This window comes from Chiloscyllium plagiosum, unplaced genomic scaffold, assembly GCF_037043375.1.
Source record: "Chiloscyllium plagiosum isolate Xiang-an unplaced genomic scaffold, Cpla_swu_hap1 HiC_scaffold_1, whole genome shotgun sequence".
In the NCBI taxonomy this organism is placed as follows: Eukaryota; Metazoa; Chordata; class Chondrichthyes; order Orectolobiformes; family Hemiscylliidae; genus Chiloscyllium; species Chiloscyllium plagiosum.
In genome coordinates this window covers 16,515,310-16,659,488 of record NW_028270139.1, presented here as the reverse complement: position 1 = coordinate 16,659,488, position 144,179 = coordinate 16,515,310, and the positions used below count along the sequence as shown (strand labels likewise).

General features: G+C 42.9%; 1 long non-coding RNA gene across 1 annotated transcript; it reads left to right on the top strand.

Annotated features, from left to right (window-relative positions):
* The first annotated feature begins 47,524 nt into the window (after positions 1-47,524).
* On the top strand, positions 47,525-122,554 carry LOC148152079 (uncharacterized). Its single transcript, XR_015757225.1, has 4 exons — positions 47,525-47,592; positions 91,574-91,605; positions 117,261-117,511; positions 122,423-122,554. It is a non-coding gene; the product is annotated as an uncharacterized LOC148152079 (long non-coding RNA).
* Positions 122,555-144,179: the final 21,625 nt, after the last annotated feature.

Sequence of the window (144,179 nt, the reverse complement as noted above, 5' to 3'; positions counted from 1 at the left end):
TCCCAGACCTCACATAGATGCTCAATGTCACCCAAGGAACCTCCTCCCCAACAAATGGTAGAGGGTACTCACTGAAGCTCTTAGCCTGAAGCACACACTTTTCCCTATCAGATCTATAACACTCAGTCAAAAGCATGGTCTCCTTTCACATAATATATCTAATCTTAAAGTAATGGAAGAGGTCCCTACTCGACAATCCATATTTCCTGGTTATTTGATCAAATGACATCAACGTTTCACCCTCAAACAGATCACCCAAACAAGAGATGGGCGGCACGGTGGCACAGTGGTTAGCACTGCTGCCTCACAGCACCAGAGACCCGGGTTCAATTCCCGCCTCAGGCGACTGACTGTGTGGAGTTTGCACATTCTCCTTGTGTCAGTGTGGGTTTCCTCCCACAATCCAAAAATGCGCAGGTCAGGTGAATTGGCCATGATAAATTGCCCGTCGTGTTAGGTGCAGGGGTAAACATAGGGGAATGGGTCTGGGTGGGTGTTCTTTGGCGGGTTGGTGTGGATCTGTTGGGCCAAAGGGCCTGTTTCCACACTGTAAGTAATCTAATCTAAAAAAGAGACTCCCCTATTCGCGCAATGTTTAAGCCCAGGATCCATTGTCCCTGGTCAGAAACTCGGCATGCCAACTATGGGGAGTATGGAAAGATGTTTTAGACATAGTAGCCTCCATCTGCCTCATTGCCCCCCATCCTCCATGCTTTCATAATGTTAGTAACTTTTGGATTACGGCAATGTTCCACAACTGTCCTCATTTTGTCTAAAAGCAACAGGTTGAGAAGAGGACACTCAATGTCCACACTGAGTCCCCATTGGCTCTGTCACTTACAAAAAATAGGAGGGAGCTCAATTGATATCGTCTAATGTCTGGGAGGTCCACTCCCCCAATCCTTGGGGCAATTGCAGTTTCTCAAGCTTAACAAGGGTCTGCTTACAGTGCCAAATAAAAGAACTAAACCAACCATTCAGTTTCCGAAATGTTTGCCGCGGAAAGAGCAAAGGGAGCATCCACAAAGGGTACATTAAGCAAGGAAGAACGTTCATTTTGATAAGAGTGACTCAACCCAACCATAATATTGGAAGGGCCCCCAGTCTTTGAAGGTTTTGTTTCATCTTGTCAAACAAATGAACAAAATTAGCCTTGAATAACTGATCAAAGCTAGGGGTAACAGAGAGGCCCAAGTAACGAAAACGCCCTTGTGCTCACTTAAAGGGAAACCCACCTTCTATGCCATGTATTCCCCTAAGACCGCCTCTGACTTTGAAAAATTGATCTTGTAACCTGAGAAAGAACCAAATGAATTAATGCACTGCATCAAACAGGGCATTGAGACTGCCGGGGTCAAGAGAAAAATAAGAACATAATCTGCACATAGCGTAATCTTATGCACCTTCGACCCCGCCTTTTGGACAGCTATATTAGGGTCCCCATGAATGGCCTCCACTAACATCTCAATTACCAATGTGGAAAGCAAAGGTGAGAGGGGACAGCCTTGTAGACTATCCGTGCCAATGTTAAAATGATCAGACCTTATAACACTGGTGAGAACTGCTGCCATAGGATCACTGTTGAGGACCCTTACCCATTGAGTAAACATTTCAACCAGGCCAAACCACACCAGGGAAAAAAAAAGAAATGGCCATTCCACCTGATCCAGTGCCTTCTCCATGCCCAAAGAGACCACCAACCCTTGAGCCGATTGCTGCTGGCAAACTTGAATCACGTTAAGTAACCTCATAACATTATTAGAGGATCTGCGACCCTTTATAAAGTTCATCTGATCTTCTTTAACAAGAGAGGGCAACCCCTGCTTCCAACCTCAATGCCAAAGTCTTAGACAAAACTTTATAATCAGAATTTAAGAGCAAGACAGGTCTGTAAGAAGCACAGTCCTCTGGGGCCATCCCTTTCTTGAGGATAAGAGAGATAATAGCCACTCTCACAGATAGCGGGAGGCAATCACAACTATATGAATAGTTATACATGTCTAGCACCGGCCCTGACAGTATGTTTACAAATTCTTTATAAAACTCACTCAGAAGACCATCATGGCTGGGCACGTTTCCACTTTGAAGTTGCCTCACCGCCTCCTGTATCTCTTGGGCTACTAATGGACCATTAAGGAGAGACGCCTGCTCAGCACACCCCAGGAAGATCCAAGTTCCTAAAAAAGACTCAATTTTATCCTGTCTATCCTCATGGCATTTAGACTGATAGAACTTCCGAAACACTGCGTTGATCTTTTTACCATTACATGTAAGAGTCCCATTCCCTTCTCTAATAGAAGCAATAAATTGGAAGGCATTTTTCTTCCTAAACAAATATGCTAAATATTTACCCGGCCTATCACCATGCTCAAACAACCTTTGCTTTGTAATGGCAAGTTCCTTCCTTGCTGTATGCGTAAGCATGGAGTTGAAGGTGGATTGAAGGGCTGTGATCAGCTGCAGCTTAGTCACTAACAGTCTACAGTAATATGCCATCTCAGCTGCCTTCAGTCGTGCCTCAAGCAGACTCTGCTGCTCTCCCTTCCATCGCTTCTGACTGGCCAAGTATGAGATAATTATCCCTCTCGCATAAGCCTTAGCAGTCTCCCAAAGAATGGACAGATTACTAGCTGTACCTGAGTTGGTGGCCGAAACTGCTTCAAATTCCCAAGAAAAGTACGCAATGAACTTGCTGTCCTTGAGGGTGAAGGGATCCATTCGTCAGATCCGTGAGCTCATTGTATTACCCTTAATCTCGACCACTGCTGAGTGATCAGAGATGGCAATATTCCCAATTGAACAAGTTACCACCGAATCTAGAAGAGCCGTGGGAGTTAGGATAAAATCAATCCGTGTGTGGCACTTATGAGGATTGGAAAAGAACGTAAATTCCCTCCCCATGGGGTGGAGATGTCCCCAAATGTCTACCAACCCCAGTTTCACGCATAGATCACCCAACTGCTTATATTGGAGAGAAAGCTTTGGGGGGCCTTTGGGCATTCTATCCAGCACAGGATCCATAAGGCAATTAAAGTCCCCCCGCTATAATAATATGCCGCGATGCAAAGGCCATCAGCTTAGAGATCGCATCAGTCAAACATTTAAGGGGTTGGGCCGGAGGACAGTAAACATTCAAAATACCATATTCCTCACCATGTATTAGGGCCTTAAGGATAACAAACCGGCCATATTCATCTTTAACACAATCTAGTAAATTAAATGGAAGATTCTTCCGGACGAGTATGGTCACCCCGCTTCTCTTGGTGGTAAAGGACGAGAAAAACACCCGATCAAACCCGCCCTGCTGTAACTGTAAGTGTCCCTTGTCGTTAAGGTGAGTCTCCTGCAACAGGGCAACATCTACCCTCTCCTTTTTGAGGCTCAACAACATCTTTTTCCTTTCAACTGGCGAATGGATCCCTCTAATATTCCAGGTGCACCATTTAAGAACACTGCTAGCCACGATCCTTTCCAAACACCTTTGTCCTGCAGAGAGGGAGAATTCGACTCACAGTACGCTGAGCACGTACAGAAGAAGCCTCGTGGAGTCTATTTATGAAAAACTAAAAAAAATTAACTAAACTAACTACAAAGCACAAAAGGCACTTAATGGTGAACTCTATCCCCACTCATAGCCCATGTGGGTATACCTCCGACACACATTCCCCAGACCCAAGCAACAGAAGGAACCAAATGAGCACTCCACTCACCTCCAACTATATATTAATGCCAATCCTGATTGGAGAAAAAAAAACACACCAACAGCAGCTTCTCTTAGAAAAGGATAACATTACAAGGAACATAACAAGAGAGAAAAAAAAATTACTGTCCATATCCATAAGTCCATCCGAATTATTTTAAGGTCCAAGAAATGTTTCACTTGTTCCAATAAGTCAAATGACTGTGCCATCTCCTTGTGAGTAATATGAAGAACTGCTGGGTATCTCATTGAATATTGAATACCAAGGTCCCTTAATTTTCTCTTGACTTCATCAAACAATTTCCTTTTACAGAATACCACCGCAGAAAAGTCCTTGAAAAACATTATTTTAGCTCCCAGGTAAGTCAGGGCCTGTGGATCTTTCCCCGTCCCAGGACTCTCTGCTTGTCCTTGTAGCTTTGACATCGTACTAGGACTGGGCAGGGGCGCTGATCCAGACTGGATCTGAGCACCGCAACCCAATGAGCTCCGTCAACCTTCATTCGGTCTGCCTTGGCTTTCCAGCCAAGAAACTCTGGCAGCCAGTCTTCAATAAAGCTTGCGAGCTGCCCATCTTCCACTCCCGCCAGCAGCCCAACCACCTGGATATTTTTTCTCCTTCCTCCCAGATCATCGACCTGTTCAGTCAAGGCCTGGACCTGTTTTTTGAGGGCCTGGATCTGCCCCGCCGACCTCGGTCTCCGACGCCGCTCCACCTCTTCAACTCGCTTCCCGAGCCCTTCCAACTCCTTCTCATGCTTTTGTTGCATGACCGAAATCGGCTCTGGCTGAGTACAATTGTCTTCCATCAACTCCTTGATCATCCCTTGGAACGCCACGAATCCTTCAGCGACGTTCTGCTGCACGTAGACCTCTTTCTCAGCTGCCGAGGGAGCTGCAGCTGCATCCACATCTGCCCGACGCCTTCAGCGAGTGTCCCGTGTGTGTCGGAGCTTGGCTGTATGCTTTCATTTCGTCATCCTCTCTCACTCAAAAAGAATTTACAATAGAACCTCGACTATCCGAACATTGACCTTCCGAATCCTGGACCATCCGAACATGCTAAATTGCCCATAGTGACATGTTTACTTGTAGAATGAGGGGTAAATGTAGGGGTATGAGTGGGTTACGCTTCGGCAGGTCGGTGTGGACTTGTTGGGCCGAAGGGCCTGTTTCCACACTGTAATGTAATCTAATCTAATCTAAAAAAAAGACCAGCAGGGTAGAGGATGGAGCAGTATTGGCAGTATTTTCTGCGGGGGAAATCAGGAACAAGATCTCAAGGCCCTGCAAAAATGGCATTAGGCAACCCAGCACTCAGCTCTCAGTCACACAGCGTTATGGCATGCACTGCTGGATAATCGAGTGGTGTTCATTAACCGCCAGTTCTTGGCTAACCAGCATTATGCCGTGCATTGCTGGATAATTGAGAAATGCTCAGACAACCCGCACTCACAGATTGTTGTTTGTTTCTGACCACCCGACCGATCAATCCTCCATCTCATTCAGACAATCGAGGCTCCACTGCACATGGAAATAAACGGTTCAGAACTGTTTAACATCAATTTTCTCCAAAAGGACTTAAGGTGGTAGGGTGCAAAAATATCACTACTGCTGATCTGGGGTGCAGAGCTCAGCAAGGTAGATCTGCTCAGACATTGCCTCAACTTTCCTTGATTAGCCCAATTAGTAGGAACTCCCAGCTGAACGTTGCTGTTCCAGTAGAATAAAATTGCACCCTTGGCACTGCAACTTCCAATTGCAAAATTGCATTTGTGTTTCGGCATGAATCAGTTGAGGAATACCTTTTGCTCCTCACTCATTTATGCTACAAACATTATCAAAATAAATGTTTACTTGTAGAATGAGATACGTTGTAAGTCATTGTGTGCGAGAAATTGCTCTGTGGCATTGTTGTGTGCAAGGGCCATGTTTTGTGCGCTGCCGGTGCCTGTTGCCTTGGAGATAGCCAGCAGACAAATTTCTTGCTGACACGGTATTCTTGGTATAGTCACAAAGATGCATCTTTATGGATTGGAATGTTTTGTAGTTACTGGACTTTTCTTCATTGTTATGGGCCAAAGACATTTTTGTGGCTTCTCATGACTAAAGTTGACAAGATGGCCACCGGGGGGCTTTTATTTTCTTTCAAGCAGTGCCCTTCTCCAAAGAGGGCAGTGCTGTGTGATCAAAAAGTGAAGGGGAAGGCAGAGATTAAATCAAACTAGAGTTGGAAGGGGAAATAATACACTCCACTCCCTGCGGTGCCCACCTCTCCCTGAACAGCTCAAGGGTTTTGGTGGACATCACATCCTCCATCTCCAGCGACACCCAGGCTTAGTCATAGCCACAGCAGAGGGGCAGGCAATCGGCCATAACGACCCCCTCCATGGCCCGCTGCCCAGACCTGCTTATGGCCAGTTTGGCCAGACCCAGGAGCAGGCCTACCAAGAGGTTCTCTGACCTACTCTCACCCCTCCGCACCAGGTGCCCAAAGATCAGGAGCGTGGGGCTGAAGTACAGCCAAAGACAGAGGAGAAGGTTTTTAAGAAAATCAAAAAGGGAGTGCAAACACCCACATCCCATATATACATGGTCTACAGACTCCGCAGCACCACAGAACAAGCGGTTGGGCTGGGAGTCCATGAATCAGGGGACTATGTGTGTAGCACCCTCCACCCAGATGCCTGAGAGAAAGGGGGAGGACGCTCACGTAGAGACCCCTGCACTGGGGATCGCAACGCCGGTCACCTGGAGCTTTTTAGCTGATACAAGATAGCTGAAAGGAGCTGGCAACTAAATATAGCAGGTGTTCAGAGCTAGACTTGTGGTCTCCATACAGAGTTGCTGGATAAAGTAATGAAAGATCGCATGAGGGTCTTAACAGGTCCTGGTGAGAAGAAACACCAGGGAATTTACTCAAATTTCTGTAAACAGGCATTTCTAAACTTATAAGTATTTTAATAAGGGACATTTTTGAAAGGCCTTGTTTAGCCATAGTCCCAAGTTTGTAATTTGATTAAAAGTAGAAGGAAAAGTATGATACCACAATAGCCTAGACTTTTTAAGTAATTGTCATTACATATTAAGCAAAATCAAATGCGTATTGTGAAATGCAACCCACAAGCATCCCTATAAGATTTAGTTGAATTTTTATGAGTAGCCGAACGTAGACAATAAAAAGAGGCACCCGCAATGGCAGAGAAGATGGAGCATCAAATGATGTAAACAGACAAGCTCTAAGAGAGCAAAAGGAGATGTAAAACACATAAATGTAAACAATTGCAGATGAAGTGCAGATTCTTACATCCAAAGATCAAGGAAAGAGTGACAGAGACAGATTGCAAAATACAGAGTGAAGATGTGGTTATGCTCATGAGTTATTTGTAGAATGTCAACAAGTTTAATTTGAAGACTTGGTAAAGTTGTCAAGTGATTGAATTTCACCCCCGTTATTGGAATTCAAATAGATGCTCTCTACTCAGGAAAGAAAATTAGTAATGGAAAGTGTTTAGAGTAGAAACAATAAAAGATTCATTCAAGAATTAAACTCTGATTTAAAACTCACTTACAGTATGAGAATAGCAGGGGTTGCAATTGTAGCTGCAAGTCAGAATGACAGTTTGATCTCTCAGGTTGAAGTGAGAGCAAGGTTTCCAGTTTGGCAGCTGGTTCACAGAATTGTGGTCATTTAAAATTAGTTGATTTTAAAGGCTTTATAACAATTGATAGATATTAATATCCTTCTTAATCTTCCATATTAAAGTTAGTAGAATATTTGAAAGAGTTCTTAGTGATAAGCAAGTATTTAGGTTATTGGCAAATAATGTGGTGTGGCTGGAAAATGTGTGGGAAGGAGTATAACTGTCAGATGTATTGTAAGGTCCCAAAGACAGATGATTGAGGTATCTGGTAAGCATCATGAGATTATAGGAGGGCCCAAAGCTGTCCATAGAGTTCTATATCATTGATTACATGTTTACTGGATTGGATGTATACATGAGGGGGCTGTGGCTAATAATGACATCAATGTTGCATTAAGTTTTGTAATGCACGAGGTATAAAAATGTTGTATTCAGCTGGGGAAAGTTAGAATATCATTGACCTCTCTTCCAATCTGAGCCATAATTAAGAGGGCAACTGGGCCCCATGTGAAAGCCTGATTTGGAGAGGTCTTTGGCTTCTCCCACACATGTGGTAAAATAGCTCCAAATAGTGCTTGCTTGTACTACTGAACACAGAATGCAAGACTGCTCTTTGATATTTCTCCCTACAACAACATGCACAGGCAGGTGGGTGCAGCCATTAAGAATCCCATTAATCGGAAAAAAGCCTGTGCCTGTTCTCCTTGCCTGGCTCACATAAGTGGGGTGCTTATGTATTGTCCTTACCTGGAGTAACTGTCTCTGACATGATGCTCTAATGAACAAGACACTGAGATAACATGGAGATATCTTCAGCCTATAATATGCATTAATGTCTAATGATCCTGTAGCCTTCATGGCATTGATGGAGATGGCAGATTAGGAAATAGGAAGTGACACAGATTAGTGACCGCTTGCCCTTGATGAACCTCATTCATGTCACACATTGTTCCTGAGATGGATGTTGGTAGAGTACTCATTGAAAGGGAGAAAGTGAGGTCTGCAGATGATGGAGATCAGAGCTGAAAATGTGTTGCTGGAACAGCACAGCAGGTCAGGCAGCATCCAGGGATCAGGAGAATCGACGTTTCGGGCATAAGCCCTTCTTCAGGAATGAGGAAAGTGTGTCCAGCAGGCTAAGATAAAAGGTAGGGAGGAGGGACTTGGGGGAGGGGCGTTGGAAATGCGATAGGTGGAAAGAGGTCAAGGTGAGGGTGATAGGTCAGACTGGGGTGGGGTGGAGAGGTCAGGAAGAAGATTGCAGGTTAGGAAGGCGGTGTTGAGTTCGATGGATTTGACTGAGACAAGGTGGGGGGTGGGGAAATGAGGAAACTGGTGAAATCCGAGTTCATCCCTTGTGGTTGGAGGGTTCCTAGGTGCCCACACCTCCCCCCTCACCTCCCTCCAAGGCCTTACGCCCACACCTCCCCCCTCACATCCCTCCAAGGTCTTGCGCCCACACCTCCCCCCTCACCTTCCTCCAAGGCCTTGCGCCCACACCTCCCCCCTCACCTCCCTCCAAGGTCTTGCGCCCACACCTCCCCCCTCACCTCCCTCCAAGGCTCCACACCCCCCACCAACCCAATCTCCACTCCCGGCACCTTCCCCTGCAACCGCAGGAGGTGCAAGACTTGCGCCCACACCTCCCCCCTCACCTCCCTCCAAGGCCCCAAAGGAAACTTCCATATCCGCCACAAATTCACCTGCACCTCCACACAAACATCATCTATTGCATCCTCTGCACCCGATGTGGCCTCCTCTATATTGGGGAGACAGGCCGCCTACTTGCGGAGCGTTTCAGAGAACACCTCTGGGACACCCAGACCAACCAACCCAACCACCCTGTGGCTCAACACTTCAACTCCCCCTCCCACTCCACCAAGGATATGCAGGTCTTTGGACTCCTCCATCGCCAGACCACAACAACATGACGGTTGGAGGAAGAGTGCCTCATCTTCCGCCTAGGAACCCTCCAACCAAAAGGGATGAACTCGGATTTCACCAGTTTCCTCATTTCCCCACCCCCCACCTTGTCTCAGTCAAATCCATCAAACTCAGCACCGCCTTCCTAACCTGCAATCTTCTTCCTGACCTCTCCGCCCCCACCCCAGTCTGACCTATCACCCTCACCTTGACCTCTTTCCACCTATCGCATTTCCAACGCCCCTCCCCCAAGTCCCTCCTCCCTACCTTTTATCTTAGCCTGCTGGACACACTTTCCTCATTCCTGAAGAAGGGCTTATGCCCGAAACGTCGATTCTCCTGTTCCCTGGATGCTGCCTGACCTGCTGCACTGTTCCAGCAACACATTTTCAGCTACTCATAGAAAGCCCTTGCTGAGCAGGAAATTCTGTTTAGTGTGCTCCCCTTCCTCTCTCTTCACTGAGCACCGCCTCTCTACATCTGTACTCCTTCTCATGCTAATGAGAACAAAAGGCACAGCCTCAAATATCTCAGCAATCATTTTGTCCTCATTGATTTTAAGCACATACTGTCACCTCCAAAGACATTGCATACTAATTGCCCAAACTCTGCCAAAACAGAGGTCAGAAATACCTCATATGCAAGTTGTTACCTTACCATTTAAAAAAACTCATTCTGGGTCTCTTCTGCAGCTTAACACATGTTCTTTGGTTAGTCACAAGCAAATATGTTGAATAAACCTGTATGAGTCATATTTGCAAATAGAGCTTCAAATCAGTTAGTTGAGCTAAGGGGCATCAAGAAGGCACTGGTTCGGAAGTTTCCAATGCGTGCATGGGATGTGTACATGCACATCATTCCCAGTGCGGGCTACCATTCAGGCCATTATCTCAGTGCCACTTGGGGACCTCCATTCTTTAAAGTGCCATCTCCAGGGGCATGCCAGATCCTAATTACATACTTTATAAGTTTTAACACTTTTGCTTTTGAATTTTATTTGAGAAATATGTATCAAAATAGTTCTACACCTGAATCCATTTTAAAAACAGCTTCAGTAATAAGTGAAGGCAGATTTTTTAGAAAATGCTAAAACTTATTAAGAAGATTTCTCTTTTTATCTTAAAGTGAATTTCTAATCCCAGTCTGAAAGAAACGCATCTAACAATATACCCTTCTGTTTGGCATAATGCTCAGTACAATCCTGCTTAGCATAATACTTCACACGAAAGTAGTTATGCTAGAAATTAGTATTTAATTAATAATTAAAGATCATTATGTGTTTCAAACTACATTTGGAATATTTCCAAGATACATCACACAGGGATAAGATCATCAATTTCATGTTTCATGGTTTTCCCAGGCAGTGCAAAATTGCAGTTGAAATTATTTCGAAAGATACCTTTCTACAAACCGTCATGAGGCAGGCAGCATCTACCAAGAAAGGAAAGCAGACATCCATTGTCTGCACTGGTGGCAATCATTTCCACATACACATTATTTGTTCACTTGCAGAAGCATTATTTTGAGATGTGTTGCATGTTTCTTTTTGAAGGTCTCACTTCTGAAGCTAAAATGTAAATTTACTAACCATGTCTTGGAAAAGAGAAAAGGTAATTAATTGGATTTATATATGACAGATGAATAATGAGCATACATGACATCACTATTTGACTTTGATGGTTGAAACTGACATCCTTTAGTGTTATTATTCTACAAACACAACTACAGAGGACCATCATTGTTATACAGTAAATCTTAATTGACTGGTCTTGATTATCATCTTGCTAAATAACAAATGGAGAATTTCAGGTGAACAAATTCAGTATTTGTCCACCACTGTCTTTGGCAGTTACTCAAATATGGCATCAACTGATTTACAGTGTATTGAAATCTGACATGCTTTTCTCTGAAATCAAGAAATAGGTGAAAAAAAAAATCCAAAGAATAACATTCATATCACACACATGCCAAACAATTACTCTCTCCAATAAGAGAGAGTCTAACCATCTCCCTTTGATATTCATGACATTACCATTGTTGAATCTCTTGCCATCAACAATTTTGGGAGATTAACATCGACAAGCAACTTAGCTGGACCAATCATTAATGTAGTTATGGGTGGCAGGCTGGATATTCCACATGAGTAACTCAATTTTTGATTCCCACATGAGGATATAGGCTGGCAAATCCAGGAACTCACCACATCACTTCCAATAGCACTCCAAAATATTTTCAGCCGTGTTCCACCAAGTTGGATTGAGTAAAATAGATAGAAAAATAGCATCTAAAACGGAAACCTCAGGAGGAGACCAAGGTGGATTATTCTTTAATCGCCTCTCACAGTTAAGGCAGGACATGCCCGGTTTGCAAAGCTTTAACCTAATCGTTTGGTTGAATTGGATATTTTTCACTTTCAATAATGCTCGTGAAGGGGACCATCTTGCAGGTTATGCTTGCCAAGTGATATGCAAATGTCTGATCTGAACATGTTTGGTCCAAATTGGACATGGCATTACATAGATGTGTGATAACTGGATAATACTCCTTCCAAAGCTTCTGGCATGTTGCACACAGGTATCCTTCTCTTACACATGGGCCACGCCCAAAGAAGTGGGCAGTGCAGCGTTTCTCAGAAGAAAATGGCATGAGGTCTGCATTACATTAATATTATGGAGATGAGATTCATGTCCAACTTTTTTTTCATCTCTGCAGCTCAAGCCTTTTTAAATGTATTAATTGTCTACTGAAGGTATTAAGGTAGGAACCAACTCCATGGTTACCCTCTTCTGGCACAGAATGGAGAGCTATAATTATGACAATCTGAATAAAATTCTCACATTTGTTATGTTTGTACATTATTCTGGATTAGTGGTGCTGGAAAAGCACAGCAGTTCAGGCAGCATCCAAGGAGCAGTAAAATCAATGTTTCGGGTAAAAACCCTTCATCAGGAAGGGCTTTTGCCTGAAATGTCGCTTTTACTGCTCCTCGGGTGCTGCCTCAACTGCTGTGCTTTTCCATCACCACTAATCCAGAATCTGGTTTCCAGCATCTGCAGTCATTGTTTTTACCATGTTTGTACATTAGAATGACTTCTATTATTTAAAGGTTAGACAAAACCATTCTTTGTGAAGATGAAAACAGCTTATGAAATTTAATATTCTCACATAGTATTGTGGGATTGTGTGTATTGTTTTTACTGCAGATGAGAAGGGAAAAAGAAGAAACCAATTAGCACTTTATTACATTTCCTAGGTAAAGCTCAGCAAGATGTATACAAAAGCTTATTTCCCAATATGTTTTCTAAGCTTCTCTTTCAATTTTGCAATTTTTGCAGATGTCCTCAAAGTGCGCTGGTCTTACTATTAAATGCAACTCAAGCTTTACTGGATATAATATGATTTATTAATTATCCACTCATTAAAATTAACATTTTACTTCAGAGAAATCATGGCTTTATAATCTCATTCTGGAATTAAGAATGAATACAATTTTACTTATTTTGCATGCCTAATGCTTATACTTTAAATTAATTAAATTTTAATAGGCAACAGCCACTCATTGTGTTGCTACAGCACTTACCATGCATTTCCAGTTAGAGATGCCACCCACACCTTGACTCTAACTTTCCTGGGAATCTATGGCATTGTCAGGGTATATTTGCACAACAAGATCTTTGTGTCATGTAAGAGAAGGAAGAAATTACAAGGTATTGACTTACACAATTAATTTGGCTGAGCCATATTTTCCTTGGACTTTCATACAAAACTCTAATTACCCAGATGGAGAAAAGTTCCATCTGCATTGAAATCAATTGTCATTCTGAGTTTCCTTATTCAAGGCAGCTTTCCTGCCACATCCATTTAGTCTGTAAAATAATGGAGCTGGTCGTCACACCACATAATTACTTCAGCTAAGATCAGCTTTTAAGAGCTTTAAACAAGTTCTTCATTTTGCCTGACCTTGTGTCCTTAACTCCCAGTCACTTAAAAGGAGAGTGATTTATTTCCAAGCAACCGTTCAATATAGACGTTACATAATTCTATTAGAAAATGTCTGTGAATCTAAAATTTAAATGGTTAGTCTAACATTGAACTGTTCTGCAGCTTGCACACTTCACGTAACTACTGAGTTTTCAACTAAACAAATTAGTGATGCACATGCATTGGAATTCTATTATCATTATTCAACAATCTCAGACCAATAAAAAAAGTCCCGAACCTTTCAAACTCAATGAATGTCATGGCATACTCACAAGGTTAATGTGCAAAGCCTGAAGATCCTTTAACTACAGATAAACTATTTGCATCGAGAAACCAGGGCTGGCAGTATGTCTGTCAGAGGTGCTCCAATGTCAAAGTGAAGGAACCAGGCAAAAAGCGATGAAATTTTCAGCTAATTAAAGACAGGTCAGTATTGTTTATTGGCCAAAGTACATTTGATTTGCTGCTACATGAGGTGTAAATCATTCTATTTCCAAAATATGAATTAAGCTGCGAAAAGTCCTGGAACTGCACTTACTTGAGCACTGTGGATATACCTACATCAGATGAAAGGTAAGGGTTCAAGAACATAGTTCACCACCACGTTCTCAATGACAATAAGGATTAGCAACAAATACCTGACTTATCATGTGACGCTCACATCCCATGAAAACATTTCAAAAAGTTCTCTGTGGCAACATTGGTTTTCTAAATGGTTAATCTCATGGTGTGTGTCACTGTGGCCAAGTGAAAGTCTGGGCACCATGACCCACAAGACCTCAAGAAATTTGTAGATGATAAAGATCAGTGAGCCAATCTCAGGACATCTAACTACTGCACTGGCTGCATCCAGAACAGGTTACATGTACCAAACATCTCAATTGGGCATGAGGACCCTTATTTATTTATGCAAATGATCAAATGCATATTTCAGGTCTGGTACCTGAATGCTTAGTCTTTTGGCTATGACAGATATGGCAGATAAATATTGCTGTCTCAGAATGAGTGTGTGCCTTCTTTATGGGAAATCTAGACATTTATTCACCACTTGAGAAACAGTCAGGGCAAAATATCAAATTTATACACCATTGCCTCCTATGCTTCAGTGACCAGAGTTGGACATGCTTCTCAAGATGTGGTTGAATCAGAAAATTACTCAGTTTCCACATATATATCTCTTGTGCTCAATTCTTTTGACAAAATAATTAAACATTCGTTTTGCTTTGTTGATTGATCCTTTGAGCTGGCTAGACATGTTGAGCACCAAGTCTATTAAGGCTCCTGAATCTTGAAATTCATTCAGAGCTATTTTTAATTATTACAAGAGTATGTAGATTTATCTCTCTCACACCACTTGCCCATGATTATATGAAGTTGTTGATGGACATTTTCACTTGTATTAAAAGTGGCAAGGATATGAATAAGATACTTTGATCAAATTCAGCGTCCAGTGAAATGGGAGCGGGGGTCAAGGAATATTGTGTGATTTAAGTACAAGCACAGCTAACCTGAATCTCTGGAAGTTCATTAAATTGTAAATGTCCATATGGAAGACCTTCCTTGAAAAGGCATTCAGAATGCAAAATTAATTGTAAAATTTATAGCTCCTATTAACAGGATATTTACAAAAAACTCAAATACAGTAGTCATCCAGGCACTTTTCCCAAATCATTTTATCAAATGGTTGCCATTCATATCCCATGGTGTAGTAATGGTTTGTGACATCAGATCATTTGTGTGGACAATAGAAGGATGAGGTTGGACATTAGACGGTGGAAGACTTCTCTCTCCTGGGGAGAAACATTGCCAGCCAGCTGTCTAGCCAGTTAGAGATTCTCCTGTAGCTATAAAGCAATGTGGACAACCCCAGCAGATCTAACAGTTCCAAAAGTGCCCAAACTCTCTTATGGGCATCACCAAGACTGATGGCAGACCCATCGATATTCAAGTTAAATCTTGAGCATTTGGGTTTTTGGTTCATACTCTGGGAATAGAAGCGATAGATAATGCAGCGCAGGTTTTATAGCACGAATGGATTGGAAGAAATGTAGGGTGTTATCTTCTCAGAAGCTGCCCCTGAAGGGCAAGGCCTTCAATGATAGCACCCCATTCCTTCACACCCTTTTAAACAACTCGTAAAATAAAAAGCCTGCCCTTTCATGTTCACCCACCTATGTCAATATTTTTATAATGTGGGCTTTAGCTTGGAGGTGAATCGGAAGATACTTGGCTGTGCACCTTCCCTATGTTACAAACTCCAAATCCAAAACAAACATATTGGAAGCATTAACACCCACACCATTGATTCTATGGAAACGTAATCAAAACTGGCTTGAGATAACAAATCTCTTTAGTGAAGGACAGGGCATGGCCAGTTAGCTTGAGTCCACTTCAGGTACAAAAATGGTCACCTTGCCATTAGGAAGGAAGGAGCTTTGCCTAAACCGAGACCCAGAATAAAAAAGGGGTTAATTTGTTTGTGCCTGCAAGAGTGCATTTCCTCTTTACAGATCTTGCCAAAAAAGCTTCACATGAAAATCTAACATCTGTTTTATTTTCCAAAAATTCGGAAAGAAATTCTGAAAAGACCGACAACACTTATATCATAATGGTCCAATTGAAAATATGTGATTTATTTCTTATTATTTTGTTCACAGTCCAAGTGGATGCTTTATCTCTAGAATCATCTTTTATTGTGTCTGTGTGAGAGAGTGTTTCATGTATTTATATTTTAGGTGTTGTATAAATAAATGTTGACTGTTTGTTCATTTAAACTTACCAGAAAGCCTGCTTTACGGTCAAACACTTCAGTGACATACAACATTAATTCAAAAATATATATCTCATCGAGGACCACTGAGAGATAAGTTATTTTTCCATGTCTCCCAGTCTGAAACTTTTTCCTTCTTATTTGCCTATATTAAATTTAGTCTCCATTTCTGGAAGTTTCTGCTACAGATCCAAAGTGTTAAAGAATATCAAATATATTTTCAAGTTCACAGATACATTTAGCTGAACTGGTGGTACTTACACCTCAGGGATGATAGATAGTGGGTTCACTCCTAATCCCAAGATCCATGCACATGATTTAGGTTGACACTTCACTGAGAGAACGTTGCACTATCAGATACCGTCTTTGAAGGGGGCAATAAACAAAGGTCAGATTTGCTGTTTCAGACTGACGTTATAGACTCCTATGAAAAAGTTTGAAGAGGAAACAGTTTTACCAACCAAAAGTTAAAAGTCAAAGTCATTAATTTCACTAGTATTTGTGCAAATCATTTGCTCTGTTTGTGTGTATAGTGATAAAGACTGCATTTATAAATGTGATTCAGTATTTGTAAAGCATTGCTACAAATTCTTTCATTGCATCCAAATCCACAACATAAAATGGTTCTCCCAGTACTCCCAAAACATCCGAACAAATGATTTATCATTATGCAGCAAAATCCAGGAACCCTAAGAACTAATCTTCGCGTTGATTGTAAATTGCAGATTTGTAAACAGGCAGAGAAAGGAGATAGCCAGCATAATCTGTTCCACACAGACTGCTGCTCCAACCCTTCTTGTCTTTACTGTTCTGTGATACCGGTCTTTACTGTTCTCCAGGGCCTTCTTCTCCAGACCCAGTCTTCTCTTGTTGATCATAATTGCTCAATGAATTCTCCAGAAAAATAGCCATCTCTGTGTTGCAACTACATGTTGTAGTATTATCATGTTCATCGCCGCTATACAGACTTAACAAGTCATACAAATCCACAGTCACTTTGACATGCTTCCATCATAATTTCTAGCTACAGCACATCAGAACAGGTAGAAACAAGGCCAGAATAAGGATATGTCAGATTTATATGTAAGAAGCACAGCCCTTGATGTAAGGGAGGGCATTGCTAGGAGCAGGAATTTTGAACATCCAATTATCTGAACTTCAGTCCTTTATTGGAACTCAGTGTATGTTGGCACAAGTCTATCTGAAGAGATGAATGTTACTAACTAATCCAGAAGCAGAGGTTGGATGGCCTAAGTTCCAGGCTAATATCATGCCCTGCACTCTTTAAGCTTTATCAACAACTTCATTGTTTTTAAAAGGAACCTCTTTATAAAGAGCACAAACAAAATGCTTTGCTAAAGTTGGAGGTGTAACTATAAGTGAGGTTTATGGCAAATACTATGTTCAAATGTAACTCTCCAAAGATATTTAATGAAGAGAACCTGGTAGATCCACCTCCTTTAAAAAGGCACCCACTCACCATGTTGCCATTCCAGATTGTGAGGACAGGAGTTGACAGTGGAGGTAGGTAAATGACAAGGTCAGTAAGCTAGAACACCTACAGCTATTCACTGGGGACAAGAACCCAGTTTGAATAATGAACATAAGGTCCCCAAATTCTTATCTCCTTGCCCACACACCCACTTTCCATGCCCTCCTGTAAATCACCAACTCCACCCCACCCCACTCCCCCAATCCCATCTCCGGAGTCAGGATGGGACCATTCGCCGCTGCCGATTCGCCACAGCCCATTGGCCGCCGAGGACGATGGCCACCACCCATTGGCCGCCGAGGACGCTTTGCCACCGCAAGAGTTTGTATCTCATTTTTATGTATAAACCAATAAAATGATATTTATTTCACCTCTTTCTTTATCAATATGTACTATGTTGTATAAATTAAGGGGACTGAGAAGTATGAAAGAACAGGTGGGAGGGAAACAATCAGTATTTATATATATTTCTGGTGGCGAATAGTCTCCCGAGGTCAAATGACCCCAGTGGAGAAACGTTGGTGGTGAACCGGCATTGGCTAATCGGCAGCGGCGGCGAATGTGCCACGGTGAATCGTCACCAACCCCTCCGGAATATATGCCTTATAAAGCCAATTTGAAAAATTGCAATTCACACAGATGGTCAATTTGATTTAAAAACAAACAAAATGTCTATTTCCTTTCCCATAGCAAAAACATATCATTTTTAATACCATCATGAAACCGTTAATATAAATGGGAATTCCCTGTGGAGCTGTATTGTTTAGGAGATTTTGAAACTCAGCCAAGCATCTGCATGGTGTCCTGCAGGCTTCATTAAACCAGGCTTAATCCCTTGACTCAATGGTAATGATAGAGTGAGGGATAAGGCAGGCCAAGAGGTGGTAGATTGTGTTAAGAGTACAATTTGGCTGCTGACAGCCCAGAGTGCCTCATACATACCCAGTCTTTGGCAACTAAATCTGTCTGAAGTATATTCCATTTCGGACACAATACACTGGGAATATATTCTCACTGTTTTCTGGAGTCTGTCTCCACAAGGACTGTGCAGTACTCACTCTTATCAACACTGTCATGGACAGAAGGACGTAATCGAGGGTTTGATTTATAAGGACAGGCTGGATGGGCTAGGACCTTTCACTGTGGAGTTTGGAGGCTGAGCGGGTTACTTTATAGAGGATTGTAAAATCATGCAGAGTATATACAGAAGAACCTTGATTATCCGAATATCAATTATCCAAATTTCAGATTATCCGAAGAAGATCTCAAAGTCCCAATGGAGACATTACATCAAAGAGGTGTTTCAACACTGATTGTGTCTTTTATTTATAGTGATTAAAATTTAACTCAGCTTACTGAAATGCTGTTGAGAACAGTCCTGGACATTGATGGGAGCCCAGTCACCGTCTCCAAATGACTGACTGCCCACCCTCTCACTCTCTCTTTCTCTCTCTCCACACTTTCCCTGGAGTTCTACACAGGCGTGTATCCAAACCCCAACTCCTCCCCACCACCCCTTCCCCAGATAATCTCTCCAACATTGTCTTGTACAGGACAAAGGTGGAACCTGCCAAAAAGTTGCAGCAAAACGTGTGTGTGCGTTTGTGCATGTGTGTGTGCGTGTGTGTGTGCGTGTGTGTGTGCGTGTGTGTGTGTGTGTGCGTGCAAGTGTGTGTGTATGCGTGTGTGTGTGCATGTGTGTGCGTGCATGTGTGTGTGTGTATGCATGTGTGTGTGCGTGTGTGTGTGCGTGTGTGTGCGTGTGTGTGTGTGTGCGTGCAAGTGTGTGTGTATGCGTGTGTGTGTGTGCATGTGTGTGCGTGCATGTGTGTGTGTATGCATGTGTGTGTGCGTGTGTGTGTGCGTATGTGTGTATGCATGTGTGTGTGTGTGTGCATGTGTGTATACATGTGTATGTGTGAGTGTGAGTGCGTGTGTGTACATGTGTGTGTGCGTGCGTGTGTATGCATTTGTGAGTGTATATATGTGTATGTGTGTATGCATGTGTGTGTGTGCATGTGTGTGTGTATGCATGTGTGTATGTGTACATGTGTGTGCTTGTGTGTATGTGCATGTGTATGCATATGTGTGTGTGTGCATGTGTGCATGTATATTCATGTGTGTGTGTGTGTGCGTGCATGTGCGTATGCATGTGTGTGTGTGCGCGTGTGTGTGTGCATGCGTGTGCGTATGTATGTGTGCGTGCGTGTGTGTGAGTATGTGCGTGTGTGTGTGCGTGTGTATGTGTGCGTGCGTGAGTGTATATGTGTGTGCGTGTGTGTATGTGTGCGTGTGTGTGTATGTGTGTGCGTGTGTTGGACAAGGTTGGGGGGTGGGCGGGGGGGTGGGGTTGGGGGCAGGTGGGGAGGCGAGATTGGCTGTGGTTTGGGAGTGGATGGGGGCAATTTTGGACAGGAGTGGATGGGGGGCAAACAGGGGGCGGCGTTGGATGGAGTTGAGGTCGGACAGGTTTGGCAGGTGTGAGATGTGGTGGGGGTGAATGGGGGCGAGGTTGGACAGGGTTGGGGGCAAACAGGGGGTGGGGTTGTACGGGGTTGGGGTCAGACAGGTTTGGCGGGCAGGAGTGGGGTGGGGGCGAATGGGTGCGGGGTTGGACTGGGTTGGGGTCAGACGGGAGGCGCGGGCCAGGGGCGGGGTTGGTGCAGATGGGGGCGGGCAGGGGCTCGCGCCTGGTGTGCTGCTGCCTCATCTCCTGAACGGGGAGCAGATGCAACAGACAACTCTGAGCCCCATGGGAAAGGCATTGAATCGATTAACCAAATAATCAATTATCCGAACGAAATAGTGCCCACCCATCTCGTTCTGACAATCGAGGTTCCTCTGTGTAAGGTGAATAGCTCAGGTCTTTTCCGCAGAGTAGGGGAATCTAAAACTAGAGGATATAGGTTTAAGGGGGGAGGAGAAAGAGATAAAAGGGATTTCAGCGTTAAATATTTCACATAGATGGTGATGCATATATATAACAAGCTGCCAGAGGATGTGGTAGAGGTGTGTACAACATTTAAAAGGCATTTGGACAGATAGGAAAGGTTTAGAAGGAAATAGGCCTAATGCAGGCAAATGGGCCTAGTGCAATTTGGGAAACCTGTTCAGCATGGATGAGTTGCGCTAAAGGGCGTCCAAGCTGTATGACTCTATGACTCTGCAACTCTATGATTCATTCATTTTATGGCATTAGTTGACAACATAGCCTGGGAAATGTAAACAACTTTGTGTATTTTTTCCTAAAAAATGGCTTCCCTTTCCTAAGCTGCATGAATATCCTATCAATCAAAGCAGTCTAGGAATAAACTTTCTCTATAAGTGAACTATCAGAATCACTTTATATCACACTCTAGATTCAAAATAATGTTTCTTCAGTTTTGAATACATAGGAGCAGATTTTTCAACAAGAAATGCACTTCAAAGTACCTTTGCAGCATAGAGTGATATAATTAATCACTGCAGAAATAACACTGTAATGAAGTTGCTTCCACTATTATCTTTTTGGTCATAACACATAATTTGCTCTCACTTTTTTCTGGAGTCTGTCTCCTCAAGGACTGTGCGGTACTCATTCTCACCGACAACTGTCATGAACAGAAGGATGTGACCAAGACATGAGGGTTTGATTTATAAGGAAAGGCTGGATAGGCTGCAACATTTTTTCCCTGGAGTATAGGAGGCCAAGGAGGCATGGATCAGTTGGGCCAAGGGGCTTGTTTCTGTGTTGTTTGATTCTATGACTCTATAACTCATATAATTAGGGTCTAAATGGAGCAACTCCAGCCAACAATGTACTTTTGGAAGTAGCATTTTAAAGTCACCATAATCTGACTGGATCACAACACTACTCTCTCATTTGAGAGAGAGATGACTGGTGGTGGTTTAACCTAAGGGTCACCGTGCCTGAGGTGAAGAGAGATTTTAAGGAGAGTCATGGCAACCTCCGCCTGTGTAGGAGTTGAACCCACTGTGTTGGCATCACTATGCATAATAAACCAGCTGTCCAGCCAACTGAACTAACCGACACCCTCCACTAGAGGTGGCATCATAATAATTGAGAAAGGATCAAAGGAAAGATACCAGGTCTCTTGTGCATCAGAGTGAAGGTCTCACTACTGATATTGATCTTCTGCAATAACCTGGAATAGATAATTAAAACAATAAAAACTGGAGATGCTGAAAATCAGAAACCAAAACAGAACTTGCTGGAAAAGCTCAGCAGGTCTGTCAGCATCTGTGAAGAGAAATCAGAGTTAACATTTCAGGTTTAGCGACCACTCCTTCAATTCTGAAGAAGGGTTACTGGGCCGAAAACTTTAACCCTGAGTTTTCACAGATGCTGACAGACCTGCTGCACTTTTCCAGCAATTTCTGTTTTGGTTTTGGGGATAGGTGATGTTACTTTGAAGGAACTGACAACTGCACAACTGCTGAGTGATTAGATTAGATTCCATTAGATTCCCTACAGATTAGATTCACTATAGTATGGAAACAGGCCCTTCGGCCCAACAAGTCCATATCAACAAGTGGGGAGGACATTTGAAGTTAGACATTAGATCAAAAAGTTGGGAATATGCAATTCAGAAAGTACTCACTAAAAAGTTGAATCTTTAAGCCAGAAAGCCAAAAGGTTAAGTAGAATCAGAAGATAAGGCTGCACTGGCACAGATTCAGTTGGAAAGGAAGACATAATTTTAAACTATAATTTCAATGAGTAGAAGAGAAAATAACATTTCACAGACAGAAAAAAGAAACAGCATTTAAGAAGCTTAATCTAGAATTGAAGAAGAGAAGAGAAACAGAAAAGCAAAAAGAGAATGGCAAAGAGAAGAAAGAGGCGCAGAAGAGAGAAAGGGAGCAAAAATGGGAATACCTGCTTAAAAGCCTAGAACTGAAAAGCAGGATGCCCTTGACTCTGATGGAAATTTCAGATTAGGAAGAACCTGACTCCAACCCAAGGCCAAGGGAGGAGTCCTTCTGAACCTTCAGGAAGAGGAAACAAAAGCATTTTTTTTATTTCTTATGGACAGAAAATAAATGAGGCAGCCAAAAGAAAGGTGGATAATGCTCATACAAAGTATACTTTGCATACATTGTATTGACAAAAATACAATTTTTGGTATGTATGAGTCAGTTCCTGAAATTATAGGAAGAACCTCTGGGATTACATATATGTACCGTGAAAGGTGAAACAAATTAACTTTGATCATCGGATGCAGGTACTTAAGGTAGAGGGCATGTGTGAGACCCTTAGGGAAATAATTCTTGGAATAGCAATTAGAAAAATTTAAAATAAAATTTCCTCTGTTAGTAAGAGCACACAACGAGGACGAAAAAGTTCCAGTAGCCAAACTGGCAGCTGAGATAGTTGATCATTACAGCAGCTCCACAAGCCCAAACCCTTTGTCCATCATCCCCACAAATCTGAGAAGGATAAAAGATGGGAGAGTGGAAGGAAGCAAATAGATGAGAAGTTGGGAATGCTTAGGATCTCTGTCTCAAGCCAGAAAGGAAGATTCGGAGAGTGGAACTGATGTTTGAAAGCTGAAGTATTCCCATTGCCACGAGGCAGGACACATTGTACAAATTGCTGGAAGTCATGGGGTAAACTCATGGGGCTTATAAGATACGTAGGATCAATGTAGAGAAAGTGGTCCTGACCGAGAGTACGACAGACTGAGCTGGAGCCCTGACTGCAGCAGTGATTGCAGGAAAGTTGAACAAAATACCTGAGAGCTGCAAAACATGCTTGGGAAGACGGGAAAAATATCTCCTTCTCCTTCAAGCCAGGCAGGTAAACCTTGAGTTATACATGAGGACACAGGAGCTACCAAAACTCTTTTGCTGGTGAAAGGCATCACTTTTCCACTAGATAATGGATTGACTGTCAAGGACTTAGTTAACAATATTGGCAAGGAGTATATAAAGTTAAAAATCACACAACACCAGGTGGTCGTGAAGGAGCGGCGCTCCGAAAGCTAGTGCTTCCAATTAAATCTGTTGGACTATAACCTGGTGTTGTGTGATTTTTAACTTTGTACACCCCAGTCCAACACCGGCATCTCCAAATCATGGCAAAGAGTATAAACTCAGAGCTCGGTATTGGTCAATCTCAATGTGTGACCAAAATCCACCAACAGCGTTGTAAGGGTTGTCCATAGTTTGCCTGTAAACAGGATTGATGTAGAAACACAGAAAATAAAAATAGATGCAGGAGGAAGCTATTCAGCACCTTGATCATTCAATATGTTAATGTAATTTCAATATCCCACGCCCGCTTTCTCTCCAAACCCCTTGATCCTTTTAGCTGCAAAAGCCACATCTAGCTCCCTTTTGAATATATCCAATGAACTCGCCCCAACAGCTTCCTGTGGTAGGGAATTCCACAGGTTCACACCTCTCTGAGTGAAGAAATTCTTCCTCATCTCAGTTCTGACTGACTTACCCCTTATTCTCAGACTTTGACCCACTTCTGTGGAATGATTTGGCTGGACAGAAAGTCATAGGTTCTTCAAGCTAAATATGGTCAAGCAAATTGAAAAGATTCAAGGAGGTTTTCCTTCATATGCAATGGCTTCAACCATAATTAAACAAGTTTCATCTTCAGAAGTCAAATTGCCACCACAGACCAATATTTCCCTGTCAAAACTTTCTTTGAGATTTGCCTAATCCAGAGGAGAAGTTAAACAATTCTCCAAGCAAGCTCAACCAGAGATGGTGCAAAGAAATAGAGTCCAGTTTTCATAGGAGGCAGAAGCACAAGGCCTTGCCAGCCTGGCCCCAGGTCATCACCTGAGGCAGTGCCATCTCAGGATGAGAAAGAATGGTTCATGACCTTCTCTGCTCTGCCAGAGTAAATGCCACACTGCTCTCTGCTACATCGCACTCATTCCATCTCTGCCAACACACCCATCTCCCACCAAGGCTCACTCATTCTCTTTATTACCTCCATGCCCCCCATCACTCCCTCTGACATCTCACACCACTATCCCTGCATGCCCTCTGTGCTGCTGCCTCAGTCCTCCTGAAGATCTCACCGTCTTTGTGCCAGCCGTGCCACCCACTGATATCTCACTTGTTTCCCCACATTGCCATTACAGGAGAAGACAAGTCATAATCGAACAGGTACATATAGTAAGTGAAAGGGAGCATTAGGCACCTCAACCTCAATGAGGAGTGAATCCTGGCCCTCACAGGATAAGACCACGACTGCTCCTGAGGGGCCGAAGAGAAATCCATGCCTGCCAACCATGTAAATACCACTCTACACGCCATTGCCCCTCTCCCATTGGACATGCTGTCAGACTGATTCATGGTGCACCACCTCCAACCATTGGTGGCGATGCCTTCTTTCTGTTGCGTTTTGCAGGGGCCACCAACATATTTATGGAAAAGGACCATCCTGGAACCCTGAATATGGCATTGTGGAGCTCTCAGAGGACATATCGGCAAGGCTGCCCCCTGCAATCACCACCAGTTCAGGTACCTCTGACACCTCAATGGGAATGTTAGACACAGAGAATGTGGGAGCACAATCCAGTGAGCACCTCACAGTGACAGCTCCACTGCTGACTGAGGAAGACACAGCCCAGGCCGGTGGCTCTTAGGGACTGCTGGAGATCAGGCTCCTGTTCAGGCCCAGGCATGAGAGGAGCCTGTAGTGTTGACAACAGGGACTTCATCCAAAATATAAACTGAGTCAAACAGCATTGGCACACAAGGATCCAGGATACAGTGATGCTGAATGCCAGAAGCTGTATTAGTGCAATGAATCATGAGACATCTGACTGCTACCTTTCGAAGTTCGAGATAAGAAGGGTCAACTTGTCACTTGGCATGTTTGGTCCACCCAGGCACAAGTCCCCCTAGGGTCACTGCACCAAATCTCCTGCATCAATGGGCTCCATTACAGAGCAGGCTCCTGCCATCCAGCTGCAGAACTAGGGACTACATTGAGACACAGTCAGGGAGGAGACAGAGAGGAGGAAGAAAGCTTATTGTAGATACTTTGGTGGCATAGGTGACAATAGAGTTATAGAGTTATACAGCACAAAAACAGGCCATTTGGCCCACCATGTCTATGCTAACCAATAATACCAAACTACACTAACCTCCATTACGTGTACTAGGTCCATAGCCTGGAATGAACTGGCATTTTAAGTGCTCATCCAGATGTTTCTGAAATATTGTGTGAGTACATGCTTCCACCACCCTCTCAGGCAGAGCATTCCATATTTCTCCCACCCTCTGGATGAAATGTCTTTTCCTCTAAACTCCTCACCTTAATCTTGTGCCAGCCTGAACATGACTTTCAGGTTATGTGCGTGATACGTGTACAGGATATATGTATTTGTATATTTGTGCTTTAATCATACGTTTTGTTGTTAGTTGCTCTGTGTAACTCGGAATGCATTTTATTCCATCCAGCATCACTTTATAGCTATAGATGAAGCTCCATGATATTGATAGCGGTCTGCACTGAGAGCTTATGGTTCATCTGGAAGCAGGGGATCAACGGGTATGGGGTCATGTTGACACCTTTGGCCCTCCTTGTTCAATATCTCTAATGTTTGTCTCCGTCTGTGTTCAAAGGTGTAGCTGTCAATGACTAATCCAGAAGCAGCCATTCCAGGGAGGTACAACACACAGTGAGAATCAATGCTGTAGGGTGGCCAGGGAGTAAGCAGTTTATGCACCTGCGCTCTGCTCAATGTATGGTCCTGGGACTCTTGTTCTTTCCCTTTAAAAGCCCTGTGATTTGTGACTGCTCTCATATACGTCAAGACAGTTACCCTGCCCACTCTGAGTGTGGTCACAGACATCTTCTTCCATAATTGTGCACTTTCCAGTTGCATCACTATAGAAGGTCAGTGAGAGTGCTCCTTTACCAGTAACTTCCAGCCTCAGCCTTAATGTGCCAGTTAGGCCCCAAACATCACATTCTCTTCCTCATGGGCTATCCCATGAACCCAACTGGCTCCACAGGTAGGCAGATGCTAAGTGAGCAAGCGTAAAATGATCACATGGGCAGCCCCAAGGTGAAACCTGCTCTAAACTGTGACCTGGTGCCTGATATGTATTTTAAATGTTCTGGCTGCAGTCTTTGAATGTTGCTTAGCAATATCCCCTGCAGTGTAAAGCTGTGCTTCCAGAACAGGGTTAGCGATTTTCGAGAAGATTTGCAGTTCAGGTTGATGATGAGCATGTAAGTTAGCTCACTGAGCTTGAAGGTTTGTTTTCAGACGTTTCATCATCCTGACTAGGTAACTTCATCAATGAGACTCTCCGGTGAAACGCTGGTGGTATGACCCGCCTCACTATTTAAAGGTCTTGGTTTCTTAAGGTGGGTGATGTCATTTGCGGTTATTTTTTTTCAAGGGGAGGTAGATAGGACCTAAGTCAATGTGTTTATTGATGGAGTTCTGATTAGACTGCCATGCCTCTAAGAATTCTCATGAGTGTCTTTGTTTCGTCTGGCCTAGGATGTGTGTCTGGTCCCAGTCAAAGTGGTGTTCTTCTTTGTGATCATGCCAGTGCGGTTGTGAGGAGTTGTCAAGTGCAGCATGGCAATGCTCATGGAGAGAGGATGCTTGGGGCAGGTGCCCATGGATTATGCCCTAGGTTATAGTTTGGTGCTAGGCAAGATTGAGATCAATTAGAGTTATTGGCACATTGAATCCTCCAGGTACCTACCCTGGTTTCCATGATGAGTTTTCCTGTCGTGTAGCTTGTTTGGCAAGATATGAGTCTGAATATTAATGAGATGAGTTAGGTCATTAGCCAGGTGTTTAATGAGCAATAATCCCTTAATTGACAACTCACCGCTGCCGAGCGAGAATCTTACCACACTGCCGGTCAAAACATAACAGATGGAATGAGATATTCCCGACTTCACATTGGACCTCATTGGATTTCTCACCCAACTGTGCACCTCTCCATAGGCCTCATCTCTGTGAGTTTGATAAGTCTCTGCTCACAGATCATCGGAACAACTGTTCATCTACCGATACCAAAGCTTGCAATAGCCTGCACTACAAAGGTTGCAAGTCCTTTACATAGAACAACTTCAAGTGCGGCAGGTACCTCCAAGTTCAAAGGCAATGGTCTTCCTAATCAGTCCAACCATGCAGCAGGGAAACCGCCACACATCCTAACAGAGCACTTTGTCAATGGGCAGACTCAGTTGTCTGAGAGCTAGCATGTGAGGGCATGGACAGCCAGGCAGCCAGGAAGCCTCTGGCTTTTAGCTATGCCTTAAGTGCAGCTACATGACCAGGAAGCTTCTTGTTTAAAGATATGAGTTCATACAGAGGGCATGGCAGGAAACTTGTGTTTGGAGCAATATAAAGTCTTATAAAGTCTTCAAGGATGTGGATGTATCACTGTACAATATGGTGCAACATCACCCTGCAGCAAAAGCCAGCAGCCTGTGTAGCAAACAGAGAGCATGGACTTGAAGAGAATGGCCATGTTTGGAAATTCAAGGACAAATGTGCTTCGTGGGGTAAGGGTGTACTGCAGTCAGTCCAGACCTTAGGCCATTTCAACTCCATGGAGTTGAACACAGGCAGATGCCACAAGATAAGGCTTTTGGATATTCACACTGTTTCATTACAGAGCATGGGCCATAGTTAAGCCAGGAAGACAGGCAGAAGCAGTCAAATCCTTGCTTGTTTGTCCATTGAAGTGCTGTTGCACAGTCAGTCTAGGAGAAAGGCCACAGCCAGTCAGGACTGTACTGCCCAGTCCTGACTGGTAGTGCCTTTTCTCCTCAACTGAGTGTGCAACAGCACTTCAATGGGCCACTGTCAGTCAGGGGTGGGGCATCACGCTTTTTAAGGGACAGTCCATGGTGTCATTGAGACTGCAAGCTGCACATGTCATCATTTCACTGGGTTTCTAAAGGAATGGTTACAGTGATAGGAGGCTCTGGCGGACAATTGGGTGGGTTCTGATTCTGTATTGGAGGGGACTGCACTGTGTTGAAGGCAGAAGGTGTCAAGGTAGGCCATGGTTACTCTGGCCTTGATATGGGGAGGGTGCAGGACCAACAGGTCATTCGCTCAGGGGGTATGGAGGGAACTTAAAAGTAATGTAAAGACGTTCAACTGGAATGAGGGAAGGAAGAAGGATCATTGGTGTCACTGGGTTGACAACCAAAGAGGTGACATTTTGATGGCAAAATGTCAGTCCCCAGGCAGAGTCTGCAAGTCACTGAGGCAATCACTAAGTTGAAATGAACTGCTTGCAAAGTGGGCAGAATAAGTGTAATTTTTTCAAAACGGATGAGTGCAGCATGAGAATTGTCATGTGTAGCATGTAGCCCTTCAAAGGAATCATTGCATTTGTTGTTATCCAAATAAGTAAATAACGTTAGCCGTCTGCGTTTTCTGCATCAACTTATTTTTAACCTTGCAAAAATAATTCAATTCAGACATGCAAAACTGAGGGTTCATTAGATATGCATTGTGCCTGCTAATTGTTATCATGTGACCAAGAGCTAATGCCAAGGGAGATGAAAGATATCCCCAAACATTGTCTCACACCTCTGCCACGAAGGAGTGGGTGATAATCCTGTCCTACTAGACTTCAATATTACACATGATCAATACTCAATATAAGAAGGCTGATATTTTCAGGCATAGGTGGGCACCGCAAGTTGTGGAGTGCATTATTTCCCCCCTCCAACTCTATTTTGATTTAATCCCTGCCCTCCCCTTCACTGTTCGATCACGCAGCATTGCCCTTTGATGAGAAGGGCACTGCTTGTCACTGGCCACTTGGGTGTTTCCTTACTTCATGGTGGTGAAAATTAAATAAAGTTTTGTATACCTGTTAAGAAGAAAAAAAATAAGAAGGCTGTTGCCATGACAGCCACACCTTCTCAAATGGCCAATGGCCACAATCCGAAGGATCTGCAGCTGCCACATCCTGACAAACGACAGTAAATCAGCTATGGCTTTACGACTCAGGTAGAATGGAGGGAGTGGGCGCTGTACTTCAGGAAGGATCTCCTGGCAGCTTCGAGAAGGAGAAGGAGTAGGACAGCATCCTCCAATGAGGAGTGAACTTCTGATGTGTAACCAGATCTACAGACGTTGGTGGGGCTATCTTCAAATGACTGAGAGCAAATGCCGAGGGAAATGAAGGATATCGCCAAACATTGTCTCACACCTCTGCCAACTACCAGATGAGAGCTTGCACTCAGAAGGACTGGGTGACAATTCTGTCCTGCTAGACTTCAACATTACAGCTGCCATTAATTTCACTACCGGTAAATTGTTTCAGAGAGCAACTGATGATCTCGGTGGTATTTTTAATGTCTCCACTTCTCGGTGCATCTGGGACGTCACTGCTGCAAAGTTCACCAGAGCTGACCCTTTCATTTCTTTCCCCCATGACGTGGTCAGTCAGGCAGCGAAGGGAAGAGGATTCTCAGCTGTGACTCGCTTCCCACAGGGTCAGGTTACAATTGCTTATGCCCGTGTAACTAGGAGAGTATCCTATCACCAACCTGCAGTGTTCCTGATCAGAAAGGATTTTGCTCCCTTAATGGTCAATTGGTTTTTGACCATAACACCTGGATTTTGTAGGTCTGTGATGAATATTGAAGGAGCAATGACTTTGATATACTGGAGCACTGACAGATACCAGTCTCTCCAAGGTCATTGGCCCATACAGGAGAGTTATTGGAATACAAAACCTCTCCAAATCTGGCCCAAGACCCCTTTACAAAATCCTGTAACTGCTGATAAAGTAAGCTATAACACTACCTTCCTTTAGGGAAGGAAACTACCATCCTTACCTGGTCTGGCCTACATGTGACTTCATACCCACAGCAATGTGGTTGACTTTTCACTTCCCTCAGGACAATTAGGGATGGATAGTTAATGCTGGCTTAGCCAGAGGTGCCCACATCCCATGAATGAATAAAAAAAAAACAGTTCAACAGGCTCACTGAAGATAAAGTTCTGATGCTTGGATAAGTCAGGCAGAGCTGTGCGGTCCGACACATGGTTGTTCAAATAGCGATCAGTCAGTTGTGCATGAAATACAAGATTGACAAGAATTCTCTGATGATGAGTGTGAGGATGAGGATCCTGTTATCAGACATGAGGAGATTCAGAGAGCGAAAGACAAGGAATGGTCTGGCCCCAAGAGGCCAGGGAGAACCTATAGCCGCTCACTTCCAGATTGAGGTGCTCAGTGGAGAATTTCTATCAACTAATTGCAATGTCATTTGCAGATGGATCTTACAATGGCTCACTTGGTGGTCTGGTTCATTAAAGTGATAACCAGGGTGAGATTTCTCTAATCCATTTAGATTCCAGATGGGATACCCCAAAAATGATAACTTCCTAGGTGAGGAGGAACGAACTGACTCCCCTTCTTTATTCACTCACCCACTTGGTTGGTTGCAACAGAGTCAACTTAAAAGGATCCTTTCCTTTCCTGATACCTTTCCCCCGGATCCAAATCAGCTTCTGTTTTTAAAGGTGTCAATTTAACCAGGCTGTCCTCAATTAACACAAAGAGTGAGTCTATTTCTTACTAAATCTGAGAAGAACATATTGCAACACACACTTAAAAAATTAAATGTCAAAAAGCTTGTACTCATATGCTTTCCAGCTGCACATATCATAGCAGCACAGTTGGAATGAGGTCCTGAGTTTTTCAGATATTAATTGTTGCAATAGCACTAAGGACAGCAAAGTGAGCTGATACTTGAACACCCGCAGAATTTGAGGGACAGTTCTGCATTAGATGGGAAGACCATAGGCTAGCAGCCTGCTTTATTTTACAAGATCTTCCAAACCTACACTTCAAATTTATCTGCAGCAAGGGTGAGGGGACGGAGCATAACATTTACTCCATAGAGTAAGTTTGAGCAATAGATAAACCAAGGAAAGGTCAAACAATGTTGCAAAGGTGTAAGTGAATGTTATTTATAATAGTGTGGATATGGAGTCAAGCAAGCATCTATAATAATTGCAAGGCTGTGAAAAATGTGGTTTAGTTTGAGATGGTTACTGCCTAAGGGGATAGAATTAATGATAAATGTGCAAACTGACAGAGTTTGTGGTTGGGCAAAGGTGATAGCTTTGAACTTCTCCATACTGAGCTAGAGAAAATTGCAGCTCAGCCAAGGCTAGCAGATTGAATTTGACAAGACAGAGTTTGTGTTTTTTGTGTTTAGGGGTTGTTATTACCATACACATTGAAACAGATGCCCATGTCAAGGAACAATGGTCAGAGAGATGTACAGCAGGGAAACAGACTATTCAGTCCACATCGTCCATGCTGACCAGATATCCAAACCCAATCTAGTCCCACCTGACAGCACGCAGCCCATATCCCTCCAAACCCCTCCTATTCATATACCCATTCAGATGCCTTTTAAATGTGGCATTTGTACCAGCCTCCACCACTTCCTCTGGCAGTCCATTCCACACACATACCACCCTCTGTGTGAAAAAGTTGCCCCTTAGGTCTCTTTTATATCTTTCCCCTCTCACCCTAAACCTATGCCCTCTAGTTCTGAATTGCCCGACCCCGGGGAAAAGACCTTGTCTATTTACCCTATCCATGCCCCTCATAATTTTGTAAACATCTATAAGGTCACCCCTCAGCCTCCGATGCTCCATGGAAAACAGCCGCAGCCTATTTAACCTCTCCTTATAACTCAAATCCTCTAACCCTGGCAATATCCTTGTAAATCTTTTCTGAACCCTTCCAATAGGAAGACCAGAATTGCATGCAATATTCCAACAGTGGCCTAACCAATGTCCTGTACTGCCGCAACATGACCTCCCAACTCCTGTACTCAATACTCTGACCAATAAAGGAAAGCATACCAATCGCCTTCTTCACTATCCTATCTAGTGGCGACTTCACTTTCAAGGAACTATGAACCTGCACTCCAAGGTCTCTTTGTTCAGAAACACTCCCTTGGACCTTACCATTAAGTGTATAAGTCCTGCTAAGATTTGCTTTCCCAAAATGCAGCACCTCACATTTATCTAAATAAAATTCCATCTGCCACTCCTCAGCCCATTGGCCCATCTGATCAAGATCCAGTTGTAATCCGAGGTAACCTTCTTCATTGTTCACTACATCTCCAATTTTGGTGTCATCTGCAAACTTACTAACTATACCTCTTATGCTCACATTCAAATCATTTATATAAATGACCAAAAGTAGTGGACCTAGCACTGATCCTTGTGGCATTCCATTGGTCACAGGCCTCCAGTCTGAAAAACAACCCTCCACCACCACTCTCTGTCTTCTACCTTTCAGCTAGTTCTGTATCCAAATGGCTAGTTCTCCCTGTATTCCATGAAATCTAACCTTGTTAACCAGTATCTCACGGGGAATCTTGTTGAATGTCTTACTGAAGTCCATATAGATCATGTCTACTGCTCTGTCCTCATCAATCCTCTTTGTTACTTCTTCAAAAAGCTCAGGCAAGTTCGTGAGACAGGATTTCCTACGCACAAAGCCATGTTGACTATCCCTAATCAGTCCTTGCCTTTCCAAATACATGCACATCCTGTCCCTCAGGATTCCCTCCAACAACTTGCCCACGACCCATGTCAGGCTCACTGGTCTATAGTTCCCTGGCTTGTCCTTACCACCTTTCTCAAAAAGCGGCACCATGTGAATAAGAAAGAAGAAGCAGCCAAAGGGCAGATCCTTGGTTGACTAGGGAGTTAACAGCATGAGCTCAAGAAGATAAGATGCTGCCACTGATACTGATTATCATCAGACACTGGTGAACCAAGTATGAAATTTTTGAAATTAGATTCCCTACAGTGTGGAAACAGGCCTTTTTGACCCAACTAGACCACACCGACCCTCCAAAGAGTAACCCACCCAGACCCATTCCCCCTAACTAATGCACCTAACTCTATGGGCAATTTAACATGACCAATTCACCTAACCTGCACATCTTTGAACTGTAGGAGGAAACTGGAGCAACCCGGAGGAAACCCACACAGACATGGGGAGAATGTGCAACCTCCAAACAGACAGTCACCCGAGGCTGGAATTGAAGCTGGGACCCTGGTATTTTGAGGCAGCAGTGCTAAGCACTGAACTGAGGAATTTGAAGGGACCCTGTGACTAACCATGTTAAAGGCTGCACAGAGGTTAAGATGACAAGGATGTGCCATGACCTCACAGATTTTATTTTAATTTAATGAGCCCAAAGACAAATTTTCTTAATATGCTAAGCCATTCTGTTAAGGTGCATCATCACTGTGCACTGAATTGAAATCCTAGCCGGTTTGAGTGTGAATGAATTTAATCATCAACAAGCATCTTTCTACACTCGATTGAAATTCTTGGATTGCAGGTGTTTCTATGATATTACATTTATACATCTTGAAACACCATCTAATTTTTTTTTGTCCTTTATGATTAATAGTTGATCCCTTCAACTGACAGGATAGCCATATATGCAGCTAAGAAATTCAGAGCCTTCAGTTAGAAGGAAAAGCTGGTAGTTTACTCTGCTACTAAGAGTGAGTTTCAAAGACAGGGCAGAGGGCCATAAAGTGGGACTGGTTTACATTTGGTCACATGTTCAATGGCTTAACTTCACTTCTGGATTTTATCAGAGGTGGAAACCAAGGAGAGTAGACATCTGACATCAAATCAGTAGGACACCAATTAAGATATTTGAAAGAACAATAACTCCAATTTTAAGGTGCACTTCATGTTTTATCAATGCCTTTCAGAATCAGAATCTTACCTCCTGTTAAAAGTGTCAGATGACTCTCTCGGGACGTCATCACTGATTTCTGAACCTTTCTCAAACACAAGCCAAGATCCATGAGGGTTGGTGGACCCCCCGCAACAGCAGTGACCCTAAAGTTCACTATGGCTTTCAATCTTTATTCATCTGGATCTTTCCAGGGATTCACTCAAGGCGACTGACTGTGTGGAGTTTGCACGTTCTCCCCGTGTCTGCGTGGGTTTCCTCCGGGTGCTCCGGTTTCCTCCCACAGTCCAAAGATGTGCAGGGTCAGGTGAATTGGCCATGCTAAATTGCCCGTAGTGTTAGGTAAGGGGTAAATGTAGGGGTATGGGTGGGTTTCGCTTCGGCGGCTCGGTGTGGACTTGTTGGGCCGAAGGGCCTGTTTCCACACTGTAATCTAATCTAATCTAATACATGTATATGATCTCCCAGGCTCAAACACATCAGTGAATTGACCAGTGCCATGAGTAACAGGATTGGTGGTTACATGCAATACTGCACTGATCTTGAAAGTCAAGCTAAGAAATGAATTGTACCCTTGATTGCTTGGTAGCCCATGTGACAAGACACCATTGACTGCATACACGTGGCTCTCAAACAAACTAAAAAACAGGAAATAATCAACTGGAAGGAATTCCGATCCATTAATATCTAATTGGTCTGTGATTACAGACCCTACAGCTATTTGCATTATAATCTGTGAAGCAACTAAACTCATAGATATTTTAATATTGCTGGTGCTACAGGTCTTCTGCTCCCTCCCACTTCATCCCATGTGCCTTTAGTGATGTTTACTAGAAGGCTAGAGTTATTGTTGAAGCCATTATTATTAATGCCTATATGGTGCCCATGTACTGGAGTGGTGAAGATGGCAATGTTAAATTTAAGAGCATTACACAGGTGACCGGCTTCTGAAGGAGTGATTGAGGAGTCTAGCCTGATTCAGTGGAATCCTGCAATATGCCCCAGCAGTAGTTTCAGTATTGTGGTGGCCTGTTAAGTTCTGTACTGCGGAATGGGAAGGCATTCAATAATGAGGACCTCACTAATCGTGGTTGCTCTCCACTGCTGAGGATGCAGAGGAGCCAGTTGACCAGCCAATACATTATGAGGGATTCCTTGGACCACCAGCAGTCCACATTGAGAAGGGAAGCATGTGTCCATGAGCACCAAAAGCAGCTAGGGCTTCTCTTTAATTCTCTTATGCGTGCTCCAACTCTGTGCCTGGATCTGTGAAGGCAGCAGGCTGCTGAGCTTGATGCTGCAAAGCTTGGGATGCCCATAGAGGCAGTCTTGTGGCAGCCTGAAGCTTCTGGGTTCTAAGCATGCTGAGGGTACCCTGCATGGCTGGAGATCTCCACTCTATCATTGTGATTTCTTGTGACAGAGGGGTCATTGGCAGAGAGGTCTGAAAATCCACTGTCCATGCCAGGACCATCCCAAGAGGAGCTTGCTCCACTTGTTTAGCCCACAGTGACAAGGCTGAGGAAATGCTGTATTCCGCTGTTTCAAGTCCAATCTGAGCAGGGCAATAAGCACCACCGAATACAATGATATTGCAGGGACCCAAGTGGCTGAGGGTTGGAGGGGTGGTCAACTTTGGATTCAAAAGGAATAAGATCTAACATCAAGGTCTCCCTCACAGTATTGCAACAATGTCTATCATACCAATATAACTTGCACCTGGTTCCTGTCATGAAGAAACTATGTCTTGTTTAAGACAAAAGCATTTTCTAATTAGACTGCCAAGTGACTTTCCTCTACCGCAATCAAGTGTGTAGATTCCTACCAGAAAAGAGGATGTTGACAGCAAATCCACCAAACAGATCTTGTAACACAATGAGTTGTGATTTAACATACAATATAGGAGCAGAATTAACAGGTTGGATGCAGGAGTAGTAGGATGACTCAAGGCACTAGCACCAGGATAACTGAGCTAGTAGGCAGGAATCTTTGTCTAGGAATGTAATTTCTAGACTGTTAATTCATTCAAGATGATGCCAGCATTGGTTGTCATGTCAACTGACAATGACCTCATTGCCAGTGTACTTGGCTGGTGCACAGGATTAGTCGCCCCAATTGGCCGGTCACTGTAGGACTACATACGGTTGACCACTTAATGACAAGGCATTAATGGTACACAATTCTGTTGATGTCATAGCAACCTTTGATCTCAGAGCAAAATTCAGGCCAAAGATAGAATATTATGCATTTATATCGCATTTTTCATGGCCTTGGAATGTCCTAAAGTGCTGTACAATCAGAGGGACACTTTTGAAGACGGAACCACATGTTGAAACACTAAATAGCACGTTGACTAGTTACTACCATTCAAAGGTTGCAGCAGCTGTCACGCATGAAGGAATATTATTACTACTCCTGATCTGCCTTGCAGTGATAACAAGGGGTTTAGAGTGTAGGTTAGTGGCATGCACCTTGCCACTAATATGTCAGTAGGAAATAATCAATCCCTAGATTCCTCGGACCCAGCACAAAACAAATTGCACTTCAACGCCATAGGCTCCAGATACTCAGTAGTTGCTTAGAGGTTGATATTGAAAATTATGTATGCTGAATATTTTGAATTGGGACGAAGGGGCAGCATAAAGGAAATTTTACCATTTTTTGGACTTGAAATGTATTTGAACGGACAGAATAAGATGTGGCATGTGTACGAAAACAGGAGAATTCTGTGTCATCCTTATAAAAAAAAGCTGTAAAGAGTACAATCTAGTTAATTCTTCTTTGGTTAATCTTTCAGGATAGCAGGCAAAGGAAAATGAAAAGAAAACAGACACAAACAAAATACTATAATGGAGTTGTCCTCGACTTACTTAATCCAGTCCTCTCACTGATTCAGTTAAAATCTTTCAACCAATGCTGAAGAGAATGTTACTTAGATAAAGATTATTAATTTAATAACTTCCATTGATGTATGTTTTCCCTTGACATTTCACTTCATAATGGAAACTATTCAGAGCAATGTATTGAATTAGAATCAAACCAATTGCAATAAATTTTGATTTTTTTTAATGAATCAAGTCCACATAAAAATGGCAATTGCTTAAGATCTGAACTTAAATATAATGATGCTATAATGATGTTGAACTTAAATATAATGATGCTAATATATCAGGGTGTATCAATATCTGAAAAGAGAAAAAAAAACCCTGCTTAACATTACAGTTGAAGACCCTCTTTCAAATAATTTCTAAAGCTAGTGAGAACATCCAACTGACATGAAGAGAAGACCTTATGAAAAGAGAAACATACATTGCCCAATTTCAAGCTGCAAAATTCAATAGCACTAACCTTGTTAAATGTCTCTGTTATCTCAACAAAAAAATACACCAGCAAGTTATTAAATTATAACTTTTCCTGAAAAATCCATGCCAGTTTTTGTTCATTAATTCTTTTTTTACCCAAGTAATGATTAATTTTGTACTGAGATCTTATTGCTATAAATATCCTCACCCCTGAGATTAAACTTGGTTGCTGGCCTCATCATCTTCCCTTTTTTTGAGTAAAGATATAATGTTTGGAATTTTGCAGTCCATTGGTATTACCATTGAATTTGGGAACAATGGAAACCTATGGCCAATTCTTCCATAATTTCCACTCTCAATTCCCTTAGCATTATTGCCCATTCCACCCCCACCCTCCTCTAGCTTATCTCTCCACGCTTCAGGCTCTCTGCCTTTATTCCTGATGAAGGGCTTTTGCCCGAAACGTCGATTTTGCTGCTCGTCGGATGCTGCCTGAACTGCTGTGCTCTTCCAGCACCACTGATCCAGAATCTGGTTTCCAGCATCTGCAGTCATTGTTTTTACCTCGTTGATTTTAACCCTACTGCGAATCCTCTTGCAAGGATGCCTGCCTTGAAGAAGTTTTCCTCCTCTCTCTACAAGAATCTCAGGGAGTCCCTCTCCCACTGCAACTCCCAGGTCATTTCCTCTGCCCTGAAGCTACTCTATGCTACTTTCTCCCCACCCCCATCCTCCTCTAGCTTATCTCTCCATGCTTCAGGCTCTCTGCCTCTATTCCTGATGAAGGGCTTTTGCCCGAAACGTCGATTTTGCTGCTCGTCGGATGCTGCCTGAATTGCTGTGCTCTTCCAGCACCACTGATCCAGAACACATTTTATCTCGTCCTAGTTCAACTTTGAGTATGGCAGGCTTTTCAACACATTTACCTTATCACATTTATAATTTTCATCAAGAACTGCTCAGCTTCTTTTTCTTGTCAAGACAGCAATCTTCAGCCAGATGTGTTAAGTGGATGATCGATCTTGGCCTCCTCCAACAGTCCCCAGTATTACAGATATCAATCTTCAACCAATTCAATTCACTCCATGTGTTAAAAAGAAATTATTGGAAGCACTGAATACTGCAGTCTTTGGGCCCTGACAACATTCCAGTAATAGTACTGAAGACTTCAACTCCAGAACTTGCCATTCCCTTAGCCAAGCTGCTTCAATTCCTGAAGAAGGGCCTGTGCCCGAAACGTCGAATCTCCTGTCCCCTGGATGCTGCCTGACCTGCTGTGCTGTTCCAGCAATAAAGTTTCAACTTTGATCTCCAGCATCTGCAGACCTCACTTTCTCCTCAATACAGTTACAATATTGGTATCTACTTGACAATATGGAAAATTACCCAGGTATGTGCTGTACATTAAAAACAGGTCAAATCCAACTCAGCCAATTACCGCTCCATCAGCCTACTGTCAGTCATCAGTAAAGTGACAGAAAGTGACAACATTAGTGCTATCAAGCAGCTCAGCAATAACCTGCTCAGAGTCGCCCAGCTTGGGTTCCTCCAGGGCCACTCAGCTCCTGATCTCAGTACAGCCTTAGTTCAAACGTGGACAAAAGAACTCAATTCCGGAGGTGAGATGTGCCATCAAGATGCAATGGAGAAACTGGAATCAATAGGTTTTAGGGGACAAGCACTCCACTGGTTGGAGTCATATCTGGTACATTGAAAGATGGTCATGGTCGTGAAGGTCAGTCATCTCACCTCCAGGACATCACTGCAGGAGTTGCTCAGATTCCCAGGACCAACCATCTTCGGTTGCTTCTTCAATGATCTTCCTTCATCATTAGGTCAGAAGTAAGGATGTCTGCCAATGATTGGACAATGATTACCATTCACAACTCCTCAGATACTGAAGCAGTCCATATCCAAATGCAATAAGATCTGGACAATATACTGGCTTGGGCTGTTGAGCAGCAAGTAACATTCATGCTACACAAATACCAGGCAGTGGCCATCTTCACCGTGACATTCAGTGGTGTTAACATCACTGAATCCCCCATTATTAACATCCTTGGGAGACCTATTGACAAGAATCTAATGGACTTACCATATAAACACAGTGGCTACAAGAAGAGATCAGAGATTAGGAATTGCACAGTGAGTCACTCATCTCCTGACTCCTCAAAGCCTGTCCACCATCTATAAGGGCCAGACTCTGGAGTGTGATGGAATATTCCCCACTTGCCTGGATGGGTGAAGCTCCAACAGCACTCAAGAAGCTTGAGACCATCCAGGTCAAAGCAGCCCCCACTTGGTTGGCTCCACATCTGAAAACTTGCACTCCCTCCATCACAGACACTCAGTAGCCCCAATGTGTACTATCTACAAGATGCAATGCAGAACTTCACCAAAGAGTCTTAGATAGTACCTTCCAAACCCACCCATCATAGGAGTTGGATGTCACTTGCTAGGCCGGCACTTTCATGACCTCAGGACATTTATTGCCCATTCCTATTGCCCTCTGAGCTTTTTTGTGTCAACCACATCATTGTGGATTTGGAGTCACATGTAAGCCAGTCCAGGTAAGAAAAGTAGATTTCCATCTCCAAAGCACATTTGTAAACCAGCTGGGTTTATTATGACACTTGACAGCAGTTACTAGTTTACTAGCTTTTTATTCCAGATGCTATTGAATTGAAAGCTCACCATCTGCCAAAGTGGAATTGGAGCCTCAGAGCATTAACCTGGTCTGGGTCACTATAGAGTCATAGAGTCATTGAGATATACAGCATGAAAACAGACCCTTCAGTCCAACTTAGCCATGCTGACAAGGTATCCTAAATAACTCTAGTCCCATTTGCCAGTATTTGGCCCATATCCCTTGAAACCCTTCTTATTCATATACCTATTCATATCCTAGTACAAACCTTCCCCTCTCCCCTCATGTTTTCTCATGCACATGTCAAATAGCATGATATGAATCTATTTATCTTCCACCAGCCCCTGTGATGCAGTATTTATTCATTGGAAGATTCAGCTTGATGCAATTTTGTTTTACCACATATTAGTCTGTATAACATTTACCACAGTTCTGTTGAGTCAGATATTTTTAGATTATTTTCAACACTCACTATTTACAGGGTTTTGATATCCAGACATGGACAGTCTGAATTCTGTATTTACTGATGTTACTGTGGATTTCACATCCACAACTGATTGTTTGCACTGACTCCCTGACAGAGAGAGAGTGAAGTTCAGATGAGTACGTACATACCATAATGTCACGTGTTCTGATGTTATGTAACTGTCGTTAAAATGCAAATCTGACTGGTTGGAGTCTACACCATGGCACAAGACACATAATGGTTTTGTTCTTTAGTTGCTTACCCTCGTCTGCAAGGGCTGTGTATGGCCCAACGCAAATGGTTGTGCATTAATCAACAAAACCAGATCTCCAACATCAGCATTGTTGATAGATCTTAGATACCCTTTTGAATGTTTTCTGTCTGTGCTTAAATGTGGACAAATAGATCTGGGGCCCCTCCCTTTATACTGCAGAACCAAAACCTGATTTAGAAAATGACTTGGTGAAGGATGGTGGTGAAGAGCCTTCAATTACCAAACCTTTTAACTGCAACTTTCAGCCATAAGCTTTTGGCAACCTTCTCCTTTCATCTCCCATCCCTTCTGTCCTTCATCAATCCCCTTTTTAACTTCCGGTGCTTTCACATTCTCTTTCGAAATACCCGTTCTTACCCCAAATTTCACTTCCATTCAAATCCCCATGCAGAGCCTCATCCTTATACCCACCCCAACTTGTTCAACTCCATTGCTCTCTCCTCCTCCCTGGCACGGCAAATTATCCCTTCGTATTCCCTGCCCTTCATTTCCAGCGTCCAACTTTTATCCACTTACTCATTCGACTGTTACCCTCCTACTGTACACCAGTTTATTCTCTTCATTCTCCAGAATGTCCCTAACAATCGTACCTTCTAAGTTCCAATCCTTACCTTTTCTCTTAACCTAGCCAACTTCTTTGTCCACTTGATCTGTTACTACCACCCCCCTTTTAGGTTGATCACCTTTTACATTAATCCCCCATTTAAGCTGGCCCCCTTTCTCACATGAGCCCTGCTTTTCTGGCTGGGTCAGAGTTGCTGTAAAACATTTGGATTGGCAAGTGGGATTGCTGCGCCTTCATCCCCAAAAGAGTCGACATTTAAGGACAAGAGGGCCATATACCAATGATACTTCTGATGAACTTCTCAACAGCCTTCAGCTACACCCCTCTAAGTGTTTGTGCCAAGAAGTGTTTTTTTTTTCTGAGGGACATGTGTTTTTGAAGAATGATAACCAGAGGTTGGAGAAGTGGTAGATCCTACCAGGTGCAAGTCCGGCTTGTGAACATAATTGTATTTCATTTCCATTCCTGGTGAACATAACAGCACCTATGAACATTACTTCAGTGTCCTGCGGTGTTCAAGATTATTTGTTGCATGCTAATCAATGCAAAAGAGATTAAATAATGCTAAAGGAAGGTATGATTTTGCAAGTGGAAACCATTTAACTGGACTGTACTAAAAGTTACCCTGGAAACTAGTATCAGATTACAAGTCAGACTCGCTGAGTGATGTATTTGCACATGACAAAAGCTACATATATAGACCCTGTTTTATGTAGGCAATAGAAATTTGTACATGTATTGCACCTTTACAATTAAAATGTTATTTTGTTTATAAGCAATAAAATCTTGTGCTTTTGTTCTACCGGTTGAAACAAAGTATTTAGACTTTGTTGTGGTCCAGTGATTGTCTCCCATATTTTTAACCTCCTTTATGTGGTTGTGACAAATATGTTTCATTTCTTTTTGTAAATCCATACACTTTAAGTGGACTATAATTAACTAGTTCAAAATGGGGGAATCAATTCTAAGGTTTTCCTGAGAGAAAGAATGAGAAATTGTACTGTTTATTACCTCCTTAATACCCCTTAACCACCACAAACATGGGTTAAAAAGGGACAAATAGACAGGAAGATAAAGATAAAGGCAAAATACTGTAGGTGCTGGAAATTTGAAATAATAATAGAAAGTACGAGAGAGATTCAATAGATCTGGTACCATCTGAGGAGAAAGAAATAGAGTTAATGTTTTGAATCTGGTATGAAGAAGAGTTATACTGGACTCAAAACATTAATCCTGCTTTTTTTGTCAACAGATGGGCAAGACCTGCTGAGTTTCTCCAGGACTTCCTGTTTTTTTTTGTTTAAGATAAAGGTAATTGCAGTTTAAGGTTCCTTAGAGTTGGTAAGATATGAGGTCTTAAACCTAAGGCCAATTGTTTAACTGCTGATTTTTAACCTGCAGTAGCAAAAATGTTTGTAGATCTTGAATTCTCAGCAAAAGAATGTGTTCCATGTTGCTTTTTCTCCAGATGCTGAACTTTAGGTTGAGAGAGACAGAGAGAGAAAAGCTTTCAGGTTCTTGACTTTATCAATTCTCTTTGTGCTTTGCTGCTCAAAAGCTGCTGCCTGAAATATAATTCCTTTGCAATTTCTGATAAATGGGGTCATTATTTTTTCCTCGAACTGGATAATTTGCAGGGATAATTTACTGCACAACCACCTGATGAAGGAACAGCGCTCCGAAAGCTATTGCTTCCAAAAAAACTATAACCTGGTGTTGTGTGATTTTTAACTTAGATTGCTGTTAAGTCTCTATTACTTAGAATGGAAATGCAGGTTTTGAATATTAATATGTGAAACCCAGAACTTCTTTCAAGTCACAGTTCCAAGATAATAGAACATAGAACATAGAAGAATACAGCGCAGTACAGGCCCTTCGGCCCTCAATATTGCGCCGATCCAAGCCCACCTAACCTACACTAGCCCACTATCCTCCATATGCCTATCCAATGCCCGCTTAAATGCCCATAATGAGGGACAGTCCACCAATGCTACTGGCAGGGCATTCCATGAACTCATGACTCGCTGAGTAAAGAACCTACCCCTAACATCTGTCCTATACCTACCACCCCTTAATTTAAAGCTATGCCCCCTTGTAATAGCTGACTCCATACGTGGAAAAGGATTCTCACTGTCAACCCTATCTAAACCCATAATCATCTTGTACACCTCTATCAAGTCACCCCTAAACCTTCTTTTCTCCAATGAAAACAAGCCCAAGTGCCTCAGCCTTTCCTCATACAATCTTCCTACCATACCAGGCAACATCCTGGTAAACCTCCTCTGCACCCGTTCCAGTGCCTCCACATCCTTCCTATAGTATGGCGACCAAAACTGCACACAATACTCCAGATGCGGCCACACCAGAGTCTTATACAACTGCAACATGACCTCAGGACTCCGGAACTCAATTCCTCTACCAATAAAAGCCAGTACGCCATATGCCTTCTTCACCGCATTATTTACCTGGGTGGCAATTTTCAAAGATCTGTGTACATGGACACCAAGATCCCTCTGCTCATCCACACTACCAAGTATCCGACCATTAGCCCAGTACCCCATCTTTTTGTTACTCTTACCAAAGTGAAACACCTCACACTTAGCTACATTGAATTCCATTTGCCACCTTTCTGCCCAGTTCTGCAGCTTATCTATATCCTGCTGTAACCTGCCACATCCTTCCTCACTGTCTACAACTCCTCCGACTTTCGTATCATCCGCAAACTTGCTCACCCAACCTTCTAACCCCTCCTCCAGGTCATTTATAAAAATGACAAACAGCAATGATCTCAAAACAGATCCTTGCGGAACACCGCTAGTGACGGCACTCCAAGATGAACCTTTGCCATCAACTATTACCCTCTGTCTTCTTCCAGCCTGCCAACTCCTAATCCAAACCGCCAACTCACCCTCAATGCCATACCTCCATATTTTTTGCAGTAGTCTACCATGGGGAACCTTATCAAACGCCTTACTAAAATCCAGATACACCACATCTACCACTTTCCCCTCGTCCACCTCCTTAGTCACCTTCTCAAAGAATTCAATAAGGTTTGTGAGGCAGGACCTGCCCTTCACAAAACCATGCTGACTATCCTTGATCACATTATTCCTATCCAGATGTTCATAAATCCTATCCCTTACAATTCTCTCTAAGATTTTGCCCACAACAGAAGTGAGACTCACAGGCCTATAATTACTAGGGTTATCCCTACTCCCCTTCTTGAACAAGGGAACCACATTTGCTAGCCTCCAATCTTCTGGCACTACTCCTGTAGACAACGAAGACATAAAAATCAAGGCCAATGGCTCTGCAATCTCCTCCCTTGCTTCCCAGAGAATCCTAGGATAAATGCCATCAGGCCCAGGGGACTTATCTATTTTCACCCTTTCCAGAATTTCCAACACCTCTTCTCTACATACCTCAAAGCCATCCATTCTACTTAATTGTGACTCAGTATTCACATCGACAACAATGTCCTGTTCCTGAGTGAATACTGACGAAAAGTATTCATTCAGTGTCTCCCCAATCTCTTCAGCTTCCACACGCAACTTCCTACTACTATCCTTGACTGGACCTATTCCTACCCTAGTCATTCTTTTATTCCTGACATGCCTATAGAAAGCCTTAGGGTTTTCCCTAATCCTACCAACTAAGGGCCTTTCATGTACCCTCCTTGCTGCTCTTAGCTCTCTCTTCAGGTCCTTCCTGGCTACCTTATAACTCTCAATCGCCCCAATTGAACCTTCACGCCTCATCTTTACATAGGCCGCCCTCTTCCATTTAACAAGGGATTCCAATTCCTTATTAAACCACGGCTCCCTCACACGACCCTTTCCTCCCTGCCTGACGGGTACATACTTATCAAGGACACTCAATAGTTGCTCCTTGAACAAGCTCCAAATATCAATTACGCCCTTGCCTTGAAGCTTACTTTTCCAAGCCACACATCCTCAGTCATGCCTCACCGCATCATAATTTCCCTGCCCCCAACTATAACTCTTGCCCTGCAGTGCACACTTATCCCTCTCCATCACTAGAGTAAAAGTCACTGAATTGTGGTCACTGTCCCCAAAGTGCTCACCTACCTCTAATTCTAACACCTGGCCTGGTTCGTTACCCAGAATCAAATCCAGTATGGCCTCACCTCTTGTTGGCCTATCTACATATTGTGTCAGGAAACCCTCCTGCACACATTGGACAAACACTGACCCATCTAACGAACTTGAGCTATAGCTTTCCCAATTAATATCAGGAAAGTTAAAGTCCCCCTTAACAACCACCCTATTACTTTCACTCTTCTCTTGAATCATCCTCGCAATCCTTTCTTCTACGTTTCTAGGACTATTAGGAGGCCTTTAAAAAACTCCTAACAGGGTGAGCTCACCTTTCCTATTCCTAACCTCAGCCCAAACTACCTCAGATGGCGAGTCTTCATCCATCGTCCTTTCCACAGCTGTAATACTATCTTTGACAAGCAATGCCACACCTCCCCTTCTTTTACCCCCACCTCTGACCCTACTAAAACATTTAAACCCTGGGATCTGCAACAGCCAATCCTGTCCCTGTTCTACCCATGTCTCCGTAATAGCCACAACATCGAAGTCCCAGGTACCAACCCACGCTGCAAGTTCACCTACCTTATTTCGTATACTTCTTGCATTGAAGTATACACACTTCAAGCCACTTTCCTGTTTACAGGCACCCTCCGTTGAAATTGATGCCATGTTCCTAACCTCCCTGCACTCCAGGTCCTGCACCCTAAAGCCACAGTCTAGGTTCCCATGCCCCTGCAGAGTTAGTTTAAACGCCCCCCCAAGAGCACTAGCAAACCTCCCACCAAGGATACTGGTGCCCCTCAGGTTCAGGTGCAGACCATCCTGTTTATAGAGGTCCCACCTTCCCCAGAAAGAACCCCAGTTATCCAAATACCAGAATCCCTCCCTCCTGCACCATCCCTGTAGCCACGCATTTAACTGTTCTCTCTCCCTATTCCTCGACTCTCTATCACGTGGCACGGATAACAAACTAGAGACAACAACTCTGTTCGTTCTAACTTTGAGCTTCCAACCTAGCTCCCTGAAAGCCTGCCTAACATCCTCAGCGCTCCTCCTACCTATGTCATTGGTGCCAATGTGGACCACGACTTCGGGCTGCTCCCCCTCCCCCTTAAGGACCCGGAAAACACGATCAGAGACATCACGTACCCTTGCACCTGGGAGGCAACATACCAAACGTGAGTCTCTCTCGTTCCCACAAAACCGCCTATCTGTGCCCCGAACTATCGAGTTCCCAATTACTATTGCTCTGCTCTTCTCCACCCTTCCCTTCTGAGTAAAGGAGACAGACTCCGTGCCAGAGGCCTGAGCCCCGTTACTTACCCCTGGTAAGTCGTCCCCCCCACAAGTATCCAAAACGGTATACTTGTTCTTGAGGGGAACGGCCGCAGGGGGTCCCTGCACTGGCTGCTTCCTCCCAGTCCCCCTCACTGTCACCCATCTATCTGCCATCTTTGGAGTTACTACTTCCCTAAAGCTCCGATCTATGACCCCCTCTGCCTCCCGATTGATCCTAAGTTCATCCAACACCAGCTCCAGTTCCCTAACACGGTCTTGGAGGAGCTGGAGATGGGTGCACTTCCTGCAAGTGTAATCAGCAGGGACGTCCATGGCATCCCTCACCTCAAAAATGTTGCAAGAGGAACATTGTACTGCCTTCACTGCCATCCCTCTGAAAGTAACCTTTTTTTTAAAAAACTACTGGGTCTAAAGAATACAACAAGCAAAATGCAGCACTTACCTACTTACCACAACGGGTCTTATTATTTAGGTTAGAGGAGGAGGGCGGGTGGGAGACACTACCTCTGTAGTGCCTCGGGTTCTTCTCCTGCGTGCTTTTAAAGGGAAAAAAACCTACCCGGCTGCCCCTCTGGTCTTCGTCACTTCCCCCTGCTCGCACTCAAAGTGACCGTTGGCGTCGAAGGGTGAGTATTTATACTCACTGCTTTCCTTCCCGGCTGCCCGTATGGTCTTCGTCACCTTCCCCTGCTGCTCCCGCTCATTCTGTGAAGAGAAAAAAAAACACCGCTGCCCGCTACCGGTAAGTAATTTTAAAACAAACTGTCTTACCTTTGCTGCTGCTCGCACTCAAAGTGTTAACTTAAGGTTTTGTAAAAAAAAGTGACATCTCAACTCTGATAATGCAAGGGGTTAACTTTACTGGAACATTCAGGTATTTCTTATTTACTGATGAGTTGAGATATAACAACTTGAAGCAACAATGGGAATGAAAAGGAATAAAAGCAGTTCAGTGCAAGTCCAGTGGTTTATCGAAACAAAAAATAAATTTGATTGCTTAATGATCTCTTGCCCTTACATTCTGGTGTGACTTGCACTGTACGATAGGGTTTTATATCCTGTAGATTTATTTTTTACAATCAAATCCCAAAAATTTAAAGTAATACTTTTCCACTAGAAAAATAATCAAAAATTGAAATAAGTTACATAAATCCGATGGGAAAATTGTAACTTAATGCTAAAAGCTAAATCTCAGAAAGTTTAAATCAAATAGATTTAAATCAGGAGAAGTCAATCTTGGAAATGCATCAGTCACTCATCCTGAAATCCTAACCATCAGGGAAAAAAACATTTTGTGGGAGGCATTCTAAACAAGAATGTGGGAAGCATTAAAAACAAGATGAAAATATGTTCTGTAAAACACATTTGATATCCTGCCCTTTATTTTTAGATACATTGATTGTTAAAAGTGAAATGACAAAATAAAGTCTTGCCTAGAAGTTGTTGAGTGGGCTTTCTCGGATGATGACCGCCAGTAATGATTAGCAGTCTTAGTTAACTCAAGATAGAACTTATGCCCTTCCCTTGCCCAACTCCAAGGACTGTCAGCCAACCTGATTGGCGCCCAGCTCTGCAGGCCAGAGACTTCAAACAGGTCCCAGAGTACAGACCAGGTAAGTGCTAGTGTTTTCTTAGTAATGTGGAGAGGGGAAGCTCCGGCAGACAGGAACGAAGGGTCGTGTTGGAGAGGTCAGGGGTGGGGAGGGAGCACTCATTAGATCCACTGTAGAAAAGATTGAAGGTGTTCAAGGAAAGACTATCTCTCCTGATTTCTCACTTGGTTTTTGCATGAGGTAACCACTCGCTCCTGAATGCCTTCTACCTGTTTTAATATAAGCAGCAGTGAGCTACTATTAAGAAGGAGTATTGCCTGTTAATGACAGCATGTCTCTCCTTATTAATATACAGCTTCCTAACCTACCACCTGCCATGAACAAATATGATATTGAGAATTCATAACATTGTGAGTTTTGAGAAGATTTGCAGCTCAGGTTGAGGTTTTGGATGTAGGTTTGCTCGCTGAGCTGGAAGGTTCATTTTCAGACCTTTCATCACCATACTAGGTAACATCATCAGTGAGCCTCCAGATGAAGCATGGTTGATGATTCCTGCTTTCTATTTATATGTTTGAGTTTCTTTGGGTTGGTGATGCCATTTCCTGTGATGATGTCATTTCCTATGGTGATACCATTTCCTGTTATTTTATTTATAGGGTGGTAAATTGGGGCCAAGTCAATGTGTTTGTTGTTGGATTTCCGTTAGGAATGCCATGCTTCTAGGAATTCTCATGTATGTCTCTGTTTGGCTTGCCCTAGGATGGATGTGTTGTCCCAGTTGAAGTGGTGTCCTTCGTCATCTGTATGTAAGGATACTAGTGAGCGAGGGTCTTGTTGTTTTGTGGCTAGTTGATTTTCATGTGTTGTGGTGGCTAGTTTTCTGTCCATTTGTCCAATGTAGTGTTTGTTACAGTCCTTGCATGGTATTTTGTAAATGACATTAGTTTTGCTTGTTGTCTGTATAGGGTCCAACATCCACAAACAAAGCTGCATCAGAACATTATTTCAACGAGCCACCACACACTTCAGCACAGAGGAACTATGCAGACCAGAGGAAAATCACCTGTACAGTGTATTAAAAAAGAATGGGTACCCAATGAACACAGTCCGCCAATTTCTCAGCAAAAACCCAAACGAGCAGATAAACTGTGTCCAGAAACCCTAGCCACTCTCCCCTACATCAAAGACATCTTGGAAATGACTGCCAAATTACTCAGACCCCTTGGCATCATTGTAGCCCACAAACCCACCAACACACTAAAACAGCAGCTAATGAATTTGAAAGACCCTATACAGACAACAAGAAAAACTAATGACATTTACAAAATACCATGCAAGGACTGTAACAAACACTTCATTGGACAAACAGGTAGAAAACTAGCCACCAGGTTACATGAACATCAACTAGCCACAAAATGACATGACCCTCTCTCACTAGTATCCTTACATACAGATGAGGAAGGACACCACTTTGACTGGGACAACACATCCATCCTGGGACAAGCCAAACAAAGACACGCACAAGAATTCCTAAAAGCATGGCATTCCAACCGGAACTCTATCAACAAACACATTGACTTGGACCTGATTTACCACCCCATGAGAAAAATAACAGGAAATGACATAATCACAAGAAATGACATCACCAACCCAAAGAAACCCAAACATATAAATAGAAAGCAAGAATCATCAGCAGTGCTTTGTCCAGAGGCTCACTGAAGATATTACCTAGTATGGTGATGAAACGTCTAAAAATAAACATTCCAGTTCAACGACCAAACCTACATCCAATTCAAAACATGGAAGTCAGAGTGGGTACCTGAGACTTCAGCTCTCCATTGCCTGCAAAGAGCTTCTATTTTTCTCACCACGTAACTACATGTCAGGGCACAATCCTTGGCCATCATCTTCATATGTCCCTCATCCATCGACATTGACATCCAATAATCGCCACCCTATGGGATGTTCATGGCACCTCTCAAATCCATGAGCAGAATGTTCAGAAAGCACAGAGTTACATTGCAGCGTGTACTGGCAATCAGCATTGAAAGACTGCAACAGGGACATGACTCCAGATCAGTTGCATCTCAGGGCTGCTCACTTGTTGTCTTCGCGCACTCTCACTCAGTACATACCTGCACGCTCGCAGTATCCTAGCCACATCTTCCCTTTCCAGACTGTGTCATTCCATGTTAGCACAATGGCGTTCCAGCCAAAGACCAAAGGCTATCAGCAGTGCTGTTTAATGTGGACACACAGACAGACTCCCTAACATGCTTACATGTAGGCATTGCCTAGGGGAGGGGGGACGTCTTACAGTATGGTACCCCGAGATATCAATCTAATTCCTAATAGCTGCCTGCAGGGCAATTCACATTTATTCAACGGGAATTGTGTATCATCAGTTGGGAAGGCACAAAGACAGTAAAAGGGAGTGGGACAGTCACGGCTGATGGGAAGAAGCAGAGACATGTCTTGAGGTAGAGTTAAAAGTGGTTATGGGAGAAAAGCCGATAAATCAAGAGATAGTAAAGGCATGTTAGAAAGGTACTACACTATATTCATGGGGGACTTCAACATGCAAGTGGACTGGGAAAATCAGGTTGGATCTTAGGAAAAGGAATTTAAAGAATGTCTATGAGATGGTTTTTGGAGCAGCTTGTGGTAGAGCCCAATAGGGAACAAGCAATTCAAGATTTGGTGATGAGGCAGACTTGATTAGTGAACTTAAGGTGAAAGAACCCCAAGAGGACAGTGACCATAATATAATAGAATTCACCCTGCAGTTTGAGAGAAAGTCTAGCAGTGAAGATGGTAGAGTAGGAATGGTTGAAGATTCTGGTGTAATTTGGTAGGCACAGCAGAAATTCATCCCAAACTAGAGGACAAGGCAACTATGGCTGACAGGGGAGGTCAGGGACAGTACAAAAGCAAAAGCAAAAGCTTTTGTGGTGAAGATTAGTGTGAAGCCAGGGGATTGGGAACCCTTTAAAAACCAGCAGAGGACAACTGAAAAAGCAATAAAGGGGGAGCAGATGAAATACGACAGTAAGCTAGCTATTACAGGTAGACAATCCTTTATCCACACTTCTGAAATACAAAATGCTCAGAAATCTGAAGATATTTCCCTGATATTTTTTTCTCCATAACAAGGTTGTTTGGCATGCAAGCGGTTAACCCAGCTCCACATCCACTTGACCCACGTCACTCAGACATGACGTAGCAGCGTGGCTCAGCACTGGCAGGCTGCAATTCTGCCTCAGTGCTCGCAGTAATCACAGGTGGGTTTGCTGTTCAGTAATTATTTTTGTACTTTTCTATGAAAACGCTATTTAATCCTTTATCCTAAAAATTCCAAAATCTGAAAGACAGCTGGTCCTGAGGGTTTCAGGTAAAGGATTGTCTACCTGAAATATAAAAGAAGATTGCTAGTGTATTTTAGCTATGTAAAAAGTAATAGAGAGGCAAGAGTGGACATTGGACCACTGTAACATTAAGCTAGCGAAGTAGTAATGGCAGGGGAACTGAAAAGTACTTAGCATTAGTTTTCAAGGTTGAATCAGCAGCAGCATACAGAACTTCAAGAGAGCTGAAGGTCAGAGGTGACAGCAGAAGTCATTATTAAGGAGAAGGTGCTGGGGAAAGATCTGCGGGTGGATAAATCCAGACCAGATGGACTACACCTCAGAGTTGTGAAAGGGATTAGATTTTAGATTACTTACAGTGTGGAAACAGGCCCTTCAGCCCAACAAGTCCACACTGACCTTCCGAAGACCAACCCACCCAGACCCATTCCCCTACAGTTACCCCTTCACCTAACACTACAAGCAATTTAGCATGGCCAATTCACCTAATCTGCACATTTTTGGACTGTGGGAGGAAACCGGAGCATCCGGAGGAAACCCACCTAGACACGGGGAGAATGTACAAATTCCACACAGACAGTCACCTGAGGCGGGAATTGAACCCGGGTCTTTGACGCTGTGACGCAGCAGTGCTAACCACTGTGCCACCATGCTGTCCATAGCTGAGGAGATTGTAGAGGCTGGTGATCTTTCAGTAATCTGGAAGGTCTCAGAGGACTGGAAATGGTTAATGTAACACTCCTGTTTAAGAAGGGAGGATGGTAGAAGACAGGAAGCTCCAGGCCAATTAGCCTAACCTCAGTCGTTGGTAAGATTTTAAAGTCAATTGTTAAGGATCAGACTGCAGAATATTTGGAATTGCATGGTAAAGTAGGGTTGAGTCAGCATGGCTTTGTCAAGGGGAGGTCATACCTGACAATCTGATAGAATTCTTTGAAGAGGAAGTGAACAAGTTAGACAAAGGAGAGCCAGAAGACATGATCTATTTGATTTGATTTATTATTATCACATATGCCAATATTCAGTGAAAAGCATCCTTGTCTTCATTTGTCAGGGAGTGTAAATGTTGGCAAGTCATGTTGCAGCTGTCTAAAGTTTTAGTTTGGTCACATTTATGGAGGATTGTGCGTAATTCCGATCGCTGCTGTGTGGGAAGAATGTGGAGGTTTAGGAAAAGGTGCAAAAGAGGTTATCCAGGAGATCGCCTGGAATACAATGTATTAGCTCTGAGGAGAAGTTTGACAGACTTGGATTATTTTCGCTAGATAGATGTATATAAAGTTATAAGGGGCATGAATAGGGTGTGTAGTCGGAGTCTTTTTCCCAGTATAGTAATGTCGAATACTCGGGGGCAAAGATTTAAGGTGGTGGAGGGGATGTTTAAAGGAAATGTGTGAGGCAAGGTTTTTACACAGAGGGTAGTAGGTGCCTGGAACATGCGGTCAGGGGAAGTGGTAGGAGCAGATACAGTAACAAGGTTCAAGAGCCATTTAGACAGGCACAGGCAGGGAATAGGGGATATGGAAAATGCGCTGGCCGATGGGTTTACATTAGAATGGCATCATGGTTGTCACAGATATGTTGGGCTGTTCTTCTATTTGATTTTGTTTTGTAAGGTCAGGACGGTGACTGGTCCCTGGGTTAATTTGACTTTGCTTCTTCAGAGCAGATTCTTCTTCTTCCATTCTTGTGTCAACTCTGAATTCCCTCTCCGCAGCGCAACTATTTGATGAGCTAGCAAATGCTCCAATTTTAGCTCAAAATCAGCTTCATACTCCACTCATTTTATTGGAAGGTTAATTTCTCTTCATTGTTCACCAGGTAGAGATTCCTCTATGCGAGAAAGTCTTTTAAACGCCTGCACATATTCATGATAACACGGCCCACATTGTCTGCTTGAACCCTTGCATCCTGTTCTAAGAGACCAGGAAGTAAAATATTCATTTGTGGGTGAAACACTGAGGTTGACAATTGATTTAAGTATAATGTGCCTTGTCTACAGTGGGTATTAACTTAAGTGCCAAATATATGCAAAAACAAGATTTTGGTGGTCAGAAAGATGTGTTGTCTTAAACATATTGTAAAATTATTCAGCCTGATCTCTAATATGAAGAAATAAGAAGTAAAATTATGTTTATGTGTCTACCATTTAAATATTAAGTTTAATATTAAGCAGTCAACATCATTGCTTGTAAATCATATTTTTCCATCAGAATATAATGGAGTCCACAACAATTAAAAGTTTTTGAAATGCTATAACGGCTATCATTGAGCATTCCAAACGTTTTTGAATATTTATGGGTCGAGGTTTGAAAACATCCTCACATGATGCTCAAAAGTAAATGGATGACAAGAGGTCAGTCAGAAGCAGATTGGCAAAAGATTCATGAATGTGTCAACACGCACCAGTACTGAGCCTTTAAGAGAGCTTTATTCTGTGCTGTCTCCAATGCAGAGAGGTGTTGCCACAGTGATGCTGAAATGTCTGCTTCAGAAGCAGTGGGTAAACAGCTTTGAGCTCCCAAAGTTTTTATTTTAATTAGACAAAATAAACATGAGTGGGTGGAATCAGGCTCAAACAGACCTAAGGTTTTAGTTGTGCTTTCACTTGGGGTTTGGAGTTGGCTGTTAAAGCTGATAAATACAGCTCTCTTTCTCTCTCCATCTCTCTGCTGCAGTAAAAAGCTAGAGTTCTCTCTCTGTGGTGAGAGTGTTTCAGTATTCCTTTCTCCTGGATGGGAAGGGAGCTGGCACATGTAGACAGTCTGTTTTGCTGAATTTACCTTTGCCAAGGGTTATTTATGGGATGCTGCAAAATTGGAACGGTTGCAGATTAGTATTTCAGTAGAGTCAAAGTTATGCCAATTCCTTTTTTATTCTGTTTGAATTTTAACTGTATTTTTAAGAATAAAGTGTGTTTTGCTTAAAGCCTTGTGGTGGACCAATCGAATCACATCTGGAATACAGCGCCTTACACATGTCTGTAAATAAAATAAAATATCTCCTTGATATATTTTGAAGGGGTTTGGTCTGGTGCGTAGCAAACAGAAAACGAAAGACAATACTTTCAACTTCAGCAAATCTATGAAGACCAATGTTGAATGTTCACAGAGAGGGTGGTAAATAAACTAACTGCCATAACAGAGAGACTTTATGGAAATAGAGAAAGAGATAGGAAAAAGATTGCTTTCCCGTCTACTTTTTTATCCAGTTAGTATCTGTAAAATCTATCCTGAAATAAACTGTGTCATCTGTGTTACCAAATTATTAAAAAGCTTCAACTCTGATTTATATATCAGTAAAATGCATACATATATATATTTCATACATAGCCAAATGTATTTCATTTATTTATGAAATTGCTTATTCCAAAACTTTTTCCTTTTCCAAGTAACAATTCTGTGTCAAGGTAACTCTGACAAGCTGAATAATATAAGTCAGAATTGGCCAATTTCTTTTTGAAAAGTACAGCTCTAAGATTCTTCTTTTAGCTTTTTAATAAAGAAATGCCAAATAAGTACATGAACAAGAAAGAGTTAGAACCATAGGGGTAGGATGAGGTAAAGTGAAAGAGGTTTAGATCAAGTAAAATAGATTTTGTGCTAAATGGTCTGTTTCTGTGCAGATCTCAACTTTCGTTCAATTATGTTTCACCTTCCCTTAGCCAAAGTCCATGCTTAGTGTTAATCCCCCTGTGCAAAGCCCTGGGAGGTTGATTATTGAGGTAGAAAATCTGAAGTTCTAACGTACAATCCTGTTAGGAAAAGACGCAAGATTACAAAGAATGAATCTGCATTGTAGGATTTCTTTGTGGCCTTCTCTACATGTTTTGATATATGTCAAAGTTGTCAAACATAATTTTGTATGTGCTAAACAACAAGATACAAATGCATGCTTATGTATTACATTTCAGGTGAGCTTGCCCCACTGAAGGATAAACCAATTATTTTATGTGGATCTTTACTACATATGCAAAAGCTGTTCAACAATATATTCAAAAAAACAAGCAAAGCAGCTCAACAAAGCCAAATGATCACTGCACATCTTAACCTGGATAATTGATTCTATTAATTACTTATCCTTCTTTACTACATTATGTATTTTATGTTATGGGTGTAGGTTTGCTCGCTGAGCTGTAGGTTTGATATCCAGACGTTTCATTACCTGACTAGGTAACATCATCAGTGGCGACCTCCATGTGAAGCGAAGCTGTTGTCTCCTGCTTTCTATTTATATCTTTCTCCTGGATGGGATTCCTGGAGTTTGTGGTGACAACACATCTATCCTGGGACAGGCTAAGCAAAGACATGCCAGAGAATTCCAAGAGGCCTGGCACTCCAACCACAACGCCATAAACAAGCACATAGATCTAGATGCCATCTATCAACCCCTCAGAAAACGAACAGGAAATGACATCACCACAAACCCCAGGAACCCCATCCAGGAGAAAGATATAAATCGAAAGCAGGAGACAACAGCTTCGCGTCACTTGGAGGTCGCCACTGATGATGTTACCTAGCCAGGTAATGAAACGTCTGGATATCAAACCTACAGCTCAGCGAGCAAACCTACACCCTAAATCTCAATCTAAGCTACAAACCTTCACAAACCTTGCAAAAATTTTATGTTATTTTTCTAACAAAGTACCAGCGTTGGAAGAACCAACATAATCATAGAATCCCTACAATGTGGAAGCAGGCCATTCAGCCCATTAAGTCCAAACCAACCTTCCAAACAGCATCCCACCCAGACCCACCATAACCCTCTCAACCCTATAACCCAACATTTACAATGTCTAATCGACCTAGCCCACACATCGCTGGACACCTTGGGCAATTTAGCATGCTAATCTCCCCAACCTGCAGATCTTTGGACTATGGGAGGAAAACCTCACAGGGTCCCTGGCATTGTGAGGCAGTAGTGCTAACCATTGAGCCACCATGCTGCCCCAAATTCAAATAATTTCAAATCTGACAGATAACGTACCACATTTTGACCTGGACTTTAGTCCACACTTTTCCAAGTAATCTGATCTTGGTCAACTGACCAAAATAGAATGGCTGGCATTTCAGCTGTGCAGCAACTCAGTAATGTATAAGTTTCCATGTGGGCTGTTATGTTTTCTTGTTTTCAGGAATCTAAGATAGTCACACTTTTAAACTCAAAATGCTGGTGTTTTACTGAATGCATTTCCTGCTGCTCTCTCATGTAGTTGCTGGATAGATACACTGTTATCTGACACATGATCGGAGTGCAGCAGAAAAATGCACCCTAAGAGCATATTCTCATAACAATTCCTTCCTGTTTATTTATAAATAATATAACAATATATCACAGGTCACACAAAACCGAGTCATGGCATCATAGAGATATACAGCACAGAAACAGACCCTTCGGTCCGACTTGTCCATGCCGACCAGATATCCTAAATTAATCTAGTCCCAATTGCCAGCACTTGGCCTATATCCCTATAAACACATCCTTCTAATTTACTGCAAACACATAGCCACACAAAAGATTTGAAGGGCCCATATCCTCAGACAAATTGGGTCATGTGCTGCAAAGTAAAAGGAGGAAAGGAGATCAAATTTTAGCTGCAAAAGGTGCCATCAGAATTTTTTTTTAATCTAGTGACTCGCTAAAGAAAGCCTTTAGAATGCAGGTGCAGCCAGCAATGGAACAGGGCAGCTAAGGCCGAAGGATTCTGCCAAAGCAAGATGATTCATCCTGAACCAATAGTAAAATCATGCCTGAAAGTGGAACAGTAGATGAACCTGAAATGCTAACTCTGCTTCTCTCTCCACAGAAGTTGCCAGACCTCCTACATTTCTTCAGCACGTCTTCTTTTATTAACATGAAGTTTTATTAACATGCCTCCAGTATTGGCATGATTTTACTATTGGTTCAGGATGAATCATCTTGCTTTGGCAGAATCCTTCGGCCTTAGCTGCACTGTTCCATTGCTGGCTACAACTGAACACCTGCACCTGCATTCTAAAGGCTTTCTTTAGCGAGTCACGAGACTAAAAAAAAATTCTGATGGCAACTTTTGCAGCTAAAATTTGATGATGTAATTATGTCCTTTAATCAAAAAGATTCTGGAAATACATAAAAATACATTAAAGCTACAAACTGGAATGAGGCTCAGTCAGTCTCTGCTGGTATTTACCCTCCACTTTGTGAACAATTTTATTCACATTTATCCATCGAAATCCCCTCTTACAAGGTTCCGCATGTAGTTCTAATAGTCGTATGGAATTCAAAAGGATGTTGAGGCAATGGAGAGGGTGAGGAGAGGGTCTACTAGAATCCCGACAGTGTGAAAGCAGGCCATTCAGCCCATCAAGCCCATACCAAGCCTCCAAAGAGCATCCCACCCAGACCATCCCCGTACCCTACCTATTTAATCCTGCATTTCCCATGTCTACATCACCTAGCCTGCACCTTCCCGGACAGTATGGACAATTAAGCCTGGCCAATCCACCTGACCTGCACATCTTTGGACTGTGAGAGGAAACCAGAGCACCCATTGGAAACCCATGCAATAGGGTGGAACTAGTCCAGAACAGTGCATATATGCCTGGAAAAGATCGATAGTCTGGATCTTTTCTGTATGGAAAAAATGTCTGATGGGTTAGAAATCTTTAGAGTTATGTGGGGTTGAGCTAGTGTTATGGACCAGGCCAGACCCCTCAAACATTTCAAGAAGGTAGCTCAGACCCTAACTTTTCTAGTTGTTTTAAGCAAGTGTAAAGTAGATATTCCAGGAGTGATGCAGCTGCCCCAACCACTTCGTTTTAAACAAAACAGAATTTATTTACAGGCTACTGAATGAAACACAAACAAAAGAAAACTGAATTTAGAATAACTTAATCTATTTGAAAACCCAACTGACTCTATCACAACTTAATGATGCAGTTGCAAACACCTACAACATCCAATAAACACTCCTTGGGAAAAAAAAGGTAAATTCAAACAGGTTCTTACAGGAGAGAGATTGCAGCGAGAGAGAGAGGATCCGTGTGGAGCTGTTGCCTTGAGTCTAGCAGCTAAAACCTTGGCCAGCAGCTTCAAAACATTCTGCTTGCTAAAACTAAACCAAACCAAACTCCTGAACTGGGAGAACTGGCCACTCCCCTTTCATTGTGCAAGTGTTTTAAAAAAAGACTTGAGCCTTTTCAAGTAGATATTTCCAGACACATTGGAGCCTCCGTCTTTACAACCCCTTTTGAAAAAAAACAGGGATAACATAATTTTGTGAAAGGAACAGGATCATCACAATAGTGAGAACAGAGGGAGAACGTTTCCTCTCGTGGAAAATGGCATAACCCAAGGCCTTCAGTAGAAACAAGTTTCCAAAACTTTCAATTGGGATTTCTTTTTCAGATCACCAAAAAGAAACTGATAAATATATGTGATTCGTTGCCACAAAGGTGGTTGAAGTGAATAGTTTAATGCAATTAAAGTGGAACGAGGCAAGTATTTGAGAGAAAAGGGAATATATGTTGAAATGATGGATTCAGATAAAATAAGGAGAATATAAGCAACATCGTAAATAGTTAGGTCAAGTGGGCTATTTCAGTGCAACATCTTGACACAATCCAATGTAATCCTGATTCCAAACAGCAGATTTTACATAGTTTTCTTTTCCCCTTGTTCCTGTGCTGCATGAAGAAAAATCAAGGCCGAGAGGAAAGCTACAAGAGCCTCTGCCTCTTTGTTAGTGGCATTTAAATCTCCCTGACATGGTTACATCATTGTGACCACTCCATCAGTACTGTAAAGACTGCATTTCCTTCAGAATTTGTATTTTACATCCATTGATGTCAGTTGTCATAGCCACCATTACCTGTCCAAATGTTCACTCAGGCAGACTATGGTCATAGCATCTTTTCTGTACTGTGAACCAGGATGTTTTAAAAATCTAGCTTGACTTTGCTGAGGGATAGACCACGCTGATCTCTGCAATGAAACCAGCCAGGATTGAAATACTGTGCGAGCACAACCAGCCCATACTTTAAATACTACTCCTGAAAAATGAAGACCAAACAAACATAAGGATTATATTCCATCCCCGAAGAGAAAAAAACAGTAGCACACACTGCCCATTCTACATGAATGGACAGCCATTTTCTCTCTTTATTGCAGAGTTGGGTTTGACTCAAAATGGCGATATTTTAACTTTGTGTCCTTGTGAATGACTTACAGCCTCATCTACTGCCATCAGCCTCATAGCCTGAACTGAGTCTGCTCTGCCTTTGGCTCCGTTGACCTAGAAGACTTGGCTGGCTGTCTCCAGAGCCATGAGGGCCTCGACGCCTCAGCTTCATTTAGAGCACCCACTCTTGATGGAAGCTTACCCGACTCAACCACACATTCTACAAACATTGGCATCTCTGGTAGGAAGGTGGAGGTGCTTTGGGGGTCCTGTGTATGGTTTCTCCTCCTGCTGGGTGCCCCCTGGCATTGCTCTTACTTCCTGAGAGCAAAGAGCACCTCGAGTGAAGTCAAGCTCCTTCATTCCCCCTCTCACCTTGTCCCTGATGCTGAACACCAACGGTTAGAACAATGGAGTGCGGGTCTCTGCACATCCCCAGCAGGCACAGAGCGTACTGGGAATCCAGGGAGCAGCTCGTGCCCTGCATTCATAGAGGTAGATAGATGCATACGTGTCAGAACCAGCATCACATTCATAACATTGGTGGACTCCTCCCTTCACCAGTACAGTTTGCTGACTTCTGAAAAGCCTGTCAGCTGTTCATGTGCTTGCCTGAATATTTTAACAAAGTGTGAGGCTGTGGGATCATTTTCTTCCTGGAGCTGAATGGTTGCCTGGTCCCTGGCAGTCCTCTGACAATCAGAGACCTGGGGTAGTCCTTCTTCTTCGTTTTGCAGCAATGTGTCAGCGAGGTGCTCATCAGATTGTATTCAAGAGTCTAACCTAGAGACAGAGAAACCAGCGAGGTGAAAGTCTCTGAGCTGGTGGATAGCTCTTACTTCCTCAGAGATGAAGGTAGAACTGAGAGTCTCTGCCATTGGCCACTTCAAAGCAGAGGTTCACAGGGTGTTGCTAGTGCCTCTATAAGAGGAGGGGGAATTATTCGGCATAAAAGGGCTAAAGGCTTGAGCAGGTTAAGAATGAGTTGGAGCTGATGTTAATGGGAAAGCAGCACAGAACAATGAAGCTGATCAGGTTGGTTACCCATTGAGGCCCCTGTGACCTGTTGTGAGTGATCCTGATCTGCGCCAGCCAAATCGAGCACCTTCTCCTCATATGGAGCTTGATGCCCACAACCCCATGCTGGTTTTCACCCTCTCACCCTTTCAACTTATGATGAGACAAAGGGAGGGTTTGAGTATGATTGAAGTGGATGGAAGAACAATTAATGGTGATGCGGGGCAAAGGAATAATGATAGATCATTCCAATGTCAGAGCAGGAAGTGCGGAGGGCAGGAAGGGTTGGAAGTTTGAGAGACTGAGGTGGATGAAAGCCATTGAGTGGACATAATGTATACAATAGTGAAAGTTATAGTCCATGAACCTTCGTGAGAGGTGTGAATTAGCAGAGTTCAAGGGAGTGCTGACCCTGTGGGTACGGGTAGCAAAGAGAAGATGGCAGAATATATCTTTGCAGGGGACATATCATTCACCTTCTTCCTGCATTGCTAGGCATTACAGTTCAACCAGGGCACTGCACTGACCCAGGTCACTATCTTGATTCAGACTGGCTGTGTGCGGTAGTGTGATCTCCTTTTCCACTCAGCAGGGCAAGTGACTGTCTTTCTTTCCACCACTCCATCCACCTTCAGATCTGCGAACCGAAGGGTAAGTTCTCTTTCAGAGCCATTTCCTTAGTTGTAATGATGGCAAAACACAGCACGAAGGTCAGTTCTTGGCTTGCAATGTCTGATATGGGGTGTAGCTGGGATTTGAATGTGGCATTAACATTGCAAATTTCCAACAGTACTGTCCAGTTCCCTCTCTCACTCCACAGAATTCCAAAGGGAACAAAGAGACTGGCTGCGTCATTAATAAGATGAAGAGTAGAAGGTTGTATGAGAAAAATCACCATGGTGTCACTGTGGTCCAGCTGCCTTGAATCTCATTTGAGAAAATATTTTTATCAATGCTCATAATGCTGGATATGCCAGGTATGTGGTAGCTCAGTTTCTAAGCACCTCAGACTTTCATGATCTCAAGCAGGAAGTAAAAAGATCTAACATTTCACAACAACGTTTTGTAAGTCAGCTCAGTTAATAGTGATCCTGCACAAAAAAGACTGTCAGGAGAATATATGTCACAGTATTGATGTCATCCAAGCAAGCATTCTCAGAATTAACAAAAACTCTCGACTTCTCAGGCTTATGAAATTGCATCAAACATATGAAAAAACTGTGTTCTGCTGCCATAGTCTTTACAGATTGCACCCTTATACAATACTGTGTCGCCCCCTTTTCTAATTACATAAATTCTTGCAGTGCAAGATTGAAGGATTGAATATTAAATCTTTTAAAGTGAATTTCTTGCTGCTGACGTAATTCAAAATCTTTAAAATTCCTTTTTTTTTGTACAATACTGGCATCAATTCATGGTTCTCTTTTTTTTTAAAAGGAACATGTCTTTCTGGGGAAAACACATTTTAATTGCAAGCCAGAATCAAGTCCACACAGGACTCACCTCAGTTAAGTAGCAAACAATAAATAACTCATTTGCAGAGTCCAATGAGAGAGCTCCTCAAGTGAAGCAGCAAGTAAAACTCCATTGCTTTTGGCAGGTAAATCATCTGCTGGTTAGTATTGAATTTGTTGCAGCTATACTATATACATATAGTGGGCAGTACATACATATATACACAGTATATACATATACTGTGCCACCGTGGGCACCGTGCACGGTGGCACAGTGGTTAGCATTGCTGCCTCACAGCGCCAGAGACCCGGGTTCAATTCCCGCCTCAGGCGACTGACTGTGTGGAGTTTGCACGTTCTCCCCGTGTCTGCGTGGGTTTCCTCTGGGTGCTCCGGTTTCCTCCCACAGTCACAAAGATGTGCAGGGTCAGGTGAATTGGCCATGCTAAATTGACCGTAGTGTTAGGTAAGGGGTAAATGTAGGGGTATGGGTGGGTTTCGCTTCGGCGGGTCGGTGTGGACTTGTTGGGCCGAAGGGCCTGTTTCCACACTAATCTAATCTAATCTAATCTAATCTAAACACTGCTCAAAACTGTCACCTCCTGTAAAGCACTGGCAAGCTAAAGTATTTGTTTGCAGATTGTGACAGTGTACATATGAAAAGATAGAAAATGAGGATAATGTCCACCCTGCCCCAAACTAATGAAAACATAGAACTACATAGAAATTATAAAATGTAAACTGTTGATTCAATTCATGTTTGTGTTTCTTCTCTGTAGAATCTATCATTCTAATCACAAGAATCTGTTCTGACCCATCATCTCTTTAGTATTTTCTTCAACAAAGTAGCCAAGCTATTGTTGATATGATCTCTACTTCATTTTCTAACTTGATAATATATTTCATAGCCTAACAACCTTCTGTGTAAAAATTGTTTCTGCTACTTTCTGTCCTAATCAGTTATATTTCAACTTACGTCTGTGTCCCCTCTCTTCTAACCCTCTCAAACATGTGAAATTGTGCAAGAATAAATTTCCTTACTGTTCCTGGTACATCGCCAGCATTGGAACATGATGGAAAATGTTCCCAGCAATGGAACACAAGTGGAATCTTTTCGATGCTTGTGCACATTTAGTTTCATCTGAATTTCCTCACACTTCTGAAACCAGTTTGCAATGTTATCATCACATTGTGACATTTTCATGGATTGATCCTACTAATGCCCATAGGCTAGGTTACATACTGAAAACAAAAAAATGCTGGAGATCACAGCGGGTCAGGCAGTAGCCATGGAGAGAGCAGGCTAATGTTTCGAGTCTAGATGACTCTGCTCTCTCTCCATGGCTACTGCCTGACCCGCTGTGATCTCCAGCATTTTTTGTTTTCAGTACAGATTCCAGCATCTGCAGTAATTTGCTCTTACAGTAAGTTGCATACATTTGGATCAGGTGCAGGCGCAGCAAGGTCAGCTGTTAAAAGTGGAAATAAGAATTTCCTGAGAGACCGAAGATCTTCAGACAATTAACTGAAGATTTCCTGAGTAAGGAAACATTAATTTTATTTTTAATTCCTCTCACAGAATCATGCCCCCTTTTTGTAACTGTTTCTCATAAGGCAGGATTGCTTACTCTTAGTTCCCTCTTTTCCCCCTGCCCAATCCCATCCAAAGTTAAAAATCACACAACACCAGGTTATAGTCCAACAGGTTTAATTGGAAGCTCACTAGCTTTCGGAGGGACGCTCCTTCATCAGGTGATCGTGATGAAGGAGTGTCGCTCCGAGATCTAGTGAGCTTCCAATTAAACCTGTTGGACTATAACCTGGTGTTGTGTGATTTTTAACTTTGTGCACCCCAGTCCAACACTGGCATCTCCAAATCAATCCCATCCAATACTTTTCCCATTCTACATCAGCATATTTAACAGATGATTGAAATTTTCCTATCCCTATCCTATATACCAGTTGCCACACAAGTAGCAACTGGCTTATCAGAAAAACCAAAAGCCATGGATCCACCATTTTATGATAAATTGCTTGTTTCATCCAAAACGCACAGGGCATGGGATGTATCTATTCCTCTAATTATTCAATCCCCCATTACTATTAAGTTTCTCTTTTCACCCCTCTCTCCGTTTAAATGATGCTCTGCACCTTGGTGCTTTGGTCAGTTACCTCATCCTCCCTGCAGTCTGTGGCCTTGTCCACATGAGGTGCAGAAATATTATATCTCTCAAACAAAGGCACTAAATATTATTCCTCCAAAGCAAAATTCACAATACCAATACCAGCTTCACTCATTGTCAAATATTAACCATGGCTCAAATCTTATAATTCATTGAAGAGTGTGACTGTCTCCTGCAGTACTATGTCCAGGTAACTCTGCCATCCCTGATGTGTTGCAATGTAGGCAGCTTGGACTCCAGCTCATCACCTCTGAACTAACGCTCTTCAAGTAGCCAATATTTGCTGAAGATGTTGTCAGGTAGTAGCAAGTGAGGACTGCAGATGCTGGAGATCAGAGTCGAGAGTGTCATGCTGGAAAAGCACAGCCGGTTAGGCAGCAACCGAGGAGCAGGAAAATCGACATTTTGCGTGATGAAGGGCTTATGCCCGAAACAACGATTCTCCTGCTCCTCGGATGCTGTCTGACCTGCTGTGCTTTTCCAGCACTCTCAACTGCAGATGTTGTCAACATAAATTCCACTGCTATCCACCGCACCCACAGACTACAGTTGCACCATACCACCTGCTCAGCCATATCTAATCTACTTTATTAATTTGGATGCTAAATATTTTTAAAAACTAAATTTATTAACTGTTTTCTTTAGCTGTAATGAGGTCTTGATTTTAACCAAAGGCAATTCAAAAGACAGTGCCAAATGCCCACCAATGATATCTGTGCTTTCACATTGTGGCCCTTAGCTTCTGATAGATCTAAACAGATGGAAGGAACTCTCTACAATTGTTTTTATTTCATCTCCGTCTACTACTGGCCTTCTCACACAGGTCTGCCCTTCCAGTCTGCTTCCCAAGTAACACCGACTTGCTGCACATTCCTCCCAGAACAGCAGACAATCTCCTAATTCAAAGAATAAAAGCAAAATATTGCAGATGCTGGAAATCTGAAACAAACCCAGAGAAGGCTGGAGAAACGCAGCAGGTCCTGCAGCATCCACAGAGGGAAACAGATTTAACATTTCAAATCTTGTAAGGCTCTTCTTCTAAACCTGACCACAGATCAAGCTTGACGGAATTAATTTAAGGAATGTGACTGCCTCCCAAACTACTGTGTCCAGGTAACTCTCCCCCTCCCTGAGCATCGCCTCAGAGCCAAAGGTCTTCAAGCCAACTCTCGCTGAAGAAAAGTCAAACCAGACTCGAAATGTTAACCATTACGGGATGCTGCTTGACCTGCCGAGTTTCTCCAGCATTCTGTGTGTTTGTTCCTCCTAATTGTAAGTGCTGTCTACATTCATAACTCACTCATGTGATGATTCTGAGGCTGTGTAAAGGATCGGCCATGTGGAATATCAGAGATCGTCTTCCACCAATTGATTTCCAGTCAGACGAAAATCATTCTACAGGTTTTTGAGTAAAAAGTAATTTTTAAATTATGAACCTGGCTGTCTCTTGAACATAACTTGGGCTAAGAGTGAATAACCACAGCACATGTCCATCTTGTGGTGATCCCACCTCAAGTCTTACGTTCTAGGCTGGCAATCTATAATTTTAGGAAAGCAATGGAAGTACATAATCCACAGATGCCTCCATAAATTGCAGATCTCCCAAACAATTTGAGCGGAGGATTGGGACTCACACAATATTAAATCAAGACTAGAGCTAGCAGCCTTTTTTTTTCTTTCTCAGGACCCATTTCTGAAAATAATCAATTCTTCTGGGATCAACTGATACTTATGCTCTGCTCTTTAAATCCCAGGTTAAGCATGGAATTCTTGGATGACTTGGGAAGGTCCCAATAGGCATGCCTATAAAATGTCACCAGTTTACAGGGGAGGGAGCAGGAGATGTCCCCATTTGTCAACTTCCACTGGATGATATATTTGCTACTTAAAATAAATGCTGTTGAGAAATAAGCGTTACCTTGCAACTCATTGCAATGACTTCCCCTGGGGCTTGAATCTCCAGTCTTCAGATTCAGAAACCACCTTCCTACTTTGACTGCAGAGTTTTGCAAAGATGTCGAATATTCTTGAATAATTGTTCACAGGCACTCGTGTCATCTGATTGTGCATTTGGGGATTGCAGCCATTCTTGAGCTTCAGCGAGGAATAATCATCCATGGAGCAATAACACTTGGTGCTTTGAACCTGATATCTTTTGTTATTGAAATCTGGGTAAATTAATTTTTAAAATTTCACTTTGCTTTTCCAGAAATCCTATCCCAGTGGACAACCTATAAAAATGAAACGTGGTGGTGTAATTCCCTTGTTATGACACAGCAGGGGCACCATCCCGAAGTTGTCAAACCAAAGTGTATGCTATAATGATTTCAAATGAAAAGTGTCATCAGCAATTTCTGACTAATAGATTTGACTATAAGCGTCCTCTTTGTAGTGATTGCAACAAGGTCAGCCAGGTGGACTTTGTAGAATATGAGTTCCCTGATTGGTGCTGTCATCTGGGGCAATCAAAGAGATCTGGCTAACAGATATAAACAGAAGCATCAGAGATTCTGTTCACTCAGAGAGTGGCTTTGAGGGAGCGGGATGGGTGTCAAGGGCTCTCCATTTGTATCAGGTAGGGGACTGACTCTGAGCTGGCTGCCTACATCCAGTGTGTACTGATGTTGTTGGTTTCTGTATTTTTGGTGAACCTGATTCCTAAGCTGGCTAAGCCATATAGCCAGTTTGTTAACTGGTATTCCTTTTTATTGAGGACTGACTTCTAAACCAGCTGATTTAAACAGTGAATGTATTACAGGTGAAACTCAGTTCTCATTAGGGGATTGTTCTTTTACTGGCTGGTTATAGCTTGTGTGTTATTCATTTCTCTTTTACTTTGAGAAAAGGACCATGTTGATTTTGTGGCAGGGCTTAGACCTTGCACTCTGGCTTTCTTTGTTTTTTGCATGTGTTTTCACTTTTTTGGTGTTTGGACTGAGCCCTTGTGAGAAAATACATCTTTCCAGATGAGCTGTTCCTGTATGGCTAGGCCTGGCCTTTTGTGGGTGACTAGGCACCAGTAAAGACTGAACATCTGTGTGTAAGCTGGGAGGTGAGCAATTGCTGCCTTTGGGAGTGGACTCTGCCTTTAGGAGTAGACCAAACCCCTATGAGTTAACTGCGCCTTTACAATGTACTGTGTTCCTGTGAGTTTGCCTGGTCCGTTGGATGGACCAGACCTCTGTGGAGACTAAACACCTATGTGTGTGGCTGGCTTCTGGTGTGGACTCTGCCTGGGTGCTGGAAACTGTAGTATAAGGATTTTGTGAATTTTGTTACTGTATGTGGGTTTTGTAATAATTGTGTTTGAGTGCGGGACAGAGTGGGCTAGTCAGTACATGGGGTGGCCAGGAGCTGAAGGGTCGATGACTGGCCTGGGGGAAAGCGGGCTGGGGGACAGGGATCTGTTGGTACGCAGGGTGGCTGGGGGCTAGGCAGCCGAACGCGTACTCATAGGACAGCTGGTCAGGGGAGGGTCAGCCGGTACATGGGCTGGTTGGGGGCTGGTGGGTTGATGACCGGCCTGGAGGAAAGTGAGTCGGGAGGAGCCTGTCAGTACATGGGGCGGGTGAGGCCAGGCAACTGAAAAGGTCCTCGTAGGAAAGCTGGTACAGGGCAGGTCGGTCTGTATGTGGGGAGACTGAGCCAGGAGGCCGATGGCAGCCTGTAGGAAGGCCAACTGGGGGGAGTCGGACAGTCGATGGTTGATCCATAGGAACGCTGGCTAGGAGAAAGGGTCAGTAAGTACCTGCGGGGCGGCCCAGTGCTGGAAGGCCCACAGCCCGACTGTAGGAAAGCAGGTCAGGGGTGGTTTGGTTAGTATGTGGGGTGACCGGGAACGAATGGCTGATGTTCATCCCGAAGGAAAGTGGGCTGGGGAGAGTTAGTCAGGACACAGGGTGGCCGGAGACTGGAAGGCCAACAACCAGCTCGCAGGAAAGTGGCCCGGGGTAGTCCGGTCAGTACACGGGGCGACTGGGAGCTGGGTGGTCAACTTCCAGCCTGGAGGAAAGCAGGTCTGGGGAGGGTCAATCAGTACGCAGGGCAGCCAGAAACAGGAAGGCCAATGACTGTCCTGCAGGAAGGCTAGTCAAGGACTGTCTGATCAGTATGTGGTGCGGATGGGTGTCAGGTATCTTTTATAGCTATATTGAGTCTGTGCTGTGTGCACTGTTTCTGATTTGATTGAACTGCCTTGTCTGTGTTTGTTACTGTTATCTTTGACTGAAAGTGGGACTTAAGGTTTGACCTCATTTCCCTGAAAACTGGTTGAACGCTGCGCCTTGGGGGTTTGGCTTTTCTCCCCTTCCCCTGTATATAGTGGGTTTTTGTTTGTGAACTGCTGCCTTCTGTTTATTGTCAACTGTATTTTGTACTGTTTCATAAAATAATAAAAAAAAACAGGAGCAACAGAGATTCTATTCACTCTGAGAGCTGGCTCTGAGGGAGCTAGATCAGTGTCAAGGACTCTCCACATGTAGATAAAGGGTGACTTGGTGACAGGATACCAGTCATCCTTCACGGCAGATAGACTTTCAGTAACATTGTAACAAAATGCTGGAACAGAGTCACGTCCCACAGAGATACACTGAAATTGATATAAGAACACAAGAAACAGAACCAGGAGTAGACTATCTGAACCGAAAGCCCTTCCTGAAGAAGGGCTTATGCCCGAAACGTCGATTCTCCTGTTCCTTGGATGCTGCCTGACCTGCTGCGCTTTTCCAGCAACACATTTTCAGCTCTGATCTCCAGCATCTGCAGCCCTCACTTTCTCTCATAGACTATCTGACCCCTTGAGCAATTCAATAACATCATGGCAGATCTTTTCATGGACTCTGCTCCACCTCCCCGCCTGCTCATCGTGACCCTTACTTCTCTTACTGTTCAAAAATCCATCTGTATTTACCTGAACAATATTCAACAAGGTAGCCTCATCTGCTTCACTGGGCAGGGAATTCAAGTTCCTCCTCAATTCAGTCCTAAATCTGCTCTCCTTTACTTTCAGCCTATACCTCCCAGTTCTACTTTCATCTGCCAGTGGAAACAACTTCCCTGCTTCTACCTTATCTATTCCCTTCATAATATTGTGTGCTTCTATAAGATCCCCCCTCATTCTTCTAAATCCCAATGAGTATAGTCCCAGTCTACTCAACCTGTCATAAGGCAACCCCGTCAACTCTGCAATCAACCTGGTAAATCTCCACTGCACCCCCATCCAGTGCCAATAAATCCTTTCTCAAATAAGGAGACCAAATCTGTGCACAGTACTCCAGGTGTGGCCTCACAAGCATCATATACAGCTGTAGCATAACCTCCCTGTTTTTAAACTCCATCCCTCTAGCAATGAAGGACAATATTCCAATTGCCTTCTCAGTTATCTGCTGCACCTGCAAACCAATTTTTTGTGATTCATGAACAAAGACACACAGGTCCCACTGCACAGCAACATGCTGCAATTTTTCACTATTTAAATAATAGTCCATTTGGCTGTAATTCCTACCAAAATGGATGATCTTACATTTCCCAACATTTTACTCTATCTGCCAGACTCCTGACCCCTCACGTCACCTATCTATATCCCTCAAGATTATCAGTATCATGTGCACGCTTTGCTCTACTACTCATTTTAGTGTCATCTGCAAACTTTGACACACTACACTTGGTCACTCTAAATTATTGAGGTAAATTGTCAACAATTATGGTCCAAATACTAATCACTGAGGCACACTACTAGCCACTGATGACCAACCAGAAAAATAGCCACTTATCCCCACTCTTTGCTTTCTATTAGTTAACCAGTCTTCTATCCATGCTCATATATTACCTGTAATACTGTGCACCTTTATCCAGCAGCCTTTTGTGTGACACCTTGCAGAAAGCCTTCTGGAAATTCAGATAAGCCACAGCCACCATTTTCCCCTTGTCCACCGTGCTTGTAATTCCTCAAAGAATTCCAGTGAATTAGTTAAAATCAAAACTACATGAAACAATATTTGTGTGTCCATTAAGGTGCAAAACATTTTACTAGGAGAAAAACCTGTCCTATGTTTGCAATGACAGTGTTATTCTGCAATGTCTGTTATGTCCATAAATTATGATGGAAAATTAGAAACTCATTTCAGAGGTTTATGGGTCACAAAATGAGGAAATTAGAGTCTACCCTGATCTACATCTGATATTTAGCAGCTGCTAAGTTAGATTCAATAAATTCAAGCCACCAATTCCATTGCACTCTCATGGTTCCCTTTAAGAAATATGATGGTTCCTAACATTTTATAAGACCAGTAGCGTTAAAGATAGAGGTGGACAGGCAGGACCATTCAAGCTCAGTGACTAATGGCTTAATCAATGATGCTTACCTTTCATGAGCTAAGGTTTAATGAGCTGCTGAATGGACGTTGTGGGTTCTAGATGGAGTCTACACTCAGGCTGAATACTGGAACCCTGAAGATCAACTTAGGATTCCTTGATTTATTTATATAACTGCAACATCCTGACTGTTGATGAGATTGGTGCCCTATACCCCAAAGAACTAAGACAATGCATTACACTCTCTGGTTATAGGTAAAGACTGGTGCTTTAGATATGCTTCTAGAGGCAGTAGTATCACAAGAGTGAAACAAGAATCTCCCAGGCCTTTGTTAGGGGAAGTTCCAGGCAGGTACATACCAAAATCGAGAGTGTGGTGCTGGAAAATCAGGTCAGGCAGCATCCGAGGAACAGGAGAACCAACATTTCAGGCATAAGCCCTTCATCAAGAATGAAGTTTGTGGGCCGGAGGGCTGAGAGAGGGAGGCTGCTCCTTGGATGCTGCCCGACCAGCTGTGCTCTTCCAGCACCACACTCTCGACTCTGATCTCCAGCATCTGCAGTCCTCACTTTCTCCTCGGTAGTTACCAGAGACTTACACTGGGATGTCCAGCCTGATGCAAAGGGCTTCAGGACCTTTGCACATGGTGATATAATGGAGTTGCATATCACTGAGCATAAATAGCACAGAATGGGTGGGGTTAGAATACTCTCTTTAATGGGATGTGGACATCACTGGTATAGCCTGCATTTACAGGCCATCCATCAGCACCCCTTGATCTGAATGACTTGATTCACTACTTCAGAGGACAGTTATGAAGAAGAAGCACTGTTATCAGTCTGGAGTCTTGGATGAACAAATTTCATAGAATCTCTACAGTGTGGAAACAGGCCATTTGGCCCAACAGTCCACACCGATCCTCTGAAGAATGACCCACCCAGACCCATTCCCCTACCTTATTACTTGACATTTCCCCTGACCAATGCACCTAACCTACATATCCCTGAACACTGGGCAATTTAGCATAGCCAATTCACCTAACCTGCAGATTTTTGGATTGTGGGAGGAAACCAGAGCACCCGGAGGAAACCTACTCAGACATGGGGAGAATGCGCAAACTCCACACAGACAGTCACCTGAGGCTGGATTTGAACCTGGGTTCCTGGTGATGTGAGGCAGTAATGCGAACCACTGAGCCACCATGCCGAAACTTCCTTCCCTAAAGGACATTTGTGCACTAGATTGTCATTTGTAAATCAACAGTGGATTGTCCGCAAATCCCTCGTCAGGTCCATACCGCCCACCAACCCAACCTCCACTCCCGGCACCTTCCCCTGCAACTGCAAGAAATGCAAAACTTGCGCCCACAACTCCCCCCTCACTTCCCTCCAAGGCCCAAAGGGATCCTTCCATATCCGTTACAAATTCACCTGCACTTCCACACACATCATTTACTGCATCCGCTGCACCCGATGTTGCCTCCTCTACATTGGAGAGACATGCTGCCTACTTGAGGAACGTTTCAGAGAACACCTCTCGGATACCCGCACCAACCGCCCCGTGGCTGAACACTTTAACTCCCCCTCTCACTCCGCCAAGGACATGCAGGTCCTTGGCCTCCTCCATCGCCAGACCATGACAACACAACGCCTGGAGGAAGAGAGCCTCATCTTCCGCCTAGGAACCCTCCAACTACAAGGGATGAATGCAGATTTCTCCAGCTTCCTCATTTCCCCTACCCCCACCTTATCTCAGTCCCAACCCTCGGACTCAGCACCGCCTTCTTGACCTGCAATCTTCTTCCCGACCTCTCTGCCCCCACCCCCTCTCTGGCCTATCACCCTCACCTTAACCTCCTTCCACCTATCGCATTCCCAAAACCCCTCCCCCAAGTCCATCCTCCCTACCTTTTATATTAGCCTGCTTGGCACACCTTCCTCATTCCTGAAGAAGGGCTTATGCCCGAAACATCGATTCTCCTGGTCCTTGGATGCTGCCTGACCTGCTGCGCTTTTCCAGCAACACATTTTTCAGTGGATTGTCACCATTGGTTATTAATGGTCACCATTAAACCAGCTTTTGAATTTCAAGCTTTAATTAAGTTCAAATTCACCATCCCATAGTGGATTCAAAAACATAATCGAGAACATTGGCGGGCTGTCTGGATTACTAGGTTAGTGTCAATACCACAACAGCATTGCCTTCTCCAGGTGACTGAAAAGCCCAGTTTTGGATCCAGAGCATTGGCCCCTGTGGGGGCATGTCATTGTATGGGGAAATGGAATTTATAGCCCCATCCATATTGGTTTCTTTCTCTTTCCTATGTCACCAACTTTCCACCTGGTGATCAAGTCACTGACCCCTCAGAGTCGCTTGTGTGTTGATGGATCATGCTGAACACTCAGCAACCTTCTTCTCCCAGTCAGTGGTGTCAGCGCCTTAGGGTGAACTTAAGCATAACCTTATACATTTTCCTTCAGCTGCCCAGTGAGTATCAGGCAAAGGAAAGCTGAGAGAAGATAACACATGCTGGGAGGTGGATTTCAGGCCTCTGGATGCAATGGCTTGTCCATTGGAGCTGGTACTTCAGGAAGAGGCTTTTCAAGCTGGGAGGTACAGTTTCATGGGGAATACTCGCATTGGTCCAATGGTCCTCCCATACAATCCCCAGGATTCCATGCAGACACCGTTGATGGAATCTTACTCTAACATTGGCAAATGGAAAATCAAACGAGAATTAATCCAGCAAAAGAACTTTGGAGACAATGAATAGAATGCCTACACCATTTATAGCTCACAATATGGAGGTGGAAATGTATTGTTCCAAACTACACTCAACTGAACAGAGCATGTCTATTAGGTCATGGAGGTCAATGACAAAATCATCTCTCCTGTCCATAGCTGCTATCAACAGATATGAAAAATCTTAAGGAAATTGCCAGGGTAATGTTACCTAGATAAACTGGGCATCTTTCATCACTTTCTATGCTGATTACGCAAACCCAAACATCAAGTTGTCTACTTAACCACCCTGGAACCTCCAAGTTAATTTGTTGACATAGTGACATCTTAAAAAGCTTCAGTCAAATAGTATATCAGCTTTTAAAGGATGATATCTGTATGAGTTGTCATTTTCCTGATTTTTGTTAAAATTTCATAAATGGTGCAAAATGCCAACAATCTACATTTTCCCACAAAGGTAGTGCCTTCAAATATTTAAATTTAATTCTACAAGATAAAAGCATGTTATAGGCATCAGTGAGTGTTTTGTTTACTGCTTCTCTGTCTGTGGTTTTCAGTTATCTGACAAAACCTGATATTTACTTACAGTCCAGAAGAGGCCTTGAGGAAACAATTGCTCACGTCACTTTCAGTGACAATCACAAGCAATTCAGCTTTTTCTTTACTCTGCCTGTAACCAGACATGTGCATACTCAGTGACCTTACACTAACAATTGAAGCAGCTATCAGGCTTCACACAATGATTAGCTGTATTATCACTTTACTAAATGCCACACTGAGAGGAGAAAGGTTTGGCCTATGTCAGTTGTCAAATGAGCCTTTTTTTGATCAGATAGACAGCTCTGTTGATCAGCAATATTCAGTTCAACCCTAAATAGCAATAATACTGGAAACATTCAGTGGGCATCCATGAGACGCTGTGGACCATCAACAGAAGCAGAATTGTACTCCAGTTCAATCTGCAACTCCATGGCCAGGTATATCCCCCACTCAACCATTCCGATCAAGTCAGAGTTTCAACCCTGATTCAATGGAGAGGCAGGTGGCATGCCAGGAGCAGCACTAGACATTCTTGAAAATGAAATGTCAGCCTGGTAAAGCTACAAAACAGGATTACTTGCATTCCAAATAGGATAAGCAGACAGAGCTAAGTGATCCCACAACCAATGGACCAGATCTAAGCTCTGCATTCCTGCTACATCCAGTTATGAATGATGTTGGACACTGGGGGAGGAGGCTCCACAAATATCCTCTTCCTCAATGACGGGAGAGCCCAGAACATCAGTGCAAAAGATAAGGCTGAAACATTCGTAACAATCTTCAGCAACAAGAGCTGAGGGGATATAGATCTCAGCCTCTTCCAGATGTCCCCAGCATCACAAAAACTAATCTTCAGCCAATTTGATTCACTTCATATGGTGAGAAAATGAGGTCTGCAGATGCTGGAGATCAGAGATGGAAATGTGTTGCTGGAGAAGCGCAGCAGGTCAGGCAGCATCTAGGGAACAGGAGAATCGACGTTTCGGGCATTAGCCCCTCTATTCCTGAAGAAGGGCTAATGCCCGAAACGTCGATTCTCCTGTTCCCTAGATGCTGCCTGACCTGCTGCGCTTCTCCAGCAACACATTTCCACCTCACTTCATATGGTATCAAGAAATGGTGGGAGACACTGGATACTGCAAAGCTATCGCCCTGACACCATTCTGGCAATTGTACTTATGATCTGTGCTCCAGCACACCGCTAGCAAAGCTGTTCCAATGTAGTTCCAACACTGGCATCTACCTGACAATATGGAAAATTGCCCAGGTACGTCCAAACGCAAGACAAATGCAACCCAGCCAATCACCATCCCATCAGTCTACTCTCAATCACCAGTAAGGTGATGGAAGGTGCTATCAAGCAGTACCTGCTCAGCAATGACCTGCTCAGTGATCCCAGTTTGAGATCCACCAGGCCATTCAGCTCCCGACCTCATTTAAGCCTTGGTTCAAACGTGGTCAAAAGAACTGAATTCTAGATGTGAAGTGAGAGTGGCATCAAGGCCACATTCGGTGGAGTATGGCATCAAGGAGCCCTAGTAAAACTGGAATTAATGGGTATCAGAGGAGAGCACACAGCTGGTTGGAAGATGGCACTCATGATGATGGTCATGGTTTTGGAGGTCAATCATCTCAGCTCCAGGACATCTCTGCAGGAGTTCCTCAGGGTAGTGTCCTCAGCCCAACCATGTTCACCTGCTTCATCAATGACCTTCCCTCCATCATAAGGTCAGATGTGGGGATGGTTACTGATGACACAATGTCCAGCAACTCTTCTGATACTGAAGCAGTCCATGTTCAGATGCAGCAAAACCTGAAGAATATCTAGGCTTGGGCTGGAAAGTGGCAAGTAACTTTCACATTGCACAAATGTCAGATAAGACCATCTCCAATGAATACAAGCTAATCAATGCCCCTTTGACCAAAAACTGAACTGGACTCTCCATATAAATACAAGCATGGGTCAAAGGCTAGGAATAATGCAGTGACTAACTGACTCCCCAAAGTTGTATACCATCTACAGGGCACAAGTCAGGAATGTGATGGAATATTCCCCACTTGCCTGAATGAATGCAACTCCAATTACACTCAAGAAGCTTGATGCTATTCAGGACAAAGTAGTCTGCTTGATTGGCACTACCTCCTCCAACGTTCGGTAACTCCAACACTGACACTCAGTAGCAGCAGCATGTAATATCTACAAGACGCACTGCTGAGGTTTGCCAAGGATCCTTATGCTGGATTCCAAGGTAGACAAGCAGGAGGCAGGAAGAACACAGCAAATCAGGCAGCAGCAGGAGGTGGAAAAGTCAATGTTTTGGGTGTAACCCTGCTTCAGGAGTGAGGGTGGGTGTAAGGGCAGCTGCAGATAAAGTGAGTGGGAGGGCAGAGTGGTAAGGTGGGGATAGGTGAACAGAGGTAGAGGGTACAACCTGGTTGGTTGATGGGAGGAATGAATCCAGTTCGTGGCTGGAAGGAAGGGTTGATGAGAGGAATGGAAAGCAGGGGGAGGGGCTGGAATGGGAATCCGGGGATTGGATGGGAGGTTATTTGAAATCGGAGAATTCAATGTTGAGCCCTCCAGGATGTAGCCTGCCTAAGCAGAAGATGAGGTTTTGTACCTTCAATTTGCGGTTTGATTCATTGTGACAATGGGGGAAGCCAGGGATGGTCATGTTGGAAAAGGAGTGAGAGGGGGAATTAAAATGGGTGATGACTGGGAGGTCAGGTAGGCCCCTGCATGCCCGGCTGAGATGCTCAGCACAACAGTCCCTTAGCTTACGTTTGGTCTCCCCAATGCAGAGAAGACTACATCGGTAGCACCGGATGCAATAAATTAGGTTGGAGGAGAGGCAGGTGAACTTCTGTCTTACCTGAAGGGACTGTTTGGGGCCCTGGATTAAGGTGAGGAGGGTGCTGTGCTGGCAGGGTTTGCATCTTTTCCAGTCGCAGGAGAAGATACATGGAGGTTCGGGAGGGTTTGTGGGGAGAGTGGCGCAAACCAAGGATTAGTGAACCAAGGATCCTTATGCAGCGATTTCCAAACCAATGACCATTACCATTTAGAAGGGAAAGGGAAGCAGATACATGCTAAACATTCTCCTCCAAACCACTTACTTACTTAACCTGAAAATATATCATTGAACCTTCACTGTCGCTGAGTCAAAATCATGGAACTCCCTCCTAAGGGCATTGACAGTCAATGTACAACACATGGACTGCAGCAGTTCAAGATGGCAGCTCACCTTCTCAAGGGCAACTAGGGATGGGCAATAAATTGCTGGCAGCAATGCCCACCTTCCACAAGTGAATAAGAAAAACAGTGGGCAGCCATGTTTGGAGTGTGAAAACTATTTGTCAGGACTCCAGAGGGTGAATCAACTGAATCAAACTATTATCTTGTTTATCTTCTCTGCATTCCACTGAATGCTCCCATTTTATTTTCAGCTGATAAGCTTTTGTTTTACTGAATTGTTGCTCTACTTTAATAATATTCAAACCATGCAATATCAGCTGTATGATGGCTGTTACATTGTAGATAGCACAGAGGAGAGTTGTTGGTTGAGACATATACATCATCATTTAAACAAGAAATATTGTCATGTAAATCAAAACAATAAAGAGGTAAATGAATTTAACCATTTTATCCTCATTAGGTTTTAACTTACAATATTTGCATGTTTTTAATTGTTTACCTTGTTCATTGAGGTTTCAATTTTTTTCCAAATATGTCTACATAAACAAAAGAAATAACAATGAACAAAATGTACAGTACTTAAGTTCATAACCTAAAACATAAAGGATCAGAATGAGGTCATTAAATTCCTGGACCCAGTTCTGTAATTCTTTTAGCTCATAAATGTCCTGAACCTTAGCCCTGTTTACTCCACATTTTTCCATGTGTCTATGACACTCTTGCCAAACAATAACCTATCAGTTTCAGTGGTGAAATTTCCAATTATCCCACCATCTATCGCTTTTTGAAGTAGCAAATACAAGACCTACACAACCCTTTGTGTCGAGAAAAGTTCTTTCTTACTTCACTCCGAAATACCTAGCTCCATTTTTGGGAATGTCTCCTTTGTTTTTGAATTATTTATCAGATAAAATTATTTCTCAGTGTCTACCTTATCACATTTGTTAATCCATTTTATAAATGAATCGCTAAGCCCCTCATCTTTCAAACTGAAGGGAAACATAGGTCACATTCATGAATCCTCTCATTTAATTCTTAAAGCCCCAGCATCATTTTAGTCAATATGCTCCACCTCTGTTAAGGCCAATATAGTTTTCTTTCAGTTCGATGCCTAAAGCCACACTATTCCAGAATTGATCCTACAAAAGCTTTATACAACTGAAGTGTCAATTTCTCACATTTGAATTCTGATCACTTTGAGATAAAATATAACACTCTGCTCACGTTTTGGATTAGTTTTTGTTTCTGCAGGCTAACTTTAAATGATTCATGCATATAGATACCTACATTTCTTTACTCCTTCACATCTCCTAATCTTTTACCATCAAGGAAATATTATAATTTGTCCTCCTCAACAAAGTAGACAGCTGCATACTTCACACCACCTAACATAGGTACAATATTCATTCAGAGTATGTTCCTTCCTAACTTCCTGATTTCATCCACACAATGTGTTGTACTTCTAATTTCGAGCCATTTGGAAATCTGAATATACTGTGCCTTTATCCAATTCATAAGTGTATTGTGAAAACCTAAGGCAGCAATTCAAATCCCGGGGAGCATCTAATGTCACATAATCTCATCATCCCATCAGGTAATGAGCCTTTCATAGCTATTCACCCTTTCCTACATCATGGCCAAATACCAACTCGTGTCATAAATCTAACTCCAATTCTATACATTCTCAATTTTGTTAATAGCTGTTTGTGCAAATGATTGTCAATTATCTTTTGGAAGTCCATAGAGACAGCATTTATAGACATTTTCTATCCACAGTGCTAGTAATCTCGTCAAAAAATTCAATTTGCTTACCCAGACATGACCAACCTTTTCAAATTCACATTGACTCTCTCATACAGTGTCCAGTATTCTGTCTCCAACGATAGCTTCCAATAATACTGTGTCAATTGAAGTGAAACAAAGAGGTCTACAGTTACCTGGTTTCTCCCTCCATCCCTTCTTACATTGTGGCGTAATCTCTGCCATTTACAAACTCAAAGACATAACTATACAATCTAGAGAGCTTTGAAAACTTATGAACAAATAAACGCAAATAAAATTACTAAAAATTATAATTCACAGATTAATGCTATGCCCTTCCTAGATGGCATTCATTCTCACACTATGTAAACAACGCAAGGTGGAGAATATGAAAATTGATTTGCTGAGGTATGTAACTATCATTAATTACATTACAGACAATTTTAAAGTGTTACCTTTTGCTTTATTCTGATCAATTACATTTGTACCTGGCTGTCTTATTTTCTTGTCTTCAGGGTAATTAAGTCAATTTAAATAACACTGCAGCACATTTATGTATATTTTTTAAAAAGATCATTTTATTTCCCAAACATTTGCCACAGAGGAGATTGAAAAAAAATTACATCTCACTCACATGATTCTCTCATACCCTCAAGCACCCAAAAATTACACCCAGGTGAGGATAAAACAGTTGATAAGTATTGGACTTTAACAAATTAGTGGTTACACAGAAAATGGCAGGTTAATTAGAAAGAGTCAGTGCGGAATTTCCTAAGGGCCAGAATTTGGACCCTTCCTTTTCATGGCATATATGAATGATTTAGATTTTGGCATCAATTTCAAAGTCCTTAGATGACACAAAACTTCGAAGAATTGCAAACTATGAGAAGGACAGTGCAGATGTCCAAAAGAATCCAAACAATTTGGTACAGTGGGTGTTAAGTTGGCAGTTATGTTTCAATGTAGAGAGGTGTCAGATGATGTACTTTGGTCCAAATTCAATAAAAAAGGGGTACAATTCTAAGCAGTGATGGGATGGGGGTGCTGCAGGAGCAGAGAGACCTGGGTAATTGATGATAACAGGATAAGTGGAGAGAGCATTTAATAAAGCATACAATGTTCTTTACTGATAGAAGCATCGAACACAATAGAAAGAGGTGATATTGGAGTTGAAGAACGTACTGAAGTATTAGCTGAAGGATTGTGTACAGCATTGGGTTTCACATTATAGGAAGGATGTGAGCAAATTGAAGAGAGTGCAGAAGCGATTTTCAAGATTGATTTCCGGGATGAGGAACTTCAGTTGTGAGGATAGTTTGAAGAAGTTGGGACATTTATCCTTGGAAAGAAGAAGGCTGGGAGGAGAGCAAATGGAGGTTTTCAAAATCATAAGCAGGCTTAATAGAATAGATAGGGATAGAATGTTTTTGCCTGAAATGGAACAAGAATGAGAGGGGAGAGATTTAAGGTGCTGCACACAAGTGATATGAGACAGAAACTTTTTCACTCAGTAACGACAAGGATTCTGGGTAATCCAAGATGGAGGGCAGGAAAAGTTTTTGGCTGTAACAGGCTACTCCTTTTGTGAGGTATTTTAGGTGTTGGAGGTGATTTCCTCGAATTCCAGGAGCAGCATTGTTTTGGAACTTTGGAGAAAAAAAAGTCAAAACAACGGCACTTTTATCAAAACGATGGACAGACAACAGACATGGTCTGCGCAGGAGGGAGAGAAAGAAACCCACTCTGCTAACTGACAGATCTGTAAACCTGCGCAGTTACTGCCTTTGGGCCCCTCAAAGATCAGCAAAGCGGCCTTTGTGTGGAGCCACAGGAGATGGAGGAGATACTTAATGAGTATTTTGCATCAGTGTTTCCTGTGGAGAAGAACACGGAAGATACAGAATGTAGGGAAATAGATGGTGACACTTTGCAAAATGTCCATAATACAGAGGAGGAAGTGGTGGATGACTTGAAACGCATAAAAATAGATAAATCTCCAGGACCTAATCAGGTACTCTAGAACTCAGTGGGAAGCTAGGGAAGTGATTGCTGGGCCTCTTGCTGAGATATTTGTTTCATCGATAAACATAGGTGAGTGCCGGAAGACTGGAGGTTGGCTAACGTGATACCACTGTTTAAGAAAGGTGGTAAGGACAAACCAGGGAACTATAGATCAGTGAGCCTGACCTCGGTGGTGGGCAAGTTGTTGGAGGGAATCCTGAGGGACAGATTTACATGTATTTGGAAAGACAAGGACTGATTAGTGATAGTCAACATGGCTTTGTGTATGGGAAATCATGTCTCACGAACTTGATTGAGTTTTTTGGAAAAGATTCAAAAAGTATTGAGGGCAAACCGATTGACATGTTCTATATGGACTTCAGTAAGACAATCGTTCCCCATGGGAGACTGGTTAGCAAGATTAGATCTCATGGAATACAGGGAGAACTAGCAATTCAGATACAGAACTGACTCAAAGGTGGAAGACAGAGGGTGGTAGTGGAGGGTTGTTTTTCAGGCTGGAGGCCTGAGACCAGTGGCGCGCCACAAGGATCAGTGCTGGGTGTGATCATAGGAGGTATAGTTTATAAGTTTGCAGATGACACCAAAATTGGAGATGTAGTGGACAGTGAAGAAGGTTACCTTAGATTACAATGGGATCTTGATCAGATGGGCCAATGGGCTGAGAAGTGGCAGATGGAGTTTAATTTAGATAAATGCGAGGTGTTGCATTTTGGGAAAGCAAATCTTAGCAGGACTTATACACTTAACGGTAAGGTCCTAGAGAGTGTTGTTGAAAAAAGAGACCTTGGAGTGCAGGTTCATAGTTCATTAAAAGTTTGGTATGCTTTCCTTTATTGGTCAGAGCATTGAGTATATGAGTTGGGAGGTCATGTTGCAGCTGTACAGAACATTGGTTAGGCCACTGTTGGAATATTGCGTGCAATTGTGGTTTCCTTCCTATCAGAAGCATGTTGAGAAATTTGAAAGGGTTCAGGAAAGATTTACAAGGATGTTGCCAGGATTGGAGGATTTGAGCTATAGGGAGAGGCTGAATAGGCTGGGACCATTTTCCCTGGAGCATTGGAGGCAAAGAGTGACCTTGTAGAGGTTTATAAAGTCATGAGGGGCATGGATAGGATAAATAGGCAGTCTTTCCCCTAGGGTGGGGGAGTCCAGAACTAGAGGGCATAGGTTCAGGGAACAATATAAAAGGGACGTAAGAGGGAACCTTTTCACAAAGAGGGTGGTGCGTGTATAGAATGAGTTGCCAGAGGAAGTGGTGGAGGCTGGTACAACTAACATTTAAAAGGCATCTGGATGGGTAAATGAATAGGAAGAGTTTGGAGGGATATGGGCCAAGTTCTGGCAAGTAGGACTAGATCAGGTTGGGATATCTGGTCGCACGGATGAGTTGGACCAAAGGATCTGTTTCCATGCTGTACATTTCCATGACTCTATGATTCTAAGTAGTCAGGGATGGAATACACTGTCTGTAAATATGATGGAAGCAGGTTCAACTAATGGTATTGGATGATAATTTGGTTAAAAATCATTTATAAGGTTATGGGGAGAAGCACAGGAGATTTACATTGGGTAATAATACTCATTTGAAGAGCTGGTGGAGATACAATAGGCTGAGTAGCCTCCTTCTGCCCTGGATAAATTCTGATTCAGAGATCATGTGAAAGAAAATCATCTTTCAAATCTGCTGTGATTTTGTTTGTCTCTAAAAGTGCATTGTAGGCAATCCTTTAGAAGTGTTCAGATTACTTAAATTGCAAGCTATTGTTGATTGTTCATCTGTCTGAGATGTCGTGAGCAACTCTTTACCTTGCTTAGCTTTATGTTCACACAGTGTTCTAGGTCCATCTAAACTACTTAGAATGTAGTATTCAAAAAGGTGACTCACCATTACCTTCTCAAATCCATTTTGCGATATGCAATAAATGTTGGCCCGATTCTTAATCTTAATCTTCATATCCTGTTGAGCATTTGTCTTGCTTTCCTCAGACAAGATTTGATACCTGTCCTTCAGCATCTCTTGATCATTCTCTTTAGATATAATGATCTTAAGTCCCTTTGTTCAGGATGCCATCTTTCATGATCAGTTCAGTTCACCGCTGCATGACTAAAACTCTTACAGCAACAGGTGATGCTTTCAGGCCATCCTTCCATTGCAACTCTCTGGAGCATTTCAGGGTGTGAATCTCATTGCTTAATTTGGTTGACCTGAACAAGATGGTTATCTGTTAGATTCAAAATTGATTTATAGCTACAGAGCTGGAAGTAAGCACCATTTCTGCTCCCTTGCTTTTTACTGGTTCTTACATGATTGCAATTTAAATTTAAACAGCGAAGAGTGTGCATGGCAGACATGTGTGATGCTGCACTGGGGGAAATTTATAAATGATGAAACCCAGCATCAGTATTCATGGTGTGCTAATGTATTACAAGTGGGAAAATGCTAGGCAGCTTGAGGCCTGAACCACCATGCTGACATTAGCTTTACATCCCAACCGCCATTAGAGCAAAACTTCATCCATTTAGGCTGCATGCTATATTCCCACCCTTGCAAGTTGTATAAAATTACCTCCAGTATTTCTGTGGGTTGATGACTTCTAAAGCATGTCATATTCTTATTGAACATAGAAGATGTCACACATTGGACAATCACTACTAACATCTTTCAAAGAGTGTGCACCTCTCAATAGCATGGTGGAGATAGATATTTTGTTTCCTTGCATGTACTTCACTTCCATGTGATACTTCTGTGAATTAAGTAATTAATGCTTTGAAGCAGATAGAAGCAGTTTGAGAAAGATGTTTTAAAATGATTTGTGTTAAAACGCTAACATCACTTTCTTTCTCCCAAACAGCTATTGTTTGAAATGCTCACAGGCAAAGAAAATAGACAGGCACTCTTTCCTGATCTGAGCATTGTATTGTAAGATTTGCATGAATGCATCATCACGAAGCGCAATTTGTGGTCCTTACTGCATGAGGATTACTCCAAGTCCTGTTTCACTGCCATCACTGCATGGTAACATTATCATCGGGATCATAATACATTATTGGCATTATCATCACTTGTTATCTGATGCAAGTGTAGATATTTCTTGCCTCAATATCCCCAATGTATATTCATTGCAATGAGTTACACAGAGGTACACATTTGGATAAGAAATTAGCTTGACCTTTGACCAGTGCACGTAAGTTAACTTTGACACCTTCAAACTTATTTCTAAAAGCATGGGATCAACTTATGTATAAAATTCAAATCCCTGGTGTGCGTGTTCCATTTTGGATAATGAAAAGAAAAACTTTCAATCCATTTTAAATTAATGTGACAACATTTATTGAATAAATTGATATTACAAAGAATTCTTGAAATTTTGCAACCATATGTGTGGCACAGTGGCTCAGTGGTTAGCGCTACTGCCTCACAGTGCCAGGGACCCGGGTTTGATTCCTGTCTCGGGCGACTGTCTGTGTAGGGTTTGCACATTCTTCCCGTGTCTGTGTGGGTTTCCTCCGGGTGCTCCGGTTTCCTCCCACAATCCAAACATGTGCAGGTCAGGTGAATTGGCCATGCTAAATCGTCCATAATGCTAAGTGCATTTGTCAGGGGTAAATATAGGATAGGGAAATGGGTCTGGGTGGGTTACTCTTCAAAGGGTCGTTGTGGACTTGTTGGGCCAAAGAGCCTGTTTCCACACTGTAGGGAATCTAATCTGACAATTCCAGTGTTTTAAAACCTACTAAATTAATTGCATTCATTGCCCAGTGTTGAGTTAGTCAGATTCATCCAGAGTCATTTTGACTATGGTAACATCACAACGATCCCACCTGCATCAGCTTTAGCACTTTCTCTTTTAGAATCATTCCACCACATCAAATATTCTCATCTTCATCTGCACTCATGGAAATTTATATCTTGGATTTTTTGAGTAATATGAAAGCAATTGATGCACAAATAGCATCCCACCATTTGATGGTGAAAACACAAAAATCAGACACATTACCATTCTTTGTGAGAGCTTTTCCTTTGTTATGAAGATGCTTCATGTTGAATATTTATTAGCGGAGTTGTACTTTGAAGGATTGTGGAGAAATGGATCTCCTTCAGTAATTTATGGATATCTGGAATTTTTCCTTAAACAATGCCATGAGAATGCCTTTATTCATTGAAAACGTTTTGTTTATTAGGGATCTTAGAAGAATAAAATCCCTACAGTGTAGAAACAGGCCATTCAGGCAAAGAGGTCCACACTGACCCTCCAAAGAATATCCCACCCAAACCCATCCCGCCAACCTATATTTCCCATGGCTAAAACACCTAACTTACACATCATGGGTCCCACCGGGCAATTTAGCATAGCCAACCCACCCAACTTGCACATCTTTGAACTGTGGGAGAAAACTGGAGCAACTGAAGGAAATCCACACAGTCACAGGAAGCATGTGCAAATTCCGCACAGACAGTCGCCCAAGGTTAGAATCAAACCCAAGTCCCTGAGCCACCACGTGAAAGTCAGATGATTTATGTCAACTACTTGTTACAGTATAAAACCTTTGGAGCTATTTGAACAATGGTCGTCTTGGAGAGTGTTTTGATACCTGGATTAGTTAGGGGCAAGAAGGTTGGGAAAGAAGCTGGCCAGGCGGACTCTCCTGTTTCTGAAGAAAAACCTTCTGCTGTGAAATCAGGGTGAAAGCTGGCAAGTATGACAAGCGATTTGGCAACACATGCAAGAACACTTTCTCAACAGACTTCAGAACATTTAACACTTTATCCTTTTTGTCTTCAAGAATAAATACTATCGATCAGAAAGGATTTTGTCAAGTGAATCTCTGCAGAGATAAGTGCAATATTTATTCTATTTGTGTGTATGCACTGTGTAACTCAGGACATGCATTTATATTTTCATATCGTAATTTTTGCCTGTTCACCAATTCTGCATCTTTACTAAATATATTTTATTTTGCAATAAATTAATAATGATGTTTTAAATTTAAAAAACCTGGGGTTGCCAATTGTTTTAAAAATGTAACAATGAGAAAGCATATTGAGAGGCTAGAAAAACTCGGGTTGTTTTCTATGGAGTGGCAGATGCTGAGAGGAGACTTAATAGAAGTCTACTAAATTATAAGGTGCATAGATAGGGTTGATGGTCAGAATCTGTTTCCCAGAGTTGAAATATCAAAAACACATTTAAGATGAGAGGGGGAACGTTCAAAAGTGATGTGAGGAACATGTTTTTTACACAGAGTGTGAAATGCGCTGCCAAGTATAGTCATGAATGCAGACGCGAAAGAGCCATTTAAGAGACTTTTAGATAAGCACATGAATATGTAGGAAATGGAGGAATTTGAACCAAGGGCAGGCAGAAGGGATTAGTTTAATTTGGCGTCATGTTAGTCACAACATCATGGGCGAGAGGCCCATTCTTGTGCTGCCCAGTTCTATGTTCTCCATGATTCACCATATCAGACTTAGATGTAGTAGTTTTATTTAACTCTGACTATGGAGTAGTGAAAGCAAATTATGGTGCATTGTTTCCATCTGAGTTGCAGTACAAGAAACATGATCTTTGAAAGGTTGGTCGTGGCATATATCCAAAGATTGAATTACTGGCATTAAAGCCTAAGTCTAAGTGCAATATGAGCATTATTTTTTAACAGGTATCACTTGATTTCATTGGTTTTGAGAGATCTGAACATGTCCCACACCAATAGGATGTTTTCTTTACAAAGACAGCTGAGATAAGTAAACAAAGAACTGCAGAAGCTGGAGATCAGAAACAAAAACAGAAATATCTGGTGAAACTCAACAAGTCTAGTGGTATCTGTGGAAAGAAAGCAGAGTGAATGTTTTGACTCTAGTGACCCTTCTTCAGAGTACAAGGCTAGGAACTAAATATTCAGCTGTACTCAATAGAGAGGAAAAAACAGACAAGAAGAAACAGGAGGAAGATCCATACAGTTAATAAGATCAGTACATTAGTAAGTGACGATCTTGGATCTGAAGGACATTGTGTGAAATCTGTTTGGGTGAGTCCAAGAAATAGCAGGAAGCAGGAAACATTGGTTGAAGTTATTTGCAGGTCAACAATAAGTACCAATATTATGGGGAATGGGGTACTCATCAGGAGAACAAAAGACCTGGAGCATGGGAAACACTGTAATCACAGCAGACTTCAAACCGCATATCGACTGGAGGTCTCTGACTGGGTAAGCCAGAGAATGTTTGGGGACCCACGTTCAAATTCTAGCACAACAGAGGTGGAATCTGAATTCATTTATTTAAAAATCTGGAATTAAAAGTTTAATAATAACTATGAATCCACTGTTGATTATTGCAAGAACTCACCTGATCCATTAAGTCCTTTAGGGAAGAGAAACTGCCGTCCTTACCTGGTCTGACCTGAAGGTGACTTCAGACGCATGACAATGTGATTGATTCTTAACTACCATCTAAAATGACTTAGTGAACCATTATATTGTATCAACCACTAAACTGAGTCAAAACTAAAATGAAACCAAATAGATTACGTAACACGGACTTAGGCACCAGAAACAACCATGGCAAATATAGCCTTGAGACTCGATAAAATTTTTCTAATTAACTTCTGGGGTGATATCAAACTTAGGAAAACTGTCTCATCAACAAGTCAAGCAACAGCCTAATATACTCACAGAATCACACTTCACACACAATGTCCGAAGTAGAGCCATCACCATTTCTGGCTATGTTTTGCATTATTGTAAGGATAGTCTGAGCCGAAATAGCGTCACATTGATATACGTTCAGGAGAGAGTTGCTCTGCAAGTCCACAGCATTTACTCTAGATACCATAAAGCCTCATGGCATCAAGCTAAACATAGGCAAGGATATCTACTGCTACTGAACGCATACTGTCTTCCCTTGGCTGTAAAATCAGTGTTCCTCCACATTGAACAACATCTGGAGGAAGCATTGAGGGAGGGAAGGGTGAAAAATATACTCAGGATGTCCATCACCAAGAGTGGCTTAGCTCAGTGGTTCCTAAACTGGGTCTGTAGCAAATAGTGATGGAACTAAAAGAGTGAAAAACATACTTGACCTCCTCCTCACCAACCTGCCTGTTGCAGATGCTTCTATCTATGACAGTATCAATAAGCATGACCACCACACAGTGCTTGTGGAGACAAATTTCCATCATCACATTAAGGATAGCCTCTACCCTGTTGTCTGATACTATCACAAGAATAGGCTTAGAAGTCAAGACAGATCATCCATGAGGAATTGTGTATCAGCAGCAGCAGACTTGTACTTCAAAACAATCTACAACCTCATGGCCTGTCTCCCATTCCACATTACCATCAAGCCAGTGGATCAATGAAGAGTGCAGGAAGGCATGCCAAGAGCAACACCAGGCATACTTAAAATTAGGTGTTAACTGGGTAAGGCGCAAAACAGGACTACTTGTATAGATTGGATTTTAGAAGAATGAGAAGCAAATGCATAAGATTCTTTGGGGCTTTGACAGGGTAGAAACTGGGAGGTTATTTTACCTTGTGGAGAGAGCCTAGAACCAGAAGCATTATCCTAGAGTATGGGTTCACTTAAGACAGAGATGGGGAGGAATTTATTCTCTCTGAGGATAATGAATACCTGGAATGCTTTACTGCAGAGTGCTAAAGAGGTTGTGTGTTTAAATATATTCAAGGTTGAGATTTTATTTAGGAAGGAAATCAAGGGTGATGGAGAAAAGGCAGGAAAGTAAATTTGAGGCTTATGAGCTCAGTGAACTGTGAAGTACACTTGGTGGGCTAAATAGCCTACTGCTTCTCCTATGTCTTATGGTTATTATGGCTGTCTATGATAGGATTTTACACGATATTTGGAAGTCAGTTAGATTAGATTAGATTAGATTACTTACAGTGTGGAAACAGGCCCTTCGGCCCAACAAGTCCACACCGACCCGCAACCCATCCAGACCCATTCCCCTACATTTACCCCTGCACCTAACACTACGGGCAATTTAGCATGGCCAATTCACCTGACCTGCACATTTTTGGACTGTGGGAGGAAACCGGAGCACCCGGAGGAAACCCACGCAGACACGGGGAGAATGTGCAAACTCCACACAGTCAGTCGCCCGAGGCAGGAATTGAACCCGGGTCTCTGGCGCTGTGAGGCAGCAGTGCTAACCACTGTGCCACCGTGCCGCCCAAAATTCAGTTACTTCACACTGAATCAAGGGTGTTAACTTTGAATATGGAAATTTATGAAGACATGATTCCCAACTGGCAAAGTGTTCTGGAAAACATATTAAAAGGCATGACCCAGTATATAGGCAATGGATTGTCTTAAACGAATATTACATGATTTATAGCAATGATATTTGCCTTGAGGGTGCACAAACTCAAAAATATGTCTGTCAACAGTCACTGTCAGAGGAAGTTAACAACTGTATAAGATTAATTTTTATAAAGTTCATAGAAATAGGAGTAAATCTGAGGATTAGAGTTACTTGGATTTTCAGAAAACCTTTCATGGGGTCCTCCATTGTTGGGGTTAGTCAGCAAAATTAAGGCACCTGAGACAGTAAGTAATAAGCTGGTATGAATTAGGGTTTGGCTAAAAAGCTAAAAGCAGAGAGTTGGAATAAATGGATAATTATTATATTGACAAGCTGTAAGTAATGGGTATGGCAAGGATCAGAATTTGGGCCCTGATCGTCACAATACTTATCAATAATTTGGGTGTAGGGATTAAATGTAATCTTACCAAAGATGTAGATGATACAAAGTCAAGCAGAAATGTGTGCAAAATGGCTTCGGGAGGTTCAGACAGACTTTGTGAGAGAGCAATAATATGGCAGATGGAATATAATGTGAAAAATGTTAGGTTGTCTTAATGTTAAGTTGTTTGGAAGGAAAAACAGATGTGCAGCATATTTCTCAAATGGTGAGGGTTGTAAAGTGTAGATATGCAAAGAAATTGTGTCCTTGTCAAAAAATCATTGAGGTGTGACACAAAGGTGCAGCACATTATTTGGAAGGTTAATGGACCATTATCCTTTATCACAAGAGCATTTGAGTAAAGGAGTAGAGAAGTCTTGCTTCAATTATATAGGACCTTGGTTAGACTGCGCTTGGAATACTTAGTGTGTTTTGATGTTCTTATCTCAAGATAGATATTATTGTCATAGAGACTGCAACAAAAGATCATCGAACCTGTTCTTGAGATAGTAGGACTGTCCTATGAAGAAATATTGGACAAACTGGGGCTGTGTTCTCTAGAGTTTTGATGAGAAGTAGTCTCATTGAAAGTTACAACATACTTAAAGGGATAGACAGCATAGTTACAGGTAAGATATTTCCATTGGTTGAGGAATCTAGACTGCAGGACAGGTACAGACTGATTGGTTTCTGATTATCAATGGCATAAATGCTTATGGGGATAATGCATTGAAGGCATTGAAGTGTTCGATCAGCAATGATCCCCATATTGAATGGCAGAGCAGGCTGTGTGGCATATTTGATCTACTCCTGGTCTTATATTTCTGTTTCCATTGATCCACAAAGTCACCCATCCAATGGTGTCATGGGTACAACAAGAAATGCCTGCAGGAAACATGCTTTTCTGCGTTGTTTGGCATCGGAAAATTACTATAAACTTTAATTTTGTTCCATCAGCCATGCATAAATCTTGTTTTTCATGTCTTATTATATTCACTAGAACTGTTTGCAAAGCTTTCCATTTCAAAGTTTGATTATTGGACATATCAAAATGCATGCCGTTCCATCTACGTTGCTGATGTGAAATAGTGGTACTTGTATTGTTGCAGCTACATGAAGCTAAATCATTGGAAACTTGACATATTGACAGTCAACATGCGGTAGTGTATGAACAATCTTGGTCTTCTTCAGCAACTCTGGATAATTTCAGTCCACAAAGTGGCTATACCAATTAGCTTTCATTCTGAAATCTTAGCTGGACTCCTGATTTTAAGTACAGCATTACATTTCTGATAATGTTGTACCAGTTTTGATGATGATTATTGTGGACACATTCCAATATATGCTGTGCAAGGTCAGACTAGTAGCTGCTACCTACCCTCATGGCACATTTAGTCTTGGACATTTTCTTGAGTGAAGATACTGTCTTCTTCCAATCTTGGTCCAATTTTTCACTAAATTTAAACCTATTTTGCATTAATGTAATTTAGTACATTAACCAATCCAAAATTCATATTGACATTAATAGGGAAAGTGATGTGTATGAGTGTGCATAATATATATCTCAAGAGATCAGTCAGACCAGATAATAAGTACTCATTAAGAAAGAAGAACAAAGTGGGTTGAATTTTGATTTGCAAAACAATTTCAAATTGTTAGACATCAGATTAAAGTGATATCAACATGAATTTTTCTGTTTAACTCTAGGCACTGTTGCAACTGTATCAACAGATGACAAGGTAGGACATGGTAGTATCATGTTTAAAGGGCAACAGCATAAAAATCCTGCTTTAGATCTTCTTCACTGTACCATTCATTTCTACATCAACCTCTATTCAGTTATCTTTCCATCAGCCTGTGACCAGTCATTTTTCTGATATCCTGTCAACAGTGATTCTTCCATCACCCTGAAAACTGTCATTCTCTACATCAGCTTCAGAAGAAATCCTAAGGAAAGTTGCACTTGAAGAACCTACACATTTCTGATGACAGCGAAGAAGGTTACCTCAGATTACAATGTGATCTTGGTCAGTGTGGAAACAGGCCCTTTGGCCCAACCAGTCCACACCGACCCTCTGAAGAGTAACCCACCCAGACCCACTTCCCTCTGACTAATGCACCTAACACTATGGGCAATTTACCATGGCCAATTCACCTGACAAATGTGAGGTGCTGCTTTTTGGGAAAGCAAATCTTAACAGGACTTATACACTAGGAGAAAGTGAGGACTGCAGATGCTGGCGATCAGAGCTTAAAATTGTGTTGCTGGAAAAGCGCAGCAGGTCAGGCAGCATCAAAGGAACAGGAGAATGAAGAAGGGCTTATGCCCGAAACATCGATTCTCCTGTTCTTTTGATGCTGCCTGACCTGCTGCGCTTTTCCAGCAACACATTTTTAAGGACTTATACACTTAATGGTAAGGTCCTGGGGAGTGTTGCTAAAAAAGACACCTTGGAGTGCATGTTCATAATTCCTTGAAAGTAAAGTCGCAAGAAGATAGGGTAGTGAAGAAGGCGTTTGGTATGCTTTCCTTTATTGGTCAGAGTATTGAGTACAGGAGTTGGGAGGTCATATTACGGCTGTACAGGACACTGGTTAGGTCACTTTTTGAATATTGCGTACAGAAGGATGTTGTGAAACTTAAAAGAGTTCAGAAAAGATTTACAAGGATGTTGCCAGGGTTGGAGGATTTGAGCTATAGGGAGAGGTTGAATAGGCTGGAGCTGTTTTCCCTGGAGCTTCAGAGGCTGAGGGGTGACCTTATAGAGGTTTGTAAAATCATGAGGGGCAAAGACAAAGTCTTTTCCCTGGGGTGGGGGTGTCCAGAAATAGAGGGCATAGGTTTAGGGTGAGAGAGGAAAGACATAAAAGGGACCAAAGGAGCAACTTTTTTCATGCAGAGGGTGGTACATGTATGGAATGAGCTGCCAGAGGAAGTGGTGGAGGCTGGTACAATTACAACAATTAAAAGGCATTTGGATGGGTATATGAATAGGAAGGGTTTGGACGGATCTGGGCCGGGTGCTGGCAGGTGGGACTAGATTGGGTTGGGATATCTGATCGGCATGGATGAGTTGGACTGAAGGGTCTGTTTCCGTGCTGTATATCTCTATGGCTCCATGACTGTTGCAAGTCATCCTCCAGGCTATTTGAGCAAGTCCTTCTTCACTAAGGACAGAAGGAGGAGTTCTTATTGCCTAATCATTCAAGGCTAGACAGAGGTGACTGAAGGAGGTCAGTAGTCATAGGATTATCTAGAGAACCTGGATTTGGTGTTACAAACGCATCAATGACATTCTTCATTCTATCAGTGTGAGTATCCCACAGCTTAGTCTCTTAGGAACAAACAACTGGATAAGAAATGCCAAAAAAGGATACATACTGTCAAAGCTTTTCAGTTTGTATTCCTCAGGACAGATGCAAGAATAGTACATCTCAAAGATTTAAACAACTTATAATACATGGGAAAAGGGTTCTGATTGGTTGACCAGTTGACTTTGCCTACTTGAGGCAATGAATAAAGCACTCAGGCATCCCCAAAGTTTTTATTAGAATTCAGAAAAGGCAAATGACCTGAATGGTTGATGCATTGCCATTGGGAAGGCACTAAAATTGTTGTCCATCATGTTTTTGTTTAATGGAAAAATGTGCAATGTTTAAACATGTTCTTTGTGTTTGCAGAGGATAGGGCTCTACATATGCACACCCATATCATGTCCAAAATCACCAGGTTTCATATAACTAGAGGATGTGTACCAAGACCATCCTAGGGCAAAAGGCAGCAGTTTCAGCAGCCTGCCTCTACCACAGCTAACAGCAAAGGGGAGAACTACATAGGAGCACTCATAAAAGAATTTAAAAACACTCAAAATGCTGTTGGAAACCCATGCTTTTTGATTAGTTAATGCTTCTATCCTTGTATCAGATGATCTATGTGATACATGTCTGATGTATTTCTGTACTTTTCCATCCATTGTTGGTGACCCAATGACAATGGCATGGGTCATCCTCAAGGCTGACTGAAGGCACTTATGATTTGCATATTGCAGGCTCCCACCTACTTTAAGAAGACCACTATCATTCTGGTGCCAACCAAAAAGCAGGCAATGTGCCTGAATGGCTAGTGCCTGGTAGCCCTGACATCTATCATTATGAAGTTTTTTGAGAGGTTGGTAGTGGCACTCCCACTTCCCAAATTGCCTTCATCCATTATAATCTGCTCACCGTCACAAAGGTCCATGGCAGGCTCCATTTTCCTGGCCCTGAAACATCTGGTTAAAAGGACATCTACATCAGACTCCTATGTATTGACTTTAGCTCCACCTTCAACACCATAATTCCAATCCACCCCCTCTCCAAACTCTGAGACATGGGGCTCTATTCCTCTCTCTGCAACTGCATCCTCAACATCTTGATCCACAGACCACAATCAGTAAGGACAGGCGACAACACCTCCTCCACAATAATCCTCAACACTGGTGCCCTGCAAGGCTGCGTGCTCAGCTCCTTAGCATAATCCTTATATACTCATGATTGTGTGGCCAAATACTGCTCTAACTCCATTTACAAGTTTGCTGATGACACCACTGTGGTGTATTAGATCTTGAACAGTGACAAGACAGAGTACAGGCAAGAGATAGAGAGCTTAGTGGTATGGTGTGAAGACAGCAATCTCTCCCTTAATGTTAGCAAAACAGGGAAGCTGGAGGCCTTCAGGAAGCAGAGTGGAGGATATGCCCCATCTGGAGACATGGCAGCTAGCTGGAGACATGGTAGCTCAGTGGTTAGCCGCAGACCCGGGTTCGATTCTAGCCTCAGACACACTGTCTGTGTGGATTTTGCATGTTCTCCCCTTGTCTGTGTGGGTTTCCTCCTACAGTCACAAAGATGTGCAGGTTAGCTGAATTGCCCACAGTGTTCAGGGTTGTATAGGTGCATTAATCATGTAACAGAATGGGATATCGTTCGGAGGGTCGGTGTGGATCACTGGAATTCTTTGATTAAACCCACGTTTGTAGACATGGGGGTTTCTGCAAAGGTGTGGAATGGATTATTTATAGTTCACAGGTCGATGCAACAGCGAGGGCCGAAGTGCCTGTTCTGCGTTGTATTGTTCTATGTTCTATCAATAGTGCTGAGGTGGACATGGTTGAGAGTTTCAAGTTCCTAGGAGTAAAGATCACCAATAATGCAATTTTGGAGAATATTTGGACTGGATAAAAAGGATTTCCTAGTAGCACTGGAATCCACCCTGAAAGACAACGGACTGATGGAAAAAACCCAGCAGGCCATCAGACAGAATAACACCAAAACTAAGCAGAAAGAAATAAGGGAACACCCTCAGCACACTGGAAAGCAAAGCCCTGCAAGGACTCAGAAAAGACAGAAATACCGGAATCCTACCGGCAAACAAAGGACACATGACTGTCAACCTGAACAGAACACAATACATTGAAAAAGCAAAAACACTACTCACAGATAGTGGTGATGATGGACTGACTTCACAGCTAGAAAACTGTATTACAGTAATCCCTGAAGAAACTACACAAGACAGGTGAAATTAACAAGACAGACCGCCAAGGAATGAAACCTGAAGGATCCAACACACCCATTTCTACGGATTACCAAAGGTACATAAATAAGGGGCCACCCTCAGACCCATATTCCACGTCCCGGAACACCGATACAGACTAGCAAAGGAACCGCAATGAAAACTGAGCCACCTAATAGAAGACTCAAGCTACTCCATCCAATCCACCCAGGATTTCCTTAATATCATCAAAGGCACCATTGTAGAGGACGATGAGGTCATGATTTCCTTCGCCGTGATTGCCCTATTCACATCACTAAACATCATCCTGGCCAAAGAAACACTGGCCTCACTTCTAGACGAAGCAAGGACATAAACTCCTGACAGCATCAATTCCATCAGCAAGGATAGCATCCTCAAACTACTAAACCTGTGCCTCAATACACACTTCACTTTCAATAACAAGATCTACAAACAAATCAATGGGACGCCTATGGGATCACCAATATCAGGACTCTTAGTAGAAGCAAATTGTCCAGAGGTTAGAATGAACACTCCTCCCCACAATTCAGCCCAAGCTTTGGATTCGCTATATGGATGACATCTTTGTCATCACAAAACACAACCAATTAGAAGAAACCCACAAACACAGAAACAACATCCTTATGGTATAAAGTTCACCAAATAGGAAGAGAACAACAACAGACTCCCCTTCCAAATGCCACAGTAAAACGAAAAGCCAATGGAAAGCTGCAGACCTGCATCTACAGGAAAGCCACACGCATAGACCAGATAAGCGCAGCAGGTCAGGCAGCATCCAAGGAACAGGAGAATCAACGTTTCGGGCATAAGTCCTTCTTCAGGAATGAGGAAAGTGTGTCCAGCAGGCTAAGATAAAAGGTAGGGAGGAGAGACTTGGGGGAGGGGCGTTGGAAATGCGATAGGTGGAAGGAGGTCAAGGTGAGGGTGATAGGCCGGAGTGGGGGTGGTGGCGGACAGGTCAGGAAGAAGATTGCAGGTTAGGAAGGTGGTGCTGAGTTCGAGGGATTTGACTGAGACAAGGTGGGGGGAGGGGAAATGAGGAAACTGGAGAAATCTGAGTTCATCCCTTGTGGTTGGAGGGTTCCTAGGCGGAAGATGAGGCGCTCTTCCTCCCTCTGTCGTGTTGCTATGGTCTGGCATTGGAGGAGTCCAAGGACCTGCATGTCCTTGGTGGAGTGGGAGGGGGAGTTGAAGTGTTGAGCCTCGGGGTGGTTGGGTTGGTTAGTCCGGGTGTCCCAGACGTGTTCTCTGAAATGTTCCGCAAGTAGGCGACCTGTCTCCCCAATGTAGAGGAGGCCACATCGGGTGCAGCGGATACAATAAATGATGTGTGTGGAGGTGCAGGTGAATTTGTGGCGGATATGGAAGTATCCCTTGGGGCCTTGGAGGGAAGTAAGGGGGGAGGTGTGGGCGCAAGTTTTGCATTTCTTGCGGTTGCAGGGGAAGGTGCCGGGAGTGGAGGTTGGGTTGGTGGGGGGTGTGGACCTGACGAGGGAGTCACGGAGGGAGTGGTCTTTTTGGAACGCTGATAAGGGAGGGGAGGGAAATATATCCCTGGTGGTGGGGTCCGTTTGGAGGTGGCGGAAATGACGGCGGATGATACGCTGTATATGGAGGTTGGTAAGGTGGTAGGTGAGGACCAGTGGGGTTCTGTCCTGGTGGCGGTTGGAGGGGCGGGGCTCAAGGGCGGAGGAGCGGGAAGTGGAGGAGATGCAGTGGAGGGCATCGTCGACCACGTCTGGGAGGAAATTGTGATCGTTGAAGAAGGAGGCCATCTGGGTTGTACGGTTTTGGAACTAATCCTCCTGGGAGCAGATGCGACGGAGACGAAGGAATTGGGAATATGGAATGGCGTTTTTACAGGGGGCAGGGTGGGAGGAGGTGTAGTCTAGGTAGCCGTGGGAGTCGGTCGGTTTATAGTAAATGTCCGTGTTGATTCAGTCGCCTGAGATAGAAATGGAAAGGTCTAGGAAGGGGAGGGGGGAGTCTGAGATGGTCCAGGTGAATTTGAGGTCGGGGTGGAAGGTGTTGGTAAAGTGGATGAACTGTTCAACCTCCTTGTGGGAGCACGAGGCAGCGTCGATACAGTCATCGATGTAGCGGAGGAAAGGGTGGGGGGTGGTGCCAGTGTAGCTCCGGAAGATGAACTGTTCCACATATCCTACGAAGAGGCAGGCAGAGCTGGGGCCCATGCGGGTGCCCATGGCTACTCCTTTGGTTTGGAGGAAGTGGGAGGATTAGAAAGAGAAGTTGTTCAGGGTGAGGACCATTTCAGTCAGTCGAAGGAGGGTGTCAGTGGAAGGGTACTGGTTGGTACGGCGGGAAAGGAAGAAGCGGAGGGCTTTGAGTCCTTCGTGATGGGGGTTGGAGGTGTACAGGGACTGGATGTCCATGGTGAAGATAAGGCGTTGGGGACAGGGGAAGCGAAAATCATGGAGGAGGTGGAGGGCGTGGGTGGTGTCCCGAACGTAGGTGGGGAGTTCTTGGACTAAGGGGGACAGGACCGTGTCGAGGTATGTAGAGATGAGTTCAGTGGGGCAGGAGCAGGCTGAGACAATGGGTCGGCCGGGGCAGTCAGGTTTGTGGATTTTGGGCAGGAGGTAGAAACGGGCGGTGTGGGGTTGTGGGACTATGAGGTTGGAGGCGGTGGATGGGAGATCCCCTGAGGTGATGAGGTTATGGATGGTCTGGGAGATGATGGTTTGGTGGTGGGGGGTGGGGTCATGGTCAAGGGGACAGTAGGAGGAGGTGTCCGCGAGCTGGCGTTTAGCCTCAGCGATGTAAAGGTCGGTGCGCCAAACTCCTACCGCGCCTCCCTTGTCTGCCGGTTTGATAGTGAGGTTGGGGTTGGAACGGAGGGAGTGGAGGGCTGCATGTTCCGAGGGTGAGAGGGGTGGAGAAGTTGAGGCGGTTAATGTCGTGGCGGCAGTTGGCTATGAAGAGATCGAGGGCGGGTAAGAGGCCAGCACGGTGTGTCCAGGTGGATGGGGTGTGTTGGAGGCAGGAGAAGGGGTCGTCAGAGGGTGGGCGAGAATCTTGGTTGAAGAAGTAGGCACGGAGGCGAAGATGGCGGAAGAATTGCTCGATGTCACGCCGCGTTTTGAACTCGTTAATCCGAGAGCGTAGGGGAATGAAGGTGAGGCCTCTGCTGAGGACTGATCTTTCATCCTCAGAGAGTGGTAGTTCTGGAGGGATGGAGCTCCGAGCACTGCCGTGTTTTCACCATCTACTCCAGAACGTGTTCAACATGCGGCGAGACATCGAACAATTCTTCTGCCGCCTTCGCCTCCGTGCCTACTTTTTCAACCAAGATTCTCGCCCACCCTCTGACGACCCCTTCTCCCGCCTCCAACATACCCCATCCACCTGGACACACCGTGCTGGCCTCTTACCCGCCCTCGATCTCTTCATAGCCAACTGCCGCCGCGACATTAACCGCCTCAACTTCTCCACCCCTCTCACCCTCGGAACGTGCAGCCCTCCACTCCCTCCGTTCCAACTCCAACTCACTATCAAACCGGCAGACAAATTAGACGCGGTAGGAGTTTGGCGCACCGACCTTTACACCGCTAAGGCTAAACGCCAGCTCGCGGACACCTCCTCCGACTGCCCCCTTGACCATGACCCCACCTCCCACCACCAAACCATCATCTCCCAGACCATCCATAATCTCATCACCTCATGGGATCTCCCATCCACCGCCTCCAACCTCATAGTCCCACAACCACGAAACGCCCGTTTCTACCTCCTGCCCAAAATCCACAAACCTGACTGCCCCGGCCGACCCATTGTCTCAGCCTGCTCCTGCCCAACCGAACTCATCTCTGCATACCTCGACACGGTCCTGTCCCCATTAGTCCAAGAACTCCCCACCTACGTTCGGGACACCACCCACGCACTCCACCTCATGATTTTCGCTTCCCCGGTCCCCAACGCCTTATCTTCACCATGGACATCTAGTCCCTGTACACCTACAACCCCCATCACGAAGGACTCAAAGCCCTCCGCTTCTTCCTTTCCCGCCGTACCAACCAGTACCCTTCCACTGACACCCTCCTTCGACTGACTGAAATGGTCCTCACCCTGAACAACTTCTCTTTCCAATCCTCCCACTTCCTCCAAACCAAAGGAGTAGCCATGGGCACCCGCATGGGCCCCAGCTCTGCCTGCCTCTTCGTAGTATATGTGGAACAGTTCATCTTCCGCAGGTACACTGGCACCACCCCCTACCTTTTCCTCCGCTACATCGATGACTGTATCGACGCTGCCTCGTGCTCCCACGAGGAGGTTGAACAGTTCATCCACTTTACCAACACCTTCCACCCCGATCTCAAATTCACCTGGACCATCTCAGACTCCCCCCTCCCCTTCCTAGACCTTTCCATTTCTATCTCGGGCGACCGAATGAACATGGACATTTACTATAAATCGACCGACTCCTACAGCTACCTTGACTACACCTCCTCCCACCCTGCCCCCTGTAAAAACGCCATTCCGTATTCCCAATTCCTTCGTCTCCGTCGCATCTGCTCCCAGGAGGATTAGTTCCAAAACCGTACAACCCAGATGGCTTCCTTCTTCAAAGACCGCAATTTCCCCCCAGACGTGGTCAACGATGCCCTCCACTGCATCTCCTCCACTTCCCGCTCCTCCGCTCTTGAGCCCCGCCCCTCCAACCGCCACCAGGACAGAACCCCACTGGTCCTCACCTACCACCCACCAACCTCCATATACGTCGTATCATCCGTCGTCATTTCCGCCACCTCCAAACGGACCCCACCACCAGGGATATATTTCCCTCCCCTCCCCAGCAGCGTTCCAAAAAGACCACTCCCTCCGTGACTCCCTCATCAGTCCACACCCTCCCCAACCCAACCTCCACTCCCGGCACCTTCCCCTGCAACCGCAAGAAATGCAAAACTTGCGCCCACGCCTCCCCCCTTACTTCCCTCCAAGGCCCCAAGGGATACTTCCATATCCGCCACAAATTCACCTGCACCTCGACATACATCATTTATTGCATCCGCTGCACCCGATGTGGCCTCCTCTATATTGGGGAGACAGGCCACCTACTTGCGGAACGTTTCAGAGAAGACCTCTGGGACACCCGGACCAACCAACCCAACCACCCCGTGGCTCAACACTTCAACTCCCCCTCCCACTCCACCAAGGACATGCAGGTCCTTGGACTCCTCCAACGCCAGACCAGAACAACACGACGGTCGGAGGAAGAGCGTCTCATCTTCCGCCTAGGAACCCTCCAACCACAAGGGATGAACTCAGATTTCTCCAGTTTCCTCATTTCCCCTCCCCCCACCTTGTCTCAGTCAAATCCATCAAACTCAGCACCGCCTTCCTAACCTGCAATCTTCTTCCTGACCTGTCCGCCACCACCCCCACTCCGGCCTATCACCCTCATCTTGAGCTCCCTCCACCTATCGCATTTCCAACGCCCCCCCCCCAAGTCCCTCCTCCCTACCTTTTATCTTGGCCTGCTGGACACACTTTCCTCATTCCTGAAGAAGGACTTATGCCCGAAACGTTGATTCTCCTGTTCCTTGGATGCTGCCTGACCTGCTGCCCTTTTCCAGCAACACATTTTCAGCTCTGATCTCCAGCATCTGCAGACCTCACTTTCTCCACATAGACCAGATACTCAACTATCGGAGCAATCATTCCAAACCCACAAACGGAGCTGCATCGAGACATTATTTAAATGAGCCACACCAACTGCAGCACTCAAGAACTATAAGAAGCTGATGGAAAACACCCATACAACGTATTGAAAAACAATGGGTTCCCGATAAGAACAGTCCACCGATTCCTACACAACAGACCTAAACAGGTAGACATAACACGCCCAGAGACTCTAGCCACACTACCATACATTAAAGACATCTCGGAGATGACGTGCAGACTCCTCTGGACCCTTGGCTTCATGGTCGCCCACAAACCTACCACTACACTGAAATAGCGTCTGATGAATTTAAAGGACCCTATACCAACAAACAGCAGAACGAACATCATATACAAAATACCCCACAAGGACTAACAAACATTACATTGGACAGACTGGCTGGAAATTAGCCGCCAGGATACACAAGCACCAACTCGCCACCAAAAGACGCAACCAACTATCACTAGTATCCATACACACAGACGAAGAGAGACACCAGTTCAACTGGGACAACACATCCATCCTGAGACAGGCTAAACAAAGACATGCATGGGAATTCCTAGAGGTCTGGCATTCAAACCAGAACTCCATCAACAAACACATCAATTTGGACCCCATTTACCAACCTCTCAGAAAAAGAACCGGAAGTGATATCACCAATCACAATAGACCAAGGCACATAAATAGTAAGTCGGACAGAACACTAGTGCTTCATCGGAGGCTCACTGATGATGTTACCTAGCATGCTGACAAAACATCTGAGAACAAATCTACCAGCTCAGCGATGAAACTTACAACCTGATCACCAATAATTGGTCCTGGTCCATCGAAGTTCATACTACAGTTAAGAAAGCACACCAATGCCTCTAATTTGACATATCCACAATGACTCTTGCCAATTTTTATAGATGCACCATCGAAGGCATCCTATCTGGATGCTTCACATGCTTGATATGGCAACTGTTCTGTCCAAGACCGCAAGAAACTACAGAGAGTTGTGAACGCTGGCCATCATACAAATCAGACTTCCATCCATTGACTCTGTCTATACTTCCTGCTGTTTCGGGAAAGCAACTAATATAATCAAAAACCCTTCTCTTCTACTCTCTTCCACCCAGCAAAAGATGCAGAAGTTTGAAAACACGTACCAACAGATTGAAGAAAAGCTGTTGTCAGATGTTTGAACGGGCCTCTCGTATGTTCCAGTTGATCTTTCTCTGCACCTTCTCTGCTGCTGTAAGACTATATTCTGCATTCTGTCCTATTAACCTGATGCTATTGCCAACTTTTAAAGGGGAACATGACACAACATTAACACCCCTTTCTGTGCAGTATTCGCACTCAAGCAAATCTCTAACTGTAATTGGATTCTATGGTACCAAATAATATCTAGAAAGTTAAACTTCATATTGATTGGAGTAGCCCAGTTATTTGTATTTTGAAGAAAAAGAACACTATACATGTACATTTAGATCCAAGTCAACTATATATTGCACTACAGACACACCCACATTAGAATCATACTCTGGAAGAGCTTACTCCCAAGTTTTTAGATGCTACACAAACACAGTCCTGGAAAGGGAAATTGGTCCTTACATCCTTCCCTGAAGTCTCCAGAGCTGACAGCTTTTAGAGCACTTTTTTGTCTTCTTTATTCTCATAGGAATATGAGCATCCCTGGGAAGGCCAGCATTCGTTGCCCAATTCCAATTGCCCTGGAACTTAGTGGCTTGTTAGGCATTTCACAAGCACTAAAGAGTGAACTGCTTTGGGTCCACAAGCCAGACCAGATAAGGGTGACAGTTCCTTCCCTAAAGGATATTCAGTGAAACCGATGGCTATCTTTGATTATCAAAATGGTTACATGTCACCAATGTAGAAGCCTGGCTGTGCATTGGCAGTCCACAGCATGATTTCTCATGCACAATGCTATGGTTACAGATGACTTCAGCCTGCAGTGCGCAAGTGTCCAATTGAAGCAATTTCTCCTTGTTGGGTCTGACATCACTCACTGTGGAATCATGTGTTGAGACAGAAATAATTACTGACTTCCCCCACTCTGGGTGTGGTTGCAGCCATTTTCCATTTACAGTTCATATTTAGGAATCAAGTGAATGTGGCGGGAATGCAGGTTGCATTTGGTATCATGAGTCACAGGCTCAAGGTGGTAATCAAAAAAGCTCTCTGTTCCTTTCTTCTTGGCCAGCCCATCATGGCTGATCTCCCACACATTCCAATGCCCCATCAGGAAATTACATTTGCAATTCTCATTATTAGGTTCGGGTGATAGGAGGCAGGGTGTCATGTGGATAGACTGCCAAGTGTCATAGAATCATGGAATCATACAGTATAGGAGGGGTCCTTCAGCCCATTGATTCACTACCAACAAACATATGCTACCACCCACACCATTCCAACACTAAACCCATAGCTGTGAATGTTAAGACAATTCAGTTGCTCATCCAAGTGTTTTTAAAGGTTGCAAGGTTTCCTGCTTCAACTACTTTCCCAAGCAGTGCATTTCCAGACCCCTGCATGAAAGGATATTCCTCAAATCCCCTCTGAACCTCCTGCCTTTCAATTTATTGGCCCATCGACTAAGTGAAACAGCTACTTTCTATTCACCCTGTCCTTACTCCCTCATAATCTTCAACACCTCCGTCAAGTCACGTCTTGATCTCCTCCGCTCCAAACAAAACAACCTGAGTTATCCAACCTCTCATCACAGCAGCAATGCTTCATCCCTGGCTACATCCTGGCAAATATCCTTTTCACCTCCTCCAGTGTAGTCACTGTTTCAGTGTACAATGTAGGAAGAGGGTGAAGCCATTGAAGTGTTTTGGATGGATTGGTGTGGGTGGGATATAGCAGTAAGAGGGGTAAAGAGATTGTGTGTTGAATGGGGGAAGATGTGTTCTGGGTGATGTCAGGTCAAGGGAAAGGATAGTGGATTTGGGGAGGGGTGTTGGGTTCCAATAGAGGAAAAATCATGGTAGGGGATGGGGGTCAGATCCAGCACAGTATGGGACAGGGGAAGGTTCTTGAGGAATATTGGGTCCCAGTAAAGAGGAGGAGAAAGTGAGGACTGCAGATGCTGGAGATCAGAGCTGAAAATGTGTTGCTGGAAAAGCGCAGCAGGTCAGGCAGCATCCAAGGAACAGGAGGATCGACGTTTTGGGCATAAGCCCTTCTTCAGGAATCAAGGGCTTATGCCCAAAACGTCAATTCTCCTGTTCCTTGGATGCTGCCTGGCCTGCTGCGCTTTTCCAGCAACACATTTTCATCATCCCAGTAAAGAGGAGATGTGTTGGGTCTAGTGACTGGGGTATGTCAGGTCCCAGGGTAATGTCAGAGGTCACACGACACTAGGTTATAGTTGAACAGGTTTCTTTCGACTCACAAGCTTTCAGAGCGTTGCCCCTTCATCAGGTGATGAAGTGGCAGCATCCAGTCACCTGAGGAAGGGGCAGCACTCTAAAAGCTTGTGATTTTCAAATAAACCTGTTGGACTATAACCTAGTGTCATGTGACTTCTAACCTTGTCCACCCCAGTCTAACACCAGCACCTCCACATCAAGGTTCCAGGGTAAAGGAGGGAAAGTTGAGTGCAGGTCTGAGGTATGTCAGACGTCTGGAGGAGATGCAATTGTGGGTTTGTGAGATAAGTTGTGGATCAGTTGTATTGTTACTAGAAGTTAGACTTGGCATTTGTTGGGTAACCATTCACTTAACCCTCCAAATAACCTGACTTAATGGAAACTTCTGAAGGATTCCAGATTGAGTGGAATTGCCCAGCTGAATCTTCAATTTCCTTGTAATTCCTTCAGAGTCTGCTATGATGGGAATTCTACAGGTTCCCCATGTACAATTCCCAACAACACTGGAATTTAAGTTATTGTAGTCTTACCAGACTATGAGGCTGCTCTCTCTAGTTAAAGAGAGGCAATTGATGGTGATTTAACCTGAGGGGCAACACCTTCATGGTAACCTCGATCGGTTGGCGTCACTCTGCATTGCAAACCAGACATCCTGCCAACTGAGCTAACTGACCTCATCCCGCAATATGGCAACTGTCTGGCCATCAGAAAATCCAAGCCTACGTGTACAAAATGTGCAGCCATGTCAGTAAGCACAGGACCAGTTCCCTCAAATAGAAACAAACGTTTACGGTATATGTTACACATACAGGCCATCATTCCGATCATGGCATGCTAACAGTGCTGGTTGACCCAAGAAACCACATTAAACACCAATTCCAAACACAAAGCTAGGGGGCTGGAACAACACATTGCAGGAAGCTAACAGTGAACCTCTTCAGCCACCAGACCCCAGTTCATAGGTTGTCTGGTCCCAGTAAATCACAATAGGTCACAGCTGAAGTTAACTGATAGAATTGGGTTCAAAATGATTTTCCGTTGGATTTTCAATTGTTCTGGTGATTCTCAATGCATGCTGGTCACTCTGGTCAGAGGCACATTACATACAGTTGCAGTTTTAAACTGTCTCAAGGTGTTTTTTTTTAATACCTGCTAAAGGTATAGTGCTGTTGCAGATGGTAGGAAAGAGTTGGGGTGTGGGGAAGTGGCGTGCATCTACTATGATGTAATAGTAAATGTCAGTGACCTTCCGATAGGCTTGGGGTGGAGTAAGTTGGGGTGAAGTGTCGACCTCCTGATCAGTGGTCTATGGTCATTGAAAGATTCGCCTGACATCATGGTCTCCCCCAACCCCCACCACCCATCATGCTCCCACCCCAATCCCTACTGCCTCCTGTCCCTCAGCCCCCTTTCTTGGGCCTACCTGACTGGCCCTGCTGAATTCTAAACCTCCCTTACTTCACCCTGACAACCCCTCTGGCCTGACACCACATCCCTGCTCCTGTCAAAAACCCCAACCTGACCGTTTCCTCCAACTAGCCCTGACCCAAACTCTTGGCATGACCTGAGCCGACCTCACCTCTCACTTTTTCCTCGATCCACCTCTAACCTCAAGCCACCTACTGCACGTCTCTCTGCTTAACTTGCCACCCTTCCAGGTGGTACATTACCAAACATCACCCCACCCAATTATCAAGCTGCAAGCACATTATCTACTTTGCGGTCTACCAATGTTGCACCCTCCAAATTTGGCAGCTTACCTCACCACTCAGCTGCCAACCTGCCATTGTACCTACCTACCACTGCATTCACCTATCACTCGACTCAGATGTCTGCTTATGGAAATACAAATTTACCCCTTTAACCACCTTGCTTATTCCCAAACTTCCAACCTCCCCACCCATGCACCTACACCAGCCCCAAACACACTGCTCACTCACCCACATTTCACTGCCATCTGCAAGCTGGGTTTTCATGGCAGATTCTCTTTGTGCCACTATTGCAGCTGAGGCAATGGCAATCCGATGCTGCACCTCAGTCGGGTCTGCAAATGCTTTCATGGAGTTGGTTACGATTTCCCCACTGGAAGGAAAGGGCTCCAACTCTGGGCTGAGTTGGACTACACTCAGACAGCTCTGCACCAGGCCCCTCTGAGTACACGTCTTGTTCTCTACATCATCCTCTTAAAACTAACTGAGTTCTCTGCAGCAGAGCTGGTGAGCAACCGTAATCTGCAGGAATCTGACACCCTTTCCCTCTGGCCTAGCTACAGTCAATTCAAGCCCAGTCACTCATCATGCATAGATCTCGTATCTATGCCATCCTCTAAGGATCATGCAGTACCAGCATCTGACCTGGTGGCTGTGAGCGATTGTATTTCTTCCTCAGAGGACATAGAGTCATAGAGATGTACAGCATGGAAGCAGACCCTTCGGTCCAACCTGTCCACACCGACCAGATATCCCAACCCAATCTAGTCCCACCTGCCAGCATCCGGCCCATATCCCTCCAAACCCTTTCTATTCATATACCCATCCAAATGCCTCTTAAATGTTGCAATTGTACCAGCCTCCACCACTTCATCTGGCAGCTCATTCCAAACACGTACTACCCTCTGCGTGAAAACGTTGTCCCTTAGGTGTCTTTTATATCTTTCCCCTCTCACCCTAAACCTATGCCCTCTAGTTCTGGACTCCCTGATCCCAGGGAAAAGACTTTGTCTATTTATCCTCTCTATGCCCCTCATAATTTTGTAAACCTCTATAAGGTCACCCCTCAGCCTCCGACGCTCCACAGAAAACAGCCCCAGCCTGTTCAGCCTCTCCCTTTTGCTCAAATCCTCCAACCCTGGCAACATCCTTGCAAATCTTTTCTGAACCCTTTCAAGTTTCATAACATCTTTCCCATAGCAAGGAGACCAGAATTGCACGCAATATTCCAACAGTGGCCTAACCAATGTCTTGTACAGCCACAACATGACCTCCCAACTCCTGTACTCAATACTCTGACCAATAAAGGAAAGCATACCAAACGCCTTCTTCACTATCCTATCTACCTGTGACTCCACTTTCTAGGAGCTATGAACCTGCACTCCAAGGTCTCTTTGTTCAGCAACACTCCCTAGGACCTTACCATTAAGTGTATAAGTCCTGCTAAGATTTGCTTTCCCAAAATTCAGCACTTCACATTTATCTGAATTAAATTCCATCTGCCCCTTCTCAGCCCATTGGCCCATCTGGTCCAGATCCTGTTGTAACCTGAGGTAACCCTCTTCGCTGTTCACTACATCTCCAATTTTGGTGTCATCTGCAAACTTACTAACTGTACCTCTTACGGTTGCATCCAAAACATTTATGTAAATGACAAAACGTAGAGGACCCAGCACCAATTCTTGTGGCATTCCACTGGTCACAGGCCTCCAGTCTGAAAAACAACCCTCCACCACTACCCTCTGTCTTCTATCTTTGAGCCAATTCTGTATCCAAATGGTTAGGTCTCCCATTATTCCATGAGATCTAACCTTGCTAATCAGTCTCCCATGGGGAACCTTGTCGAACGCCTTACTGAAGTCCATATAGATCACATCTACTGCTCTGCCCTCATCAATCTTCTTTGTTACTTCTTCAAAAAACTCAATCAAGCTTGTGAGACATGCTTTCCCACACACAACGCCATGTTGACTATCCCTAATCAGTCCTTGCCTTTCCAAATACACACTGTCCCTCAGGATTCCCTCCAACAACTTGCCCACCACTGAGGTCAGGCCCACCGGTCCATAGTCCCCTGGCTTGTCTTTACCGCCCTTCTTAAACAATGGCAACACGTTTGCCAACCTCCAGTCTTCCGGCACCTCACCTATGACTATCGATGATACAAATATCTCAGCAAGAGGCCCAGCAATCACTTCTCTAGCTTCCCACAGAGTTCTCGGGTACACCTGATCAGGTCTTGGGGATTTATCCACCTTTAACCATTTCAAGACATCCACCACTTCCTCCTCTGTAATCTGGACATTTTGCAAGATGTCACCATCTATTTCCCTACAGTCTATATCTTCCCTATCCTTTTCCACAGTAAATACTAATGCAAAATATTCATTTAGTATCTCTCCCGTTCTCTGTTGCTGTTGTCAATTGGTAAGCACAACCTTGTCCTAGAAAAGAGAGAAAAGTGAGTGTGTTGCAATGCATTTGTGAGATAGCCCTACCTCAGCTGACTAGCTGGCCATGCATGCAACTTGTGAAATACAATTCTGCCGTTTGGGGCATTGTCTGAGTTTGTGAAGGTGGGGTGAAGCATATGATTGTGAGAATCTTAACTTTAAATTCAATCACAAACATTTGGATGTGGATGTCTTGGGGAGAAGAGCTGCAGGGATTGGAAGGGGGGTGCAGGGTGTGCAAGGGGGAGAGTGTGACATTGACTGCATAGAGTTGATCGTCCAAACTGCCTAACTCTAATGTTATCCCTCCTCTCAGATCAAGGTCTCCTCACTCCCTGCTCTTACTGTGGCAGTCTCATTTCCTCCCTCTGGTTCTCCCAGGTGTCTCTGTTTCTCCCTCCTTCTGTCTCTCTTTCCAGCCTCGGTAACTGTCTGTGTGGAGTTTGCACATTCTCCCTTTGTCTGCGGGCTTTCTCCGGGTGCTCCTGTTACCTCTCACAGTCAAAAGATTTGCAGGTTGGGTGAATTGGCCAGGCGAAATTGCCCATAGTATTCAGGGATGTGTAGGTTAGGTGCATTAGTAAGGAGTAAAGGTAGAGTAATAGGGTAGGGGAATGGGTCAGGGTGGGATACTTTTTGGAGGGTCTGTAAGGACTTGTTGGACCAAATGGCCTGTTTCCACACTGTAGGGATTCTATGATTATTCTATTCTCTTTAGACTGAGGCAAGTGAAGAGGGCAAGTTTAGTGGAGCAGTGTGTGAACTTAGTGATGTGGTTGATTGAATTTGAATTTGACAGATAAGGATGAATCCATTAAACTCGACCTGTCTTGCGAGTTCACTAAACTTCTTGTGGCACTCCATCCTGACCCGTTGGGTATGGTGACACTGACTGGCCCAGTTGTTTGCTCCCAATGCCTTCTCATCACATGTCTGTTATCTGGAAGACCAGCAGTCCTTGAGGGAAGAGAACTTTTGTCCTCCTGTCAACCTTCTACAAGCAAGGCCTCCAGCACAGTATCCAGTTTCCTTGGGGCACCCTCTCTGACCTTTGTGCTATTTCGGTTGGTTCTTCCTGGTCTTTCACTCTTTGTCAAGACGTTTTAGACTTTTCTGGAGCCAGAATGCCATTGTCTTTAAGAGGTGCAGGCTGGCTTTAAGCCAGGGGTACAGATTGGCTTTCAGTAGTGCTAACCTCACATGAACTTGAGTCCTCTGCATGCTGAACAAAAGCCGAAGCAGAGCTGGAAAAAGTGTAAATATTATATAATAAATATATATTAAATATGAATAAATAATATAGTAGTAAGCAGTATAGAAATAACATTGCATACCATATTGACCCATAAATTTTGCAGTGCACTGAGTAGATTTAAAGTAATATGCTTTGTTTCCTTAAACAGATTCATCAGTTTCAGTAAGAGCTACAACTCAGGCATGTTCATAAACACTCAATTTGTCGTTTTGGCAATGTCTACGTTTTGTGCCATAAAGCATTTAAGCTGTGATTAGCTCCATTGCTAAGGTTATTTTAAAGATTGAGTTTGTCAAAATAGATTACCTATATCCAAATCAGCATCATTGTCATTGGAAGCAAAAGTCATGAAGACATTCCAAGTGATAGATTGTTCTGTCAGAGAAATAACAGATGGTAACAGCTGAGATTTCAGATTGTGAGGGGAGAGGTAAGGGTTATTGGTCTATTATGAGCCCTCAGTGGTGATGTTCTTTGACCGCAGTTGACTGAGGTGTGATGTTGTTGATGAGCCTGCCACATAAATGAATTGCTTGGCGTTTCTTATGCCATTATCATCACAGTAAAGTACTGCAATGGGAGAAATGTATTAAAATATTTTAAACCATGCATTTCATATATCATCTCTTTCAGTGTTGTTTTGAACAGATATGGTATTACTATATGAATGAAATCTCACCTAATCTTGTTCTGATGGATAGTTTTAACACATTTTGCATAAATCAACATGGACTCCATCTCAAAATAATATGTAATCTGGTTGGTAACCTCCGCAGGTTAATGTGGACATTTTCATCTCCAGTGCAATTTATTAGGACCAGTGTGAGACCAGAGGTAATCACTCACAATAAACTTAAAAATAAAGTTTTAAAAATTTGCACTACTCAGCTCATTGCTAATGTCAGTCAGAATCTGACACTCATATTTAGTATGATTTTTCATACCAATGATAATTTCTATTAAACTGAGACACTGGTGAAAGGAGGTTGTTTTTATGCTCAGATGCTGTAAAAGCCAACTTCAACCCAGCCAAGAGTGTGAAGCACAATTCTTTCTGTCCCCTTGTACCATTTCAAGGATGGAATTGAAGCCTGAGTAACACTTAAAAGAGAAGGCAAGTAACCTTATTCACTGATGGCTGCTCATCAAATGTATTCCACCACAAATATTTGAAAAAGGCTATACCTATAATGAAACACAAGTCTTTGCCTGTAAGGCAGTAGTTAATCAATTTTCACTCAGCAATGTTGCTAATGGGTGCAAGTGCTTGTTTCAGAACAACAGAGTAGAATATTACTTGTCTTAGGTTACAAGAAAGGTCTCTAATGTATAATAATACTTAAGGTTGAATATACCCTCATTTAGTTCTCTGACTGGAGGGCAGTGTTTAAGTTGTAATATCTCTTGATAGTAGTCATGCTTAAATTGAGTAATCTGCTACTAGTGCACTGCTAAAATTGTTTTCATCACAATTACAAAGCCAATTAGGCTCTATATATTTTCTTCTGAATCAGGGATCTATGCCAAAACTATACCTTGGTTAGCTAATAGATTTTCACAGTAAATATCCTGGATGGAAAGCTTCCAAAGGCTTTGTAGATTATACACAGATGTCTCAGGAGATTAATTGTCAACATTCATTGAATTAGTCCATTCTGCTTTTAGAGTCAATTTGGGCATTTTCTAACTGGTTATCAATTGATAGATGGAAAACCTTAATATGATGGTATTTGAAAGTGATCATGAACAACATTGAGCAGCACTTTCTGATGTCGGTTGATGCAGGCTTGCAGAATTATTTGAACAGGATGTTCTCTAAGAGTGCCGGTTAATATATTTTTAGTATGCTGGAGATGGCTGCAGTCCTTTCTTTTAAACAAAAAGTAGAGAGTCTACTGGGACTGATAGGTTAAACTTCAGGATTGCAAACACATCCTATTTTTCAATACAGTAATTATTATTTGTTATGATTTAAAAACAATGAAAAAGGACAAAATGAATCTGGAAGTGCACCCTTGAGAGCACAGGGCTGAGGAGGTTATAAATGTAAATTAAGATGTTGTGGTATTATTTGGATCAGAATGCAACGATAGCCTACTGAGCAAATGGCCAAAGGCTCCATATTTGCTAAAATCTGCCAAATTCCAAGCTCAAACATTGTAAGTGAGTTTGCAACTTAATTTTGTGGATTGAGAAGCAACCTTTCACCTCCTGGAGCAATAAGGAATTTTGGAGTACTGCTATCCTGGAACATCTATTCCTACTAATCCTACGCCTCCCAAACTGCAGTCTCCTTGTTTCACCCCACCTGCCCATCCTGGTAAAACTTACAGCATTTTTCCATTCTGCATTTCATCCATTCATATCTCCAAATCAGCAGGTAATCATCAGACTAAAGGTATCTTGCCATTGTTCACTTGTTTATTTTACTTACCATTTCAGTCTGGTCACATTACTGGTAAATCTCATTCTGTAGGTGCTGTATTGATTCTTAACGCAAAACATTAAGGTAATTCCTAAGTATATCGCCTGCTGAACTGTCAGGTTTGTTCTATCTGTATGGTTCAATCATCACCACCATAAGTCCGCGCTGGGCTGATCTCGGCCATTGGAGCTGAAACTGCTGGGTCCCTAACCAGGCACTGGGCCCAGTCTCCAGTTGGGAACACAACCTTATTTCTAACTCACCGGACACAGTGTTACCGCCAACACTGTCCAAGCTCTCCACAAGAAGGTAGGTTAAAAGAAGGAAAGAGGAAAGGAAAAATGAGGAACAAGCGGATGAGGCCTGGGCCCCTGGGGTCAGGATCCTGAACATTGTGCTGCTTACTCTGCTGCCACCTTGTTGAGTTCAACTTTTCCAGAGTTGTGGCCATAATCAGATCAACCAAGATTTTGCCGAATGGTGGAACAAATTCAAGGGCCAAATTATCCACTCTTGCTCCATTCTTTTCACTGGTTATGGCCTCAGCAATGTTCTTTCTCATGATGACCACCACCATGTCTTTTCCACGGGAGTTTGAACACACAGCAGTATCTTGCCCCAGTTGGTTACTTCCTGCTGCCTCCAGCTGAGCACCACTTCTTTGTCTTGTAAGTTAGAACAAGGTGTGTTGGTGAATGTGGTGCGTTGTAAGTTGGAACAAGGTGTGTTGGTGAATGTGGTGCGTTGTAAGTTGGAACAAGGTGTGTTGGTGAATGTGGTGCGTTGTAAGTTGGAACAAGGTGTGTTGGTGAATGTGGTGCGTTGTAAGTTGGAACAAGGTGTGTTGGTGAATGTGGTGTGTTGTAAGTTAGAACAAAGTGTGTTGGTGAATGTGGTGCATTGTAAGTTAGAACAAGGTGTGTTGGTGAATGTGGTGCGCTGTGTTCGGGGTAATAGTGAGCAGTGAATGGCTGACAGGGTGTGCAAGCTGTGAGAGGTGAGGCTTGCAGCATCCTGAAGTGTTTGAGGGATAGGGTTTCAGGCGTAAGTCCTGATTGATAGAGATTAATGGTAGGCGAGTGATGGGGATGTGTAGCCACATTGATCAATGACTAAGGCCAGAGGTTTGGAGATGGGGTGTACAAGGTTACAAGTCACACAACACCAGGTTATAGTCCAACAGTTTTAATTGGAAGCATGATCTGGTGTTGTGTGATTTGTAACTAAGGCCAGAGGAACAGTGATTGGATATGCCATTTGAAGATTCACTTGCTGAACTTGACCACATATGGGAAGTCATGACAATCTTTACAGCACTGCATGCAGGGCCTCAGGTCTGAACTATGGCCACTTACTTCCACAGCACATCATATATCTGGAAGCATGCTTGACCCCCCTACTATTAGAAGAAAGTGAAGACTGCAGATGCTGGAGACCAGAGTTGAAAAGTGTGGTGCTGGAAAAGCGCAGCAGGCCAGGCAGCATCCGAGGAGCAGGAGAATCGACGTTTCAGGCATAAGCCCTTCTTCAGGAATGAGGCTGGTGTGCCAAGTGGGCTGAGATAAAAGGTGGGGGGGGTGGAATTTGGGGGAGGGGCTCTGGGAATACAATAGATGGAAGGAGGTGAGGGTGAGGGTGATAGGCTGGAGAGGGGGTGAGGGCGGAGAGGTCTGGAAGAAGATTGCAGGTCAACAGGGCGGTGCTGAATCCGGGGTTTGGGACTGAGATAAGGTGGGGAGAGGGGAAATGAGGAAGCTGGAGAAACCTACATTCATCCCATGTGGTTGGAGGGTTCCTAGGCGGAAGATGAGGCACTCTTCCTCCAGGCGTCGTGTGGCCAGGGTCTGGCGATGGAGGAGGCCAAGGACCTGCATGTCCTTGGCGGAGTGGGAGGGGGAGTTAAAGTGTTCAGCCACAGGGCGGTTGGGTTGGTTGGTGCAGGTGTCCCAGAGGTATTCCCTGAAACGTTCCGCAAGTAGGCAGCCTGTCTCCCCAATGTAGAGGAGACCACATCGGGTGCAGCGGATACAGTAAACGATGTGTGTGGGGGTGCAGGTGAATTTGAGACGGGTATGGAAGGATCCATTGGTGCCTTGAAGGGAGGTGAGGGCGGAGGTGTGGGCGCAAGTTTTGCACTTCTTGCGGGAAAGGTGCCGGGAGTGGAGGTAGGGTTGGTGGGGGGGTGTGGACCTGACGAGGGAGTCGCGGAGGGAGTGGTCTCTCCGGAACGCTGATAGACGTGGGGAGGGAAATATATCTACTATTAGAGGATTTCACTCCTCCTTCTGTCCTCCCATCCGGACTTCCAAAGCAATGCTGGAAAACTGTAGTACATACTCTCTCTTATAGTCAGCCATTGAAATAACAAGATTATTGGAACAATGATCTAAATATCTACTTGCACTCTCCTTTAAGCATCTCTCCCTTAAAAGTTGCAGGCTGGCTTTAATTAGTCTGGAATATCATTAGACAAATGCTAGCAAATAACAAAACCGGCTCACCTGCTGATGTGTGTAGTCAACAAGCAGTGCTATTAGCACTGGCTACATGCAGCATCGTAATTAAGAATACGGCAGTAAATTAGCATGTTGACTATATTATATGGAATGGGTAACTCAGTGTCACAATCTTTACACGCGTTTTTTGTTGCTGTTCAGTTTAGCCCCACTGTCATTATTCAACAGCAAAAGCCCCTGTCTGACCCATTGACTCCACCTCTCTCCCAAGAAACTGTCAAAGGCTGAGCAGGAGTATTGTTGAAACCCAATCCTCAATGTGCTTCTGCCCACCATGACTGGCTATCTCAATACATTGACTCCACCCCTACCTATTAGCTCATCTGCTGTTGAAAACCTCATTCACACCTCTGTTACCTCAAGACTTAACTAATTCAGTGCATTCCTAGCCAGACTTCCAGTTTCAACCTGCCTTAAATTCTACTCATAGACAACTATGATGGCTTCATCAGAACAAACTATGTTGCCTTCATCCAACAGCCCTCTGTTTAATGACCTTCACTGGCTTCCAATGAAGAAGCGTTTGAATTTATATTTCTATAATTTTTTTTTCAAATCCATCTATAATCTCATCTTTTACTCTAACTTCCTCCAGTCTTATGATCCTCAAAGCTATCAGAAGGCTTCCAATTCTCATCTCTTAAACATTCCCAATTTTTATCCCTCTAGCACTGGTGACTGTGACCAGCTATCTAGGACTTAAGGTCTTCTTTAAGGCACTCCTCAAAATTTACTTCTATGACCAAACATTTGAACATCCTTATGTGACTTGGTATCAATCCTTTACTGCTGCAAAAGTGATATGATTAGATTCGATTAGATTCCCTACAGTGTGGAAACAAGTCCTTTGGCCCAACTAGTCCACACCGACCCTCCGAAGAGTAACCCACACAGACCTATGCCCCATATTTACCCCTGACTAATGAACCTGACTCTATGGACAATTTAGCATGACCAATTCACCTGACCTGCACATCTTTGGACTGTGGGAGGAAACCAGAGCACCTGGAGGAAACCCACGCAGGCACAGGGAGAATGTGCAAACTCCACACAGACATATAAATGCAAATTGTTAAAGTATAATTACAAAATAATTGTAGCTTAGTAAAATGGATGATTTTGACATTACCTACATTTATGGTTAATGAGATGAAACTCCACTCTTTGGCTGTCTATTAGTAGGTTAGCTCCAGCTGCAGGAAGAAGTTATTCTCAATTATTACCTTAAGACCAAGAAGACTGTGAAAAGCCATTCTAATGTGTCTGACATCAGCCAATGGCATCTCAGTTGCAAAGATCTATGCTAAATTGACCTCGGGCAAAATTTTACTAATCCTGTTGTTACACAGACATGAAATTGTTGGAAAGATGAGTTTTCTGTCAATATAAACTGTGATGTAAAAGATTGCACAGTCTTTACTCGGTATAAAGCCAACAATGCCAATACAGTAAATGCTGTGAATTATTGGCAATATATATGTGGAAATCCTAAAATAATTTAATTTATGAGTCAGATCATTCAATGAGCAAATATAATAATAGACATCTTGACACCATACTAATTGTTGGATTCATTAATAATTTGTGTGGACTGTTATGGGTCAACAGAGAATAGCAAATAATGAGGCTGAGTGACTTCACCGTTGGCTTGTGAATACTGTACTTTTAGTATAAATAATTCAATGGCAGAGATTCCTGCTGCCAAAACCTCTGATATCTACTGAAACAGTTCCATGGTTTTTCTGTAAGTAAAATATATTTCTCCAAGTGAACATGTGCACAGCAATTTTAGAAAGTTTTGCAGATTATCTAAAGCTCTGTGAGCTAAAGCACAGTTAATACATTCACAAGAATTGTTTGTCCTGTTTTCGAAATCTGCGGTTAACTCCACACTGCCACCATCCAGGCAACAAACAAAACAACACCCTTCTGAAACAGATAAAAAGACGTTATGGCAAAACAAACTGAATCAAATAATCTATTATTAAAATACATTGCATTGAATCGTTTTTCATCATATCTTAGATTTCCAACTCACTATTCCACTGAGTCATAACAGTTACAGAACAACAAAATATCACAGTGGTTGTCATTAAACACCTTTGCAAAAGATACCGAATACATTTTTACGGGAAAATAGTGATGCAACTAAACTTTGACTGAATTTGTTTATGTCAATGGACATCTCATTAATTTAAAATCTGATACAGGAATGAATGTCACTGTCTGCTCATATTTAATATCAAGATTAAATAAAAGTATGATATAGTATATAGAGTTGACACTATAAGTTGTGTTACAAGTGACTCCACAAACAAACAGCCTAAGAGTTGAAAATGAGTATTTTGTTCAATGTCCATTCTTCTTACAACTGAACATGCAGATTTATCTTGACTTCTGCATCCTTAAGGTATCAGAAATTCAACTGGTTCCAAGAGATCAACTGATTCAGAAACAAGGAGTTAGTGAGGACTGCAGATGCTGGAGACCAGAGTCGAAGAGTATGGTGCTGGAAAAGCACAGCAGGTCAGGCAACATTCGAGGAGCAGGAGAATTGATGTTTCGGGCATAAGCCCTTCATCAGGAATGACATAGCTTTCTCAAGCTATGTATTTCTCCTCTAAGCAAAATCAAAACTGAATCTTCTCAACTGAAAGAAAGGTAATGCTTTTCAATGTTTACTCTGCCCTGTCGCAAAACTCGGACAATGCAAACAAATCTTATCATCGCCCCTGGAGTTCTTTGGCTCAGACAGATTTAAAACGAAACCAAGCTGTACACATAGAAATCGGATGACTCACTGTGCCCTCTGCTTCATAACTAATGACATTTTCTTACTATTATAAATAAACTAACTAACCCATGAAGTTAATCAATTCCGAATACCTGATTACTTGACCATTGTCATTATATGCATAATGCATCTTCCTATGTCTTCCTATGAAACGGATATCCATAACCTATTGATGGTCATTTGGGTAAGAAACTGTGCTGCTGATGCCATCAAGAATAAATCACCGAAACAGGAGTTAAGGGCCACTCTAACCTATACAGCCACAGGCAGCACTGATTTTGCCTTAGCCTGTGACTCCAATTCCTGTGACATTTGGTGATGAAGATCACTGATTGCTTGCCTGCGCAGGATTTAAAACCTGGAAATCGAGCATGCCAATTATCCCTCTACTCTCCTCTGCACATATAAATCATACATTGTGACACTGAGTCGGCAACATAATGTCTTCACCCCAGTCACCAAAATTATGGAGGACGAGCAGAAATCAGCAACCCAACTGAAATGTTGAAAATACTAATGAACAAGCTGTTGAGTATGTTGAACTTGAACACCCATTCATCTACCAGTTTACGTTTCCTGCTGCAGTTTACAGATTGTCTGAGAGGGAGAGAGACGTTTAAATTTGTAGCAGTGATCGACTTCCTGTTCCCAACATTATCCCACTTCTGCTATCCACCTTACGGAGAGTCTTGTGGGCGCATCACAGTGTCCCTATGTCTGAGTTCAAGCCCACCTCAGGACGCAATGGTCACAGATAAGTGTCACAATATGTCCAAATTGGTTGTTTAGTTTTTATTTTCACTCCTCTGTGCTGAATGCTTCAATTCCATGGTCCTGATGTATCCTCATTTTGAATATCTAATTGGTTTCTTTCTGCCATGAAACTTCTAATGCATCTGATGCTTGATTCAATGAGCTGAGACAGCAGACTGGGAGTGACTGTCTTACTCAGTTTCCATCCCACCTCCCTTATCCTGGTGGAAAATACAAACTTATTCCTCAGTTGTGTTAATATAGCCATCCGGCCTCAGAAAATCAGTTTCTGATCACTGAAAATGAGGTCCAAGACACTTCACATACAGCTAAAGTTTCAAGGGTCCAACATAAAGATAAAACAATTTAAACCACTGCTGGCATTTCCTAACAAGCTTCAGATAAAGTACTGCTAGGGTTTGTGAAGGGAATAGACTATGATTGGGCATGAGGGCTGGGTAGAGAATCTGAGGTGTGTTTGAGTTTATAAAGCAGGTTAGGCCACAGGCCAGAGTCAAAATGTGTGGTGCTGGAAAAGCACAGCAGGTCAGGCAGCATCCGAGGAGCAGAAGAGTCAACGTTTCAGGCATAAGCTCTTCATCAGGAATGTAAGGGGGAGGGGGGCTGAGAGATAAATAGGGTGGGGATGGAGGTGGGGCTGGGGGGGAAAGTAGCTATGAAGGCAATAGGTAGATGCAAGTGGAGTAACTGTGATAAGTCAGTAGGGAGGGTGGAGTGGATTGGTGGGAAGGAAAATGGACAGTTAAGACAATTCAAGAAGGTGGTGCAGAGTTGGAGGGTTGGATCTGGGATGAGGTGGGGGGAGGGGAGATTTGGAATCTAGTAAAGTCAACGTTGATGCCGTGTGTGGTTTGAGGGTCCCAAGGCAGAAGACGAGGCATCTAGCTCCAGGCTTCGGGTGGCTTGGATCTGGCAGTGGAGGAGGCCCAGGTCTTGCATGTTCTTGGGGGAGTGGGAGGGGGAGTGGAAGTGGTTGGCCACAGGGCAGTGGGGTTGCTTGGTGTGTGTGTTGCAGAGATGTTCCCTGAAACCCTCCATGAGTTGGCATCCTGTCTCTCCGATGTAGAGAAGACCACATCAAGAGCAACGGACACAGTAGATGAGGTGGGTGGATGTGCAGAAAGATGTCTGCCTGATGTGAAAAGATTCTTTGGGGTCTTTTACGGAGGTGAGGAAGAAGGTGTGGGCACAGGTTTTACACCTTTTGTAACGGGAAGGAAAGGTGTCGGGTGTGCAGGGTGGGTTGGTGGCGGGTGTGGATCTAACGAGGGAGTTGCGGAGGGAATGGTCTCTGCAGAACGCAGAAAGGGTGGGGAGAAAACATGGTGGCAACGGTTGGAGTTAGGACCAGGATGAGAGCATGGGTCAGAGCTTAGGGATGTGGATGAGAACATGGGTTCAGGAATGCAGCCATGAGGTAAGAGTTCAGGAAGCGGTCAGTCGATGAACAGAGGCAAAAAAGGAGCGATGAGATCCCAAGACCAAGGTCTCAAACCGAAGCAGCAGCAATGGGCTGCGGGCTGATGGGGTTAATGGATTAGTAGCAGCATCTGAATGTTAAAATGTAATCCTTTAAAATAACTGCCCTTTTTCTAATGCAGATGATCCTTCCAACTTCAGCTGATGCATTGTCTAACTCGATAAAATGGAGTCTATGCAAGGAGGCCTCAAATACACATGCGCTTTATTTGAAAAGGCAAAAATATGACATTCGTTTGCTTGCATACTTCTGCGCATTTGCTACTTTTTATTGGCATAGAGCATTATAACATTCTTGTTTCAGTCTCATTGGACACTCCCCCAGCCTGTGAAGCAGTTGTTGTTCTTGCTTTTCATTGATGTTGTCGCAACTTCACTGATAATCACAGCTGACATTCCAATCTTTTCTGTTAGTCATGAAGCCAACATAGACAAATGGTAGCAAAGTCTAGTTTGTAATCTTTAATTTTATTCTCTCTTCATCGTTGAACCTGGTTGGGTAAGGAAGATAGAAACCAAGGTTGCAGTGGAGTAAAAGTTAATGCTCCCTCCCATAAATCATTGATATCAGATTTAAGTTTAGTAGCACTGATTTTTATCCTCTAAGTGCAACCTAACAGTTCCCTCTTCTGTCTTCACCTTTAAACACACTTGTTTTGGTGTATCCTGTTCTGGCTTCCTCACTCCATACACTGATTGTGCTAGTTACTTATTAATTCATAAACTTACCACAATGCACAACATTTCTGTTCAAAGGAAGTGTCAGTTGGTGTAAAGGAAGATAAGTTCAGGACAGTGATATTTGCGCTAAAAACAATAAATAGATGAGAACTATTGGGTAGATTTTATGGGATGGATTTTAACATCAATCAAAACCACACAGAGAATAAAACATATATATTGTGACGGCGTTCTCAATAAAATCAGAGTGGGTATTCCATTTCCAGTAGGGAGGAAGTGCCACCCTGGAGACATGAATTGGAGATGCCGGTGTTGGACTGGGGTGTACAATGTTAAAAATCACACAACACCAGGTTATAGTCCAACAGGTTTAATTGGAAGCACAATAGCTTTCGGAGCGATGCTCCTTCATCAGGTAATTGTGTGTTTCACACAAAATCACCTGATGAAGGAGCGTCGCTCCGAAAGCTAGTGTGCTTCCAATTAAACCTGTTGGACTATAACCTGGTGTTGTGATTTTTAACTTTGTCCACCCTGGAGAGTTTGTCATCCAATCTGATTGGTCAGCAGCTCTGTAATCGTAGCAGGGCCAGAAGAGAGTGATGCCCAATCCTGCAGCCACAAAAATTGTCCAGTAAGAAGAGGAAAGGGCTCACAGTCAGAAGGAGTTAAAGCGGTGTAGACTGGAGTTGCACACTGGAACCATGTGGAATCCCCTACACAGCTAAACCTGTGGGAATCTCCAGGAAATTTGAGTTTGAATTTTCCAATGGGCCTGGAACCCTCCAAGAGAGGTTTGAAAGAGTTCTTAATTACATAAATGTAATAGTTACACAGGAAATGTTAAAGGATAAAAACCCTACTCCAACTCCATGTTAACTATTTAATGGAGTCCCCAACTCATCACTGATATCCCACCAATGCCTTCCTCAGACCCCTGAATACCCAGTAGCCCCAGGCAGCCAAACTAAACTCGCTAACTCTGATACCCTCATAATCAACCGTCCCATGCTGAAGCCTCCCTCACCCTCCTGACTTGACCCCCCACCTCCCCAATCTGTCCCTGACTAGATCCTGCATGAGCCATCCTGACCCTGCTAGAGTTGACACCAACCCACACTCAGTTTGGCCTGACTTGGCCTGACCCACTCCTGATGGAGCAAAGCCTCCCTCCTTCACTTTTACCCATCCCAATACCCCATCCCCCAGCCTGGCCTAGTCAACTCAACCTGACTCTGCTTATCCTGATAGTGCTAACGTCCCCTACCCATCTCCCACTCAGCCTTAAAGCCAACTTGATTTGATTTTTCTGGAAGAGAACACGTCCACCTCTTTTTCCAACCGAATGCCTCTCCCCAATCTACCCTAAGCACTCAGCCACATACCTAGCACCCCAACAACCTCACCCACATGACACCCCACCCACTCGCCACCCTTTTTCCTATCTACCTGACATCCGACCCAATTTCCTACCTTTCCAAAATATTTGTCATTCATTGCTTGGTTTGCACAATCACTTTACCTTGGCACCTAAAGACCTCATTAGCCCTAAGATGGGAATCCTTACCCACTCACTGTAATATGGGACACAGGACAGAAGTGGGAGGACAGACAATGGATTGACCAACCATTTTATCTTTCACGCCCTTCCGACTCCAAGTATGACATTAGGGTGTGGGGTTGGGCTACAAGATTGAGCCCCAAGATTTCCCCTCAATTACAATTGAAAGATGACAGCTAGGTAAAGTTTAATGCATTCATTTAATCTCAAGTGTTGGAACATATTTGTTGCTTTGCAATATCATCTGAAATTCACAAGATAATTTTACCATATTTGCTCCTAGGTATTCAATATTTGTCAATGATACATGATTTACATGAGAAGAAAACTGTGTGACCTTACTTCCTGACTGTTTATCGAATCTGTGTCAGATGGTTGTCGATTGAGGCCCATCCTTGCGCGAATATCACAAGAAGCAAAATGCTGCACCTGCTGAAAATCTGAAAATAAATCAAAAAATGGTAAAAAGAATCTGCAGATCAGGAAATTAGACTGATAAATATTCATTTATTTTCTCTTTATATCACACCTGCTTTCGCGAAACTTGAAGTTCTGTGCACCAGCACCACCACCAACAAGCTTTCATTTTGTGCGTTAGCGGAAATCAGTCATCTGACACATTTTAAATTTGAAATTAAAGTTTAAAAAGTTGATATCACACTTGCTGTAGTTGGACTCTTGAAGGTGGGTGTGTACCACTTTGATGTATAGGCTGATGTGAATTGATTTTTTTTATTGACTTCTTTGTGTTCATTAAGCTGTTAATGCTGGGAATGGAACACTTTTCATTTCAGGCATCCAGTGTCAGCATCAAGTACTTCAAGGTCACAGGCAGTATAAAGCTCGCTGTACTCTATTGCAACAAAGTGCCTCAGCCACACCATTCAGAGTGCACTGTGTGAATTTTTTTTCCAGCTAATCAACTACCTGAGTGAAATTGCCAACACGGTGCCAAATTAGGGGCAGTTTTGCCCTGTGGACCTACATTCACTACAAACTATCAAATCTTATTACACTGATGAGATTTATGATGCTGCAATCCCATTCAACCTCTCTGGCCCACACAATCAGCAGACTGCCGAGAAATTTAATTCTATTAGTTTAGGGTAAATTCATATTTCAGAACTAGTTTTTAACACTCTGTGCACCTAGCAGTCTTGAATGGGAAGGTTTTGACATACATTGCAACTTTACAATAGATTTTACTTCAGTCAGCATCTGCAGATCATAACTCATCCAGGCAAAACTTAAAATATAGTTGGATAATTCGTGCTTGCCCCTGATTGAATGGGAGAAAGTGAGGACTGCAGATGTTGAAGATCAGAGTCGAGAGTGTGGCGCTAGAAAAGCATGCAGGTCAGGCAGCATCCAAGGAGCAGGAGAATCGATGTTTTGGGCATAAGCCTGACTGAACGCAACATTGCCAAGTACATTCATAGTTCTATGCAATATAAAATCAAGAGTACATTGTTAAAAATCACACAACACCCAGTTATAGTCCAACAGGTTTACTTGGAAGCACTAGCTTTCGGAGCGCTGCTCCTTCATCCTGAAGCTAATGCTTCCAAATAAACCTGTTGGACTATAACCTGGTGTTGTGTGATTTTTAACTTTGTACACCCCAGTTTAACACTGGCACCTCCAAATCAACAGTAAATAGTTTCGGTGTGAAAAGTTGGTCACAAAATGTTTTGTGATAATGAACCCTGTTGTACATCATGACACTGCCAGCTTTCTTTTTATATTAATAAAAATGGTGACGATATAAACTTTTCACTGTATTTCATATTGAATACACGTGACAATAAATAATTAAATCAAACAGCTGCTCATTATTCACTGGTTAAACAAAGCCGAAATTTAAAATGAGTTATATTTTTGATACTAGAAAATAACTAACAGCCTATTGGGTGCTTTGAGAATAAAGATTTGAGAAAATAATTTAAATGAAGTCAGTTAATAGAAATTGCATTGTAGCTGAGCTATATGTTACAATGTTACATGTGGCTATTTTTACTGAGAGTTTAAATATCATTTAAACCTTTCATCCATATCAATGTTTAGCGTAGTGATGGACCAAGTCTCTAATAATTCACAAATATCAGTGAAATGCAGTGAAGCGTAAGATTAACAGAAACAAGGTGACTTTGAAACACAAATAATACTGATTTTGAAGACAGCCAAATTGAAGTTTAACATTTATGTGTCATTTTTACAATTTTTTTCCAGAGTAATGTCAAACTTCAAAGCAATTTTTAAAATTCAGGAAATTTCAGGAAAAATGCAGCGCAGTGCCCCTCAACTGGTGGGAAACAGTAAGGGCGCTGACCTTTCTAGAATGTTCCCAAGTCTCCAACAATTAAAAATTAACCTCCCAAAAGCTGTCTCCCAAGCACCAGGGAGAAAACAAAATGATCATATTAAAAAATAAAACGATGAACAGCTTTCTGGCTGACAGTCAAAATCATCCAATGGGAGAATTTACTTGTTATCCAGTTCAGGTAGAAATAGGTGCACACTTCAATTGGACATGTTCAATGACCAAAATTGGGAGCTGTTTCATGGGAGCAGCGTTGGGGGTAACATTGCTGAGGGAGTAATGCAGGATAACCAGAGTTGGAGGGAGCATTGTCCAGAAGGATAAGTGTAGGGGGAGCAGTTGAGGGCAGTGTGTGGACGGTCAATGCGAGGAGAGCATTATGGGAAGAGAAGTAAAGTGATGGAGAGGCAATGGGGAGAAGAGGCAGTATTAGGGGGGAGAGCAATGGAGGCAGTGTTGGGGGGGAGTATATTGGAGTGACAGTGCGGGATAAGGGACAATGAGGGGGTCTATGTGGGGCAAGAGTCAGTTTAGGAGAGAGGGTCACTATACAAGGATCACGTTAGAGAGGTAAGATCATTGTAGAAGGAAGGGTCAGTGTAGGAGGGAAGATCATTGTAGGAGGGATGGTTAGTGTAGGAGGGACATTCAGTTTAGAGGGTCAGCGTAGGAGGGAGGGTCAGTGTAGAGGGATGAGTCATTGTAGATGGGAGGGATAGTATGAAGAGAGGTTCAATGTAGGAGTGGGGATATTCTGGGGAGTAGTAGTTGAGGTGTAGTAGTGTGACGAAGGGTATTATGAGGTTGTACTGTTTCAGGAGCATGAGGAAGAGACAGTTGGAGGTGATAGATCATGAAACTGCCTGGAATATCTCAATCAGATTTGAGAACACTAGAGACTGTTTAATGGAGATCTGCACACAGTCCTCTTAAACATGAGGGCATATTTCAGTTATTAACACCAATGATGCTGGCTCTTATCAAAAAAAATGTTGGCTGCATTGTTCATAACACAGTCCACATTGTGTGCATGGTATTAAGGTGTTAGCATAAGATGGCTGTATGAGCTGCAAAGTGGGCAGATTGTGCCATTATGCAGTATCTAATTCTAAACAAGAAAGGCCTAATGGACCTGAAACATTAAATCTACTTTCTCTCCACACATGCTGCTGGACCTGCTGAGTGTTTACTAGCAATTTCTGATTTAGTATCTAATTCTATTTTGATGGAAAATTGTCAACTTGAATTTGACTTATTCTGTTAATATTCTCTTTCAAACACACCCAGCTAAGGGTGTGAGCAAGGCTCACATTGTTCAGAATGGCAACATGTTTAACTGCTTGAGGAATGGTCCACTCCTTTTTTTCTACTGCTGGGGACAAAGCGGTGTTGAGTAATATTTCAAGAGATTGGAAAAGTTTTTAGAATCACAAGGAAAGACTTTGAAAGAAGGTTAAAGAAGATGGAAGGCATATCAGGAGTAAACCTGCTTTTTGTCAGATGGGAGGGGGGGGGGGATTCAATCACTGCCATTCTTTTTAGCAATAAGACAGGGACTTGAGGTACAGTTGCAGAGGTGAGGTTGTGCAAGGAGGAGAGTTGAGTTGAGTTTAGAGCTGCACAGACAGCCCTGAGAGTGGCTCCATAGATCACCATGGCTGCCCTCCAGTATTTAATCCAATGGATTCTTCCCAACATTACCAATATTTCACAGACTACCATGGCATGGTTACATCAGTGAAAAGACAGTGGTCCCGCAATGCTACTGTTATGAAGATGTGGGTGTACCTTTAAGAGAGTTAAAAGCAGCAGAACCACCAGACACAGCACCAAGTGTTCTCAATAAGGCAACAACGTATGTAACACTAGGTCGGACAACTCGAGTAATTTGTTGCCTGGAAACAAAAATGAATTTGAATTCGGACAATCAGTTAAAATTATACCCCGAAAAAATATCAATTTCCAATCAAGTTTGAATTAAGTATATTGACAATCTTAAAATCCGATGCTCTGGGGTATAAGACTGGGGGAAAATTGAACAGTCAAGAGGAGAACTGACAAGCCCAGCATGTAAACAGACTGCCTGAAAAATAGCTCTCTTAAAAAGCTACTTTTTCAATTAGTAACCTGTGATGCAGAAATTCCTAATAAGGAGAAAAGAAGACACAGGAAGATCCGAAGATAAGAACCTACAGCTGCTGGTTTTGAGAAAAGAAATGTTGTTTTGTAAATCTCAATTGGGAGTTTTATCAGACGAGTATTATAGAAGGGAAGGTAAAAGATAGGTTAGAGAAAAAAGTTGTAAATAGTTGTTAGTTAATTCTTCTCTGTTATACTTTAAGAAATAAAGTTGTTAATTTTTACTTTACATCGTTCTTGGCCACTCGAATCTTTACAGATTACTGCATGGGATAAATCTTTTCTGTGTTGTTGGTTTTAAATTAAGCAGGAAAGTGTACCCTGTGTCGTAACACTACTAATGATGTCTTCATTGGCTTTGCTCAAACCAGAGGCAAGCAAGGATAATTGGCCCATTATTTTTTCAAGTTGACAGGATTCCGAATAGAGTCATAGAAATGTACAGCACAGAAACAGACCCTTCAGTCCAACTTGTCCATGCCGACCAGATATCCTAAACTAATCTAGTCCCATTTGCCAGCACTTGGCTCGTAACTCTCTAAAACCTTCCTGTTCATATACCCATCCAGATGACTTTTAAATGCTGTAATTGTACCAGCCTTCACTACTATGATACAAAGCTCAATGAACTGTGAGCACCTTGATCCTGGCTGCCACAGTAATGGATTATGCTACTGTAATCACAAGGGTTATCACTCCTTTAACAGCAGCTGGATTGAAGATGTGCCACAGAATGCCATGTTGGTGAATATTCATTATCCTGGGAGCAGCCATGCAGATTCGATTCTACAGACATACCATAACCCAGCCACCGAAGACTAACTGCTTGTGATTAAGTCCCATCTTCTGTATACATGACTCATGAATCCCCGCCTCCTCATGATGATGGCATGTGTACATTATGAGTTATATACCACCACTGGGAATGTGATGGAGTAAACCATTGGCGATTTCGCCACCGCTTGGATCATTTAGGGTGGGGATGGCCCTCTGTACTTACAAGGACATGTCTTTGTGGTGGTCTGCTCCACCACAATGTGATTGTTATGTGAGCACACCCCTTGCCACCAAACCTTCAGAGCGCAGCTTGAATGGAGCAGGAAGAAGAGACAAAGAAGGAGACTGAGGAAGGTTAAGAGGTGAGGAGGTCTTCAGGTTTCCTGTGGTCTGGATGAGGTCCTGGCAAAATCTCATCCCCTGTTGCTGCACAATTCCCCAGACTTCAACTCCTTTGGTTCAGACTGTTATAATCTCCACTTTGCCAAGACCTTGAAATAAAGGACACCATGAGAAACAACCGATAGTAAATTCATTCAATAAATCTGCAAAATACACATAAAACTGAACTATTTACCTGAGTGCATTCCTTTAGGGTCTTTCTTACAGCTGTTTGTCTCTCCAAGTGCTCCCACACAATGCTGCCCCAGTGACTACAGTTGGCTTTGCAGCACGGCCAGTGCTTTGAGGACTTGACACCCCAGATGCAACAATTCAACATGCAGGCAGGAATCTGGGCTGACTGTCAGAAAGACATCACCAAAGGATCCTGGACTAGAAGAGATGAAAACACAAAGTCTGTTTTCCTGAGTGAGGGCAGTGTGAGCAACTCCCATTCTTTAGCAACAAAGCATCAACAACTTCAGGAAGCTGTTGGAGTGTCACGTGATGGACTACTGTCTCAGCCTACATACTCTGTCCAACAGAGACATGTACACCTATAATAACAGTAGTCACAGTCTATAAAGAAGCAACCTGGGATTGTAAGTCAATAGGAAGTGATCCCATGACCTTCCTGTGTTGGAATGGAAACTGAGATACAAACTACCAGATGCTGCAACACAGTAGGGACCACATGTGATGTCATGGAGTTGGTTGTCACGTCTACACTGGAAGTGATGGCCTCTAAGCTCTAAACTAAACCCTGCACCAAATTGAAGTCAGACCCTCCCTGTTTCTTCACAGTGGCAGAAGGCTCTGAGACAAGTCAAAGATCTCTATGTGCATCCCTCATCAGGTCCTCATCTGAGCTCTCTGCAGCTAAGACATTTGAAATATTATCCTCAGGTGTTTATGCGCATGCACTAACTATTGCCCCTGCCCTGGCTGCAGATTCCTCCTTTCGAGTGAATGAACACATGCAGATCCAACTCTATACTGTCCCATAATGTTGGATAGTGCCAGTATCTGAGCTGCTCTCTGGAATTGTTCACTCAAGTGGTGAAGCTTCTTCATCAGAGGTTTGTTGTTGCTCAGAACACGTGTGGTGCGGTGGTACTAACTGCCTGGGTGCCAAATCTGAATATCTGAAACTGAAAATTTAGAAGAGGGGTAAGCACATGCAATAGGAGTCAAGAGGTCCATGAACCAAATGAACCACAGTTTGCACTTCATGTCAATTAACAGGATGATGGTGAGATAGAACATGAGAAGGATTTGATGGCAGAAACGTACTATCATGCTGGATTCTGGTGCCAGATGCACTAGCCGCTGTCATGGCTGGTTCGCATGATGCTGAACAAAATCTTCTCCAGTCGGCCATTGTGACAGGGTCTTTCTGAGCCTCTCTGTTGCTTCCTACAATTACAGGCTGCTTTATCCTGCAAAGAATGGGGAAATGCAATGTGTGAGGTGATGTGCCTGAGACAGTTGAAAAGCTGGAGGTAGGAGCAGCAAGAGGTGAATGGAGTCTGGTTTAATGGTGAAGATGGGGTGAAGAATCCGGTTTGTAGGAATGAAACATTATTATGAAATGTCAGAGTTGCAAGGATGTCATTCACTAACCTCGAGTCCCCATGTTAACTCATTGACAGCTTAGCCAGATAGCTCCCATGGCAGGATTATGGAAATTTCTGGCCACTTCACTTTGATGGATATCCATCAGGTCTTCCTGTGAAGCATGAAATTGCTCTTTCTTTCAATAAAGTCCCCTGTATGGCTTCCTGTCAGAGAGTGCCGGAGCCCAGTTACTAGCTGTTGCTCCATTATCAGCCATCTTCCTTCCAACAAAGAGGTGCTGCAACTCTTCCCACCAGTTGCTGCAGAGAGAGTGCACCTCCCTTTAAGGAAGGCTGCTCTTTTTAAGAAGTGTAGGCTTGTTGGATGTTGTGCAGTCACGTTAGCTGTTGGCCTCCGCTTTGAGCCAGCACTTTGCACTGGGGCTGCAATCACGCTGTTGAGCAGACAGCACAAACTCAGTACGCTGTCTCGCTCAACTGGAGCAAGCTTGGGATAACCATGCATATGAATCCCGCAACCACTAATCAAATAATTCCCCTTTCAATTCCAAGCCCTTTGCAAATTACCAAAATATATGAGAAACCAGTTTCTTCTGTAACTTTATGCAGGTAAAATGTAAAATAAACGCTGTCCATATGTTGGTAATTCGAAAGTATTCTCTTTTAGAGCCTTAGGAACTACACTCACTTGATTTTTTTTTAACCTTCTGCAAGAATCCCTGAGGTCTATGTGTGGCAGCAATTTCCAAAACCAAGAGCCAATGCTGGAATGACATTGGTAATCCAACTGGCATTCTTGGTCCCACAGAGCTTAGCGGAAAAACTATCTCAGACGTAGACCATCACCTCCCTGAGATTTGTCAAGATTTTTGTTGTTTGATCTTCTCTAGCATTTTCTCATTATAGTTAGTAGTTACCTTACTCTTATCAGCCTCCAGCTTATCCCCATTTCTGGTATGTAACTTGTGTATTTAACTTTGATGACAGACAGAATCACAGAATTGTTATAGTGCAGAAGGATGTCATTCCGCCCACTATGGCTGCACTGGATCTGTTACCTTGCGCCATTCTTTTGCCTTTTGCCCATTTCCCCGCACACAAAATAATCAGCCAATGCCCTCATGAATGCCTCAATTGAATCTGCACTGAGCACACTTCCAGGCAACGCGTTCTGCATCCTAACTGCTTGGTTTGTGTATACCTATCGCAATTCCAACGCCCCTCCCCCAAGTCCCTCCTCCCTACCTTTTATCTTAGCCTGCTGGACACACTTTCCTCATTCCTGAAGAAGGGCTTATGCCCGAAACGTCGATTCTCCTGCTCCTTGGATGCTGCCTGACCTGCTGCGCTTTTCCAGCAACACATTTTCAGCTCATGATTTTGAAAACCTCTATCAAATCTCCTCTCAGCCTTCTTCTCTGAGCACTAAATGACTCAAAATAGTTGCTCAAGTATTTGGGGCGGCATGGTGGCTCAGTGGTTAGCACTACTGCCTCACAACGCCAGAGACTTGGGTTTGATTCTAGCCTTGGGCGACTGTCTGTATGGAGTTTGTACATTCTCCCCGTGTCTGTGTGGGTTTCCTCTGAGTGCTCTGGTTTCCTCCCACAATCCAAAGATGTGCAGATCAGGTGAATTGGCCATGCTAAATTGTCCATCGTGTTAGGTGCATTAGTCAGAGGAAAACAGGCCTGGGTGGGTTACTCTTCGGAGGGTCGGTGTGGACTTGTTGGGCCAAAGGGCCTGTTTCCACACTGTAGGTAATCTAATATATCTGTCATTTCTTCATTCTCCACATTAATTTCTCTTGTCTCAATTCTAAGAAAACAACATTTAGTTGGTTACTCTTTTTTATATACTTGTAAAAGCTCTCATGTTATATCATTTTTTTAAATTCCTGACTAGTTTGTTCTTTATTTTTCATTCATCAACTTTTAGTGGATCTTTACTGGTTTATGGAGTCATAGAGTCATACAGCTCGGAACCAGACCCTTTAGCCCTACCAGTCCATGCTGAACATAATCTCAAACAAAACTCATCCCACCTGCCTGCTCCTAGCCCATATCCCTCAAAACCTATCAGTGTCATGTACTTATCTACATGTCTTAAACCTTGTAATTGTACCCACACCCACCCACTTACTCAGGAAGTTCATTCCACATGCCTCTCATGTTTTTTTTTTAAATCTATCTCTGCTCACCTTAAAAATGTGTGCCTTAGTCTTGAAATCCCTCAATCTAGGGAAAGGACAACTACCATTAACCCAACTACACCCCTCAAGATCTATTAGCTCACCTCTCAACCTCCTATGCTCCGATGAAATAATTCCCAGCCTATCCAGCCTTTCTTTACAACACAAACCTTCCATACCCAGCAACATCCTGATAAATCTCTTCTGAACCCTCTCCAGTTTAAAATTCTCACAGTTACTATTATTCTTTATAGCACTAATAAGTTTCTTCCTTTAATCTAATACCATCCTTAACCTGCTTAGCAAGCCGCAGATGGAGCTTTCCTGCTGAGTTATGTTTTCTTAATGGAAAGTATTTTTGTTGAATGTTTTGAATTTTCAATTAAAATGTTTCCCACTGTTTATTTGTTACCAAACCTTTTAGTCAATTTACATAATCAATCTTAACCAACTTTCCTTAGCCACATAATTATCATTTTTAAGTTCCAGATTCTAATTCTAACCGGTCTGACTCTACATATATAAAACAACTGCTGGGTAGACATAAAGTTGAGTTCACAGTTCTATTTAACTCCATTGAACTCACCAGCATTATCAACTTGTAGAAAAATCTAAAAATATAGCCAATTATATGAAGTGTCTTTGTGTATCGTAGTCAGCCAGCCCATATCTCTGAAAATTTTAAACAAAGTTTCTCTATCATCACTTAGTAATATACAGATCATAAAATTCAGCTACTTTGTAGTAATGGCTTGAAAGTTGCAGACAAAAAGTCAGCATGATCTCAGTATTTTCTGTAATTAAAGTCCAATTAGCCCATCAATTTATAGCAGGGAAGAGTCGAATTGGGCACCCCCCAGGAGTTGAGAGTTGCAAAAAGATTTATAGACAATTTGTGGCACTTCACCATTAACTTGCAAAAATGCCATTTAGTGACTAACCACCACATGAATTTCAATAAACTGCAGTGTTTGCTCAGTAAGTACATGTTTAACATGCTGCAGACAATCAGGCAAATACTTAACAGTCTAAGGACCAGGTGATGGTGACATTCCTGTTCCTGAAATGTCATTTGACCTCTATGGCCCAAAAAAATGAACATTTAACATTAAGGAGTCTCATTCCTTCAAGCTATAATTTGTTCATATAAATTAAGTTCAAGTCTTACTTCCTTTCATTTTTCTCTTATTTGTCACTTTGTCTCCTCACTTTTAGTCCCGACTTTGTTCCCTCATAATTTCTACCAAATTTGATTTTAATTTACCCTATTTCCTTTTCCATAATTCTGTTGCTTGTTGCTTAATCGTTAAATCTCATTGTTTTATGAAATTGGTCTTGCCATCACCAAAGTTGCAGTTTTGCCTTTGTCTTCGCTGCATTGTTTATTGACTCACACTTCGAGCAATTTTCATGCCATTTAAAAACACTAACGAATAGAATAGCATCCTTCTCACAAATTCTCGGCCACAACTTAGATGCACAGAATCTGAGCAAGTTTGTTTTGACTGGTGGTATTGTGCAACAATTGAAAATGTAACACTGCCAGAGCTTGATTTAAACATGCAACAAGGGAATATAACAAATTTCTGCTGAGGCTACTGTTATATATTCAGGGACATCCCAGAACAATTAACGATAATATGTTTCAGGCAGAAATGTACACTCTGTCCTTTCATTGGTACACTCTCAACAGCCAAGTGTATAGTTAACCACTGACAGTAATAAATTATCTGGAGATATTCCATTTGCACAAAACATCCTGTCTCAGTGGCTCTGTGCCACTTATAAAAGTTCCAGAGTACTGTTAATTACTCATAACTAATGGCTTTCACATAGAAAACAATAATGCACAGGAAGCAGTGTTAGCAACAGCTCCTAATAACTCTGGGGTCTAACTCAAACAATAGCAGAGGTCTAAATGCACTGAGTAATATGGTGGGCTATATAGACCTGGTTTCACCTAGACATATGCTGTGTTGTCTGATCTCACTAGAATCTATGCTGGGGGTCAATTAATTCATCTCAATACTTGGAAAATATTAATGTGGCACAAATGGGGGTAAGCATCAATTAATCCTGGTTGCCATGCAGTTGCACCTACTGGAAAGTGCAGGTCTAATTTTCTTGTCTAACGTCCTTCTCAGCCCTGAAAGAAAGCGACAAATCTGAAATGACAGGCCAGGCAAGACTATTTCATGTCCTAGGCAATCAATGTGATTTGGGTTCATGCTTCTGGCACAGGCAGACACACCAGAGAATTGGACAGAAAAATGAGAGAGGGACATATAGAATAAAATAGTACAAGAGTAATTTATTGTCATTTGTATGTTTTTTTTTACAAAAACTACAGTGAAAACTGTTCATGTTGTCATACTCTACTGCCATTTATAACAAATTATATATGTATACACAAAAGAAAAATATTAAGACAAATTAAGACAATGTGCAGAGCCTTCAGAGTTCCTGCCTTCTGCTTAAACACCAAAATATCCACTGAGTACACAAACATATATAGAGTTTACTTTACTTGGGAACAGACCCTCTCCTGAGCTCTGTTCTAAGGGCATCCTAGTGTAAAACCAATGCCAACTTCTAGGCCATCCTCTGAAGACTGCCCCACCCCCAAGGTCTCTATGGATATTGTAGCGGGAAACAGAGCCAAGGCCGTTATGGGAAAACATCAAAATCCTGTGGTAATGTAAAATGGCAAAATCTCGGAATTCTTTGTCTTTGATTTTTTTTTTCATTTTTGTGCTTAAGGTACAATGCATGTAAACTCAAATTCATTGTTATTTTTATCTATTCTTCCCTGGAATTTGGAATTTTAAGCATTTCTACACAATCATGCATAATCTCCACTGAAAACAGTTGCAGACACCAATATAGTAAAATTGTTATGCAGATGACAAATACATTAACATTTAAATCGTTTCCAACAATCCCACAATGATTTTGATGTTCCCCCTTTCTTCTCATATCTAGAATGATCGCTTCTGCCACACTTTGGTCAAAATTACATATTTAATCCTCAAAATAATAATAGTATGTGCACTCCTGCTCTTCCATAATTCATTACCACACACCAGATGCTAGTATACAGCATCCAACTTCATTCAGATCACAGGCCTTCTGTTTGCTGCTAATTTGCGATCATCAAGCAAAGGAACTGTGCCATTCTGTGAGCTCATTGTTGCTACACAGATCTTGATAATCTTTCTTCACAATGACAACATCTGATGGCATCCCAGACTCCCTGCTATGCCAATAATTGTTCAAATGTTGTCTTAGTGAACATTTACAGTCCATGGAATTGTCTTCTTCAGTCTAGAGTTCATGGCAACCTAGCTGATTGCTCAGTTCAGTGAGTCAACTGATGTTGAAAGACAGTGACTTCACCCACTCATCGGATCAGGGTGCCTGCACAGTTTCAAAATGGTCATCTGACTCAAGCCTTGGGACCTTGGTCAAGCAAACACATTGCCCCCAAGCCAAAACCTCTCCAGTCAATCAAAACAATTTCCAGAAAACCATCTCTTAACTTTGTCACAAACTTCATAAATTATTAAGACTTTCTCTCTCTCTAACTACAATTTTCATACCTGTTTTTATTTCTGCCCTTAGTTCTCTTCAACTGTGATCCACCATTTCCTGGAGGATTTTAACAATATTCATTCATTCCTCTGGAGCGAGGTCACCAGTAGTCGCAACTGCATAATTCACATTATAATCCGTGCTGTACATTGGATCTAATAATGAAAATGCTGTAAGACCCTTATCACTAAGTGACAGTATCAGCCTGCCTGTCCAATTTTTTTTTTGTCCCTTGCCAATGCTGGTTTGTTCATAACTACTTCTGTTTGCTTCTGATAATTTATCTGAATTCAGACTTTAAATAGCCTGTTTTGTTTTAATGTGATATCTGTCCTACTTTAGCTGCTGCTAATTGTTACGGTTCAGGTCTTTTCTCAATCACTGTTGTCTTGCATTTGTGGCTACAGGGCAATTTCAGTGTTCAGGCCATGTTCCCTATGCATTGGAAGGATGCCTTTCTTTGTGAAAAAGCTTTGGTTGGATTGGCATGCACATATTAAGGTAACCTTTATGCATGGACGTGTGGATTATTCACGAATACAAGGGATTCTTATAACATTCTTATTCCTTCAGTCAGACTGAAATTGATACAGCACGATGTAAGGGGACGACACACGTATCATTTTGTTTATACGTTACATAAAATATCAGAGCAGAGGAAAGAGCAAAAAGTGAAAGAATTTGACAAAAAGTATTTTCAAGCAAAAAGAAATCAGTGCTTTAGCATTGCCTTTGACCATTATTAGAGAGTCGGTGAGCTCAATTAGCTGGACAGTTGGTCTGCAACATGGGGCGATGCCAAAGAGTAAGTGGGCTGTATTCCCAACCATTCAAGGTTACAATAAAGGACTGTCTTTCTCAGCCTTTCCCCTCGCCTGAGGCATGACAACCCTCAGGTTAAACCACCACCAGTCATCTCTCTCTAATACGAGAGAAGCCCTACGGTCCAGTGGGACTATGCTGACTTTGACTTTGACTTTACTTTTTTCTATTCAAAATGCTGAACACATTTTGGAAGAAATTGCTCGTAGATAAATCAAAGATTGGGACTGCCCGTCCAAGAATCATGGAGTCTGACTGCATCCCTAATTATTTGATTGACCTTTTGTGTTTGATTTAGAGCAACCTAATTTGATGATCAAGCATGCTCTTCCAAATGAACCAGCAGCTAAACAGTTAAGTACATTGAACGTTCAAGTAAATATAGTGTAAAACCGAATGGGTCTTGGTCATTTAATAGTCTGCTATGACACCTGACAGTAATTGGAACTGTAAGCTACAACCCATTCTTGGTGCTCGAAATAAAATCAGCATATGAATTACCGCCTACCTTTCCATTTGATTAAGTCTGAGAACAAAGCTACTAGGCTTTGACTCAGACACACCATCTGTGTTGCCAATACAGATTCCAAAGAAGCACTTGGAATAATTAAAAATGCATTTAAAGATAGAAAAGCAAGCTAAAACAAACGCATAGTGCTGCTCAACCACAGCCTGAAACTGATCAGCAAATTCCAAAATGGCAAGCTCCCAGAACAAATAGAAATTAATTTCCAGATCAAATCTTCAGCCTGCATTCACTTGAAGAGGCAGAGGTGTTCACAGGGAGGACTGAATTGAAAATAATGGTTTCAAGGCCACACTTTCTGCCCATTTACTTAGAATGGAAAATGATGCATCATTGTCAAAGAGAACAAAGCTTGAACTCCTTAACTAAGATGAGAAAGTTGGGAGGTATAAATCATTACAATTGTCATTTTCCCTCCTCTGCAAGAGATCTCCGACACCCAGAGCATTCCCTGATAACTGGATCAAAACTGGAGGAGTAATACAGAAAATAAAATGTTTACCTTTCAGTTAATGCTAAGTAAAAAATTTGTGTTTAAAAGAGATGGTTTATCAGATGGGAAGGTAATCATACAAAATTTTTAATCATCCATTCTTTCTCAAATTGATAGTAATTGGTTCAGACATACAAACAATATTAACGCCTCACTGGCAACAGGACGGGACTGGAGAGTTTTTTTAAAAAATCGATATTATGTAACCTGACTCTAACATATTACGTATACCTATGCTAACATTTTATGGTGATGAGCTTCAGAGTGGCTGAGTGTCCCAATGTCCCAACGTGCCCATACTGTAAACTCATTCATTTATTTACTTTGAGTTCCCCTAATGCAATTCAAACATCGAACTGAAATTAACTTTGCATGTCAGGTTTTCAACAGCTGGGCATTGAAAAAAGTGAAATTGTACAAAACTTTATTGAGATGATTAAAAGCCAGGAGGTCTAGTTGAGTTAAGTTTCATTTATCACAGGCTCTTCCTCATTCCTTCTGGCTTCAATTTAGAGTTTAGTGTAAGAAAGTTTGAAGTTGTTCAGTCGAAGGCTGCACTTGATTCGACTGTCAGAGAGGAACTAATCAAGATCATCAAAAACAAGGGAAATGCAGTTGAGGGAGCTGCAAGGAACCAGCAAGAAGATACCAGCAGAGGGTATTTGCTTGCAAACCAGTTTACCCCTGGAACAGTGTCTAAAAATGTAGGCTTGTCTTTCTCGAAATATCAAGAGGAACAGTCCTTCCGAAGACTAAGATTATAAGTTCAGGTGGTGACAGACCACTAAAGCGTCGTGGAAGAAGACCTGATTCCTGATGGAGTTGGCAATCTCCCCTTACTGGTGACAGTAAAAGTTACCATTATCCTTAATGTCTTTGACTTCAACTTCTGGAGACTTAGCCAGAGACTTGAACTTAGCTAAATAAAGTAAATGTTGACCCTGAAAGAAAGAAGACTTTGTTATGATCACACTGGACAAATCAGATTGTAGAATGAAACCTGGATTGACCATACTTTGCTTTGATGGTTTTACTGGAATAGTCTTTGACTGAAATATCAACACACAGTGTTACAGATGTTGTTTGAATAATTAAACAAGTTTCTTATCAAAATAAAATGAAGATAAAATAGAATAAAATAAACTATCTACTTATATCTACTTATAACACAAACACAAACACAGTAAAAATATAATCCCATTAATCTCAAAACACTCCTTTATAAACTGATAAGAAAAAAAAACAGATTTTGTATAGTACTGAAAGTATACCTCTGATCCAGTACCAAAAAATATCACTTATACAATACTGACACCAGAGTTGGAATTTCTAAGACCTTGATCGGTTTAAATTGCAAGTGACTTTAATTTTTGGATTGGAATTGCAGGTAGCTTCTTCCTGAAGCTATTCATGCACCTGAACTTAGATGTACTCAGCTTCAAGTAATTCTTCAGGATTTTATCATCACACTTCTCATCAGAGACAAACATTTTTTTTTACGCTAAGATAATCTAGGTTCATTATATCTCTCCTTTCTCTGGAGCACTGGACATTTCAGGCATCTTTACCAAAGGACTTCATAGAACTGCACAATCCCAAAATAAAACTAAAACAAAATCTCTCCCTCTGAACAATGGATAATTCCCTTAAGCTCAATTAAAAGCTTCTCTTAACCTTCCAAACTGAAGCTTGTTTATCTTAGCCAGTCATTATGCCTACTGAAATACTAACAATTATCACTTCAGAAACACCAAAAACACACAAGTTACTAACTCAAAACCAAAATCCCAAATTTGCACTGAAGATATTTAAGATATATATAAGTCACACAGTTTACATCACAACACAAGTATGATTTAATCATGGAACCTGACAAATGTTGAAATTTAAAGTGGCCATTATAACAAAGTGATCAAGTCAACTGAAAAATACTTTGTCTTGTCAAAGATGCCTAAAAGGTTGATGTAGGTATCCTTTTCCAATGCACTACCAGCTTCACTATTTCAGACGGTAAGTTGGGCAGAGATGCTGCTTGTAACAAGGGCTTCCTTCATCACCAGCAGGTAGCTCTCCAATCTTAGAATGAAAGAAAATCTTACACTCTCATTGGCATTCTGTGCTCTTTCTACTCATGCAACTAAGGCACTACAGGTCTAAAAGTTACTCTGAGGCACATGCACATCTTGCTCATACTGCAATCTTCAGATTGTTAGTCAGGCATAAAACATGTTCTGGCATACTTTCAAGGAATGTAAGGATTGTGCCATTTGAATATGTGCAGTAAAAATTGGGGAAGCTGAACAAATTGATTTCTAATGAAATGGGGATTGTAGTTGGGAGGAATAGAAGAGAGATGCAAGGATTTGAGGGGAGCAAGAACGTTGATTCAAACAGAGCTGTAGGTGCAGATGGAAGTGAAGTGGATGCAAGCAGGGCTGTGGATGGAATATGATTTCCAAGTCAGAGTGAGAGAAATATAGCTGCATCTCTAACTTTCTAACATCTCAAGCACCCTGCCTGACTGGTCAAATAATCAAACCATTGCAATCTTGGATCCATTACGTGACTACATTTTACATGCTGGACCAAGTTCAGTGATACCATATTTATGCTAACAGTACTTTTTTTTTCTTATTTCTGCCTTGACCTTACAACACCCAGTAGAATACCATCTGTGATACTTGTTCTCATTCTAGACAGCTCTATATTATTTGTGAAATCTAAAATCTTCCATAGTTTTTTTCACTTCTAAACTGGATGTTTAAATAGTCAACAGGAAGTTGTGTTTTGGTATTTGCTACCATGCCCTCTTGTGTAGCAATTAAATTATAACTAGGAATCTCAGTTAAAATTATCAATTTTTATCTATCCCATGATGTTGTACTTTCATCGTTCACTATTGCCTCACTCTTCCCTGTTCCAATTTAACATTGACTGCCATGGCCAATGACTCCAGACCAATTTGGAATCACTCACTCTCTTTCCTGAATCCTGCCTTTCTTCCTGCATTGCCCTTGAATGCTGTTAGATTTTGTCTTGCTTGGCTATCAGAATACTAATGCTCTAACCTAAGCTTCAACACAGTCCCTCATTGGAATGAATTCTCACAATACACCAACGTAAGTAGAGTCACAGAAGTCTGCAGCATAGAAACAGGCCCTTCAGCCCAACTTGTCCATGCCACCCAATTTTCATAATTTAAACTAGTCCCATTTGCCTGCATTTGATCCATATCCCTCGATGTACGTGCCCAAACATTTCTTAAATGACAAAGTTGTACTCGCTTCCACTGCTACCTCTGGCAGCCTGTTTCCGGTATTCTGTATGAAAAGATTGCCCCTCTGGACCCTTTCATATACCTCCTCTCTCACCTTAAACCTATGGCTTCTAATTTAAGCCTCCCTTACCTTGGGGAAAAGCTGTCAGCTGTCTACTTTATCTATGCCCCTCATGACTTTTTAGACCTCAGACTCCTATGTTCCGGGAACCAAGTCTCAACCTATCCAAACTCTCCTTATAATTCAAACCTTCCAGTTCCAGGATAGCATCCTAAATCTTTTCCGCAGACTTTCTAGTTTAATAACATCCTTTCTATAGCAGGATGATCAGAACTGCACACAGTACTCCAAAAAAGCCTTACCTATATCTTGTACAGCTGCAACAAGACATCCCACCTCTTATGCTCAATGCTCTGGCTGATGAAAGCAATCATGCTGAAAGCCTTCTTCACTGCCCTCTCTACCTGTAATGCCATTTTCAAGGAGCTATGAATCTGTACCCCTAGATCACCTTCTTCTATAACACTCCTCAGGGCCCTACCATTGACTGTGTAAGTTCTGCCCTGGTTTGACCTCTATCAAAGTGCAACACCCTGCATTTATTAAAATTAAACTCCATCTGCTATTTGAAGGGAAGTCCACATTTGAGATGTGGGAGGCTTTCAAAGATAGGTTAAAGATAGTGCAGGATTGGCATGTCCCGTTGAAGGCAAAGGATAGGAAGGGCAAGATTCATGAACTGTGGATGACAGGAGAAATTATACGACTAGCCAAGAGGAAAAGGGAAGTGTACATAAGGTCTAGGCAGCTAAGAACAGAACAGGCCCTAGAGGAATATTGGAAGAGTAGGACAAATTTTAAATGAGGTATCAAGCGGGCTAAAAGGGGTCATGAAATAACTTTGGTGAGCAGAATTAACAGGAATCCCAAAGCATTTTATTCTTATATAAGAAGCAAGCAGGTAACTAGAGAAAGGATTGGTTCACTAAAAGATAATGAAGGAAGGCTGTGTGTCAAACCTGAGCGAATGGGTGAGATTCTGAATGATTACTTTGCATCAGTGTTCACTGAGCAGAGGAACATGATGAGCTTCACACAGAGGGTGGTCAGCATTTGGAAAGTGTTGCCAGCAGATGTGGTAGAGGCAGGCACTGTAGATTCATTTAAGATGCGCCTGGACAGATGCTTGTGTAGGTGGGAAGCAGAGGGATACAGATGCTTAGGAATTCACCAACAGGTTTAGATAGTAGATTTGGATTGGCTCAGGCTTGGAGGACTGAAGGGATTGTTCCTGGGCTGTAAATTTTCTTTGTTCTTTGTTCTTTGTTCCTCAACCTACTGGCCCAGTTGATCAAGATCTTGCGGTATTCCCAGATAGCTTTCTTCACTGTCCACTATACCACCAATCTTGGTGTCATCCACAAACTTACAAAATTACTAAATTCTCATCCAAATAATTTATATGAATGGTGAATAATAGTGGACCCAGCATCGATCCCTGTGGCACATCTCTGGTCACAGGCCTTCAGTCTAAAAACTCTACAATTGCCCTCTGTCTTCTACCATCAAGCCAAATTTGTATCCAATTGGCTAGCTCTCCCTGGATAGCATGAAATTTAATCTTACTCAACAATCTACCATGCATAATCTTGTCAAAGGCCTTGCTAAAGTCCATGTAGACAAAGCCTACTGCACTTCCTCATCAACTTTATTGATCACTCATTCCAAAAACTCAAATTCATGAGCCATGGTTTCCCACACACAAAACCACGCTGAATATCCCAAATGAGTCTTTGCCTCTCCAAATGCCTGTAGATCCTTATCTCTGAGAATCCCCTTTAGCAACCTGCCTGCCATAGATGTTAGGCTCACCGGTCTGTAGTTCCCAAATGTTTCCCTGTAGCCTTTCTCAAATAATGGCACAACATTAACCACCCTCCAATATTCGGGCACTTCATCCGTGGCTGTCGATGATACGAATACCTGCACTAGGGTCTTGCAATTTCCTCCCTAGTTTCCCATAAAATCCTGGGATGTACTTCATCAGGTCCCAGGGATTTATCTACCTTAATGCATTTTAAGACTTCCAGCATCTCCTCTTCTATAATGTGGACACTCTTCAAGATATCACTATTTATTTCCTCAAATTCTCTAGCATCCAGACATTTCTCGATGGTAAACACTGACAAGAAATATTAGTTTAGGATCTCACCCATCTCTTATGGGTCAGCACATAGATGGCCTTGTTAAACTTTAAGAGGTTGTCTTCTTTCCCTAGTTACTGTTTTGCCATTCATATACTTGTAAAATTTCTTTGGATTCTCCTTTACCTTATCTGCCAAATGCATCTCATGCCCTCCTGATTACTCTCTTAAGTGTATTCTGATACCCCCTATATTCCTCAAGGAATTCACCTGATCCAAGTTGGCTCTCATGTCATATACCTTCTTCTTTTTCAAGTCCAGTTATCCAGTATTCCCTACTCTTACCAGCCTTACTCTTCACTCTAACAGGAACATGCAGACTCTGAATCCTCATTAACTCACTTTTGATAGCCCCTCACTTACCAGACATCCCTTTGCTTCCAAACAGCCTCCCTCAAACAACTTTTGAATGTTTCTTTCTCAGACCATCAAAATTGGCCTTGCCCCAATTTAGAGCTTTAACTTGTGGACTGGACCTATCCTTTTCCATAGCTATTTTAAAACTAATGGAATTATGGTCACAAGTCTCAAAGTATCCCTTACGAACACTTCTATCACTTGCCTTGCCTTATTTTCCAAGAGGAGGTCTAGTTTGTCCCCTTCTCCAGTACAGTCAGCAACATACAGCACGAAAAATTCTTCCTGAACACATTTAACAAATATCTCTCCATCCAAGCCCTTAACACTATGGCAGTCCCAGTAAATATGGCAGAAAATGCTAATTGCGGGATTCTTAAGCTTCTTCTCTTCAATTCTCTTAGACATATTGTTCCCCCTATTGAATCATACCTTAGGTGCCTCTGCATTTGTTGTTTTTCCTTCACTATGACTCTTTGCTGCCTCTCTCCTGCTGCCTTTTTGCCAATGCCAATCTTCTAAGCTTTGGATTTTACATGCTGTAACATCATTCCAGAGATATAATGTATACAATTGATACTGGATATTTTCAGCTAATTTCCTGAAACTTTCTGTGGTCTGCTTCCAGAGCTACTATGGATTCAATCATTATTCTGACTTCTGAGTATGCGGTAACCGATTCAATTGCTACAAGATCATCTGCTGAATAAATATAATTAAAATAGGATCAGCTTTACTGCAAGGTTTTAAATGGAATGATTCTAAACACTTTTACCATTAACAGAGCTTTATATGAGATTATTGATTTCATATATACTGCTACCAAATCCCTTAAAAATTCTTTGAGAGAATGTCTTTATAAACAAATTCTATCTAAAGAGAATCGCTGTGTAAAAAGTAATGCAATAAATCACCACTCCATACAATCTACTTGTTAACTTCAAACTCTCCCTGGCAGAGCATTCAATAACTACCTGGTCAAGTAATCTAAATGCAGACATTGATGAATAGGAGGTTTGCATTTGCAATAATATCCAGTAAGCCACCCGTGGTGAAGAGTTGAAAATGAGACAGTATGCAACATTTTCAGTGTTTTAACCTTAGTCAAATGTTACTCTGTGTAAACCTGTTGGAAATGAGGGGCTAAAATTGTCACATTTCATCTTCCAGTCTGCTGTTGTATTTTTATTTTTTGGAACAAAGCATTTACCAATATTAAAGAAAACAATGTGAGATTTTGGGCACATTACTCTGTCAATCAGTGGGTGAGCAGAACTGAAATGCCAGGACCTTCCAGCTCCCAAGGCTCTGTCACCATATTTAAACCTCAACTGTACACCAGCAATCCAGGAACTGCCCCTCACACTATAGAGTTCACATCTAA